At 43.7% G+C, this 144179-nt stretch overlaps 2 protein-coding genes across 3 annotated transcripts; one reads left to right on the top strand and one right to left on the bottom strand.

The window, feature by feature from the left end:
- The first annotated feature begins 6452 nt into the window (after positions 1 to 6452).
- On the top strand, positions 6453 to 103456 carry AVIL (advillin). Of its 2 annotated transcripts, none has more exons than XM_040340859.1 (20): positions 6453 to 6763; positions 62300 to 62399; positions 66631 to 66705; positions 67057 to 67253; positions 70236 to 70344; positions 73917 to 74027; positions 74131 to 74336; positions 76388 to 76466; positions 76585 to 76683; positions 78470 to 78623; positions 81491 to 81591; positions 82959 to 83096; positions 86827 to 86985; positions 88725 to 88904; positions 89413 to 89558; positions 93205 to 93349; positions 95020 to 95208; positions 96809 to 96877; positions 99755 to 99886; positions 102891 to 103456. In XM_040340859.1, exons 2-20 carry the CDS (start codon positions 62334 to 62336, stop codon positions 103002 to 103004), a joined length of 2469 nt encoding a protein of 822 aa, XP_040196793.1. In that variant the 5' UTR covers positions 6453 to 6763; positions 62300 to 62333; the 3' UTR covers positions 103005 to 103456. The 2 variants fall into 2 exon arrangements, with proteins under 2 accessions (XP_040196793.1, XP_040196794.1); XM_040340860.1 differs by lacking the exon at positions 6453 to 6763 and adding an exon at positions 35455 to 35616.
- A 14838-nt stretch (positions 103457 to 118294) lies between these two features.
- TSFM (Ts translation elongation factor, mitochondrial) lies at positions 118295 to 132208 on the bottom strand. Its single transcript, XM_040340861.1, has 6 exons — positions 132099 to 132208; positions 131863 to 132015; positions 127151 to 127279; positions 123813 to 123935; positions 118939 to 119017; positions 118295 to 118788 (listed from the first exon to the last, which is right to left on the bottom strand). Exons 1-6 carry the CDS (start codon positions 132111 to 132113, stop codon positions 118367 to 118369), a joined length of 921 nt encoding a protein of 306 aa, XP_040196795.1. The 5' UTR covers positions 132114 to 132208; the 3' UTR covers positions 118295 to 118366.
- Positions 132209 to 144179: the final 11971 nt, after the last annotated feature.

A 144179-nucleotide genomic window follows, 5' to 3' on the forward strand; every position in this document is an offset into this window, starting at 1 on the left:
TGAGTGGCAGATGAGGTTTAATGTAGATAAATGTAAAGTTATGCACTTGGGGGCTAAGAATATGCATGCATCATACATACTAGGGGGAGTACAACTGGGGGGATCTGTAGTGGAGAAGGATCTGGGGGTTTTAGTTGATCATAAGCTCAATAATGGCATGTAATGCCAAGCTGCGGTTTCCAAAGCAAGCAAAGTCCTTTCTTGTATTAAGAGAGGTATGGACTCCAGAGAGAGAGATATAATTTTGCCCCTGTACAAATCATTAGTAAGACCTCATCTGGAATATGCAGTTCAGTTTTGGGCACCAGTTCTCAAAAAGGATATCGGAGAACTGGAGAAAGTGCAGAGAAGGGCAACCAAACTGATAAGAGGCATGGAGGAGCTCAGCTATGAGGAAAGATTAGAAGAACTAAATTTATTCACTCTTGAGAAGAGGAGAATAAGGGGGGATATGATCAACATGTACAAATATATAAGAGGTCCATACAGTGAACTTGGTGTTGAGTTATTCACTTTACGGTCAACACTGAGGACAAGGGGGCACTCTTTACGTCTAGAGGAAAAGAGATTTCACCTCCAAATACGGAAAGGTTTTTTCACAGTAAGAGCTGTGAAAATGTGGAACAGACTCCCTCCAGAGGTGGTTCTGGCCAGCTCAGTAGATTGCTTTAAGAAAGGCCTGGATTCTTTCCTAAATGTACAGAATATAACTGAGTACTAAGATTTGTAGGTAAAGTTGATCCAGGGTAAATCCGATTGCCTCTCGGGGGATCAGAAGGAATTTTTCCCTGCTGTAGCAAATTGGATCATGCTCTGCTGGGGTTTTTTGCCTTCCTCTGGATCAACTGTGGTATGGAGTTGGGTGTATAGGATTTTACTGTGTTTTTATTTTGTTTTTTTATTTTTTGTGGTTGAACTGGATGGACTTGTGTCTTTTTTCAACCTGACTAACTATGTAACTATGTAACTATGTAACTATGTATCGTTGTTTTGAATCCTCAAAACAAGATACGACGGCTTCTGGGTTAGATCCGACAGGTGTACGTCTTCGTACGCCTTCGGATCTAAGATGCAATACTTCGGCGTCCGCTGGGTGGCGTTCACGTCGTTTTCCGCGTCGGGTATGCAAATTAGCTATTTCCGACGATCCATGAACGTACGAGCGGGCAGCGCATTTTTTTTACGTCGTCTGTAGTCGGCTTTTTCCAGCGTATAGTTAAAGCTGGTATTTCGTCGCGTATAGTTAGATTTGCCATGTTAAGTATGGTCGTCGTTCCCGCGTTTAATTTGAATATTTTTTTTTTTGCCTAAGTCGTCCGTGAATCGGAATGTACCTAAGTCACGTCTATGTTAAAAAAAATGACGTCCTTGCGACGTCATTTAGCGCAAAGCACGGCGGGAAATTTAGGGATGGCAAATGCGCAGTTCATTCAGCGCGGGGACGCGCTTCATTTAAATGAAACACGCCCCCTAATCGCCGATTTGAATTCCGCGCCGTTACGCCGCTTGAGATACACTACGCCGCCGTAACTTACGGCGCGAATTCTTTGGGGATTCGAACCAGCAAAAAGTAAGTTACAGCGGCGTAGCGTATCTCACATACGCTGCGCCGATGTATTTGTATGTAGATCTACCCCTCTGTAACCAGTGAAGTGCATATTGAATATTCCTTGTAACTTATACGCTTAATAACGGCAAGAGACATGTAAAATTAACACTGTTTATTGACCATTCAAGTGTATTTCTGCAATATTATGATGCAATGAATAACCAACATTTTTTCTTTTGTGTGTTGTTGCAAAAAATGTAATAAAAATATCTTAAAAAGAAAAAAGAAAAAAAAAGGAAGGTGGTGGTGAAATGATGACGTAAATAAGGAAGGCGGTGGTGCAAGATCTGGCATGCAGCAACGAAGCAATGGATATGCTGGACCTGTGAATATATTTGTTGAGGATAACAAAAAAAAGTAAGATGATGTTAAAAAATAGCACTGGAGGGGTTCCTCGTTGACTTGTGAGAGAATAAAAATTTCATTAGTATATATTTTTTTCACACAGATAGAGCTTTCATTTGGTAGTATTTAATCATCCCTAGGTTTTTTTTTTTTGGCTAACAAAATGAAAAAATACCAAAAATGTTGAAAAACAAAAAGTTTCTGTCTGCAAATATTATCAATAAGTAGTTTTTCTCCATCACTGATGTGCGCTGATGAGGCGGCACTGATGAAGTGGCAGTGAAGGGCACTGATGCGGTGGCACTGATGAGGAGGCACTAATATGCAGCACTTATAGGCGTCACTAATATGCAGCACTGATAGGTGCTTGATGGGTACTGATAGGCAGCACTTGTGGGCAATGATAGGCGGCATGGATAAGTGGCACTGATGGGCAACACTGAAAGGTAGCACATATTGGCATCACTGCTGGGCACAGTTGGGGCTGCACTTATAATTAGTGCCCTGATTATCTGTATAAGTCTCCCCTGTGAGGAAATGCCACTGATCGACTCTCCTCTCCTCACACTCTGTGTCAGTGTGAGGTGAGGAGAGCCGATAACCGGCATTTCCTTGTTTATATGTGATCAGCTGTGATTGAACACAGCTGATCACATGGGTAAAAAGCCACGTCATCGGCTCTTTACCAAGATCGGGGTCATGCTGTGTCCCCATTACACAGCGCGCCCGCCATCACTGCATGTCCCCGTGGGCTCGCATGCGCAGTGAGACCGGAGGCAACGTCATATGACATCATCCCAGTACAAGAGAGCACTCCGCCCGCCATCATTTGTCTATACGGTGGGCGGGAGGCAGTTAAACACGTCGGCCTTTGTTCATCTCCATTACATGGGGGGCATTCGATTTTGAGGTTTACAGAAGCAAGCAAACATAGGGCCAGATTCACAAAGACTTACGACGGCGTATCTCCAGATACGCCGTCGTAAGTCCGATTGGGCGCAGTCGTATCTATGCGCCTGATTCTTAGAATCAGTTACGCATATATTTCCCTAAGATCCGACCGGCGTAAGTCTCTCTTACACCGCCGTATCTTAGGCTGCATATTTACGCTGGCCGCTAGGTGGCGCTTCCGTCGATTTCAGAGTAGAATATGCAAATTAGGTAGATACGCCGATTCACAAACATACGTCCGCCCGGCGCATTTATTTACATCGTTTACGTTAGGCTTTTTCCGGCGTAAAGTTACCCCTGGGTCTATGAGGCGTACGCAATGTTAAGTATGGCCGTCGTTCCCGCGTCGAAATTTGAAAATTTTACGTGGTCTGCGTAAGTCGTCCGTGAATGGGGCTGGACGTAATTTACGTTCACGTCTAAACCAATACGTCCTTGCGGCATACTTTTTTTTTTTGCAAAATCTTTTTAATTGAGATTTATATTGACATACAAAACTAGCCCACGCAGGGGCCGAACAGTTGCCCACGCAGGGGCAGTACCCCGGTCGCGACAACATGCCGCAACAGGGCACAACACACATCTTAAACATCCTAACGTAACTTATACTATAGCCCCAATGTGGGGAGAGGGTAACTATAGGATAATCTGTGCTCAAATCGGTATTGACAAAAGAGTGCAGCATGAAAATAGTTGGGTCAATAGCTAACAAACTGCAGACACATTATCTATCTAGGCATTTGCTACTGGATCATTTACCGTGGCGTTGTCCTTGCGGCGTACTTTGACGCAATGCACACTGGGATATTCCACGGACGGCGCATGCGCCCGTAAGTGCAAACGTCAATCACGCCGGGTGACAGAACATCAACATAAAACACGCCCCCCTGTTCCACATTTGAATTAGGCGGGCTTAGGCCGGCCGATTTACGCTACGCCGCCGCAACTTGCGGAGCAAGTGCTTTGAGAATACAGCACTTGTCCGTCTAAGTTGCGGAGGCGTAACGTAAATCAGATACGTTATGCCCGCACAAAGTTACGCGGATGTAGGAGAATCTGGCCCATAGTCTTTTCTTTCTGTTCAGCTAAGAAATTACAAGGTATTACTGTCAAGATGAATGGGCATTTTCTGTACTTTCTGAAAATATTGTAAGTCTGAAAAAAGAGAACTATTATAGCCACCACATCTAAGGACAGATATGCTGCAATATTTTTAAATTTTTGTTCTTGGGTTGTTATTTTATCCTGTCTTCAGCCTGCAGGAGCAAAATGCTTGGCTCCCATTAGAAAATCCAAGTAACCCAGATCACTACTCATTTTGAAACATGGGAGCAATAAAAGGCAATATACAAAAATATAACAGAAATAAAGAGAGAACATTTCACCCTAAATAAATTAAATGTATTAAAATGTATATAACTGTTTTTTTTTTATTATTTACCCCAGGCAAATATCCCACAAGATAACAACCTTGATGGCATGATGTGTTTGTAGCTAATAAATGCATCATGGCGATGCTTTTATAAAATCAATGAAAGGAAACATTCTTGACAAATATACTTGAATTATATTCTGAGCTGGACTCCCAGGAGTTACAATCCCAATCGTAACCATTATGCCTTGTACACACGGACGGACTTTTGACCATGTAAAAGTCCGCCGTGAGTCCGTCGGAACATGTTCTCTATCTAAGGTCCATCGGACCTCCGAATTTTTTTTTAGATGGAGGCTACACACGGCCGGACTCCGAGAAAAAAAGCCCTGAAAAATTCTTGCTTATACATACATCCTCACAGGGTGACACTGTGGATGCATCCATGTGCCAACGTCCTGATATATTTGAAAATGAATACTAATTTTAAACTAGACACTTGGGGCCAGATCCACATAGATCGGCACCGGCGCAGCGTATCGGAGATAAGCTACGCCGCCGTAACTCACTTGGCTTTGTTTCAAATCCTCAAAGATTTTGCGCCGTAAGTTACGGCGGCGTAGTGTATTTCTGGCGGCGGAATTCAAATCGGCGATTAGGGGGCGTGTTTCATTTAAATGAAGCGCGTCCCCGCGCCGAATGAACTGCGCATGCGCCGTCCCGAAATTTCCCGGTGTGCATTGCGCTAAATGACGTTGCTGGGACGTCATTTTTTTTAACTTAGACGGGACTTACGTACATTCCGATTCACAGACGACTTACGCAAAAATTTTAAAAAATTTAAATTTCGACGCGGGAACGACGGCCATACTTAACATGGCAAATCTAACTATACGCCGCAAAATACCAGCTTTAACTGTACGCCGGAAAAAGCCGACGTATGAGAATGCGACGGCCGCGCATACGTTCGTGGATCGTCGGAAATAGCTAATTTGCATACCCGACGCGGAAAACGATGCAAACTCCACCCAGCGGACGCCGAAGTATTGCATCTACGATCCGAAGGCGTACAAAGCCGTACGCCTGTCGGATCAAACCCAGATGCCATCGTATCTTGGTTTGAGGATTCAAACTAAAGATACGACGCGGGAAATTTGAAAGTACGCCGGCGTATCAGTAGATACGCCGCTGTACTCTCACTGTGGATCTGGCCCTTGGACTTTAAACGGCACACAGGTATTAACTATAAAAATCTGTAGGTATTTATTTATAGAAAAATATATAAAAGGATATACATTCATGGGTCACAATATATTAATCATCAGAATATGGTCCCGACAAGTACTAAAATTACACTTCCACCCTGCTGTTTTACTATGACTTAAAACTTTTCTGGCATTTTGGGTCAGATATACACTGCCAGTGTGCCGGTATCCAGGTCTTTATTCATTACCAAACACGACCTGCTTACCTCCATGCTCCTGAGGAAGCGTTTCATTACGCGAAACATGTAGAGCAAGAATAAAAATCCTGCATATTGGATCCCTGTTCAAAACTATACACCCCATATGTATCATCATTGTTCCTTTGTTATGTATTTCTCTTAATTTGAGTATACCTATACTACTGTAACATTATGGAAGTGTAATTTTAGTACTTGTCGGGACCATATTCTGATGATTAATATATTGTGACCCATGAATGTATATCCTTTTATATATTTTTCTATAAATAAATAAATACCTACAGATTTTTAAAGTTAATACCTGTGTGCCGAGTCCAGTTTAAAATTAGTATTAATTTTCAGAGAAAAAAAGCCTGTCTGACTTTTTTTCTCTGAAAATCCAGCCGTGTGTACGAGGCATTACTCCTTCTGTTAACACTGATATGGCCCTGCACATTGACATTCCCTACCCTCTTCCAATGAATGTATTTACTGCTAGATTTCTGGTGCTCTTTACTTTACCAGTCTTCCAGAAAACAATAAGATAAAACTCTGTATTCTTGTGATCCTAATCTGTTTACTTCTAAAATATCATAGACATAAATATGCTTCAGCTCTTCGCTAGACAGCCTTGCAGTGACTTCCGCAATGTATTTATCATTATGAATTATTGATTGTTTAAAATGGGCACTTTCTGAAAAATCAATCTCGGTGGGATGTTTGGGCTGCGTATCGTCGGCAAAGAAACGTGAGAGGACACTGCAACTCTGTGTGCTACTGGTTTGAATATGGACAAATAGATGATTTTCATCCAATTTGAGTATATTCAGCGAGATGACCCGCTGAACTATGATTGGCTAGAGATTTTGAAAGAGATATGACAATGCAAACATAGGCAAATCTCTTGTGCTAGCAGAACGAAACACTTTCTTGTTGACAGAGGCACCCGGCACTTCCCTCTTTAACTCTCTGATGAAGAGATTCAGCTTTGTGCGGTGAACAGAGGAATCGCTCTCTGCACCCTAGGCGTCCAGCTTCAAAGGTGAGAAATACTTTTCATTTAATTTAGTAAGATGCTGCAAGGAGCTGTTATAACATATAGTAGTCATATAACATATAGTAGTCATGATGCAATAACTATAACAACTGATCAAATCTAATCTTACATGATAACCAAAGTCAAGAACATAACTGCAATATTATTGCAGCTTACAGTCCTTAGATGTGATGGCTGCATTTGTTTTCTTTTTTTTTTTCAAGCTAAGAACATTTTAAGCAAGTACAAATACCTATTGATCTTGCCAGAAAAGCAGTGTTCATGTCCCTTCCTGTGAGCAGCAATGAAGAATATCTTCCTTCATAGCTATCTTTTGTAAATTACTAATTGCCCTACCCCCATGTAATTGAGATGAAGAGATAGGGGCAATCCATATTTTTGTAATCCATATCAGGAAAGCAGCTGAGGATGACAACCACGGCTCCCTCCAAAGACACGGTGGAGGAGCAATGTAGCCAGGACAACCATGGCTCCCTCCAAAGATGCAGTGGAGGAACAATGTAGCCAGGACAACCATGGCTCCCTTCAAAGATGCAGTGGAGGAGCAATGTAGCCAGGACAACCATGGCTCCCTTAAAAGATGCCGTGGAGGAACAATGTAGCCAGGACAACCATGGCTCCCTCCAAAGATGCAGTGGAGGATCAATGTAGCCAGGACAACCATGGCTCCCTCCAAAGATGCAGTGGAGAAACAATGTAGCCAGGACAACCGTGGCTCCCTCCAAAGATGCAGTGGAGGATCAATGTAGCCAGGGCAACCATGGCTCCCTCCAAAGATGCAGTGGAGAAACATCGTAGCCAGGACAGCCATGGCTCCCTCCAAAGATGCAGTGGAGGAACATCGTAGTCAGGGCAACCATGGCTCCCTCCAAAGATGCAGTGGAGGAACAATGTAGCCAGGGCAACCATGGCTCCCTCCAAAGATGCAGTGGAGGAACAATGTAGCAAGGACAACCATGGCTCCCTCCAAAGATACAGTGGAGAAACATCGTAGCCAGGACAGCCATGGCTCCCTCCATAGATGCAGTGGAGGAACAATGTAGCAAGGACAACCATGGCTCCCTCCAAAGATACAGTGGTGAAACATCGTAGCCAGGACAACCATGGCTCCCTCCAAAGGTGCAGTGAAGAAACAATGTAGCCAGGACAACCATGGCTCCCTCCAAAGTTACAATGGAGGACCAATGTAGCCAGGAAAACCATGGCTCCCTCCAAAAGTACAGTGGAAGAACAATGCAGCAGGGAAAAAAATATTTGCAGGATTACTAAGTGAATACAAAGCAAAAAGTTAAAAAGAAAACAAATGCAGCCACCACATCAAGGACTAGTATTCTGCAATATTTACAATTTTTGGTTTTGGGTTTAGATACAGTTTAAGTCATAATATTCTACCTAATGTTACACAATTTTAATGAGATCATCAGAGCCGTTATCACTTAATTCTTAATTCTAAGCTAAATTAATGTAAAATTAAACAATTGACTGGTGTAAGACAGCTAATGTTGTTTATAGACATGTAATCATATCCATTATTTTATAGTGCGAACATATATATTAAGTTTATTTATATATATATATATATATATATATATATATATATATATATATATATATATATATATATATATATATATATATATATATATATATGTTATGTACATACAGTATCTCACAAAAGTGAGTACACCCCTCACATTTTGTAAATATTTTATTATATCTTTTCATGTGACAACACTGAAGAAATTACATTTTGCTACAATATAAAGTAGTGTGTGTACAGCTTGTATAACAGTGTACATTTTCTGTCCCCTCAAAATAACTCGCAGCCATTAACCACTTAAGCCCCGGACCAATACGCTGTCTAAAGACCAGAGGTGTTTTTACAATTTGGCAATGCGCTGCTTTAACTGGTAATTGCGTGGTCATGCAATGTTGTACCGAAACGAAACTTGCGTCCTTTTCTTCCCACAAATAGAGCTTTATTTTGATGGTATTTGATCGCCTCTGCGATTTTTATTTTTTGCGATATAAACGCAAAAAGACCGTAAATTTTGAAAAAAAATGATTTTTCTTATAACAAAAAGTAAAAAAAATCGAATAAACTAAATTTTAGTCAAACATTTAGGCCAAAATGTATTCAGCCACATGTCTTTAGTAAAAAAAAAAATCGCAATAAGCGTATATTTATTGGTTTTCCGCAAAAGTTATAGCGTCTACAAACTAGGGTACATTTTCTGGAATTTACACAGCTTTTATTTTATGACTGCCTATCTCATTTCTTGAGGTGCTAAAATGGCAGGGCAGTACAAAACCCCCCCAAATGACCCCATTTTGGAAAGTAGACACCCCAAGGAAACTGCTGAGAGGCATGTTGAGTCCATTGAATATTTAATTTTTTGTCCCAAGTGATTGAATAATGACGAAAAAAAAAAAAAAAAAATGTTTACAAAAAGTTGTCACTAAATGATATATTTCTCACACATGCCATGGTTATATGTGGAATTGCACCCCAAAATACATTCTGCTGCTTCTCCTGAGTACGGGGATACCACATGTGTGGGACTTTTTGGGAGCCTAGCCACATACGGGGCCCCAAAACCCAAGCACCGCCTTCAGCATTTCTAAGGGCACAAATTTTTGATTTCACTCCTCACTACCTATCAAGGTTTCGAAGGCCATAAAATGCCAAAATAGCAAAAAAAAAAAACCAAATGACCCCATTTTGGAAAGTAGACACCCTAAGCTATTTGCTGAGAGGCATGTCGAGTCCATGGAATATTTTATATTTTGACACAAGTTGCGGGAATATGACAAACTGATTTTTTTTTGCACAAAGTTGTCACTAAATGATATATTGCTCACACATGCCATAGTTATATGTGGAATTGCACCCCAAAATACATTCTGCTGCTTCTCCCGAGTACGGGGATACCACATATGTGGGACTTTTTGTGAGCCTAGCCGCATACGGGGCCCCGAAAACAAAGCACCGCCTTCAAGATTTCTAAGGGCATACATTTTTGATTTCACTCCTCACTACCTATCACTACCTATCACAGTTTTGAAGGCCATAAAATGCCAAGATGTCACACAACCCCCCCAAATGACCCCATTTTGGAAAGAAGACACCCCAAGCTATTTGCTGAGAGGCATGTTGAGTCCATGGAATATTTAATTTTATGGCCCCAAGTGATTGAATAATGACCAAAAAAAAAAAAAAAATGTTTTACAAAACGTTGTCACTAAATGATATATTTCTCACATATGCCATGGGCATATGTGGAATTGCACCCCAAAATACATTCTGCTGCTTCTCCTGAGTACGGGGATACCACATGTGTGGGACTTTTTGGGAGCCTAGCCGCGTACGGGACCCCGAAAACCAATCACCGCCTTCAGGATTTCTAAGGGCATAAATTTTTGATTTCACTCCTCACTACCTATCACAGTTTCGAAGGCAATAAAATGCCAAAACAGCACAAAACCCCCCCAAATGACCCCATTTTGGAAAGTAGACACCCCAAGCTATTTGCTGAGAGGCATGTTGAGTCCATGGAATATTTAATTTTTTTGCCCCAAGTCACTGAATAATGACCAAAAAAAAAAAAAATACAAAACGTTGTCACTAAATGATATATTTCTCACACATGCCACGGTTATATGTGGAATTGCACCCCAAAATACATTCTGCTGCTTCTCCTGAGTACGGGGATACCACATGTGTGGGACTTTTTGGGAGCCTAGCCGCGTACGGGGCCCCGAAAACCAAGCACTGCCTTCAAGATTTGTGTGAGTGAAATCAAAAATTTATGTCCTTAGAAATCTTGAAGGCGGTGCTTGGTTTTCGGGTCTCATACGCGGCTAGGCTCCCAAAAAGTCCCACACATGTGGTATCCCCGTACTCAGGAGAAGTAGCAGAATGTATTTTGGGGTGCAATTCCACATATAACCATGGCATGTGTGAGAAATATATCATTTAGTGACAATGTTTTGTACATTTTTTTATTTTAATTTTTTTTGGTCATGATTCAATCACTTGGGGCAAAAAAAATTAAATATTCCATGGACTCAACATGCCTCTCAGCAAATAGCTTGGGGTGTCTACTTTCCAAAATGGGGTCATTTGGGGTTTTTTTGTGCTATTTTGGCATTTTATGGCCTTCGAAACTGTGATAGGTAGTGAGGAGTGAAATCAAAAATTTGCGCCCTTAGAAATGCTGAAGGCGGTGCTTGGTCCCGTACGCGGCTAGGCTCCCAAAAAGTCCCAAACATGTGGTATCCCCGTACTCAGGAGAAGCAGCAGAATGTATTTTAGGGTGCAACTCCACATATAACCATGGCATGTGTGAGCAATATATCATTTAGTGACACATTTTTTTTTTTTTTTTTTTCTCATTATTCAATCACTTTGGACAAAAAAAAAAAAAATCAATGGACTCAACATGCCTCTCAGCAGTTTCCTTGGGGTGTCTTCTTTCCAAAATGGGGTCATTTGGGTTTTTTTTGTGCTATTTTGGCATTTTATGGCCTTCGAAACTGTGATAGGTAGTGAGGAGTGAAATCAAAAATTTACACCCTTAGAAAGCCTGAAGGCGGTGATTGGTTTTTGGGGTCCCGTACGCGGCTAGGCTCCCAAAAAGTCTCACACATGTGGTATCCCCGTACTCAGGAGAAGCAGCAGAATGCATTTTGGGGTGTAATTCCACATATGCCCATGGCATGTTTGAGCAATATATCATTTAGTGACAACTTTGCGCAAAAAAAAAAATATATATATATATATTTATTTATATTTCCCGCAACTTGGGTCAAAATCTAAAATATTCCATGGACTTAAGATGCCTCTCAGCAAATAGCTTGGGGTGTCTACTTTCCAAAATGGGGTCATTTGGGGGGGTTTTCAATTGTCCTGGCATTTTATGCACAACAATTAGAAGCTTATGTCACACATCACCCACTCTTCTAACCACTTGAAGAAAAAGCCCTTTCTGACACTGTTTGTTTACATAAAAACATATTATTTTTTTGCAAGAAAGTAAAGTTGAACCCCCAAACATTATATATTTTTTTAAAGCAAAGGCCCTACAGATTAAAATGGTAGGTGTTGCAAAAAAAATTTCCACACAGTATTTGCGCAGCGTTTTTTCAAACGCATTTTTTGGGGAAAAAATACACTTTTTTTTATTTTAAAGCACTAAAACACACTATATTTCCCAAATTATTGATGAAATAAAAATTATGATCTTAGGCCGAGTACATGGATACCAAACACGACATACTTTAAAATTGCGCACAAACGCGCAGTGGCGACAAACTACATACATTTTTAAAAGCCTTTAAAAGCCTTTACAGGTTACCACATTAGATTTACAGAGTAGGTCTACTGCTAAAATGACTGCCCTCGATCTGCCCTTCGCGGTGATACCTCACATGCATGGTGCAATTGCTGTTTACATATGACTCCAGACCGACGCTTGCGTTCGTCTTTGCGCAAGAGCAGGGGGGGACAGGGATGCTTTTTTTTATTTTTTATTTTTTTATATATTTATTTCGCTTTTTTTATTTTATTTGTTAACTGTTCCTTCCATTTATTTATTTTTTTACCATTTTTATTGTTATCTCAGGGAATGTAAATATCCCTTATGATAGCAATAGTTAGTGACAGGTACTCTTTTTTTTTTTAAATGGGGTCTATTAGACCCTAGATCTTTCCTCTGCCCTCAAAGCATCTGACCACACCAAGATCGGTGTGATAAAATGCTTTCCCATATTCTCAATGGCGCCGTTTATATCTGGGGGGGGGACATTCCCTCCCACTGAATGTAAAAGCAGTCTAGAGGCTAATTAGCCGCTAGGACTGCTTTTACATGAAAGCCGACCGCTGGCTGAAAAGAATGATACCAAGATGATGCCTAAACCCGCAGGCATCATTCTGGTATAACCATTCAAAGTCCTGCAACATACCAGTACGTTGATGGTTCTTGTTGGACATGTATTGTAATCTTTTTTTTTTTCATGCAGTCTGTTGGCTGAACAAAAAAAAGATTGATCGGTGGGTATGCCCACCATTAGAATACCTCCCTTCATCCACCCACTTCTAATGATGGGCATACATGCACCATTTATATATGCCGAAGCATGGGGGCATCCTCCCGCAAAAAAGTTATGCCGCGTACGGTCGGACTTTTCTATGCCGCGTACACACGGTCGGACTTTTCTATGCCGTGTACACATGGTCAGACTTTTCCACAGGAAAGCCTCCGTAGGAATGTCAACCGTATGTACGCGGCATTAGGAGCAAAATCGCTCCTCCGCCCCTAATGCCCCCATGCTTCGGCATATATGCTCTTTTTTGAACTGTAGTGGTGAAATCACCTCCTACAGCATTGGAGTCGCGGCTTTATATATCGTGGGAGCAAACGCTGTTGCTGTCACGCTAAATAAATCCGCACTGCAACTGAATGGCGTACCTGCTAAGCAAATGATGGTTAACATTAAAACAAAGTAACATTCCAGTATAACAGTAAGATCATACCATACCTGCAAAGCAAATACCTATAAAAAAACATAGTAAAAAATAAAACATTTTTTAACGCAACCTGTGCCTAAAATATATATATATGCCAAAGCATGGGGGCATCCTCCCGCAAAAAAGTTATGCCGCGTACGGTCGGACTTTTCTATGCCGCGTACACACGGTCGGACTTTTCTATGCCGTGTACACATGGTCAGACTTTTCCACGGGAAAGCCTCCGTAGGAATGTCAACCGTATGTACGCGGCATTAGGAGCAAAATCGCTCCTCCGCCCCTGCTGCCCGCATGCTTCGGCATATATGCTCTTTTTTTAAACTGTGGTGGTGAAATCACCTCCTACAGCACTGGAGTCGCGGCTTTATATATCGTGGGAGCAAACGCTGTTGCTGTCAAGATAAATAAGTCCACAGCAACAGCTGAATGGCGTACCTGAAAACAGTAAAATAAATTACATACCTGAAAAGCAAGCATGAAAAAACATAACAACAATAAAACTTTGCAGAATAGAATACAGTAAAAAAGAGCAGAACAATAGAGAGAGAATAGAGAGGGAGAGAACAATAAAACGACAACTATTTTTGGTTTTTTTATTTTATATTTTTTGTGTGTTTTTATTTTTTACTTTTTTTTTTTTTTTTTTTAACACTTTTTTTTGTAACTGTGAACTGTAACTTCAACTTTTCGGTTCCAGGTTTGGGTCTCTCAAAATGCGATGGCATCTTGGGAGACCCTGTGTGAGTGTGCCTAGCCTGTGAAATGTTTCACCCTACACTAATAATTAACGTGTGTGTGGAAGCGTTCAAAACATTCACCAATACAAAGACCAGGATTGCCAGGACATTTGGGACAAAAATAACGGGTGTCACGCCTAAATCCGCGCTTGGTACAGACACGACATTTCTTTGGGGGGCTCGTTGGGTAGGGGTACTCGGGAGGACATAAGAAAAATGCCTCTCATGCAGTCGGCTTACTGCATTTGGTAGGAGATGGTGAGGTACAATACCGCCTGGGATACAGGAGTTCTGTGATGATATCCCTCTGGAATTGAAGGAAGGATTCATTCCGTCCTGAAGCTCTGTATACGACATGAGCATTCAGTAGAGCCAATTGAAATAAATGTAGAGACACTTTTTTGTACCAGCGTCTCGTCTTACGGGCAATATGATACGGCGCCATCAACTGGTCGTTGAGGTCCACCCCTCCCATATTAAGGTTATATTCGTGGACACAGAGGGGTTTCTCCACAACACCAGTCGCCGTACGAATTTGGACTGTCGTGTCTGCGTGAAGGGGTGGTAAGAACGAAAACATTCCTATTGTCCCGCCACTTCACAGCGAGCAAATTTTTACATCTGCAGCAGGCTCTCGCCCCCGGCCTAACACGGGCATCTACAAGCCGCTGGGGGAAGCCCCGGCGATTAGGTCGCACGGTGCCACATGCTCCAATCTGTTGATCAAATAAGTGGCTAAAAAGTGGCACGCTGCTGTAAAAATTGTCCACATACAAATGGTACCCCCTTTCCGAATAAGGGTGACACCAAGTCCCAAACAATCTTGCCAGCGCTCCCCATGTAATCTGGGCATCCTTCCGGCTCTACCTGACTATCTTTTCCCTCGTAAACCCTAAAGCTCCATGTGTAGCCTGTGGCCCTGTCACAGAGCTTATAGAGCTTGACCCCGTATCTGGCACGCTTGCTGGGAAGGAACTGTTTGAAAGACAAGCGGCCAGCAAATTTAATCAGGGACTCATCAACGCATACAACCTGCTGGGGATTAAACAAGGCTGCAAAACGTTCGTTGAAATGGTTTACGAGGGGCCGAATTTTGTAGAGCCGGTCAAATTCAGGGTCTCCACGTGGACGACAAAGTGCATTGTCACTGAAATGCAGGAACCGCAGTCTCGCCTCGTATCGTCTCCTGGCCATGTGAGCAGAGAAAATGTACATATGGTCAATGGGATGTGTGGACCAATACATCCGCAATGACGGAAATTTGTGTATGCCCATGTTGAGGGTAAGGCCCAGAAAGGTCTTAAATTCGGAAACCTCGAGAGGTTTCCATTCTTTGGCAAGGCGAGACTGGGGGTTAGCGGCGATGTAAGTACCAGCATATAAATTAGTCTGGTCCACAATAGATCTATAGAGATCTTCCGTGAAATACAGCGAATAAAAATCAAGTGACATAAAGTTCGCTGTATCCACCTGAATACCGGGTTGGCCAGTGAATGGGGGAAGTACAGGTGCTGTAGAAGTGGTGGGGGACCCAATCAGGATAGGCAAATTCTACAGGAAGGGCACTATGGGCACGACGGCCTGTCTCTGTCTTCTTCTTGGTGGCAGCGGGACACTACTTGTGCTTGCCACATCGCCAGCTTCAACTGCACTTATGGGACTCGCCACGTCACCGAAGTGTTACTGCAGTGCTGGATAAACGACCAGGGTTGTACTAGGCCGCTGGTGCTTGCCAATTCACCAGAAGGAATAGCGGCGCTAGTACTGGATCTCTGCTCCATACGAGGGTCCTGCGGTTCTTGCTGCTCAACAACATCAGAATGGGATCGGGTACGCCTGGCCTTAGCAGGGACCTCAACTTCGTCGTGCGAGCTATCTGACATGGAGCCGCTGTCGTAAATGGGTTCATATTCTGAGCCAGAATCTGTCAGATGCGTGACCTCCTCCTCTTCACTATCTGACATGCACATGAACTCCAAGGCCTGCTTATCATTGTACCTTCGGTTTGCCATTTTGGACTCTAAATTTAGTGGTACAATGGTAAGGATTCACAGGTAAAAAAAGCACCTGACTATAGAAAAGCAAATGTAGAAAACGCTTCAAAAAAAACTGTAAGCGATCGCAGAGACAGGCCTGATCCCTGCGATCGCTTACAGTTATGTGTCTTGTGTTTTGTAAGTGACAGTGATCGATCGATACTGCACTTGGGTGGGTTGGGCTGGGCAGAGGGGGAAAACGCAGGTGCTAGCGGGTAGCTGGGCTGATTCCGCTAACAATGCGTTTTTTGGGTACCCTAAACTGCTGGGTACGCTAGTATAATCTGATCAGATCAGGTATCGATCCGTTCAGATCCTATACCACTAAGGGGGGGTGTATGCTTAGCGAGTGGTGTAAGCGGTACTGTCTGGCTCTAACCTAACGCTGCCTGGGGCGACGCAGACCCTGACTGGCGCTAAAATTAAATTATATCACCCGCCGGGGGATCAGGGGGTTTAAACCTATTGGGTTATATACGGCGGGTGCTCTGATGCTATAAACAGCAAACTAACCAACCAGCGTCAACCGTAACACTTATACGGTGATCACTGGTGAAAGGGTTAACTAGGGGGCAATCAGGGGGTTAAAACCTTTATTCGGTAATATATGGGGGTACCTAACGCTTTCTAAAAACCTGGTGGCGAACCTAAAATAACTAAATAACTAACTGGCTAACCACGTCACCAGTGACACTTATACAGTGATCAGGGGTGAAAGGGTTAACTCTAGGGGCAATCAGGGGTTAAAACCTTTATTTATGAGGAGAACACTCATCACGGCTGTAGCGGCTGATGAGGACGTGACGCGCGCGCACGTGTAGGTGGGAGGTGCCGGAGTACTCCATGGCGTGCGGTAGCGGGAGAGGAGAGTGGAGAGCCGACGGATCCAGCTGCGGACCGGTGGATGCCAGCACGAGAGGCTGACACCCCCGGCGACCAAGTCGGAGACTCACCCCCGCCCTGCATGGCTCAATGAAAAAAAAAAAAAAAAAACCCTAAACAAACGGGACCCAGAGGGATACCACGTGACTGGAAGAGGCTATGCGATTGGTCAGCACTACGCCGGGAGCAGCTGGGGAACGGAGGAAGCGGTGCTACGATAGAGGATGATGCAGGAAGGAAAACGGAGCCCCAGCAGCACTGGCAGCGGCAGCAACAGGTCGTCAAGGAGGTCCTGAGGTTGGGTGAGACGCTCAGTAGAGCCGAGCAGGGTCGGGTGCCATCCCGCACCCCCCCCCCCCTCCTCCCTGGGCCCCCCCCCCAATCCCCCCGGTACTGTGTTTATTATGCTGGGACTCTCTACAGGTGCCATAGCCCAGGAGACAAAGGAAAATTGGATTAGATGGTGTTAGTACTATATGTGCAATGAGCTAATGCTGTACATATAGGAAAAAGGACTGAGTTATAATCTTGGTGCACTGAGATAACAGGACCATTACCATTATTATCAAAGTACTGCCATCTATGATTACCAAAGCAAGAGGTTGAATGTGCATGGGTGATTTTTCCTTTTTAAATAAGCATTAAGCTGATAAGTGTTTCTAAAGAGTAAGAGACTTAAGTTGCCTGCAGTCTAGGAAAGAGACTTGTGACAGAGGTCCTATTAGATGCGGAGCAGATTTTGATACATGTTTCTTTTCTTTATTTTTTCTCTCCTTTTTTTTTTTTTTTTTTTTTTTTTTTCTTTCCTTCTGTTACCGGTGTCTTTTTCCTTCCTGGTCCCCCTGCGTGTATCTCGGCAGTGGGGTAAGCATACCTAGCAGCCAGTAACTTGAGGGACAGTCAGACCAGGGAAGATATACTGGTCTGAGCCCTATTTTCTGCATACGTACAAAAAGCCTGTATATAAATCAATTTATGAAGGAGCAGGACCCCCCTTATATGTAAAAGGGCCGTATTGATTAGATAACGCGGACAGACAGGATAACTAGTCCGGTAATCTAACCATAGGCTGGAGGTAATAGCACATCAAGAAACGCTGAATAGAGCTTAACCACCAGGTGCCTATAGAAGGTTCCAGCATCCTGCCAGATAACATTCAGAATTTTCTGCAGTGTAGGTAAAGAGTCGCAAAAACCTTCACCCTAACCATAGACATGTATATAAAATCTTACTAGAAGCTTGGAAAATCCAACCTGAAGAAAGGCCCCTATAGGTTAGGAGGGCAAGCCAGAGAAAATACCGCAGCTCAAATACTAAAATCATATGGAAGACAGCTCTGATACAAGAAGATAAAACAACAGTTGGTCTGTCCATTGTAATAATTAAGCTGGGTTGGGGACGGGGAGTGGACGGGAGTCAATAGGGGGACGGAGAGGAGGTGCCCCTACTCCGGGTCCTTTATTTATCTTCCTTATTCTCCGTCTGGTCCCCCCTTCTTCCTGTGTACTATACTGGGAACTCCTTCCCTGTGTGTCCTTCCCTCTCTGGTGCTCCTGGCCATATCCTTTGTTTTGCTGGAGCCCGTTCCCCCTTTGCGCCTCTTTTTTTTTTTTTTTTTTTTTTTTTCTTCCCCTTAAGGGGAGGGGAGAGAGTAGCAAGAGGGGAATAGATATCCCCATAAAGAAGAGCTAAGGCAAGGCTGAGGGAGAGAGAAAAGAGAAAAAAGAAAAGAATCAATAGTAGACTGGAAAAAATCCGCATTCAAACTGGGGAAGAGAATCAGACCCTCCAATAGAATGAATAGGTCAACGAGAGGTGTCACCTTAAAACCCATTAAGAATAACTCGGGGAATAGCTCTATACAGCAATACATGACCCAAGAGGGGAGCCTTAAAAGTCCGGGTCTCGCAAAAAAGACTGAAAAAAGAAAGAATGAATCAAAAAAGGGAGCGAATAGCGCGGAGAGCTCTAAAAGTGAAACTACAATAGAAAGCGAGCAAGATCACAATAACACGGAAGTGTTGGTCCCAGACTTACAGGACTCACAGCCTCCCACAAAGGCAGAAATGAATGCTATGCTATTAAGGATGGAAAATGTCATAAAGACAGAGATCAATAAGGTGAGAGTGGACCTCGGAGGTCTCAGAGAAAGGGTAGTAGAGACAGAGAGGAGATTAGAGGAACAGGATCAAGAAATAAACACCCTGAAAGGGCAGGTTAGGGCCCTGACCGAGAGCCAGAGAGTAGCGGCTTACAGGATAGAGGACCAGGAGAATCGCAACAGGCGACAGAACCTTAGAGTCAGAGCGATAGTGGAGGAAAAGGAGGAAGACCTTATGGAGATCATGAACACAATTTTTTGCCCTTTACTTGAGAGACCAGCAGAAATGAAGCCCCTCAAAATTGAAAGAGTGCATCGAGTGGGAAGTCCCCAGATGATAGATAGATACGGGCCAAGAGATGTTGTTGTCCGGTTCAAGAATTTTGTTGATAAAGCAGAAATCTGGAGAAGACTTAGGGGGAAACCCCCCCTGAGATATAGAGAGACTGACTTACAAATATTCTCTGACCTATCTAAGGAAACGCTGGCAAGGAGAAGACATTTGAAACCACTCTTAGAGCTGATGCGGGCACAAAATATAAAGTACCAATGGGGCTTCCCGGCATGCCTTATAGGCATTAAGGGAGGTAAAACGGCTCGACTAAGATTTCCAGAAGAACTGAATGATTTCTGCTCTAAAATGCAGCTAGAACCCCCCGACTTATCGGCTTGGGTGGATTAGTGGGGCTCTGAATTACCTGGATTTCCGGGATCATGGACCGGGGGGGGGGGAGGGAGAGGGGGGGAGTCAAGGGAGTGCCCGAGCACCACCACAATTAGAGGAGTTGAGGGTGAAGGCGAGGAATTGCCCTTCCAAGGCTCATAGGCCAAGAATAGGCCTGGGGGGAGGAGGGAGGGAGGGGGGATGGGACGGGGGAGGAGGGAGGGAGGGGGGATGGGATGGAGGAGGGAGGGGGAGGGAATGGGGGGGGCGGGGGGGTAGGGGGAGGCAGGGAGACCATCTGACCGACTCCATAAAAAAATTATCCCAAACGCTTAAAAAAACAAAAAAAAAAAAAAAAAAAGTTATATGACAGATGTCAAGTTTCTCTCATATAACGTAAAAGGGCTAAATTCTCATATTAAGAGACATAAAATTCTCTGTGAATTAACACAGTATAAAACTGATATCGCCTACCTTCAAGAGACCCATATTACCTTGGAGTCCAATATAAAGCTCTATTCATCAGAATACCCGATATGGTATTACGGGGATACAATCTCATCGCGATCCCGCGGGGTCGCTATTGGATTTGCTCGTAGAATCCGGTTCACATTGGTGGATAGACAAACAGACCCGGAGGGGAGGTTCCTGTTCTTGAAAATAAAACTAGGAGGAGAGGTTTATACCCTGGCTAATGTGTACGCCCCCAATGTGAACTCGGTTAAATATATTAGAAAAATCATGAGAAAATTAAAAGAATTTGAAGAGGGCCATGTAGTCTTGATGGGAGATTTCAATTTCTGCATGAGCCCAAGCCTCGATAGTACGTCCTGTGTACAGGGGACAAATCGTGAGCAACTAAAGATATTGATAAAACAAATGACACAAAATCAATTGGTGGATGTATGGCGGATCCTCAATCCGAGGGCCCGCGATTACACGTTTTTTTCACCGGTGCATGGGACGTACTCGAGGATCGACTACGTCCTCATCGACCACAGACTTCTGGAGAGTGTGATAGAAGCAAGGTGTGAGATCATGACGTTATCTGACCACGCCCCTATAACCTTAAAAATAAAAACTTCTATACAAAAAGACATACCACCAGAATGGAGATTGGATGAGAGTCTGTTGGGGGATGAGGAGGTAGTGGAGAGGATACAGAAAGAATTGGAACGTTACTTTCAGGAGAACGATAAGGAGGGGATTTCAAGAGCATCCCTCTGGGATGCCCATAAAGCATATATAAGAGGAATTTTTATTGTAGAAGGGGCAAGGAAAAATAAAATAAGAACAAGTAAATTAAAAACATTAAGGGAGGAGATATATCGGCTGGAACAGGAACATAAATCACAGGGGCAAAAGAGGGAAATACTTCATAAGTTGCGTATAAGAAGGGATGAATATAGAGCTCTGGCGGAACAAGAAACTAAGAAATATACAGACCGGATAGAGAGAGAAAGATATATCTGGGGAAACAAACCTAGTAAAAACTTGGCCAGAATGGTAAGAAAAAAGAAAACTAGGAATTTTATAGAAAAAATCAGGAACAGAAATGGTGACTTGGTATACGCGACAAGTAAAATAGCAGAAGTATTCCGGAGCTACTATGAAGAACTTTACGGTATCCAACAAAAGATCAGATGTCCACGCGAAAAAATAGATAAGAATAGGGAAATATTACAAATAGCTAATCTTCCAAAATTAGAAGAAGGGGAGGTAGAAGAGATGGAAGGTTTAATAACGGAACAGGAAATAAGTGAGGCCTTAAAAAACACTCCTAAGGGGAAAAGTCCCGGGCCAGATGGCTTTACATCTGCCTACCTACAAAAGTTCAGCACCATCTTAATCCCCAGACTTTGCCAATACTTTAATGGTCTTGGAATAGACTATGACATGAGTAGAGAGGCTTTAACAGCAACGATTACAGTGATTAAAAAAGAGGGAAAGGATAATACGACTTGCTCAGGTTATCGACCGATCTCACTCCTGAACACAGATACGAAACTATATGCAAAAATTTTAGCGGAACGAATGAAGGGAGTGATGACTGCCATTATCCACCCAGACCAGGTAGGTTTTATACCTGGGAGGGAGGGAAAAGATAATGGCGTGAGGGCGCTCCTCCTCCTTGAGCAGATTAAAGAAAGTGGGACCCCCGGTCTATTCCTGTCGGTTGATGCTGAGAAAGCTTTCGACAGGGTAGACTGGGGATTCCTGATACAAACTTTAGAATTTATAGGAATAGGCCCAGGGATGATAAGGAGGATCAAAACCCTATATCATCACCCGTGTGCAAGGATCAAAATTAACGGATCCATTTCCGCACCTTTTGAGATGAAAAATGGGACTAGGCAAGGATGCCCCCTATCTCCCCTCCTCTTTGTCCTATCATTGGAACCCCTCCTGGCAATGGTCCGACAAAACCCAGAAATCTATGGGGTAGAAGTAGGTGAAGACGAGCATAAACTGTCAGCCTTCGCAGACGATTTATTATTCTACATAAGCAGCCCAAGAGTCACTCTCCCGAAGTTAATAGATACCTTTAAAACAAATAAAATGAATACAACAAAAACTGAGATTTTGAATATTAATATCCACAAAGACGAAGAACTATATTTGCGGAAGAAATATAATTTCTCCTGGCAAAGAGAGATAAAGTATTTGGGTATAAAAATGGCAAATACTTTGAAAAAAATATATAGAATAAACTTTATCCCCCTTCTCGACGAAATTAAAAGAGAAATTAAAACTATATACAACAGACCAATATCGTGGTTCGGGAGGATAAATGTGGTAAAAATGGTACTTATCCCCAAAATTTTGTATAAATTCCAAATGGTCCCAATTTATTTGCCTCCGTCATATATTAAAATAATTAACTCCCTTCTAATGAAATACATATGGAACAATAAAAAACACAGAGTCTCTGCCCAAACTCTAAAACGAACCAAGAAAAAAGGCGGCCTGGCTGTACCTGACATTAGATTATACTATAACGCTTCGGTCCTCACACGGGTTATAGAATGGGCTAAAGAGTCACAGGATAAAAGGTGGATAAGTATTGAATGCACGTTAGCGAGGGCACAGTTAGGGAGATTAATCTGGAACCCCCCACATTGTAGAACCCTACACACGTCAACACACGCAATTACACATAACGCTTTAAGGATATGGGATCGATTACACAAACAATTAAAAACTAAATTCAACTCACCCCTTATAGATTTAAAAGAAAACGAATATTTTGCACCTGGGACTAAAGAGATAGGTGGTAAGTGGATTAAAAACAGAACACAGTTAAAAGACATAACACTAGAGGGCAAAATTATGACCCTTCACGAAATCAGGATTGAAATGGAGGCACTCAGCGAGTGGAGATACCTCCAGTTGGTGTCATTCGTTAAGTGCCTCCCACACCCATTGAGGTCACGAGAGGAGTACACTACACTGGAACAGATGTGTAGTACCGAAAGCTCAAAAGGAAATATCTCCAAAGTATATAAATATTTACAGAAAATAGACGAGTCGGATACGCTAAACTACATACAGAAATGGGAGAGAGACCTGGGAGTCCCAAGGGGGAAGACGACCATAGGGAGAATCCTTAATTTGACTCATACTTCGGCGGTTGATGTAAAAACCGCCGAGATGAACTTCAAGTGTCTGACAGGATGGTACAATACCCCAGATAAAATGGCCAAATTCGGAGTAGGGGAGTCAGAGGAATGTTGGAGAGGATGTGAGGCAAGAGGAACGATGGCCCACCTGTGGTGGGACTGCGTAAAAATCAAAACGTTCTGGGGAAAAGTTTTGGCTTTGATAAAAGAGATAACTAAAAAAGAATTGGAAAATAACCCTTGGATAGTCCTCTTTCATGGGGGAGATACGCCAGTGAACGAATATAGGGGATCACTAATTCCGCATTTGTTGAACTCTGCGAAACGATTGATACCCCAAAAATGGAGAAACCCGGCAAGCCCGCAAATATGGGAGTGGATCGACTCCGTAGAGGGTACTTATAGGAGGGAGAAAGTAAAATACAGTGGCGAAAAGAACAAGGCAGGAAATAAGGATATCTGGGAAACATGGATTGTTTTCAAAAAGTCTCGGAAATACGCAGAAAATATGAGAGAGGAATAAGAATGCAGCACTACAGGAAATAAAAATACTAGGTGGAGTCGGGAGATGGTCCGGGAGGGGTGGGAAGGGTAGTGGGGGGGGGGGGGAGGGGAGGGAAGGGACTAGGATGGGGTGTTGCGCCACGTTATCACGTAATGATAGCATGTTGGACCTCGTATATATGAGGAACGCTCTAGCCCGTTTAAATTGTTAAAGGGTTGAAAGAAGCTATGTTTAAAAAAAAAAAAAAAAAAAAATTTAAACAATATGCAAATAGCAGAATAACAAATATAGAACCAAGCAAAAAAAAATAAAAAAAAAATAAGAAAATAAACTACCACAAATGATGCTATACCTGAAATAGAGACGGAATTATGAATAAAATCATGAGCAGGTCTCTTGCTGTGGTTATGTCTGACGTGAAAAAAAAAAAAAAAAAAAAAAAAAAAAAAAAAAAAAAACTAACTGCCTAGCGGCAACAGTGACACTTATACAGCGATCAGAAACCGATCGCTTAGTGACACTGGCAATAGGGGTGAAAGGGTTAACTCTAGGGGCAATCAGGGGTTAAAACCTTTATTTATGGGGGTACCTAACGCTATATAAACCTGGCGGCGAACCTCAAAAAAAACTAACTGCCTAGCGGCAACAGTGACACTAATACAGCGATCAGAAACCGATCGCTTAGTGACACTGGCAATAGGGGTGAAAGGGTTAACTCTAGGGGCAATCAGGGGTTAAAACCTTTATTTATGGGGGTACCTAACGCTATATAAACCTGGCGGCGAACCTCAAAAAAAACTAACTGCCTAGCGGCAACAGTGACACTAATACAGCGATCAGAAACCGATCGCTTAGTGACACTGGCAATAGGGGTGAAAGGGTTAACTTTAGGGGCAATCAGGGGTTAAACCTTTATTGGGGGGGGGGTAGGGGGCTACCCTGGACCTAAAGGGGCCTAAACCTAACTGCCCTGACACTTTTTTCTGTCACACTGACACTAAAAGCAGTGATCAGAAAATAAATGATCACTGCAATCAGTGACACTGTGACAGGGGGTGATCTGGGGTGCTGGGGGGGGGATCGGGGGGGGTTATGTGCCTATGTGTGCTGTGTCAGTGTGCTGTTGGTGCAACTCACAGTACTGACGTCTTCTCTCCTCTGGAATCGGACGAAAAGACCGCCAGAGGGGAGAAAACGTCACTTCCTCCCTGCCTGTGTTTACAGTTACACAGGCAGGGAGGGCTCAGGTGCAATCTCATTCGCCGAGGGAGATCGAGAGGGGACGGCTGGAAACCAATAGCCGCCCCCTCCTCCCGGACCTCCCGTACACCGTTCCCGGCCGTCGCATGTACCGGAGGGGGTCCCGATCGGACCCCCGAACCGAGGTAAGGCGGGGACGTACCTATACGCCCATGTGCCTGTACGTGCCATATTGTGGACGTATATGTACATGCGGTGGTCGGGAACTGGTTAATGTCTAAACTGCTGGCAACAAAAGTGAGTACACCCCTAGGTGAAAATAACCAAATTGGGCCCAATTGCCCATTTTCCCTCCCTGGTGTCATGTGACTTGTTTTTGTTACAAGGTACCCAGTGTGAATGGGTAGCAGGTGTGTTAGATTTGGTGTTATCGCTCTCACTCTCTCATACTGGTCACTGGAAGTTCAACATGGCACCTCATGGCAAAGAACTCTCTCAGGATCTGTAAAAAAATAATTGTTGCTCTACATAAAAATGGCCTAGGCTATAAGAAGATTGTCAAGACCTTAAAACTGAGCAGCAGCACAGTGGTCAAGACCATACAGTGGTTTAACAGGACAGGTTCCACTCAGAACAGGCCTCACTATGGTCGACCAAAGAAGTTAAGTTCACATCCTCAGTATCATATCCAGAGGTTGTCTTTGGGAAATAGATGTATGAGTGCTGCCAGCATTGCTGCAGAGGTTGAAAGGGTGGGGGGTCAGCCTGTCAGTGCTCAGACCATACGCCACACGCTGCATCAAATTGGTCTGCATGGCTGTCGTCCCAGAAGGAAGCCCCTTTGTTAAGATGATGCACAAGAAAGCCTGCAAACAGTTTGCCAAAGACAAGCAGACTAAGGACATGGATTACTGAAACCGTTTCCTGCGGTCTGATGAGACCAAGATAAACGTATTCAGTTCAGATGGTGTCAAGCGTGTGTGGCGGCAACCAGGTGAGGAGTACAAAGACAAGTGTGTCTTTCCTACAGTCAAGCATGGTGGTGGGAGTGTCATGGTCTGGGGCTGCATGAGGGCTGCCAGTACTATGGAGCTACAGTTCATTGAGGGAACCATGAATGTCAACATGCACTGTGACATATTGAAGCAAAGCATGGTCCCCCCTCTTCGGAGATTGGGCCGCAGGGCAGTATTCCAACAAGATAACAACCCCAAACACACCGCCAAGACAACCACTGCCTTGCTAAAGAAGCTGAGGGTAAAGGTTATGGACTGGCCAAGCATGTCTCCAGATCTAAACCCTATTGAGCATCTGTGGGGCATCCTCAAAGGGAAGGTGGAGGAGCGCAAGGTCTCTAACATCCACCAGCTCTGTGATGTCATCATGGAGGAGTGGAAGAGGACTCCAGTGACAACCAGTGAAGCTCTGGTGAACTCCATGCCCAAAAGGGTTAAGGCCAGGGATCCTCAAACTACTGCCCTCCAGCTGTTGTAGAACTACACATCCCATGAGGCATTGTAACATACTGACATTCACGGACATGACTAGGCATGATGGGAATTGTAGTTCCTGAACAACTGGAGGGCCATAGTTTGAAGACCCATGGTTAAGGCAGTGCTGGAAAATAATGGTGGCCACACAAAATATTGACACTTTGGGCCCAATTTGGAAATTTTCACTTAGGGGTGTACTCACTTTTGTTGCCAGCAGTTTAGACATTAATGGCTGTGTGTTGAGTTATTTTCAGGGGACAGCAAATTTATACTGTTATACAAGCTGTAGACTCACTACTTTACATTATAACAAAGTGTCATTTCTTCAGTGTTGTCACATGAAAAGATATAATAAAATATTTACAAAAATGTGAGGGGTGTACTCACTTTTGTGAGATACTGCAGATACTGTAAAATAAAAGTTAGGTATATACCAGTTATGCCGTGTACACACGATCGGGCTTTTGCCCAGCCAAATCACATTGGAAAAAAATAGAACATGTTCTATATCTAAACTCAGATGGAATTCATCGAAATTTCCGATGAAAAAACTGCGATGGGGCTACACACGATCGGAAAATCTGATGAAAAAAGTCCATCTGCCTTTGTCCATCAGAAATTCCGATCGTGTGTACGGGGCATTAGACTTATTTTATTCTGATCAAAACTGTTCTGATACTGGACTGTCCTGCTAATGTTATAAAATTAAACAATCGGTGTAAGACAGCTAATGTTGTTTATAGACATGTAATCATTTCCATTATTGTTATAGTGCTAACATATATATTATGTTATGTATATATATATATATATTATGTTATGTATATATATATATATAGTATGTTGTATATAACATATGCATTTTTTTATCGTTTATCAAGCCAGTCTCTGCCCCCCAAAGACAACAAAGTTTCCCTACCACATACATAGACGCTATATATAGGGCCACTTTACTAACCAATATATTGCTGGATTGTGGGAGAATTCAGGGTAATCAAGATATAGGGAAATGAAAACTCCATGCAATTTAGTGTGATTTCCTATCTACTATTACTGCTGAAAGAATGTAAATATGTGTGTTGCTGTAAGCAGCTGGTGATGCACCTTCCTTTTCTTTTTATGAGACTCACTAAATATTATTTTACTGTAAATTGTACACTAGGTACAGACAGTATGTTTTGCAAAACTGAACTTAAAGGGGTTTTAAAGGTACATTGTTATTCCTAAATAGCTTCCTTTACCTTAGTGCAGTCCTCCTTCACTTACCTCATCCTTCCATTTTGCTTTTAAATGACCTTATTTCTTCTGAGAAACCCTCACTTCCTGTTCTTCTGTCATTAACTCCACACAGTAATGCAAGGCTTTCTCCCTGGTGTGGAGTGTCGTGCTCGCCCCCTCCTTTTGACTACAGGAGAGTCAGGACGCCCACTAACACACAGCTCCTTTCTCTATGTGCAACATAGAGAGTGTCCTGACTCTCCTGTAGTCCAAGGGAGGGGGCGAGCACGACACTCCACACCAGGGAGAAAGCCTTGCACTACGGTGTGTAGTTACAGACAGAAGAACAGGAAGTGAGGATTTCTCAGAAGAAATAAGGACATTTAAAAGCAAAATGGAAGGATGAGGTAAGTGAAGGAGGACTGCACTAAGGTAAAGGAAGCTATTTAGGAAAATAAAATTGTACCTTTACAACCCCTTTAACATCTTCCTTAGCAAGCCAAGATCACAAACATGTTCTGATGACACGGGATTGTTTTATTGCACACATAACATTTTAAACAAACACTAAAATTCAGTCACTTCTCACTGAAGTTTTCAGGAAATCCTCAATTAGATTAGTTATCACCTTTTTGTTTGTTTTTTTGACAGTGAACTATTTATTGAGGATCATTGCCTGACAATCAAGAGTAAGGCCCCGTACACACGACCGAACATGTCTGCTGAAACTGGTCCGTCGGACCAGTTTCCGTGGACACGTTCGGTCGTCTGTACGGCCGACCGGACAATTGTCGGCGGATCGGACAGTTTCCAGCGGACAAATGTTTCTTAGCATGCTAAGAAACATGTCCGCTGGGAAGCTGTCCGGCGGACATAGTACGTCTAACCAGCGGACAGAAATCCCGCTTGCGTGGAAGCATTGAACTTGCGCAATAGAGAACGTCGGTGTCGTCTACATCACCGCGTTCTCTGTCCGCGCGAATTTCGGTTTGATGGTGTGTACAGCCATCATACCGAAATCTCCCAGCGGACATGTCCGATGAAAACGGTCCGGCGGACTGTTTTCATCGGACTGTCCGCTCGTGTGTACAAGGCCTTAGGCTGGCCATACATGGTGCAAATTTATTTCCTGCAACCGCTGTCCCCACCGGAAGAAGACAGTGATAATCGTAAGAGGATCTGGCAGTCTGGTTGTACCCAAGTTGATCGATCAACTTGGTACATTCAGCCTGCTCATTAACGGTTTGAACGATTCGATACGCGTGTGGCCGGCCTTATACAGCAGGATACATAAGTTGAAATATAGTAGAAGAAAATCAATAAGACTGAGTATAAAATAAATGGGTATTTAGTTTTGTATATAAAAACAAAATCACCTTTTGTTTTACGCTCACCATACACTATATAATCTGAATGCATAATCTCCCTTAGATCTACAATCAACTATGTAGTGCAAGGGCCTGTCTGAATAAATACACATTGATTGTCTAGATTAGGTGTGTCCTCCTTTTATATTGTTTCGTTACATCTAAGGCCCCTTTCAGACGTACGGACGAACGGTCCGTTTATTACAAGTCCGTTTACACATTGACACAAAACATTTTTGGGTCACTTTTATTTCCTATTACAAGGAATGTAAACATCCCTTGTAATAGAAAAAAGCATGACAGGTCCTCTTAAATATGAGATCTGGGGTCAAAAAGACCTCAGATCTCATATTTACACAAAAATTTTATAAAAAAACAAAACAAAATTTATGTAATTAAAAAAAGGGACAGCATCCGATCGCCTCACCCGCTGCCGACGGCTCCGGTAAGTGTCGGAGGGCACCAGAGAGCGGCGGGAGGGGTGCCCTCTCCCGCCGCCGATAAAAGTGGTCTTGCGGCAACCCTTTTATCTGAAAGCGGGCCGCCCCCTTAAGAAGAAGATACCGGGGTTATGGCAGCTAGCTGCTATCATAACAACGGTATTCGTCTTCAAAGTAGCGACGTATTCCTGTGGCGGTCCGCAAAGTGGTAAATGCAAAAGGGTTATTTTTTTTTGCATTTTTTGCTTCAATAGACTTAATGAAGAAGCTTCAGAAAAGCATGCAGTGCATTTTTTACCGTGATCTTGCCGCGATTTGCGTTTTAGAATCTGCCCCAAAAAAATGCAATCGCTGCAAAATCGCGGTAAAATTGTTGTAAAAAATGCAAAGAGCACTGCAGAGCAAACTGCATAGGTGCGAATGGAGCCTCCCAGTGAGTCAGAAGTTCCTTCCAATGGTACAGTGTATGGAGCCTTTTTAAGACTTGTCTTCCAGGAAGAGAGTATTCACAAGTTGTATGTCCATTAGTATTCTCCCCTTGTTACATTCTGACATTCTTTGAACCGTTAAAATGTGGTCTAAGTGTGTTTGTCCGAGCATTAATACATTGCCCAACAAGAATTATCTTGCCTTTGTGGCTGTGTGGTGAAGGTAAGCTTGGGCGTGTTCTTTGGATATATATATATATATATATATATATATATATATATATATATATATATATATCTTTTGTGGCTCCAACGAATCCCTGAGCGACGCTCAAGGACTAAGGATGGGCTTGGACGTGTTATTTGGATACACCGTATTTATCGGCACCCATCAATGCCCATCTGCAGCCTCCACCATTGCCATGAATGCAGCCTCACCATTGCCATGAATGCAGCCTCTCCATTGCCATCAATGCAGCCTCTCATTGCCGTCAATGCAGCCTCTCCATTGCCATCAATGCAACCTCACCATTGTCTGAATGCAGCTCACCATTGCCATGAATGCAGCCTCACCATTGCCATGAAGTCAGTCTCACCATTGCCATGAATTCAGTCTCACCATTTGCAATGATTGCAGCCTCACATTGCCATGAATGCAGCCTGATGGATGCTCATCCGCAGCCTCAGAGGGGACAGGGAGGGGGGCGGGACAAGCACCAACAGATTACATTACAGGAGAATCTCCATGTTTACTCTGCAACTACAATGTCCTGCCTCCTATGTAGACAGAACGGTCATCCAATGGAAGCCAGGAGATGGGACTTCCTGTTTACAGAGTCCACTGAGTAAAACAGGAGATTCTCCTGTATTTAATATGACGGCGCTCGTCCTCTCCCCTGTCCCCACTGAGGCAGAGCAAAGATAATATATATATACAGTATATATCTCCAAATTATCAGAGGGGGGCGCATCAAAACCGGAACACGGGACGGACATTGGCCTACAGGTATGGCAATACAATGAAACAACCTTTTTACAAAGCTGCACAGTTTAATTACCTACTGGGGCATATTACCTGCATAGGCTAAATTTCTGGAAAAGGTGAACTTAGCCTTAAAGTTCTGTGCTCCATGTGTCAGAACCACTTGTCACCAGGAATGGCTCCCTCTGCTTTACAGAACAATAGAAAAAAAAAGAATAGGTTTTTTAACTGTCATCCTCGTGTGTCCTTAAATTGTGGAGTGTATCTGCATTTATCTGTTAAATACAACCCTGACAAATAGCTCCCAGCCTTCTGATTCAGCAATAATCCACAGTGAGTTGCAGGCTGCCATCTAGACCAATTCCACTCAGCCAGGGAAAAGCAAAGCACTTAGGTTCTCAGGTTCTCCGCTGAAAGTGCATGTAACCCCTAACAATGAACATATCTTATATGCTCCATTTTGGTTCATTAAATATACCATCACGAGCATTTTATTATATCTCTTTGTTAAGTGCAAAAAAAAGAGACCTGTTGACTTGTCAGAAACTCAGAGCTTTCAAGTGGCCTCTGCAAATTTCTCCCTTATGTCAAAGGGCACTCTGACAATCAAAGATGCTTGTCAGAAAAAAGTTAGCCGAACACTGACTGCAGAAATCAATTGCAGGTCACTGTTAAGCCTTGTACACAAGACCGGATTCTTCAGCGGACAAAGCATAGGACTCTTGTCCGAAGGGTGTTGGCCGTGAACTTGTATTGCATACAAACGGCAAAGAATTGTTGGCCAACAAACACAAAACGACATGGTTTTCAGCTCTTTAGCGCCACCCTTTGGGCAACTTCTACTAATGTTGTTTTATGGTTAGCATTGCATCTGAACATCAGAGTATTAAGATTTGTAGGTAAAGTTGATCCAGGGGTAAATCCGATTGCCTCTCGGGGGATCAGGAAGGAATTTTTTCCCCTGCTGTAGCAAATTGGATCATGCTCTGCTGGGTTTTTTGCCTTCCTCTGGATCAACTGTGGGAATGGAGTTGGGTGTATAGGATTTTACTGTGTTTTTTATTTTTGTTTTTTTTTTTGTTTTTGTGGTTGGACTGGATGGACTTGTGTCTTTTTTCAACCTGACTAACTATGTAACTATCAGTGTTTGTACTTTGGATTTTTTTCCGGCGGACTTCTGGACACACGATCGGATAATCCGACAACGATTTTAAAGCATGGTATGTCACATTTGTTGGCGGAAATTCTGACAACAATTGTCCAATGGAGCATACAAAGGGTTCGATTTTCCGACAAACAGCCTACCATTACACAATTCCCATCGGAAAGTCCGATCACGTGTATGAGGCTTTAGAATGTTCTGACAGCCACAGGAGCTAGCTGTCAAATTAGAATAGCTGGCAGCGAAGATTTGCCCATTCACGTTGTTTAACCACTTCCCGACTTTCAGTGGTTATACCGGAATGATACCTACAGCTGCAGGCATCATACCGGTACCATTTTTTATAGTCGGCGGTTGGCTCTCTTGTAAAAGCAGAGGGAGGGGACATCCACCCCCCATCCCCCCTCCCGCCGCCTTACGTGGCTTGCTGTCCCATCAGGAGACCCAAGCAAACAGCCGGCACATAAACCGGCTGGTCGGACAGCCAAACAAAGCCAGGTTCAGATGTTCACTATAGTAACCTGGAAGTGATGACATCACTTCCGGCTTACCCGGATGTCAATGGTGCCATTTTTAAAGACTCAAAAGCATTCAAAAACACTGATCTGGTGTTTTGAATGCTTTTTAAGAACATGCAAACAGTGATTGTCCCACATACAGTATGTGAAGTATAACCGCAAATGTCAGATCATGGGCAGTAATAATAGAACTAACCTCCTCTGTAATCTAAAGTGGTAACCTGTAAAGACTTTTAAAGCGCTGCCTATGGACAGTAAAATGTAATACGTTTGTCGTTATTGCACGGGCTAGGTGCAATTTTAAAGCATGACATGTTTGATATCAATTTTCTCCGAATCAAACATCATCTTTCACAAAAAATTGGTTTATGTATTGTCTTTTTTGCATAACAATTTAAAAAAAGGAGCTGCGGTGGCTCAACGCGATTGGCACTGCGCCATTCACCTCTGCAGCTAGGGGTTCGGATCCCGGTCTCGGCTACATGTGAATTGAGTTTGGTGGTCTCAGCCCGGCTCCCGGTGGGTGTGCTATGCGAGGAAAGCCTGCGCTTAGTACGCCCACCCCCCTCCCACTAAAACCACCACACTTAAAAGCACTCGAAATTGGGTTAACATGCATGCACTTTGACCACGCGGTCTCTAAAAAGAGAGGCGAAGGACTAACGGGGCTGGTTCGAGCGGGGCTAGATCCTCTCACTCCCTTATAGGGAGTCCCTCTGCCCCGTTGGGCTTCAAAGCGGAGCAGGTAGGGCGGGCTATGTGGGAGGACCCCCTCACACACCCGCCATTGCCACCCGGGGCATGGAGAAAGGTGGCAGATTGCCTCTGGGGGAGGCCTACCTACTCCCAACTCCTGCAGTCCGGCTCCTCTCTCGAGTACACACACAAAATACACTTTAAAAAGAAAAAAAAATGTTTTTTAAAAAAATTCCCCCCAAAAATTGCACTTGAAAAACTGCTGCGCAAATACCATGTGACATAAAAAGTTGCAGAACCAACCAATTTATTCTCTCGGGCCTCTGCTTTAAAAAAAATATATATAATGTTTGGGGGTTCTAAATAATTTTCTAGCAAAAAATACTGATTGTTACATGAAAAGGCCCGGTCTAGTGCTAACCTCCAGAGGGGGTGCTGGAAATACAGGTCTCTCTTACCTGGTTGGAGACTTCCAAGTCCAGCTACCAGTTCCAGAGAACACTGCTAACATTCCGGCTCAGTCTAGGGTGTCTTATTGAAGAATTATTGCACTGCTTGAACACAGGAGGGCAGAGGGATAAGAGCGCAGGATACTCCAAAACAAACAGACATTAGAGGATGGATTCTCATGGAAAGGCCTTCAGAAGCATCCTTAAAGGGGTTGTAAAGGTAAATGTTTTTTCACCTTAATGCATCCTTTTCGTTCGTATTTCGCACCGTTAGTGGGCTGCAGCAACAGCCGATTTTCGTGCGGCAAGCAAATTTGAGAAATCTGACATGTTGGAAATTTTTTGAAAAACAAACGATTTTCTGATCAATGATGGGAGAATCGTGCAAGAAATGTAATAGAAAAAAAAACTTGCATGTGCAAGAAAAGAATATTCCCGGAGAGAAACGAAGAGAACATGAATATTTTGTCGGCCGAATTTCGAAAATCAATGGTGGCATCATCGGATCACAAAAAAATAAAACTTTCTGATTTTGAAAAGAAAATTTGTTCGAAATTCAACCGTGTATGGCCTGCTTTAGTCCGCAGGGTTCAATCTTGAATTGGCCCACCCTTTGCAGCTATAACAGCTTCAATTATTCTGGGAAGGCTGTCTAAAAGGTTTAGGAGTGTGTCTATGGGAATGTTTGACCATTCTTCCAGAAGCACATTTTTGAGGTCAGGCAATGATGTGGACGAGAATGCCTAGCTCGCAGTCTCCGCTCTAATTCATCCCAGAGTTGTTCTACAAGGTTGAGGTCAAGACTCTGTTCAGGCCAGTCAAGTTCCTCCACCCCAAACTCACTCATCCATGTCTTTATGAACCTTGTTTGTGCCTCCTGTAGGGGGGCCGGGCACACGGGGGGCCGGACAACAGGGAAACGGTGAAGCAGGACCTTTCTCTGTCTCAAAGGAGAGATGTCAGGGGCTTAGACCCCTGGTATTTCACTCAAGTGTGAATAAGCGTTTTTTTTGTGCAGCTGGGACCGCCTGTTATTCTATATGAACACAGCTGCACATCCTAATTTGATAAGTGTGCACACTGTGTTCCGGACTGTACACTTGCATCCACACTTGTCAAATTAGGACCCACAGTTTTGTTCCTACAGCCACTGCGTCCCTATAGCATAACATGGGCTTCCTGCACACAGCAATAGCCACATTGTAAAAAAAACAACACTGATTCACACTGTACAGGCTCATGTGAATGAGCCCCAAGACTAATAATAATTATTTTTTGTGAAAATATCGGTTTGATATTTGAAGATAAGCTTTCAGGTAGGCCTCCTTAGTTCAGGGACTTGCTAGTTAATCAAAGCGTAGGATCAAAATGACAGCCCCAGGGCCTCAACTTTAAATATAAGTGAGCGATGGCAGCCTCCAGATTCCTTCTATCTTCACAGATTCACTTAAAAAAATCAATAGGTTTTCTTGTTAATGGGTTCTAAAATGTATATTTATCTACACAATATCCTCTGGGGATTGGTTGGTGAACACAGCGATAGCAGTCATATGGCTTGTGTTTGCTTTAATACAAAGATGCAAGACGGATATACTAGATGCTGTAGTATATGGTACATCACTATATTCCATCACTGAAGTCTTTCTGCTTAACGTTTTCCACGTGGCTCAGGGTGTGACCCATAATGGGCAGAGCATGGTGCCAGCTCCACGCCTCTGCTGGCATTGTTAAGATTGTGATGTACAATAGATATCACGCTGGATTCTAACAGGGAAAGCTGCTGTTTATTTGTCTCTGCTCAGCCTCTTCTAGTAAGTATGAACCTCACTTCTACATGTTCAATAGCTATTGAATCAATTTCATGTCTATTTTATAGTATTGCAAGCACATTACATACAGAGCTAGATTTTTATCATTAGCTTTAGTCTGGGATGTAAGGATTGATGTGGTGGTTGTATTGTAATGCATTGTCAATGGGATCTCAGTGGAATCATTCATTAGGTAGCTATACATTGGATGATTATCAATCAACCCCAATGATAGAATTGGATAATGATTTTGATGTTATTTACTTTACGGTCAACACAAAAGACAAGGGGGCACTGTTTACGTCTAGAGGAAAAAAGATTTAATCTCCAAATACAGAAAGGTTTCTTCATAGTAAGAGCTGTAAAAATGTGGAACAGATTCCCTCCAGAGGTGGTTCTGGCCAGCTCAGTAGATTGCTTTAAGAAAGTCCTGCATTCTCTCCTAAATGTACATAATATAACTGGATCCAGGGAAAATCTGATTGCCTCTCGGGGGATCAGGAAGGACATTTTTCCCCTGCTGTAGCAAATTGGATGATGCTTTGCTGTTTTTTTTTGCCTTCCTCTAGATCAACTGTGGGTATAGAATTGAGTATATGGGATTGTACGATATTTTTGATTTTATTTTATGTTTTTATTTTTTTTATGGTTGAACTAGATGGACTTGTGTCTTTTTTTAACCTGACTAACTATGTAACTATGTCTCTGAACACATTGGGACCTCAGTATGGACCATGGGGTAGATCCACAGTCAGCGGCTCATTATTCCGCCGGGCGTAGCGTATCTAAGATACACTATGCCGCCGTAACTTTTTTTTTTTCGAATCCTCAAAGAATCCGGGCCGTAAGTTACGGCGGCGTAGTGTATCTTTGGCGGTGTAAGGGCGCGCAATTCAAATCATTGTGATGGGGGCGTGTTTTATGTAAATACGTTGTGACCCGACGTAAATGACGTTTTTTTTTAACTGCGCATGCGCCATCCGTGGGGGTATCCCAGTGCGCATGCTCGAAATTTAACCGGAACAAGCCAATGCTTACGACGGTGACGTCATTCTACGCAAATCCCTATTCGCGAACGACTTACGCAAACAATGTAAAAAATTCAAATTTTGACGCGGGAACGACGGCCATACTTAACATTGAGAACGCCACCATACAGCTTTAACTATACGCTGGAAAAAGCCGAACGCAAACGACGTAAAAAATGCGCCGGCCGGATGTACGTTCGTGGATCGCCGTAACTAGCTCATTTGCATACTCGACGCGGAATTCGACGGAAACGCCACCTAGCGGCCGGCGGAAAAATGCACCTAAGATCCGACGGCGTACTAAGACGTACGCCTGTCGGATCGATCCCAGATGCAGTCGTATCTTGTTTTGTGGATACAAAACAAAGATACGACGCAGGAACTTTAAAATTACGCGGCGTATCAATAGATACGCCAGCGTAATTCTTTTGTGGATCTGCCCCCATGTCTTTTCAATCTCTACGAAAAATGTATTTTATTCTGGTTGGTAGTTACTGCCCAAACCGGGTATGACTGGCACTTTGTACATGCCTGCATATACAACTCAAGTTTGTGCGCAAATAAACTCAAACAAGATTGCCTATTGATTAATTATGGTGGTGTGTCTGACCTGCATTCACTAACTATGGCCAGCTCTTATAAGAGGGCATAGCAGGTTCATATATATTAGCCTAAAGTTTATTTCATGCATCTTTTGTTAAAGTGAAAGATAGCCATAAACAGAGTGATCTTACTTCCAGTCCGGCTCTCAGGTGGGGATCATGCTGTTAAGAAATATCCTAAGCAGGGCCGATCCACCCTATAGGCTCACTATGCAAGCCGCTTAGGGCCCCGCAAAGCTGTAGGGGGCCCCCCAAATTTCTAGAGGCCCCGCCTGGTGAGAAGTAATTTTTGGCCCCTCACCCCGCTTCTCAACTTGCTGGCTGCATGGAAGAAGAGGTAAGAAGTCAGCACCCCCGCCTTCTCACTTTAATGTAAGATGTCAGTTCCGATAGCAGAACACCCCCTCCCCCCTGCTTCTCAACTTTAATATTTAATGTGACATGTCACTGTCGGCAGTGCCCCCCCCCCCACTTCTTAACTTTAATGTGACATGTCATTTTGCTTAGGGCCCCAGGGAGGTCAGGATGGCACTGATCCTAAAGCATTTAATAAAGATAATCACACACGCTACTATCTATCGTATATAGCAGGGAATACTGGTAAATTAAAATATCTAAGTGGATGGGTGAAGGCTTGCAGCTAAGCACTGCTTTGTGTTCTCATACCTAAACAGAAACAAAAACAAAAAAGTGCGATGCTACCTCTCAAATTAATGATTCACAAATAGTGGTGGAACCCGTTAGGCCGAAAACGGTCTGATGGACCGTTTTCATCGGTCCAAACCGATTGTGTGTGGGCCCCATCGGTTATTTATCCATAGGTTAAAAAAAAAGCAATCTTGTTTTAAATTTAACCGATGGATACCTAACCGATAGAAGATCGTTTGTAGGCACGTCCATCGGTTAAAGATCCACGCATGCTCAGAATCAAGTCGACGCATGCTTGGAAGCATTGAACTTCGTTTTTTTTCAGCACGTCGTTGTGTTTTACGTCACCGCGTTCTGACACGATCGTTTTTTTACCGATGGTGTGTAGGCACGACTGACCATCAGTCAGCTTCATCGGTTAACCGATGAAAACAGTCCATCAGACCGTTTTCATCAGATGGACCGATCGTGTGTACAGGGCTTTAGTATGTAATAATATCAAACTTACAATACAAAAACAAATAGTAGTGCTTCATATAGTCAGCATTACATTAAATATTAAACCAATACAGTGTGCAAAATAATACTCAAAACCTTGATATTTATAAATCAGTGATATAGTGACAACAGTGGCGGGGACCACTCAAAAGCAAAACTTACACAATAAAGAAATTATACCATTTTTTTATAGTGCAATAATAATGGTGGGAACCCCTTGGCTCAAAAACATTCCCAACTTGATGCTGTAATCAAGACAAATATAATGAATAGATAGTGCAACATAAATGTTCAATATTGCATATATCCGCAGTAAATCCTGACTCCAAGAACACTACATGAACTGCCACCAGTCAGTTTATGCTCTCACTTTACACTTAGACCTATCAACAGGTCACAATGCGCCTTCACTTTCCTCTGGGTCTCATCCTGTGGCTTAATGTTGTCTAGATCATGGGTCTTCAAAATACGGCCCTTCAGTTGTTCAGGAACTACAATTCCCATCATGCCTAGTTATGTCTGTGAATGTCAGAGTTTTACAATGCCTCATGGGATGGGTAGTTCCGCAACAGCTGGAGGGCCGTAGTTTGAGGATCCCTGGTCTAGATCCTCCAGCACTCCAACACAGAAGGTATTTCACCTCTGAGATCACCACTCTTCAATATACACATTTGGCTCAAAAATATTATAGAAATCCCATCTAATGCCGCGTACACACGATAGGAATTTCCATCAAGAAAACCGACAAAATGTTAGCTCAAACTTGTGTTGCATACACACGGTCACACAAATGCCGCCAAGAACGCGGTGACGTACAACACTACGACGAGCCAAGAAAAATGAAGTTTAATGATTCAGAGCATGCGTAGGATTTTTGCTGTCGGAAATTCCGACTGAAAATGTCCGATGGGGCCTACACGGTCTTAATTTCCGACCAAAAGCTCACATCGAACTTTTCTTGTCGGAAATTCCAATCGTTTGTACGTGGCAATAGTGCTTTACCGTTCAAAAGCAACACATTTTATTTAAAATACCAAAAAAGCAACGTCGGACGATTCCAATGTGTCAATGGAACTGGAATCGGTTTCCCTTAGTTCCTACAAGGCCCTATGACATCTTCCTTATAGAGGTCCTAAATCTCTTCACTCTCTCACCCACTCCATGAAGGCGGTGGTTAGAGCATGGCTAGCTAATCCCAAACAGGTGGAAGTTCTTGCACCATGGTTCCCTGTTACTCCCTCATGGCTGAACACCATTGGGTAGATTCACGTACAATTGCCTAACTTTAGGACGGCCTAGCCTAGTCTTTTCAGGCTACACCGCCGTAAATTAGTTAGGCTATTAGTGATTCTCAAACCACTTACCTTCAAATTTTCGGCGGCGTAGCCTAAAACGAGCGGGCGTAAGCGCGCCTAATTCAAATGACTAGGAGGGGGGCGTGTTGTATGGAAATGAGGCTTGACCTCACGTTTTTTGACGTTTTTTGTCACTGCGCATACACCGGGCGACTACATTTCCCAGTGCGCATTGCGGCTAAGTAGGCCGTACGGGCCTATTGATTTTGACGCGTAAGTAAACGACGTAAATCCCGATTCGCGGACGACTTGCGCAAACGACGTAAAAAATTCGAACCTCGCGGCGGGAATGGCGGCCATACTTAACACTTTAGGCGGCCTATCGCGTACGGAAACGACGTAATGCGACGGTGTAGGCCTGGTGTACGTTTGCGTTCGGTCGTGAATCAGCGTATCCCCTCATTTAAATAATCGACGCCGGCCGCAATGGAAGTGCCATCTAGCGGCCAAAAGAAACATTGCAATCTAAGATAGAACGGCGCAAGCCGTCTTATCTTAGATATGTTTAAGTGTATCTCTGTTAGAGAATACACTTAAACATAGGTCGGCTTAGATTCAGAGTTAGGTCGGCTTATCTGTAGATAAGCCGGCCTAACTCTTTGTGAATCTACCTACATGTTGCCAGAATCTTTGACCATCCTGGATCCTTCTATCTAGGCTGTTAAAGGCATTGAAATTTTTAGGCACATCTGTGAAGGGGCCACTCTGAAATCCTTTGAGCACCTTAAATTACAGTTTAACCTTTCCAACTCTTATCTGTTCAGGTGCCTTTCAGTCCACCATGCCTATTTCTCACAGCTTGGGGCTTCTCCACTGACCCTTTTTTCCTCTGAAATGGAGACACTACCGAGAGACCCTAACCTTCCCAAACCACTTTCAAACATCTACCAAGGCCCTCCAACCTTCTGTACATACAGTGTGTCTAGCGCCTACAATCCAAATGGTGGGAGGAGGTGTTGGACCTGGATGATGAGGACTGGGAAAAGGGTTGGGAATTGCCACTTCCTACAATTAGTGTCAGCAAGTGGCAGACTAATACAGTTGATGATTTTACATAGAATCTATTTTACGTCTTCGAGGCTTCATAGAGTATTAGTATTTCCTCTACCTGCTGGAGATGTGGGAGCGAGTCGGCTGATTTATATAAATATGCTTTGGGCCTGTCCTCAGTTGAGCCAATACTGAAATGCAGTAGTCCAAATTATTGCTCACCTTACCACCAACCCTGTGCCCTTGCAACCCAAAGTCTGTCAATTGTGTCTTGCAGATTCTCAGGCCCATACGAGAGCAACCAGAACCTTATTGGGCCTTCTTTTGTTCTCTGCAAGGAAGGCCATTATTCTGAAATGGAAATTACCTATGGCACCATCTATATATTTTTGGAGATTTTTGGTTAATTCCGTGATCCTTTTATATCTATCTTGGGGTTGCCTGAAAAAATGTGTGGGATCTCTTGGTTAATTCTGATGACACCACAGACTCTTCTGCTGGGACATAATTCTCTGTAGGGTTGTTTTTTTTTTTCTCTTTTTTTGGTGTATTACCCTGTTTCCCTGTGCATCGTTATCTTGGCTCTGCCTAGTCCTTCACTATATTCTGATCTGGATGAGCTGTGCATTATACTGGGTTTATCTGCAGGGACCTCTGTGAATTTGTAATACGCCCCTAGCACACTTCTCTTTTGCCATGATTACTAAGTAAGGCCGGACAAAACCAATGAGAATGGACCGAGGTTCAGTTTCATCGGTCCAAACCGACCGTGTGTATAGCCCATCGGTCTGTTGTCCTTCGGTCCAAAATTTTAAAACATGCTTTAAAATCGAACCGATGGCCCGATGCCCGATCAGTCCAAACTGATGGTTAGTACAGAAAGCATCGGTTCAAAACCCGCGCATGCTCAGAATCAAGTCGACGCATGCTTGGAAGCATTGAACTTCATTTTATTCAGCACGTTGTGTGTTTGACGTCACCGCGTTCTGACCCGATCGGTTTTTGGAACGATGGTGTGTACGCACATCAGACCATCAGGCCACTTCAGCGGTGAACCGATGGAAATGGCCCGTCGGACCATTCTCATCGGTTTGGAACGACCGTGTGTACGCGGCCTAAGGAGTTGTTTTACTTTTGTATTAGTACCAGATACCTGTCTTAGTGTCTTTGTTTGTTTACAATTGTATTTCTCTGGGCTGGGAATGCCCAATAGGCCTTGTTTTGTTACTCACCATTTTATACTTCAATAAGGAGAAGTAAAAAAAAAACATGAAAGTACTAACATTTTCATAGTGCACTAAAATCTGTGCACAAAGATATACAACTTGCCCCTTTAAGAATCCAATATATCAGCTTTACACTATACCAAGCTGTAGAACATCACTTCCTGTCCAGCGTGGGGATGTCACAGACTCCGCCCCTGGAGCACATTCTATCTCTTATTTAGAATGCTCCTTGCACTGCAATACACCTGATTGGCTGCTTGTGCTGTATATTACCAGAGCAAGGAATGCAAATAAGTTAATTGTTAGGGCTTACATAAACCCACATTAACCAATAAAGCAGCAAGCAACACAGGAAGAAAGGCCGAGTATGCATTTAAAATCATATGCTGCCATTAGTCTAGTAGTCATGCAGGCATGACCTGAGCATCATGGTGCTAGTGCAGTGGTATCATGGCCTAATCATGCTGAATATGTAGCCATCAGGAAAGAGAAAGCTGAGTTTAGTAATTGCACAGCTGGTCAGAAAGTTGCCCTCTATAGAGGACAAATTTGTGTGAAAAGACACTTGCTGGGTCTAGCAGGCCCACATGTCATGGTGAGCAACCATCTTCATACTGAGCCACTTGTTTGCTCCGGACCACTTTGCCAGTTAGGCAAGTGACTAAAAGTGTAAGACCAGAAGAGGAGACATAAGTGGAAGTTTTTTAATGACTGGATTAATAATGGGGACCACATTGTCTTAGCCTTAAAGTGGATGTAAACCCAAAAAATTGTTTTTTTGTTTTTGATGTCACAATGTAGAGTATAAGATTCCCTATCATCTGTGCCCAGTCTTGCCACACATAGTTAATCCAGCGCTGAGCAATCCTCTTTTAATGTTCAGTGAAAATTAACAGAATTCCAGATAAAAACTTGCCAAATTATAAAGTCCGTTTCTCTGTTCTTGCTTTGTGTTACAGGTTATTTACATATCTAGAGCTTGGACATGTTTATCATATGTTATGTTATGTTTATCATAATATGAGGTGATCCAAAGGTCATTGTATATTACCAGGATATGTAAACTGTCCTGATTTCAAGGGAATGTCCTTTATTTGGAACATTTTGGTCCCTCTGTCCTCCTCATTTGTCCCTCATTTTGGTCTGATCTATACAGTGGTATATAAAATGCATTATTTATCTTTCAAAAAGTTTTCCCCAGTGCCAGTGCCGATCCTGACCTCCCTGGGGCCCTAAGCAAAATTACATGTCACATTAACCACTTCCATACAGGGCACGTATACACCTTCCCGCCCAAGCCAATTTTCAGCTTTCAGCACTGTCGCAATTTGAATGGCAATTGCGCGGTCATGCTACACTGTACCCAAACAAAATTGGCGTCCTTTTTTACCAAATAGAGCTTTCTTTTGGTGGTATTTGATCACCTCTGCGATTTTTTTTTTTGCGCAACAACTAAAAAAAGACCGAAAATTTTGAAAAAGATTACGTTTTTATTTTTTTCTGTAATTTTATTTGTAAATAAGTACGTTTTCTCTTTCAATTACGGGCACTGATATGGTGGCACTGATGGGCACAGATGAGATGGCACTGATGGACATCGACAAGGTAGTACTGACGGGCACAGATGAGGTGGCACTGATTGGCGGCGCTGGTATGCGGCACTGATGGGCAAACATAGGCGGCACTCATGGGCACACATAGGCGGCACTGATGGGCACTGATGGGCACTCATGGGCGGCACTGATGGGCACTCATGGGCGGCACTGATGGGCACTCATGGGCGGCACTGGGCACTCATAGGCGGCACAGATGGGCACTCATGGGCGGCACAGATGGGCACTCATGGGCGGCACAGATGGGCACTGTGGGGTGGCACTGATGGGCACTGTGGGGTGGCACTGATGGACACTGTGGGGTGGCACTGATGGACACTGTGGGGCGGCACTGATGGACACTGTGGGGCGGCACTGATTTACTTGTTGCCAGTCAGTGCCCATTTGTGGGCACTGATTGGCATCTTTTTTTTTTTGCATCTTTTTTTTTCCCATTTTTTTTTTTTTCAGACTTTTTTTTTTACTTTTTTTTTACTTTTTTTTTTTTTTTTTTTTTTACTTTTTTTTTTACTTTTTTTTTTACTTTTTTTTTTACTTTTTTTTTTGTTTTGCCCTTCCCTGGTGGGCATCCCTGGTGGTCCATGTGGCGATCCGAGGGGGGGCTGCGCTGATAAACAATCAGCGCGAACCCCCCCTGTCAGGAGAGCCGCCGATCGGCTCTCCTCTACTCGTGTCTGTCAGACGCGAGTGAGGAAGAGCCATCGACGGCTCTTCCTGTTTACATCGTGATCAGCCGTGGTTGGACACGGCTGATCACGTAGTAAAGAGTCTCCGTGAGAGACTCTTTACCGAGATCGGTGTTGCGGGGTGTCAGACTGACACCCCGCAACAACGATCGCCGCGATGCGCGCCCCCGGGGGCGCGCAGCGGCTCAGAATCATGAGGACGTCATATGACGTCCAGTCTGGATTCTACAACCACTTTGCCGACGTCAATCTGTCATTGACGGGCGGCAAGTGGTTAAAGTTGAGAAGCGGGGGGCTGCCGAAAATGACATGTCACATCATTAAAGTTGAGAAGCGGGGAGGGGGGCTGCCGACAGTGACATGTCACATTAAAGATTAAAGTTGAGAAACGGGGGGGGGGTGTTCTGCTGTCAGAAAAAATGACATCTTACATTAAAGTGAGAAGCGGGGGGTGCAGACTTCTTACCTCTTCTCCCATGCAGCCAGCAAGTTGAGAAGCAGGGTGAGGGGCCAAAAATGACTTCTCACCAGGCGGGGCCTCTAGTAATTTGTGGGGCCCTCCGCAGCTTTGCGGGGCCCTAAGCGGCTTGCATATGAACCTATAGGGCAGATCGGCCCTGCCCAGTGCTAAACTTTTCATCCAATTTCTAAATTGCTGCATGTGTAAACTTCAAAAGCCAATATAAAGAAATAGTAGTGGTAAGAAAAAGCACTTGTGGGTTTGACAAATCTTTTTTTTTGTAGTATATTTCTCCTTTAAGGGCTCGTGACAGGGGGGGGGGGTGTCCTATGCCTACATACTTTTGCTAATAGGTGTCCCTTGTTTCCATCTCAGAAAGTTGGGAGGTGTGCTTTGCTTATTTGCTCCCTTTTGGTCTAAGTATACCATTGAAAGCATTTTGTTATATGTTTGATAGTTTAAAAAAAAACTGTTGTTCTGTGTGCACTGTGACAGGAAGTCAGGTAAATCTGTGGGTGTTGTCACAGACGGGACATACATTTCTGCCTTGTTTAGACAATACACCAATTGTTATAAGGCGTCGGCTGCAAATGTAGCCAGAAATGGTCTAAGGGCGTTGGAAGACTTCAGCTGTTCAGAATGAGGCAATTAAGGCCTCTATAAGTAGTCCAGAGGATTACCACTGATTTTCTGCATGCTGAGGCTTTCTGAGTGAAAGAGAGCAGTACTGAAAGTCTTCTGAGGAGGTGAGGAGAGGATTGATTTTTCTGTGTGATAAAAATCAAAAGACTATTGTTTTTCTGCTGTATGACCAGCAGTGTCTGCCCAGCAGTAGGCTGTGCTAGACTCCATAGATAGGTTCCTGTGTGAAAGGTAGACGCCCAAAGTGGCCAGGGTTTATTTTATGTTTGATTTTGTTTATGCTGTTTGGATGCTTGCACTTGTTTCCAGCAAGATGGAAGAATAAACCAAAATCTTTGTTTTCAACCGTCTTCGACTGCCTGTCTGTATAAATTCAGTGTGTGGTGAACCCATCCAAGGGGTCACACACCCCGCTACCGAGCTAACCCCTTACAGCACTTACTGTGTTATCTCAAACAGCTCTCCTAACTCATATTTTGGACATCTGAACGATTAGCCTTTATATTGTGGAGTAGTGAGAGAGAGTGGTTGATTAGTTTAACAAAAGACACTGGGAGGTCTGACAACACTCTAGTCTACAAAACAGCTATCTTGTCAGCCCACAACAGGATTTAGGAGATTAGCACATTTCTGGAAGATCATTAGGTATTTCCCTGTACTTGAAGGGTCTTTAACTACTTCAGTACAGGGCATTTTCACCCCATTCCTGCCCAGACCAATTTTTCATTTTCAGCGCTGTCGCACTTTGAATGACAATTGCGCGGTCGTGCGACATGGCTCCCAAACAAAATTGCCGCCTTTTTTTCCCCACACCCGCGGGGTTGAATGAAAAAAGAATAGCGTGTACCCAGCTTAATTCTCTTTTACAGATATGTGGGGTGCTTCAGCTGTCACCCATGTAGCCCTGTGAGACCAAAGCAGATGCACACCTTGGGGCAGATCCACAGAGCGAGTACGCCGGCGTATCTACTGATACGCCGGCGTACTTTCAAATTACCCGCGTCGTATGTTTGGTTTGAATCCTCAAACCAAGATACGACGGCATCTGGGTTAGATCCGACAGGTATACGTCCTCGTACGCCTTTCGGATCTAAGATGCAATACTTTGGCGTCTGCTGGGTGGCCTTGACGTCGTTTTCTGCGTCGGGTATGCAAATTAGCTATTTCCGTCGATCCACGAACGTACGAGCGGCCGGCGCATTTTTTTCCGGCGTCTCTAGTCGGCTTTTTCCGGCGTATAGTTAAAGCTGGTATTTCGTCGCGTATAGTTAGACCTGTCATGTTAAGTATGGCCGTCGTTCCTGCATTTATTTTGAATTTTTTTATTTTTTTGCGTGAATCGGGATGGACGTAATTCACGTTGTTGCGACGTCATTTAGCGCAATGCACGGCGGGAAATTTTGAAACGGAGCATGCGCAGTTCATTCGGCGCGGGGACGCGCTTCATTTAAATGAAACACGCCCCCTAATCGCCGATTTGAATTACGCCGCCAGAGATACACTATGCCGCCGTAACTTACGAGGCAAATTCTTCCAGGATTCGATTTAAATCCAGGTAAGGTACGGCGGCGTAGCGTATCTCTGATACGCTGCACGGGTGCAGATCTCTGTGGATCTGCCCCCTTGTTCCTGTGATAGTTCACACCAGCATTGTAGATCCAGAGAATCCATTCTTCTGTGACATATTTTTCTTGTCTTTATGCTGAGCCCTTTACAGGGCTGGGCCTAGAAACAGTCACAAAGATTATACTGCATTCTATTAGCATTAATGTGAACAGTTGCATTATTAAAACCCTATGCTCCCAGCATCCATTGCAACATTTAGGCCAAGGAATGTGAGGAAAGTGTTTAAAAGCTTTCTGCAGTTTGTGGGCTGAAATTTCTGGTAACAATAATGTTCTTCAGACAGGCTGGAAATATTTATTCCCATGATTATTGCTGTGTGGTGAGAGGGTGGAACTTGCGACTTTCAGAGCTTGGATTCAAATGTAACCCTTTAATGGCCAATCTTCTTGGGGGGGTGTTGGATAACACCATGCCATTGTCTCACAGGGCTTTGAACCGTCTATTCTGGTAATGCAAAAAGCATTCGTGAGAAATGCCATAGGCACAAATCTAATAACATAACTGTTACACTACCCCAATCTTGACATTCAAAACATTCACGGTCAGTTGGAAAAAAAATACAGAAAACCCCATTGAGAAAAGAAAGTAAAGTGATAATCTTGTAGATTTCAAAATTAACTGTTTTTGTTTTAATAAATACATGAAAGAAAATATAGCCATCATTAATATACTGTCACAAAAATATAATTTGAAAAATAAGCATTCACAACATTGCCCTCATCTACATCACCATCCTCGTCTGCAGATATTGCCCAAATCGTCCCCCCCGCTCCTCCCAGGACCTCCTGCTCTCTAGCTCCCTTGTTACCTCCTCCCATGCTCTCCTTCAGGGCTTCTCCAGAGCCTCTCCCATCCTCTGGAACTCCCTGCCCCGGTATGTCCGATCAGCCCCTAACCTCTCCACCTTTAGGAGATCACTGAAAACTCATGACTTTATGTCACAAAGCTCAAATCATCTCACCACTGGTTTCTTGAACATGACAATGAGGTCACTGTACTCCAATGGCCTCCACAGTCACCAGATCTCAATCCAATTAGAGCAGCTTTGCAATGTGGTGGAACGGGAGAGTTGCATCATGGATGTGCAGCTAAAAAATCTGCAGCAACTGCGTGATTCTATCATGTCTAAATGGACCAAGATTTCTGAGGAACGTTTCAACACCTTGTTGAATCTATGCCACAAAGAATTAAGGCAGTTCTGAAGGCAAAAGAGGGCCCAACCCAGTACTAGCAAGGTGAACCTAATAAAGTGGCTGGTGAGTGTATATCAGGGGTCTTCAAACTATGGCCTTCCAGTTGTTCAGGAACTACAATTTTCATCATGCTCAGTCATGTCTGTGAATGTCAGAGTTTTACAATGCCTCATGGGATGTGTAGTTCTGCAACAGCTGGAGGGCCGTAGTTTGAAGATCCTTGGTGTATATAGTACAGTATGTAGTGATGCCGGTCAATAACTTACCAAGCAATGAAGTCACAAGTTGAACAGCCAGGGAATTAGCAAATTCCTAAAAGTAAAATCAGCAATCGGAATTATATTTCGTATACAATGTTTTGCACAAAAATATAATGGTATTATTTACAGTTTGCATATGTGAGTGCCATAAAGCTGAAATGACATGGGCTAGTTCTGCTCAGTTTTTGATTATATGTGTGATCTGTGAAAAGGGAAAAAAAAGCAACATTATTTGACTGTGGAAATCAGTCTCACAAGCCCTCGTCTTGTTCAGATTGCTCAATGTAACCATCATCTGATATCAAGCATACTGACTATTGATATTGAACAAGACTTCGGACGGGCTTTGTTAAAGCTCTCTGAACGCTAGTCAAAGCTCCTGTCACAAAATAAAATGGTTAGCTTACAGTCCTGTTTACACCTGCTTTTGCTTTGCTTTGCTTTGGCTTCAAAAATTATACCCCATGTAGCCTCAGTGGTGCTTCAAAGCATCTTCAAAGCCTCCATAGAAGTCTATGGCAAAGCTTGCTTGAAGCCCCACTGAAGCCTCATCGAAGCCCTACTGAAGCCCCACTGAAGCCTCACCGAAGCCTCACCAAAGCCCCACCGAAGCCTCACCGAAGCCTCATCAAAGCACCAAGCAAAAGCAGGTGTTCTCCAGAACAATCACTCTATAGTGCCTGACTTTGCAGTCCCCATAATAAAGTCGGATACATTGCTGAGAACCATGCCATTCTAAAATAGTAACTTAAAATAGCGTGCATACAGTAGATGTTTTATCTCCTGGGGAAAACATTTAAACTTAGGGCCCTTTCACACGGGGCGGATCCATTTGCGGGCTCCTCTTTGCTTAGCAGGGAACGCCCCGTCGATGAGCGCCACTCTCTCCTATGGGGGATGGGGGTCAAGCGCCGCTCTCCCCTATGGGGGATTGGATGACGACGGACCATAGAGTCCGTTGTCACCTGATCCAATCCGACAGACGGAAGGAAAAGTAGGGTTTTCCCACATCACACTTTGGCGGATCGGAGCGGGCATGTCACCGCTGACATCCGTGGCTCCATAGAGGAGCACAGAGTGCCCGTTCAGTTCCGCCTAAAAAACTGGCAGGCGGACCTGAATGATCCGCCCGTGTGAAAGGGCCCTAATTGACTGCCCTCTAATGTAATGTCCCTAGGTGCTGCATGTTCTGCTGTGACTTTATAAACATCCTGTCTAAAAGTCATGAAACCACTACATCTATACTATACATTGTGGTGCATCTGTGTTGCTAAATTTCTGCAGTGCTGCTATACATCTTTTTATGTTGTCCTGAGTTCAACATTAACTGATTATAATATGATGCAAAAAATACCCATCTGATTTATTGCTTCATGCACATAAGTGTATTTTAGGCATCCAGATAATCTAATTAAACTAGTTTCAGCCTAAAATGTTATTTTAACTGACTTAAGTGCAGAAAAATATCTAAAATACATGCTTATTAGACATAAAAATAAGACAATGCATCTCTCATGATAAAATGTCATTTAAATCACAAACGGAGACATTAACAAGACTGTAATTGACTAATTCAGGTGATTATGAAGCACAATACCAGATTATCATTGCAAGACAATCTTTACAGAAGCAGACAAGCGCAGGAAATGCATCTGTCATTGTACTGTAAGTTTATTAGCTGAGGAAGAAAGTGGAAAACGGTTTAACTCTGGCTTAGCAGCATTTATTTTAAGTGCTAACCTAAAAGTATAATATTAACTATAATAATATGGTCACTGGTGCTGCCTCGTTTCATTTTCATATTAGGTTAGTATAATGACGAATGACAAGAAACATTTCGAAAGTCTGAAACGTCAGTTGCATAATCTATTAAGGGCTTATGTTGATGATTTTTTGTTTGTGTCAAAGCTTTTTTCTCCTTATACATGTCAAAAAAGTTATAAAGAAACAGCTTAGGAGGTAAACTGCAGGTATGATTTATCAATGAACTCTGAGGCCGCGTACACACGGTCGATCCATCCGATGAGACTGGTCCGACGGACCGTTTTCATCGGTTCACCACTGAAGCAGACTGATGGTCTGATGTGCGTACACACCATCGTTTCCAAAACCGATCGGGTCAGAACGCGGTGACGTAAAACACACAACGTGCTGAAAAAAACGAAGTTCAATGCTTCCAAGCATGCATCGACTTGATTCTGAGCATGCGCGGGTTTTGAATCGATGCTTTTGCGTACTAACCATCGGACAGCCGTCCATCGGTTCGATTTTAAAGCAAGTTCTCTTTTTTTGGACCGAAGGACAACAGACCGATGGGCCGTACACACGGTGGGTTTGGACCGATGAAACTGAACTTTAGTCCGTTTTCATCGGTTTGGACCGACCGTGTGTACGCGGCCTGAATGATCAAAAGCATGATCCTAAACAGGGCCGTCATTAAGGCAGGGCAAAAGGGACAGCTGCCTTGGGCCCAGTCATTGTTGTGGGGCCCAAAGCAGCTGTCCCTTGAGCCTACACTGTCTAAAAATAGTTGACAAGTGGATCCGGGAGGGCCCAAGAAAATGTTTGCCATGGTCCAATCAATATTAAAGACGGCCCGGATCCTAAATGCAAGCCGAATGCACCTGAAAGTAAGCTGCACTTGCCCATCAACACAAGCCATTTGAAGACTGTACAATATGTGTTTCTAAAGCAGAAAGTGGTGGATACAAAATACCTATCTGTTATCTCTGTTACACCATATTTTCTAATTCCCTGAAGAATATAATTCCTCAATAAAGGAATAATGTAGAATTTCTGCAGTATGTGTATTTTGGTGACAGGGACTTAAAGTGTGCTCATTTAGTCTAGGGGAGCAATATAACTTACTTGATCCTCCATGTCTCCCCCATACTACAGCAGCTGTCCCCCCCCCCCCCCCAGGTCTGCTGCCGGCTGTGTGTGAGGAGCGAGCTGTGTTCCTGTGCATGCTTCTCCCATTCCCTGCTGGGAGGCAGAGCAGGCTATGTATTATCCCCCGCCCCAGCTGCTGGTTGTGCTGTGGGCTGAGCTGCTGACAGGAGTGGGCTCTGTGTAAAATTCTACTCTAACCCCTCTAGGCTGGAGCTGTAGGGTAGGGCAATCACCAGGGAGAGACTGAATAATGCAATCGTGCTATTGATTCTGGGAGCTGTAGTCAAGAAAAAAGATGCTGTGGGATGGAGGCTATGGGCTGTGGACTTTAAAACCCAGGATTCCCTGCAAATAGGAGGAGAAGAGAGACAGTATTTTACTGGGAAAATGATGAGAGAGCGGTGTAGTGCTGCGCAGGGAGAAAAAGAGTGCAGACCTGTGTTGTCTGGATCAGCGCTCCCACTAAGAGTGAGATAGAGAGAACTGGTGAGAGCTAAATCATAGCCACTGATGACCTTCTAAGGACAAGGTTCCCGAGTACTGGGCTGGAGCTGTGCAGATTTATGAGCTGTGCGTGTCTACATCAGGGCTGAGAGACTGAGCCATAATAAGTCACTGGGTCCTGGTACCACAGCTGAGAGATCTGTTGTTGTGTGTGTCTAAAGCCAGTGAGGACCTGAACTTTTTGGAATTATCTACTGCCAAGCATATGGGACCAGATTAGTTGCATACCAGGAGTGGTGAGCGGGACAATCTAGCCTAATTCCTTACTGCCTACAGTTAATGCCAAAAGATGACTGTCCTTGCCTAACAGCCCATTTGCCATTCCTTGTGTACAGTCTTAAAGGGACAGCTATATGTGCGCCACCTACAGAAGGGCCCCAATGAAAGATGGACAACACTGACAATTAGGCGCATTTTTTGAGACGCTATTGCTATGAATTACAGTGAAGTTTCTTTTTTGCCATTCATGTTTTTATTGTTGATGCTATTCTTACTGATACTGTGTGGACTAATGTAATGGGACTTAGCATTATTGCAGTCTAATGTAATGGCTGTAGGTGATTAATTCTCAAACTGCTCATTTTCTCTTTTCTGTGTACTATCATAGAGTGGTAAAATATTAACTCATGGTCGGTACATGATCAGTTCATCCAATGAAAATGGTCTGATGGATTTTTTCATCAGATATCCGATGAAGCTGACTTTCATCGTCTTGCCTACACACCATCAGTTAAAAAACCGACCGTTTTACGGTGACGTAAAACACAACGACGTGCTGAGAAAAATGAAGTTCAATGCTTCCGAGCATGCGTCGACTTGATTCTGAGCATGCATTGATTTTTAACCAATGGATTTCCCCACAGACGATCGTTTTTTTCTATAGTTTTTTTAACCATCAGATAATTTTAAAACAGGTTCTAAGTTTTTTCACAGATGGGAAAAAAAACGAAGGGGCGAAAACACACTATTGGTTTGTCTGATGAAAACGGTCCATCAGACAAACCGATCGTGTGTACGTGGCATTAGGTTATACGGGTGTAACTGGCCTTCAACCTATAACCAGGTGTGTTAGTGGGGAATGGGAAGCTTTAAAGGGGCTGTAAAGGAAATATTTTTTTTCCCTAAATAGCTTCCTTTACCTTAGTGCAGTCCTCCTTCACTTACCTCATCCTTCAATTTTGCTTTTAAATGTCCTTATTTCTTCTGAGAAATGCTCACTTCCTGTTGTTCTGTCTGTAACTCACCACCGTAATGCGAGGCTTTCTCCCTGGTGTGGAGAAAGCCTCTTGAGGGAGGAGGGGGCGAGCAGGCAAGTCAGGACACTCTCTACTTTGCAGATAGAGAAAGGAGCTGTGTGCAGGGCCGGACTTACCATTGGGCTTGACTGGGCTCAAGCCCAGGGGCCCCACCCAATAGGGGGCAACCCCCCTTTTTTATTTTATTTTTTTGTAAAAAAAAATTTTTTTATATATTTTTTATTTTTATATATATATATATATTATTATTATAATTAAAGGGCCCAGGGGTCTCCAGGGCCCCGGATGGCAACCCCCCTTTTTTTTATTTATTTTTTGTAAAAAAATGTTTTTTTATATATTTTTTATTTATATATTTTTTATTTATATATATATATATATATATATATATATATATATATATATATATATATATATTTATTATTATTATTATTATTATTATTATTATTATTATTATTAAAGGGCCCAGGGGTCTCCAGGGCCCCCGGATGGCAACCCACCTTTTTTATTTTTTTATAAAAAAATGTACATTTTTTATATATATATATATATATATATATATATATATATATATATATATATATATATATATATATATATATATATATATATATATATATATTTTTTTATTAAAGGGCTCGGAGGTCCCCAGGGCCCCATGTGGCAACCCCCCCCCCTTTTTTTTTTTTTTATAAATGTTTATTTTTTTATTTTTGTTTATTTTTTAATTTTTTTTATTAAAAGGCCCAGAGGTTCCCAGGGGCCCAGAGGTCCCCAGGGCCCCGGATGGCAACCTCCCTTTTTTTATGTATTTTTTATAAATGTTTTTTTTTATTATTAAAGGGCCCAGAGGTTTATTTTTTCTTTTTATTAAAAGGCCCAGAGGTCCCCAGGGCCCCGGATGGCTACCCCCCTTTTTATATATATACAGTGATCAAAATAAGTATTTGAACACCCTGCTATTTTGCAAGTTCTCCCACTTGGAAATCATGGAGGGGTCTGAAATTGTTATCGTAGGTGCATGTCCACTGTGAGAGACATAATCAAAAAAAAAAATCCAGAAATCACAATGTATGATTTTTTTAACTATTTATTTGTATGATACAGCTGCAAATAAGTATTTGAACACCTGAGAAAATCAATGTTAATATTTGGTACAGTAGCCTTTGTTTGCAATTACAGAGGTCAAACGTTTCTTGTAGTTTTTCACCAGGTTTGCACACACTGGAGGAGGGATTTTGGCCCACTCCTCCACACAGATCTTCTCTACATCAGTCAGGTTTCTGGGCTGTCGCTGAGAAACACGGAGTTTGAACTCCCTCCAAAGATTCTCTATTGGGTTTAGGTCTGGAGACTGGCTAGGCCACGCCAGAACCTTGATATGCTTCTTACAGAGCCACTCCTTGGTTATCCTGGCTGTGTGCTTCGGGTCATTGTCATGTTGGAAGACCCAGCCTTGACCCATCTTCAAAGCTCTAACTGAGGGAAGGAGGTTGTTGCCCAAAATCTCGCAATACATGGCCCCGGTCATCCTCTCCTTAATACAGTGCAGTCGCCCTGTCCCATGTGCAGAAAAACACCCCCAAAGCATGATGCTACCACCCCCATGCTTCACAGTAGGGATGGTGTTCTTGGGATGGTACTCATCATTCTTCTTCCTCCAAACACGGTTAGTGGAATTATGACCAAAAAGTTATATTTTGGTCTCATCTGACCACATGACTTTCTCCCATGACTCCTCTGGATCATCCAAATGGTCATTGGCAAACTTAAGACGGGCCTTGACATGTGCTGGTTTAAGCAGGGGAACCTTCCGTGCCATGCATGATTTCAAACCATGACGTCTTAGTGTATTACCAACAGCAACCTTGGAAACGGTGGTCCCAGCTCTTTTCAGGTCATTGACCAGCTCCTCCCGTGTAGTCCTGGGCTGATTTCTCACCTTTCTTAGGATCATTGAGACCCCACGAGGTGAGATTTTGCATGGAGCCCCAGTCCGAGGGAGATTGACAGTCATGTTTAGCTTCTTCCATTTTCTAATGATTGCTCCAACAGTGGACCTTTTTTCACCAAGCTGCTTGGCAATTTCCCCGTAGCCCTTTCCAGCCTTGTGGAGGTGTACAATTTTGTCTCTAGTGTCTTTGGACAGCTCTTTGGTCTTGGCCATCTTAGTAGTTGGATTCTTACTGATTGTATGGGGTGGACAGGTGTCTTTATGCAGCTAATGACCTCAAACAGGTGCATCTAATTTAGGATAATAAATGGAGTGGAGGTGGACATTTTAAAGGCAGACTAACAGGTCTTTGAGGGTCAGAATTCTAGCTGATAGACAATTTCAGACCCCTCCATGATTTCCAAGTGGGAGAACTTGCAAAATAGCAGGGTGTTCAAATACTTATTTTCCTCACTGTATATACATATATATATATATATATATATATATATATATATATATATATATATATATATATATATATATATATATATATATATATATATTAGTTTTCTTCTTTATTTCTTCTTTTTTTTGTAAAGGCCCCCCCGCTTCTCAATTTGCGGCAGCCCCCACGCTTCTCAATTTCAGGCGGCAGCACCCCCACCCCCCCTAGGTTCTCTGCTTCAGGGGGCCCATGTCTTAAGCTGTGCAAGGGGCCCCAAAATTCCTGATGGCGGCCCTGCGCATACCTCCCAACACGCACGGATTCTGTGGGACTTTCCCGCACAGACAGCTTCTTCCCGCAGTCCCGCAAAAGGGTTAATTTTCCCGCACTGCAAGAGGAGGCAGCACGGAAGCAGGAGGAACCGGAGTGGTGTGTGGAGGACTGTGGCTGCTGAAGGGAAGAAAGCCGACAGCCTGGCCCCGACAACCTGGCCCCGGCTGTTGGCACAGGTGAGAGGCACTCCCCCCCTCAACAACTGCAAAATCCCCCCCCCGCTCAACAACTTTAATGCGCTCCCCCCGCTCAACAACTTCAATTCCCCCCCCCCCCCCGCTCGATCCCCCCCCAATTCTCGGCTCCAGGGGGCCCCTTCAACACTCAAGCCCAGGGGCCCCCACCACCCTAAGTCCTGCCCTGGCTGTGTGTTAGTGGGAATCCTGACACTCCTGCTCGCGCCCTCCCCCCTCAAGAGGCTTTCTCCACACCAGGAAGAAAGCCTCGCATTAAAAAACATTTTTTTCCTTTACAACCCCTTTAAGACTCATGGCAGAACAGAGAACTCATCATCAACAGCGGATCCTGTGGGGGTAAGAACTACACAAATTTATGGATCCTGCATCAGTATTGATGACATCAGGACCTTAGACCACTGGAGCATAGGTGAAAGAGGCTGCAGGGACTGGTCTAGCAACACAGAGGTGTCTGCCGGAGAGGAAGATCAGGTAAGTAATTCTACTTTTCCATGCCTCCTAGACTTTTAAAAAACAGTTAACTCTTGCAGTGCAAGTACAGCCCCTCTGCAAAAAAATATTTTCTGATTTTCTGGAATTCAGCTTTAACTGATCAAGCTGATGGGTTGCCATCAGGGCCGGACTTACCATTGGCCTTGACTGGGCTCAAGCCCAGGGGCCCCACCCAATAGGGGGCCCCCTTTAAAAAAAAAAAAATTTTTTTTTTTTTTTTTTTTTTTTTTTTTTTTTTTTTTTTTTTAGGGGTCCGGAGGTCCCCAGGGGCCCGGAGGCCCCCAGGGCCCCGGACGGCAACCCCCCTTTTTTTTATTTATTTTTTGTAAAAAAATGTTTTTTTTATATATATATATATATATATATATATATATATATATATATATATTTTATTATTATTATTAAAGGGCCCTGGGGTCTCCAGGGCCCCCGGATGGCAACCCACCTTTTTTATTTTTTTATAAAAAAAAATACATTTTTTTTTATATATATATATATTTTTTTTTTTTATTAAAGGGTTCAGAGGTCCCCAGGGCCCCATGTGGCAACCCCCCCCTTTTTTATTTTTTTTATAAATGTTTATTTTTTTATTTTTTATTAAAAGGCCCAGAGGTTCCCAGGGCCCCCGGATGGCAACCTCCCTTTTTTTATGTATTTTTTATAAATGTTTTTTTTTTTTTTATTATTAAAGGGCCCAGAGGTCCCCAGGGCCCCGGATGGCTACATATATTTATATATATTTGTTTTCTTCTTTATTTCTTCTTTTTTTTGTAAAGGCCCCCCCGCTTCTCAATTTGCGGCAGCCCCCACGCTTCTCAATTTCAGGCGGCAGCACCCCCACCCCCCCTAGGTTCTCTGCTTCAGGGGGCCCATGCCTTAAGCTGTGCAAGGGGCCCCAAAATTCCTGATGGCGACCCTGCGCATACCTCCCAACACGCACGGATTCTGTGGGACTTTCCCGCACAGACAGCTTCTTCCCGCAGTCCGGCAAAAGGATTAATTTTCCCGCACTGCAAGAGGAGGCAGCACGGAAGCAGGAGGAACCGGAGTGGTGTGTGGAGGACTGTGGCTGCTGAAGGGAAGAAAGCCGAGAGCCGGGCTAATGACAGTCTGTGGCCCCGGCTGTTGGCACAGGTGAGAGGCACTCCCCCCCTCAACAACTGCAAAACCCCCCCCCCCCCCGCTCAACAACTTCGATCCCCCCCAATTCTCGGCTCCAGGGGGCCCCTTCAACACTCAAGCCCAGGGCCCCCACCACCCTAAGTCCTGCCCTGGTTGCCATGCACGCCTGCGCCTGATTGTGTCCTCGTCAATTTTAATAAATTCCCCTTCTGTGTCTTCTTTTACTAAAAGATTTGATATTTGACATAGTTATTGCTTTAAAAGCTGAAATGGCAACACCTTATTAGACCTATTTGATTCAAGATGTTTGGAGCTCTATCTTTCAGCACATGGCTACCATTTTCAAAATATTACAGTGAGAGAAAAGTCTTACTAAAATAAAGTTACTTTACCCCTGTGTGCCTAAGAAAAACGACACCATTGACAAATTCGAAGTCACATAGCTGACCATTAACACCGCTGATGGACTTTGCCTGCACCACACCAGTTTTGGAGGCTATGGTTTGACATTATGTTCTCAGTGTAGTATGAAGCCTAAACCATAGGAGTTCTACAATAAACCAATGTCCTCAATAGGCAAATAAAAGAATGAGTTGGCAATGCTAATTTGTAGAGCTATCAAATGTGTATTGGCTGAATAATGGACATCTATCCCTTTTGTGTGATCAACTTTTACTAATAAGATTTGGAGGTCGATAATGGAATAATAAGTCTATACCCATAACATTGAATTACATATTTTTATTAATATATAGAACATCTTGGCAGGTGGCTTTTTATCATAGTAAAGCCCATCAATACTTATATTCTACAATATGTTTTCCTTAGATTTCTGCCAAAGGGAATTTGATGATAAGTTAACATCTTACTCAATTATCTGCTACTGCTACAGACCAACAAGAATAAACTCAATTTAGCAGCATCAATGACTTTTACCCAGCGATGCTACTCCAGTCTTGAGATTCTTTCCAAACACTGTTTGCAGTACTTAAATAAAGGCTTTTCAGTTTCTCTGGAGTGGGCAATGACAGACACTGGAACTATGGTTTGAAAAAATCCTTTGTATATTTCGCACATGACCTAGTGCTGCTTAAAAGTGGCAGAACAACATAGTAATGACCACATTGGCATTCTATTGTAGCAAGGCATTTTGCAAATCGGCCTTTCACTTATTTAAGCTTTTGACTGTTAACGGATATTTCATTGTTATCAACAAAAAATATGCCCATGTCTAGACTGTTAGTTCAGTTCACTTCAGTTAATAATTTGTGGAAAGATGGAACTAACTGATCTCTTCAACAGCAGGCTTCCATAAATAAGGGAACAACAGAAGAATCCTTTCAAACATGGTAAAAAATATTTGAGACATGTGGAAGACATCTAATGCCGCATACACACGATCGGTCAAACCGATAAGAACGGTCTGATGGACCGTTTTCGACGGACCAAACGGATCGTGTGTGGGCCCCATCGGTTATTTATCCATAGGTTAAAAAAAGCAATCTTGTTTTAAAATTAACCGATGGATACCTAACCGATAGAAAAAAAAACCGATCGTTAGTAGGCACAACCATCAAGTCGACGCATGCTTGGAAGCATTGAACTTTGTTTTTTTTTCAGCACGTTGTTGTGTTTTACGTCACCGCGTTCTGACACGATCGTTTTTTTAACCGATGGTGTGTAGGCACGACTGACCATCAGTCAGCTTCATCGGTTAACCAATGAAAACGGTCCATCAGACCGTTCTCATCGGATGGACTGATCGTGTGTACGCGGCATTAGACTTTTTGACATGTTAGAACATACAAGTATTGAAATTAGTATTTACAGTCAGGTCCATAAATATTGGGACATCGACACAATTCTAATCTTTTTGGCTCTATACACCAACAAAATGGATTTGAAATGAAACGAACAAGATGTGCTTTAACTGCAGACTTTCAGCTTTAATTTGAGGGTATTTACATCCAAATCAGGTGAACAGTGTAGGAATTACAACAGTTTGTATATGTGCCTCCCACTTTTTAAGGGACCAAAAGTAATGGGACAATTGGCTGCTCAGCTGTTCAATGGCCAGGTGTGTGTTATTCCCTCATGATCCCATTTACAAGGAGCAGATAAAAGGTCCAGAGTACATTTCAAGTGTGCTATTTGCATTTGAAATCTGTTGCTGCCAAAGAGCTGCCACTATCAGTGAAGCAAGCCGTCATTAGGCTGACAAAAAAAAAAAAAAAAAACATCAGAGAGATAGCAAAAACATTAGGTGTGGCCAAATCAACTGTTTGGAACATCCTTAAAAAGAAAGAACGCACCGGTGAGCTCAGCAACACCAAAAGACCCGGAAGACCATGGAAAACAACTATGGGGGACGACCGAAGAATTCTTTCCCTGGTGAAGAAAACACCCTTCACAACAGTTGGCCAGATCAAGAACACTCTCCAGGAGGTAGGTGTATGTGTGTCAAAGTCATTAATCAAGAGAAGATTTCACCAGAGTGAGTACAGAGGGTTCACCACAAGATGTAAACCATTGGTGAGCCTCAAAAACAGGAAGGTCAGATTAGAGTTTGCCAAAAAACATCTTAAAAAGCCTTCACAGTTCTGGAACAACATTCTATGGACAGATGAGACCAAGATCAACTTGTACCAGAGTGATGGGAAGAGAAGTGTATGGAGAAGGAAAGGAACTGCTCATGATCCAAAGCATACCACCTCATCAGTGAAGCATGGTGGTGGTAGTGTCATGGCGTGGGCATGTATGGCTGCCAATGGAACTGGTTCTCTTGTATTTATTGATGATGTGACTGCTGACAAAAGCAGCAGGATGAATTCTGAAGTGTTTCGGGCAATATTATCTGCTTATATTCAGCCAAATGCTTCAGAACTCATTGGATGGCGCTTCACAGTGCAGATGGGCAATGACCCGAAGCATACTGTGAAAGCAACCAAAGAGTTATTTAAGGGAAAGAAGTGGAATGTTATGCAATGGCCAAGTCAATCACCTGACCTGAATCCGATTGAGCATGCATTTTACTTGCTGAAGACAAAACTGAAGGGAAAATGTCCCAAGAACAAGCAGGAACTGAAGACAGTTGCAGTAGAGGCCTGGCAGAGCATCACCAGGGATGAAACCCAGCGTCTGGTGATGTCTATGCATTCCAGACTTCAGGGTGTAATTTACTGCAAAGGATTTGCAACCAAGTATTAAAAAGTGAAAGTTTGATTTATGATTGTTAATCTGTCCTATTACTTTTGGTCCCTTAAAAAGTGGGAGGCACATATACAAACTGTTGTAATTCCTACACCGTTCACCTGATTTGGATGTAAATATCCTCAAATTAAAACTGAAAGTCTGCAGTTAAAGCACATCTTGTTGGTTTCATTTCAAATCCATTGTGGTGGTGTATAGAGCCAAAAAGATTAGAATTGTGTCAATGTCCCAATATTTATGGACCTAACTGTAGATAATATACTGCATAAATGGTTATGCTTTAATCAAATTTGCATTCACATATGGTATTAATCATTTCAGCCCCAGAGAATTTGGCTGCCAAATGACCGGGCCACTTTTTGCAATTCGGCACTGCTTTGCTTTAACTGACAATTGCGAGGTCGTGCGACGTGGCTCCCAAACAAAATTGACGTCCACTCGGGGGCAAGGAAGGGGTTAATTGTGTCCTAGGTAGTGATTCTAACTGTGTGGGGGCTGAGCTACCAGTGACACGACACTGATCACTGCTCCTGATTACCGGGAGCAGTAGATCAGTGTCCTGTCACAAGGTAGAACAGGGAGATGCCTTGTTTATACTGGCATCTACCCATTCTATGGTTCCGTGTCATGATCATGGGTACACCGGCGGATAACGAGTCCGCTGGTCCCGCGGTCATGGAGCTCGCAGCAGGGGCGCACACGAGCCCGCACGGCAGCAAATTCAAAGCAACATACATGTACGTTGCTTTGCAAAGTCGTGCCATTCTGCCAACGTATATCTACATGGCGCAGTCAGCAAGTGGTTAAAGTAAGCAAACTCTGCAACTCACATTTGCTTTATTTAATAATTTAACATTCTGCTGCAGTTTGAATTAAAGTGATTAAACTATCAGTTTTTTAAGCATTTTCATGAGCTGATATAAACACTTACTGAGTATACAGCTTCTTTATTCATTAATCCTTGTCTATGTTCCAGTTTAATCTGGTGCCATGATCACTGCACCAGGTTTCCTGTTTATTGGTGGCTCCTTTAACTTGAAGCATCATATGGAGCCTCCTTTGCATGCAGGGAATGGAAATGTGTCTCTACACAATCATGCATCAAACAGACTGTTTCGAGATTGCAATGTCCACTGATAACTCTTTCCTGTGACATTTAGGGACATTTAGGGAACATTTAGGGAAGCAACACAGAGAGCAGGAGCTAGCAACAAAGTTATAAACTACAAATGCTTGGGTAAGAATTAAAAAAAAATTGTTTACCATGAAATGTTTATTTTGCTGTACCTAATGTGTTAAAAAATAATAATAATTAAAAAAAACACCAAGGATTTAATACTACTTTATTTCCACACCATTAAACATGAACAATTTATATTAATCTGCCAAGTCAAACTTAAATTTCTTGTTTATTTTAATAATTTTTTTCCTGATTGCAAATAACTTATTCCTGTTGTGTTTCCCATTTTTAGGTCTAATCATTACATGTAATAATTGCTTACAATCATGGCACTCAGTGGTGCATTTAAGGCAGTCACTAAAACCCCGGGGCTAATTATTTGGAGAGTTGAGGTAAGAAGAAGAGATGAGGTAAACGTGTTTACATTATGAAAATCCAATGAAATTGTTCTTTTAGACGTTTTTTTTGCAAACTTCCAACAGTTGCATTATTTTTTAATAACAATTGTGGACATGCATATGCAAATTTTGTAATCAGTAATCTTGTAACTTTGCTGCTGGATGCAGAAGGGCTCAGGGAACAGGGGTGTCTGTATTGAGAAACCATAGAATCCAGCACTTGATACCGGGCCCATAGTATATACTGAACATCACAGCACCAGTGATGTGGTATTCAGTACACATTTATAAATCTACTGGTAAATGTAGGTACTATTGCTGGAATCTCCTAATTTCTACTGACATTTATCTTATGCTTTTTCAGTTCAGGTAATGTACCACTGGTGAATGTTTAGCCCAGGGGTGGCCAACCAGTGGCCCGGGGGCCACATATGGCCCGCGGAGCCCTCTGATGTGGCCTGCGGAGCCCTTTGATGTGGCCTGCGGAGCCCTCTGATGTGGCCCACAACCTCCTGCTCTGGAATGGTGGGTTGGCAAGCCCAGATCGCAGGTTGCGACCCGCCATACCAAAGCATCAGTGTTGTGAATAAAGCTGGTGGTAGAGGAAGAAAGCGGCTGCGGAGCAGATCCCCCCAAACCGATGCTTCCTCTGCAGCGTCAGCTTTTGCCACAGGTGGAGTCTATGGCAAAGTTCAGCTAACCCACACAATAGACACAGGTGCACTACGCTGCACCTGTGGTGTGGGTAAACCACAGCGCATCAATGTGAAAGCAGCCTTAGGACCTTTTCACACGATCAGCCCGACCAAATGGGACCCTCAATCCACCTCTATAGAGCGACAGATGTCTGTTTACGCCGGCCTACTTCAAATCCGAAAAACAGCAGGGAATTTTCTCCTTCCACCTTCCATCTGGGCGGATCGGAGGGCCTATAGAGTAGCCGTGACCTGTCATCCGCCCGCTCCGCTCATTGTGGCCCTCGACTGGTTACCAAGTTGCTTAAGTGGCCCTCGCTCTTCAAAAGGTTGGGCACCCCTGGTTTAGCCCAATAAATGTGCCTATGGAGCTCTCCATAGTGCTGAAACTGGTACCTGTACAAAAAATGGACATGCTCCAATGCCTTTATTTATATCAGTACAGAATACCAGGTAGTATGCAGGCTGGCATACCAGTGAGTATATGGGCTATGTGTATATGTCCCCATGCCCCTTAGGACAACCACTTAGGCACCAGAGGTGCAGAGGAGCCTGGTAACCATCACAATATTGTTGTTTTGGGAGAAATACACCTTCTTTGGGTATCCCTTGTAAATTACCCTGCAATAATACAAGGTATGCAAACTGATGTTAGAATGATATCATAGGTAAGCCCTTTTAACAAGTTAAAATGAACAACCATCAAAAAGCCATAGCCCCTCTCTAGTATTCCACATGCTGCATGACTACTGTACTCTTATGCCGCGTACACACAATCAGAAATTCCGACAAGAAAAGTAAGATGTGAGCTTTTGGTCAGAAATTCCGACCGTGTGTCAGCTCCATCAGAAGTTTTCTGTCAGAATTTCCGGCAAGAAAAATTTGAGAGCTGGTTCTCAAATTTTCAGACGGGAAAAGTTCCCATTGGAAATTCCGATCGTCTGTATGCAATTCCGACACGTAAAAAGACACGCATGCTCAGAATCAAGCAAAAGAGCCGAACTGCCTATTGAACTTCATTGATCTCGGCTCGTTGTGTTGTACGTCACCAAGTTCTACACGGTCGGGAATTTTCTGACTGGATTTGTGTGACCGTGTGTATGCAAGACAAGTTTGAGCGAAATTCCGTCCATCCAAGGTTTTTCTGATGGAAATTTCGATCGTGTGTACGCGGTATTACTTGTAATGACCACATTTTTTTTCTTTATGTCCCTGTGCCAAAATTCTGAACTCTTGTGTGCTTCCTTAGATTCTCTCTCAGCCCGATCAGTCAAACATCAAAGTGTATATAAAGTCAACGTACTTTTTTTTTTTGTAGAGCAGGAAAGGGTTAGGCCGCGTACACACGGTCGTTTTAAACCGATGAGAATGGTCCGACGGGCCATTTCCATTGGTTCACCGCTGAAGTGGCCTGATGGTCTGATGTGCGTACACACCATCGTTCCAAAAACCGATCGGGTCAGAACGCGGTAACGTCAAACACACAACGTGCTGAATAAAACAAAATTCAATGCTTCAAGCATGCGTCGACTTGATTCTGAGCATGCGCGGGTTTTGAACCAATGCTTTCTGTACTAACCATCGGTTTGGACCGATCAGGCAGCGGTCCATCGGTTCGATTTTAAAGCATGTTTTAAAATTTTGGACCGAAGGACAACAGACCGATGGGCTATACACACGGTCGGTTTGGACCGATGCAACTGAACCTCGGTCCATTCCATTCCATTCCATTATTGCTGTCTGTATTCTGCTGGGGATAGTCACTCTTTCTATTTCTCATGGTGGCCATAGTCATTAAAGGGGTTGTAAAGGTAAAAAAAAATTCCCCTAAATAGCTTCCTTTACCTTAGTACAATCCTCCTTTACTTACCTCATCCTTCGATTTTGCTTTTAAATGTCCTTATTTCTTCTGAGAAATTCTCACTTCCTGTTCTTCTGTCTGTAACTCCACACAGTAATGCAAGGCTTTCTCCCTGGTGTGGGGTGTCGTGCTCACCCCCTCCCTTGAGGGGGAAGGGGCGAGCAGGAGAGTCAGGACGCCCACTAACACACAGCTCCTTTTTCTATCTGCAACGTAGAGGGCGTGCTGACTCTCCTGCTCGCCCCCTCAAGGGAGGGGGCGAGCACGACATTCCACACCAGGGAGAAAGCCTCGCATTACTGTGTGGAGTTACAGACAGAAGAACTGAAAGTGAGGATTTCTCAGAAGAAATAAGGACAATAAAAAGCAAAATTGAAGGATGAGGTAAGTGAAGGAGGACTGCACTAAGGTAAAGGAAGCTATTTAGGGGAAAACATTTTTTACCTTTACAACCCCATTAAGAAAGTGAAATCCAAACTTTGAGTCGCCAGAAGAGATAAAGAAAACCCCCAATTGGGTACACTATTTCCAGTGAATAGTCTCTAGGACTGGAATTTTGTTTACTTTGGAGAGATGTTCTTGCATTTCCTGTTGTGTTTCCAAGACAGGAAGTGAAGTAGAATCTCCCTGTAGGGAAACAGACAGCAAAAAGTAACCTTCTGGGGTTGTTTAAGGAGAGTTTTGCCCAAATCTATTTTTGGCTATACTTCTCTTATGAATCACAAAAGTGCAGTTCATTCTGCTCTCCTGTGACCTATTTACAGCCACTGTCAGCTGACGTCACTCAGTTGGTCAAGGCTGGGGAAAGATCCTGAATTTTCAGTCAGGTTCCACCCAGATGCTTGGAACGGTAGCTGGCTCAGCCTCTCAGCTGTGCTGCTGATAGACTGGTCCACACACTCCCTTCCCTCCCCAGCCCAGGGCTCCACTGGGTGCTGGAGGGACAGAGCAGAGAGCCGTGACTGACAGGTGCCAGCTCTCTGCTCATAGAGGAGGGGAGAACTGAGTGATCAGCAGTTTATTCTCGCACTTGTCAGTGCAGAGGCAGAAGGGGACAGATCCACAACCATGGGCGTCCGCTGAACTGTTTTCAGGGGGGGGGGCATCAATTTAAGGTCATCCATGCTCGGTCCCTTTTTGACAATGTCATGAATGGGAGGGGCTTAGTCATTATCACATAAAGCGCAGGCTTGCAAAGGTTTGAGAAACCTGATGCAATTATCAAGCAACTAGCAACTTTGAATAACAATATCATAAAAAATGGGGCCCCCCAAGGAAATAACAACCCCCTCCCCCTCTCTGTCAGCTGGAGCTAGAAGAGAGAGACAGCGTCTCTAATTGGATTCGCTGTGCCGTCGCCTTGCTTCCTGCCCGCTGTTTTTCTCACCAAGGATCATGGCACTGATTTCTAGGGGGAGGAAAGCGCCCTCCCTTGCCCTATGGAGCGGACGCCCATGTCCACAACCAGATCAATGCTGCATCCACCTAGGTGACTATAAGGGGTTTTTATTTGTAAACCCACGCTTCTCTTTTAACCCTTCCTTATTCTATTTAAAACTGAAAAAAAAAAATTGGCTCAACACAAACTTTAAATCATGACAGCACTAAAGACTGAGACATATAGAGATCCTGTCAAAGTAAACATTTTTCTTTGTATTACATTTTGTAGAAAATGGACCTTGTGGTGGTGCCACCGAAAGCCCATGGGAACTTCTATGAGGGAGACTGCTACCTCTTACTGTATGTAAGTGTTTGTAGGCTAAGCACAAATTGTATTCAGAACTGTCCTTGGCTTGTTGTATAATGGATGAAAGGTAAAAGCATGATAATCTTTATATACACGAATGAACAGGAAGTCAATATAAACAATAGGCGAGGCTCAAGGTAAGCAAATACTATAAAGTGCCAACAAAGCTCTTAGCCAGCGATCGCAACCTTGGGTAAAAGCAAGGCTAAAGCTGCATGTTGTCCTAAAGCAACTGCAGGCCATTTGTTTTCTGACAATATTTCCCAATTTAATTTTAAAAATTAATAATTTGCATTTCAACATAAGAAATGGAAACATTCATTGATTTTGTTTTTCTTGCATTTATAGACAAAAAAATCTGGCAACAACCTGCTTTATGATATCCACTACTGGATTGGTAATGACTCTTCCCAAGATGAGCAGGGGTCAGCGGCCATATACACCATCCAGCTGGATGACCACCTGGGAGGAGGTCCTGTGCAGCATCGGGAGGTCCAGGGATATGAATCAGACTCCTTTAAAGGGTACTTCAAGCAGGGCATCATGTAAGTACAATTGGCACCCAGCCTTGGTGGACTGATTAAATATTTTTAAGTGCAGTAAAAATAATTTAGCCCTCTCTGCTCTGCTCAACTTTTCTTCTCCACTCCTAGGTAAAAAAAGGAGTATCAGGAGGGGTGAAGTGACATTAAATTCTGGTTTAGAGAATAATTATTTTCAAGTATGTATTGTTAATCAAAACAGTACCTTAGTACCAATATTAGTACCTACTATTGCTCTCAGATCTTTTTCAATTTTTTTTTTTTGCTGCTAGGATCTGGGGGCCAGATCCACAGCCCCGCAGCGCAACGTAATTTAACTGATTTAAGTTACACTGCCCCAAATTTCCTAAGTTAGGTATCGATCCACAACACACTTACCTGGAAATTTGCGGCGGTGTAACTCAAATCCGTCCGGCGCAAGGCGTTCCTAATCTAATGGGGCGAGTCCCATTTAAATTAGGCGCGCTCCCGCGCCGGACGTACTGCGCATGCTTGTGACGCAAATTTCCCGACGTGCTTTGCGCGACGTGACGTCATTTTTTCATCGGGCGGCGCGTAGCGTATTTCCGTATTCCCGTACGGCTTACGCAATCGACGTAAAATAAAAAAATTTGACGCGGGAAAGACGGCCATACTTTACACAGCAGTACGCCTGCTGTGTAAAAGTAGGGCTGGTTTACAAAAGTGTAACTAAGCGACGGGAAACTAACTTAGCGGCGACGTAGCGAACGCGAAAAAGCTTTGAGGATCGATGCAACTCCTCATTAGCATACCCGACGCGTAATTTCGACGATGAATGCCCCCAGCGGCGGTCGCGGTACTGCATCTTAAGATCCGGCAGTGTAAAACTATTACACCTGCCGGATCTTCTGTCTATCTCTTGGAAACTGATTCTGTGGATCAGTTCCAAAGATAGAAACAGGGATACGACGGCGTATCAGTAGATACGCTGGCGTATCCCTTTTGAGGATCTGGCCCTGGATTCCTGCTAGAGAGTGTATGTAGTAATGTAGCCACACTCTCCTTCTTTCCCCTGGGATGGTCTGTGAAATTTATAGTGTGCATAGAGAAGTGCACAAGACTGCAACTAATGTGCCTTGCTCATTCCAAACAAAGGGAAGTGATAGGGAAAAGGAGTGGTTCCGGAGCTCACAGAGGACATTACAAGCCCCCATCATCCGCCTTGAACCGACGTATTACTTGTAGTAATCACCATCCCCATATGGTGAGGTATCAGTTGGCTTCTCAGTAAAATAATGTATTGCTGTTGAAATTCAACTTTCAACAAAGGCTGCTGGCCTCTTCCCTTCCATTATAATGCCACGCTGGCAACTTACATAAAGTGTATGTGTAAAGAGAGAGCCCTCCTTCAATCTAATGACCAAGAGCTTGTGGAGGAGGGAATGTAACAAACATAGTCATATATTGTGTTTCAAATATTTTATTGAATTTTATAATTATCAACAAAATTCCATTAACAGAGCATGTACAATGATATAATATAAATAGATATTCCATTAACAGAACATGTGCAATAGTATAATAGAAAAAGGTGTAATCATTCAGGAAAGTAACTCTTATAAATGTAAATGAAAATAGATAACCTAGCGGATTGTAGGATAAGATTATGTAACATGAAATGTCATAATCATAGCTTCATGGCAGCTATATGACGACAAGTAGTTGAGAAATCAAGTTGATTGAAATAATATAATATAATAATGTCATCTATTAATAGAATAGATAGTTATATATTGTATATGATTTCCAAAAAGTTTATATACCAAAATATGTATACCTAATGTAATGTTCAATCCTACGTTAATATCTTTACCAAGAAATATTACAGTAGAAAGAACATACTTTATGGACTCTTTAAATCTCACTAGGAATATTGCATAAGAAACAATTTTCTCAAGTTTGAATTCTGAATAGGGAGGGGTTGGACGAGCAAATGCCCAATCAATACCATCTGTAAAGACCTTATAGCTTTTAGAAAATATATGTATTTTCACATAGACTTCTCTAATGTCTGTTTGTTTTACTTTCCTTAATATTGAACAAATAAAAATATAATTCAATAGATCCTAAGGTCCATACAATCATACATATTTGTATTGTTAATAATCAGATATTCGATTAAAGGGGGCTTCTAACACACTGTGCAGATTTTAATTATAAAGGGCCAGATCCACGTAGATCTGCGTAATTTTAAATGGGCGTAGCGTATCGTAGTAACGCTACGCCGCTGCAACTTTGAGAGGCAAGTGCTGTATTCACAAAGCACTTGCCTCTAAAGTTACAGCGGCGTAGCGTAAATCTGTCGGCGTAAGGGCGCGGAATTCAAATGACAAAGATGTGGGCGTGTTTTATGTTAATTCTACTTGACCCCACGTAAATTACGTTTTTTTTAAACGTAGCATGCATCGTCTGTGGGGGTATCCCAGTGCGCATGCTCAAAATCACGTTGCAAATAGTCAATGCTTTCGACTTGAACGTAATTCACCCAAAGCCCTATTCGCGAACCTTTTACGCAAACGACGCTGGCCCGACGTCCATACTTAACATTGGCTGCGCCTCATAAAGCAGGGGTAACGTTACGCCGGAAAAAGCCTAAAGTAAACGGCGTATCTGTACTGCTATGGCTGGGCGTACGTTCGGGAATTGGCGTATCTAGCTGATTTACATATTCTAGGCGTAAATCAGCGTACACGCCCCTAGCGGCCAGCGTAAATATGCAGTTAAGATACGACGCCGTAGGCGACTTACGCTGGTCGTATCTTAGCAAAATTCTGGCGTATCTTGTTTTCTGAATACAGAAAAAAGATACACCGGAGCATCCTAGAAGTTACGCGGCGTATCAATAGATACGCTAGCGTAACTTCTTTGTGGATCCGGGCCAAAATGTTTAGTACACTGTGATTCTTTGTGATCTGACCATTCTTAGACAATTTCTGGATCTAGAGTTGTTCTTTACTATTTCAGTTACAAGAAAGGTGGTGTGGCATCTGGTATGAAACATGTGGATACGAACACATATGATGTGAAGAGGCTTCTTCATGTTAAGGGAAAACGGAGTGTCACAGCTACCGAGGTAATTCTCCGCACCTACAGCTGCATTCAGCAATCCATTAGCTGTCCATCTTGGTTATGTCTGTGGCATGATTGTCTTGCATAAAATTGTGAAAACTGGACGTAGACCCTGGAAGTCATAAAGACTTTTGTGGATACCGGTTAGAAATCTGTCTTGTATTAGTGCAACGAATGGCAGAATTTGTGAAAGATTCATGTACATGTCAGTAAGATGTATATCAGGGGTCTTCAAACTTTCTAAGCAGGGGGCTGTCCTTCAGGCTTTAGGGGGGCCAAACCGTGGCCATTAGGAGTGGAAAATGACCCAGCATCAGTGCCCCATCATTGGTTTTAATAGGAGGAATAGTGCCAGGGGGAATGATTACAGGTGAGTAAGCGCTTCCACCTTCTCACACCCCAGGGGGAATGGTGCTCCATCATTGGTGTCAGTTGGTGGAATAGTGGCCCAGAGGGCCAGATAAAGGCAAGGAAAGGGCCACATCTGGCTCCCGGGCCACAGTTTGGAAACCACTGATGTATATGAATCTGCTGTTGCTTTGACAGAACTGTTGCAAGCGCCTCACTTGTGAAGTGCTGCAGTTTTACAGGCAGAGAAGCTATTTGGAGAAGTAATTTGGAACAATAATGGAAACGTACCAACTAACTCAAATTGGACCGTCACTGTAATGCCTCTTACACATGGCCAGTTCTCCCGTCGGGAAAACTGCCATGACAGCTTTTGGCCGGGAAAACTGGCCGTGTGTATGCTCCATGGCAGTTTTTCCGACAGGAAAAAATGAGAACATGTCCTCTTTTTTCCTGCCGGATTCCCGGCAGTCTTTTTCCCGGCAGTTTTTCTATGGGGAAAGCCTGCGGTGGAGCATATACATGGCTGGGTTTCCCGACCAAAGCTCTCATGGCAGTTTTCCTGCCAGGAAAACCGTTCGTGTGTAGGGGGAAAAAGCTACCAAGCAGGTTCCTGGTTTTCCCTGTGGTTTTCCTGGCGGACTTTTACAAGGCATAAAAAATTGTCCTCTTCTCCATTCAACCCTCCCCAATCCACAAGTTTAAAATACCATTTTTTTTCAATCGGCCTTGCCTTCCACCGACGTTCTTGTCTAGGTGAGAATGATGTGTCCCATATGTGTCCCTGCTCCCACAGCCTCCGTAAGTGGTTGTAAAGGCATTCTAAACAGTAAGGTAAAGAACCTTCTGCATGCAACTCACCCAAGCCCCCCTAAATACATACCCAGGCCCGATCTGAGACCAACGATGCACACAATATCCAAGGCCCTCTCAGCTATCTTGCTCCTCATTGGCTCAGATACAGCAGCAGGAGCCAGTGGCTCTCACTGCCAGCATTTAGAGCCAGTGACGAGGGAGTAGGGGGGCAGGGCTGAGCCCCACTCTGTGTGTCTTATGAGCATGCAGAAGTGCACCCATAGTAAGCGGCTTGCTAAGGGGACACTTGGCAGGGAGGTGAAGCCCAAAGCTCTTGTGGGGAACCCATGAAGAGAAGATTTGGATCTGCTCTGTGCAAAACCATTGAACAGAGCAGGTAAGTATAACATTTTGATATTTAATAAAAAAAAAAAACTAGCTGTTACAATCACTTTACGTTACAATCACTGGACATTACAATACAGAGCGGCTGTAGGGTGGAGCTGCATGCGTCATTGGGGACCAGCTGAACAGCTGGGCTCTCAATGACAGCTTGCTATGAGGGCACTCAGAAGTCACATCATTTTTAACGTTGCACAGATGGTGTCGATTTAGTTTGGGGTGCTATTCAGGTCAAATAATGTAATGTACATTGTAGAAACATGATTGTTCTCACAATGCATAGATTTGAATGGGCCCTTAGTTTGCTAGCAATTTTTTTTATTTTTTTTTCACTTTCCCCAATGCCTCACTGTCACATGGAAGGCTTCCCCTTTCTCACCAATTTGGTAAAAGACCATGGGGACCACAATTACTTAAAGAGTTATTAGCCTTTTTTCAACCTTATTCCTAAATAAGTGCAGCAACATAAAGAAATCAACCAGAATTCACTCTTCCAATGTCGGACCAGCATAGGATTAGACATGTGCAATTTTTTTAGTTACGAATACGTTTTCCGTCAATTTTTGTTATTTTAGTTGATTCGTTAACATACAAATGAACGAACGGTTTAGCGCAATTAATAACGATATTTTCAAAATAACGAATATGGAAAACAACGAAGATACGAAAGGAGAAAGAAACGAAAACATAGAAACAACGAAAATACCGAACCCCAAAAAAAAAAATAACTACGAAAAACAAAATTAACGAAAATGCAAACTTACTAATATTTGAAGACCGAAAAGAAAACAACCGAAATGCCGAACAAAGAATAAAAAACTAAAATCAAAACTAATGAAAAATAAATTACGAATCTTCGGAAAACGGAAATGAAAACAACGAAAATACGAAATAATGTAAATTAGCTTTCGTTAGTACTGAAATATTTCTGGACATTGACCAATAGCCACTGAGCGCTGTCCCTTTCCTCTCAAGAGGTTTGTTCCTTCCCCCAATGAGCTTCTTTCTCATTACCTCCTGGCTCCTTGTGTCTTTTTCTGTGTTAGACTGCAGTGCATCTAATTTCTAGATTTGTATTTGTAATATCTGACATATTTTAGTTTTCTTCTACGTCAGACTTCATTCTAGACAGGGTGTGTGTGCTAACTAAGACAGTCAAGTCAATCACAGTAAAGTATGAATTACAAAATTACGACGAGTAGCGTGTCGAATAAACGTAAAATGTATTCTAACAGAATTACGAATGCAATAAAATCTACAAAAGTAAGTTTTTACAATCAAAGGAAATTAGACACGAAAATACGAACGATCATAAAGCAACGAAGATATATTTTTTATGAAAATACGAACACGGCATGATGGAAAATATAATGTAAATACGGATAGCAAAACAACGAAAATTAAACCAACGTAAAAACGAAGGAACGAATAAAATCATTTTAAAAATACGAACGCGGCAGAATACAAAATATAACGAAAATATTAATCTCGATTCAACGAAAAATAAACTAACAGAAAAAAACGGAGACGGAAAAAAAAGTGTTACGAAAATACTAAAGAGTACGAAAACGATAACCAACGTCTTACGAAATTACGACTCGTTACGAATCACGATAAACGAACAGAAATAAACAAAAAATGTTGCTGTGCACATGTCTACATAGGATAGATTTTGATAGTTATCGTTGATTACTGCACTTAAAAATAAGAACACTTTGTTGAATAAGGCCTTTGTAGTGCCAGCAGGAGGATCCATAGTTACATGAAATTCCAGATGCTTATTTACAATGTACAAAAGTCCTCCTGTGCGGTTGCATGAAACTGACTGATAATGTAAAAAAAGATCTACTGATTTGCTCCTAATATGTAGGGTTTGTCCTAAGCACACTAATGTGTATTTTTCTGAAATGTATTGTATGGAAGACAAACGGACGCGCAGACATAGAATTATTTGATAGCGTTTTAAATGGTATCATCTAATTTATGTATTTCTGAGTTGTTGTTTTATATGACATTCTATATTATTTACAGGTGGAGCTGAACTGGAACAGTTTTAACCTTGGTGATGTGTTTTTACTGGACCTGGGGAGAGTGATTGTACAATGGAATGGACCTGACAGCAATAAGGCAGAGAGAATGAAGGTAGCTGCTGCTTCCAGAACCATTGTCTTTTACATACTGTTATAAACAAAAATTCAGTAAGTCCCGGTATGGTCAGTCTTATGCTTTTTTTTTTTCTTGCTAGGGTATGCTGTTGGCGAAGGACATACGTGATCGGGAAAGAGGAGGCCGGATGGAGATTGGGGTGATTGAAGGAGATAATGAGCAAGCATCGTCTGAGTTACTAAAACTTCTATACAACACACTTGGAGAGAGGACCCAAACTATCGGACCAGGGACCGCTGATGAAATTGCTGATCAGACACAGAAAGCCAACATCATGCTATACCAGTAAGTAGTAAGTGTGTGTGTGCATCCGATCTATAGATGTGTTATGTGTTCCTGGTTAAAGGCTAGCAAAGGCTATAGCTATATTTTTACATAGTTACATATAGTAGTTGGTGAGGTTAAAAAAAGACACCAATCCATCCATATTTTAATAATTGTATATACCACAAACAAACACAAGTTTTCCTAGCACACTTTGGATGTCAGGCAGTCAGCCTGCAAAAAAAAAGCAAAATGGCACTTTAACCACTTGCCGACCGGGTCACGCCGATATACGTTGGCAGAATGGCACGGCTGCGCAAAGCAACGTACCTGTACGTTGCCTTTAAATCGCACCATAGTGATTGCTCGTGCCCACCTGCCCGTGGCATGCTCCGTGAGCGTGCTCACAGGTCCCGCGGACTCGATGTCCTCCGGGTGCCCGCGATCGTCTCAGGGAGAGGCAGAATCACTCCCTAGGACACAGTTAGAATCACTCCCTAGGACACAATTAACCCCTTCATCGACCCCGTGTTTAACCCCTTCCCTGCCAGTGTCATTGGCACAGTAATCAGTGCATTTTTATAGCGCCGATCGCTGTATAAATGACAATGGTTCCAAAATAGTGTCAAAAGTGTCCAATATGTCGCAGTCACTATAAAAATCTCTGATCGCCGCCATTTATACAAACAAATAAAAAATAATAATAAAAATGCCATAAAACTATCCCCTATTTTGTAGCCGCTATAACTTTTGCGCAAACCAATCAAAAAACGCTTATTGCGATTTTTTTTAACCAAAAAAAAGTAGAAGAAAACGTATCTGCCTAAACTGAGGAAAAAAATGGGGGATATTTATTATAGCAAAAAGTTAAAAAAATATTGCTTTTTTTTCAAAATTGTCGCTCTTTTTTTGTTTATAGCGCAAAAAATTAAAACCACAGAGGTGATCAAATACCACCAAAAGAAAGCTCTGTTTGTGGGAAAAAAAGGAAGTACATTATGTTTGGGGGCAACGTCGCACGACCGTGCAATTGTCATCAAAACGACGCAGTGCCAAATCGCAAAAAGTGCTCTGGTGAGGAAGGGGGTAAATTCTTCCGTGGCTGAAGTGGTTAAAGTGGTTGTACACATGTCGTGACTGGTGGCCCCCGTGCGCATGCGCTGGAGTGACATCACACGACTCCTGCCAATTACAGAGCCGAAGTCTGCGGCCCCAAAAGGAAGAGGGGTGAAGAATGGACACTTCCTCCACATAATGGGCTACTTTGCGATGCATATTAGCCCATTATGCTTTACCTTTGCAGGGAAATAAAAAGGAAGTAAAACCCATCGGGGTTTACTTCCTTTTTAAAGGGGAGTTCCAGCCTTTTTTTAAGTTTATTAAAAGTCAGCAGCTACAAAAAGTGTAGTTGCTGGCTTTTAATAAACAGACACTTACCTGCTCCACGGCTTCAGCGACGCGCCGGCCGGGGCTCCGCTCCTCGCCCCCCCCCGCCGGCCGGCATCTTCATTCCTAGTGTGGGCAGTGACAGCTTTTGGCTTCACGGCTGGGCACCCACTGCGCATGCGCGAGCGGCACTGCGCATGCGCAAGCAGCGATTGGACAGGCGCTCGCCTACAGGGAGGGGCTGCAAGAAGGTGATTAAGCTAATCGCCTTTCCAGCCCTTCGGCGGAAGGAGGAAGTGGGACAGGAAGTCCCCTTCTCCTGAAGCCCCCACTCCCCCCCAAAAAAAATTACATGCCAAATGTGGCATGTAAGGGGGCGAGGAGTGGGTTAAGCGGAAGTTCCATTTTTAGGTGGAACTCCTCTTTAAGTTCACTCTTTAGGACTGAATGGGGGTAGCTCTAATCAACACTTTCAGAGCTGATAATTAATCAGGAATTTCTGTAGTTTTTCAAATTTTCATTACCTGCCATGTCATTATATTTGTATATTATGTACAGAATTGTTTTTGTTTTGTTTTTAAACACCAAACTACTGTATTATTTTCCACATGATATGAGCTTTACCACTTGAAACATAGCCATAGAGTTTTCTGGAAGTCTAGAATTAAATTGCACTTTTGTATCAGTGTTTCAGATGCTAGTGGGCAAATGGAGGTGACAGAGATAGCAAAACGACCATTAGTTCAAGACATGTTAAATCATCAGGTAAGTCCGAGGGAAGACCTACAGTATCAATTAGCCTGAGTACATAAATAATAGCTGTGTGATAAACTGGAGTCGTATTGGTTACTTCTCCTCATTGCAATCTCATTTGTCCTTCTAGGACTGTTACATCTTAGATCAAGGAGGAATCAAAATATATGTTTGGAAGGGGAAAGGAGCGACAAAGGCTGAAAAGCAGACTGCAATGTCCAAAGCTTTGGTAACTATATAAAATATACCTACATTCAGCATTAAATTATGAAATAGCAGGATTTCTATTTAGGTGGGCCATATGTAGTAATTATTTACCGTAAATTGTGGGCAAGTCTTCCTAGCATGCCCATGACATTAAAATACTTGAAGATGAGAAGCTTGTTTTAACTTCATAAATATCCACATATAATGGCAAGACATATATGTCAATTTTTAGACATATTAATATTTGGTGTGGATGATGTGTTGATATTAATCCATCTAACCGTTGAGGACTTTCACACTTCGATCCAGGTCAGTGGCGGTGCGTCCATAAGGGCACACACGGGAGCAACCCCCTCTATGACCAATGGATAGATTCATGCATTGCATGAATCTATCCATGGCTGCCACTGCCACCCCCTATTCAGGTGCCCGCCCCATTTTTGGGCCCCGGGTGCCTGAATTACAGCGGTGCGGGGTATTTTTGAAGCACCTGATTAGAGCCATAGGCTCTAAAAGGCTTCAAAATAGGTGAACTGCAAGCGTCATGCTTGGCGCTCGCAGTTTCACCCAGGTGTGAAAAGCGAATGAATATCGGGTCTGTTACCCATCACCTGATTGGCTGAGATGACAGGCGCCGCTATTGGATGCCTATCAGGAGAAGAGGATGGGGGGAGACGCATAAAGGAAACCGCTCATCGCCATTACCAGCTGCCCCATCGAGACAGGGTAAGTGACGGGCAAACGGCGAGCGGGTGGGGAGAGGGTCACACTGGCAACATTTGATGGCACAGAGGCAGCATTTGATAGGCACACTGGAAGCATTTAATAGGCACACTGGCAGCATTTGAGGGGCACAGTGGCGCCATTTAATGGCACAGTGGCAGCATTTGATGGCCACAGTGGCTGCATTTGATGAGCACAGTGGCTGCATTTGATGGGCACATTGGCTGCATTTGATGGGCACAGTGGCGGCATTTGATGGGCACAGTGGTGGCATTTGATGACACATTGGCTGCATTTGATGGGCACAGTGGTGGCATTTGATGGGCACAGTGGCTGCATTTGATGGGCACAGTGGCTGCATTTGATGGGCACAGTGGTGGCATTTGATGGGCACAGTGGTGGCATTTGATGGGCACAGTGGCGGCATTTGATGGGCACAGTGGCTGCATTTGATGGGCACAGTGGCTGCATTTGATGGGCACAGTGGCTGCATTTGATGACACATTGGCTGCATTTGATGGGCACAGTGGCTGCATTTGATGGGCACAGTGGCAGCATTTGATGACACAGTGGCTGCATTTGATGGGCACAGTGGCTGCATTTGATGGCACAGTGGCTGAGTTTGATGGGCACAGTGAGGCTGCAATTTATGTGTTTTTTTTTCAGTTTGTTTGCACCCCCCCCCCCCCCCCCCAAAAAAGGTAATAAACTGTTGAAATGGGAAGCTAGAAAGCTCACCGGCTCTAGTGTCCTTGTTGAGGTCAATGGGTCAGTTCGGGTAGTGGGAGAGAGGGAGCAAACTACTCTTCTTTGTGGTGGTATTTTCGTATGAGCCTTCAGGAGACTGTACACAACAGTATGTACATTTCCTTTCTCCTCTAGATTCTGCCTATTTTGATTCCAGATAATAAGTAATGAATCTGATGCATCTTAATGTTCTCTTAACATTACTTCTGAAGCATAACATGCTTCTAAATGCTACCATAGACACTTACGTCAGGCAATGTATTACTGGAAATAGAGCATTAGTAATCGCATATCTGAGTTCACCACAGTGGTAATTTTCCCTTTATTGATCTGAACAGGAATTCATTAAAATTAAATCATATCCGCACAGTACCAACGTAGAGATGGTTAATGATGGAGCCGAATCTGCCATGTTTAAACAGCTTTTCCAGAAGTGGACAGTGAAAGACCAAGCGGTGGGTTTGGGGAAGACTTTCAGTAGCAGTAAGATTGGTGAGTCCGTAGCAAACTTACTATTATAAAAACTTGAGCAACGGAAAAAAAAAATAATGTTGCCTATACCAAACAGGCAGCTGTCATTTTGATACTTAATAATTCACCATCATTAGGCATGAAGCTGAAGGAATTGGAATGATTGGAATACAATTTCTAGTGGTAAACAGCTATACTTAGAGCACCGAATATCAGTGTGTCATTTCTTTCAGGGACTTTAATTATTCATTTACTGTACAGCTGAAAATACAAATAAGTGGTTTCCAGTGGAATACATTTCGGGCCATATTCTCCTAGATTTCCCGCGGGCGGCGCGTAAGCCATTTACACTCCGCCGCCCCAACCTACAGGAGCAAGTGCTGTATTCCCCAAACACTTGCTCCGTAGTTTGGGGCGGCGGAGTGTAAATGTCCCGGCGTAGCCACGCGTATCTCCAAGGGGGCGGCTTCTATTTAAATTAAGCGCGCCCCCGATTCTAACGAACTGCGCATGCGCCGGGCTTAAAATAGCCCAGTGCGCATGCTCCAGTTCTCGGCGTAAAACGTCAATGACGCCGACGTGTGCGTCATTGACGTAAAGTCGTATTCAAGAACGACTTAGGGAAACGACGTAGCCGACGGAAAAACACGACGCGGACCCGACGCCATACTTAACATGGCCTACGTGGGACTTGCGTAAACTTACCCCTCATATAGCAGGGGTAAGTTTACACTTACGCAAACGACGTTAGCGACAGTTACGCGACGCAAATTCGTTCGGGAATCGGCGTATCAGGCTCATTTGCATAAACAAATGAGACCTGAACGTAAACGCCATCTAGCGGCGGGCGGAGTAATTACATTTAAGATCCGACAGTGTAAGTGACTTACACATGGCGGATCTTAAGTGTATCTATGCGAAAATGATTCTAAGAATCAGTCGCATAGATACACGGGCCAAAAAAGAGAGATACGATGGAGTATCCTGAGATACTCCATCGTATCCTTACTCAGAATATGGCCCTTCATATTTAATTTGAAAGCCAACAACTAGCATCTGCATAATAGGACATCAGCCTTCAACTTTAATGCTTCCTTTTCAAAAAGGGTTACTTTTTTGAATATGGATATCTGTGGTCCTCAAATGTTTCTAGAGCAGGGTTTCTCAACCACGGTTCCTCCAAAAGTTGCTAGAGGTTCCTTGAGCAATGAGAACTTTCTGCCTCTCAGATAAGTTCCCACTGACACCATTGATTTTTTTAGCTATCTGTAAGGGGGTAATTCTTTCCAATGACCACAAGTATAAGGAACATTCTCCCGACTGAACATCACACTAAGGTATCATGAGTTATAGATATACTGTATTTATTGGCGTATAACACTCACTTTTTTACCCTGAAAATAGAGGGTAAACTGTGCCTGCGTGTTATACGCAGGGGGTTTGGATTTTTTTTTCCTGAAACTTCTTTTTTAAAGTTAGAGGGGCAGATCCACATACATCTGCGCCAAGCGCAGCGTATGTAAGATACGCTACGCCGCTGTAACTTACTTGCTTTTGGTTTGAATCCTCAACGAATTTGCGCCGTAAGTTACGGCGGCGTAGTGTATCTCTCGCGGCGTAAGGTGGCGGGAATTCAAATTCGGCGGGTAGGGGGCGTGTTTCATTTAAATGAAACGCGTCCCCGCGCCGAACGAACTGCGCATGCGCCGTCCGTAAAAACTCCCAGGGTGCATTGCTCCAAATGACGTCGCAAGGACGTCCTTGTTTTCGACGTGAACGTAAATGGCGTCCAGCCCCATTCACGGACGACTTACGCAAACAACGTAAATGTTTCAAAATTATACGCGGGAACGACGGCCATACTTAACATTGAGTACGCCACCATATAGCAGCTTTAACTATACACCGGAAAAAGCCGAACGGAAACGATGAAAAAAAATGCGACGGCCGCGCGTACGTTCGTGGATCGTCGGATATAGCTAATTTGCATACTCGACGCAGAATACGACGGAAACGCCACCTAGCGGTTGCTGAAAAATTGCATCTACGATCCGACGGCGTACTAAGGCGTACGCCTGTCGGATCTAACACAGATGCCGTCATATCTTGTTTTGTGGATACCAAAACAAAGATACGACGAGCAAAATTTGAAATTACGCGGCGTATCAAGAGATACGCCGGCGTAATTTATTTGAGGATCTGCCCCAGAGTGCGTGTTATACGCCTGTGCGTGTTATATGCCGATAAATACAGTAGTCATTTTTAGCAGGGGATCCCTGAAACCAGAAAGTTATTTCAAAGGTTTCTCTGTGTTGAAAAGGTTGAGAAACCCTGTTCTAGAGACTCAAAACCTACAACTGTACCATGTACATCATAGATTCAATAATGCCGCTTCTCAGAATTCCACGATTGTAGTAACAACATACATTTTAGTGTGTTATTGCATTTTTCTCAAAAATGTCAATACAAAATACTGTATTTAGTATTTGTATTGGCGTATAACACTCACTTTTTTATCCTGAAAATAGAGGGTAAACTGTGCCTGCGTGTTTTACTCAGGGGGCTGTGGAACGTTTTTTTCCTGAAACTTCCCTCTTAAAGTTAGGGTGCGTGTTATACGCCTGTGCGTGTTATATGCCGATAAATACGGTAATTATGTGAGCAAGAAGTAGAAAACAAATTTTTATTACTAAACATAATGGAAGGAGTTAAACTCCTAGGTATAATGTTGACTCATAAGTAACTCCTGGATGAGATACTGTCGCTTAGTTCCCCAAGATTAAATAAAAAAGTCAATATACGACTTGGCTTATCATCCTTCATTAAAACACCAACATAACATTTTTATGTGGACTCACCATTAAATCATACATCAATGTGTATTTCAGCCAAGGTCAGCCAAGAGAAATTTGATGCTTCACTACTTCATGCAAAGCCAGCAATGGCCGCTCAGGAGCGCATGGTAGATGATGGAAGTGGAAGTGTTGAGGTAAGAGGGTTGATTTTATAATGGTAATCGCCATATAATTAGTATTTACTTTCTATATACAGATTATTTACCTGTTTAATATAATGATTAGAGTACAACGTATTTCTGCAATATGTTGTATGCTACATAAAAGAGCCCGGCTTGGTTTTGTGGAAAGGACAACAGGTCAACATCTGTGGCAGAAGGCCACTCTATTTGCAGATTATTGTTCTTCATGGGTCACTGTTAAGGGAATAATCCACACACTTGAAGCACGGTGATTAATACTTCCTAAATTTAACAATGCTCAGCAACAAATAGCATTACAATTTAACCTGCCTGGCGGTATCCCCAAGCGTGACTCGGGGTGGCTTTTTCATGCTGCGATCGGTATCCCCGAGTCACGCTCAGGGTAGATGTGCAGAGTGTGCAGCGGCGCGGCTTACCTGCTCGCAGCATCCACAGACAAGTTACTCACCTTGTCCCTGGATCCTGCGATGCATCCCCGCTGTGTGAGTGAGCGGGTCCTCGCTCGATTCACAGTGTCCCCGTGTGCCGCCGATCTCCGTTCCCTGCGACGTTACGACGCACGGGGGCGGAGAACGGCGCCAAATTCAAAAAAGTAAATAAACACAATACACACAGTATACTGTAATCTTATAGATTACAGTACTGTATGTAAAAAATACACACCCCCTTGTCCCTAGTGGTCTGCCCAGTGCCCTACATGTACTTTTATATAATAAAAACTGTTCTTTCTGCCTGCAAACTGTAGATTGTCCAAAAGTGTCCCTTTATGTCAAAAATGGTTTTAGAACAGCTAGAAAATTATAATAAATTATAATCATTTGCAGAATTGTGCGATAGCGATTTGTGGGGAAATACGTCATAAAAAAATAAAAGTAATGACAGCGACAATTCTGCAACTGAGCAAATTTCAGTGATTTTGAGTTGATTACATTATTGAATAATTTTTATTATAATTATATTATTATTTGTTATAATTATTTATAATTTATTATATTATAATTTATCATTTTGTTTTTAAAAAAAATCATACCCGGGATGCCTACAAGACTCTTGTTTGGTCAGATTTTAGTGAGTTATTCCTAAAAATTACAGACCTACAGTATAAAACGCCAAATTTCCTTGCAAAATAATTGTACCGCTTTTGGTACGTAATTCCAGACAGAATCATACTGCCAGGGAGGTTAAAAAGATTGCACATATAGGAATGTGCTTCACTTACATCATTCACAAGGCAATCAACTACATTAGTAGGTTTACAATAAAAGTCTTGAGGCATAGAGATAGTACATTTAATATTGAAGCTGATCACTATTGTGGCATGGGGTTTTCATATTACTCTAACAAAGATGTTTTCCTAGGTGTGGAGAATAGAGAACTTGGAGATGGTTCCAGTGGATCCTCAGTGGTTTGGCTTTTTCTATGGAGGGGACTGTTACCTGGTGCTCTATACTTACCAGGTGAACAAGAAACCACACTATATTCTCTACATATGGCAGGTAAGCCTAAGCTGAAATTATCTACAGTGAGTGTGATCTGAGGTAGCACATGTAATGCCCTGTACACACGATCGGTTTGTCTGATGAAAACGGACCGATGGACTGTTTTCATCGGAGGAACCGATCGTGTGTGGGCCCCATCGTTTTTTTTCCCATCGGTCAAAAAAATAGAACCTGTTTTTAATTTTTCTTATGGTTAAAAAACCGATAGAAAAAAACGATCGTCTGTAGGGAAATCCATCGGTCAAAAATCCATGCATGCTCAGAATCAAGTCGACGCATGCTCGGAAGCATTGAACTTCATTTTCCTCAGCATGTCGTTGTGTTTTACGTCACCGCGTTGGACACGATCGGATTTTTAACCGATGGTGTGTAGGCAAGACTGATGAAAGTCAGCTTCATCGGATATCTGATGAAAAAACCTAGCCACTTCAGTCTACCACGCTTCACTTTCAGCCTCCCTGGACACACTGGCCTCTCTCACTACACACAGAATCAGGCCCCGACCCCTTCAACCTTGGCAAACAGATGACACTAGAAGTCTGAAAAAACATAGCTGTACTCTTGAGCACCTGTGGTGTAAGACTAAAGCCGTGTACACACGATCAGTTTGTCCGATGAAAATGGACTGTTTTCATCTGACAAACCGATTGTGTGTGGGCCCCATCGGTATTTTTTCCATCGGTGTAAAAAAATAGAGCATGTTTTACATTTTTCCTATGGATAAAAAAACGATAGGAAATTCCGATCGTCTGTGTGAAATTCCATCGGAGAAAAATCCATGCATACTCAGAATCAAGTCGAATGCATGCTCGGAAGCATTGAACTTCATTTTTTTCAGCTCGTCGTGGGGGTTTTACGTCACCACTTTTTGGCACGGTCGGAATTTAGTCTGATGGTGTGTAGGCAAGACTGATGAAAGTCAGCTTCATCGGATATCCGACGAAAAAAATCCATCACATTTGATTCCATCAGAAATCCGATCGTGTGTACAGGGCTTAAGTCTCAGAAAGATTTCAACCAGTATAAATCTGCCTTCCAAAAACAATTCCTGCCTCCTCACTGCTAAGCAGACCTATTTTATCACTCTCATTAACAACTTATCATCCTATCCCAACTCCTCTCTACCTTCAGCTATCTACTTCGTCCTCCACTGCCTCCATCCAATAACTCACTTAGGCCCCGTACACACAAGAGGATCTATCCGCTGGAATTTATCCGCGGACCGGTTTCAGCGGATAGATCCCCTGGTGTGTACGATCCAGCGGATATTTATCCGCGGATATTTTTCGGCCCGATGGATTTCCAGCGGATCAAAATTTCTTAACATGCTAAGAAATCGATCCGCTGGAATCCAGTCCAACGGATTGATCCGCTGGTCTGTACAGACTCACCGGATCAATCCGTCCGAATCCATCCCTTGCATGCGTCGTAATGAATCGACGCATGCGTGTAAGTCCTTATATCACAGCGTCGCGCACGTCGCCGCGTCATCATCGCGGCGACGGTGCGACACGTCACCGCGGAGGGAATTCCGCGGGGATTTTGATCTCATGGTTAGTACAACCATGAGATCAAAATCCGCCAGAGGATTTATCCGCGGAAACGGACCTCCGGACCGTTTCCGCGGATCGATCCTCTCGTGTGTACTAGGCCTTAAAGTGCAGTTTCACCCAAGAATTTTTTTTTTTAGCCCAAAAATCAAAAAAAAAAAGTCCAGAAGTCCATAATCTGCCTCTTCCGTAGCCACGGTCTATCTTCTTCTTCATCTTCTTCTAGTGAATGGGAGCTGCTTTCTGGAAACTGTGTGTGTTCCCAGAGAGCAGCTGCCCATTCACAAGTCGGCGCGAGACTCACGCATGTGCAGTAGGAAACGGGCAGTGAAGCCGTAAGGCTTCACTGCCTGTTTCCCTTAGTGTGAATGGCGGCGCAGGACCTGCACTGATCGAGGGATCGGCATCGGGGGGGCCATCAGCGCGGGCGAGTAGGACAGGTAAGTGTCCTTATTAAAAGTCAGCAGCTACACTGTTAGTAGCTGCTGACTTTAAAAAAAAAATGCTACATTCATCCTCTGACTCTATTTTACACTCTCTAACCCACATTTTCAATCTCTCCCTCTCTTCTGGCATCTTCTCCAACTTTCTAAAACACGCACTAGTCAGCCCCATACTTAAAAAGCCTTCACTGGACCCAACCAATCTTAACCACTACACCCCATCTCCTTGCTCTCCTTTCTATTCAAACTCCTTGAACATCTGGTCTACAACTGACTGAGCAACCACTTTGCCGAAAATAGCCTTCTTGAGACCCTTCAGTCAGGATTTCGTCCTCAACACTCCACAGAAACTGCTCTCCTAAAACCAACAAATGATCTACTAACAGCCAAAACCAATGGACACTATTCTGTACTCTTGGGCTTTTTTGTTGCCTTTGATACGGTTGACCACTTCTATTCTCTGTTGGGGTCCCCCAAGGTTTTGTTCTTGGGCCTCTCCTATTTTCAATCTACACCTCCCTGGGTCAGCCTCCCATGACTTCAAATACCATCTCTACGCCAACGACACCCAAATCTATTTCTATACCCCTGAGCGCACTCCCTCAGTCTCCTCACGTATCACTAATTTACTAATAGATATATCACTCTGGATGTCACACAACTTCCTCAAACTCAAGCAATGCAAAACTGAACTTATAATTTTTCCTCCACGACGTGCACCTTCCCCTGATCTCTCTGTCAAAATCGATGGCACAACTATCAGCCCATTCCCACATGCCAAGGTCCTAGGTATAGTCCTGGACTCTGAATTCTCCTTTAAGCCCCACGTTCAATCACTGTCCAAATCTTGATGCCTTGCTCTCTAGCTCCCTCGTCACCTCCTCCTTTGCTCGCCTCCAGGACTTTTTCAGAGCCTCTCCAATCCTATACAATTCCTTAGCCCAACCTATCCGATTATCTTTTAGTCTATTAGCTTTTAGACAATCCCTGAAAACCCTCCTCTTCAGAGAAGCCTATTCTACCCACACCTAACAACATTTTCATTTTCTCCATAAGTTCATTCCCCACAGTTATTACCTTCTGTTTCACTTGACCCTTCCTTCTAGATTGAAAGCTCTAACGGGCAGGGCCCTCTGATTCCTCCTGTATTGAATTGTATTGTAACTGTACTGTCTGCCCTCATGTTGTAAAGCACAGTGCAAACTGTTGGCGCTATATAAATCCTGTATAAAAATAATAATAATATGTTTATTCAGAGTAACTTTATGGGTTGTGTGGACATGTATGTATAATCAGCTATAAAACCAATGCCAAGCAACAACTGACACATTTTGTTCTTATACATGCTTCATTGGCCTCTATCACTAAAAACAGAACCTGAGTTATTAGTAATAGTGACATGCATAGCTGGAGAAATTCTAGAATTAGTTAGCCAATGTACCTAAAAAATACCATCTTCTTCTGAGCATTTTCTGTTGCTATCAGTAGAAGGTCATGTTCCTGGCTATCTGTACTGTACATACCTCCTGGCATCTAGACTGGACATCTATCACCTGAGTCATACTGTATATACATTTGTTAACCTTTGTTAATAGGTGTACTTTAAAAATGACATAACAATTGTCTAGCAATCCAGATACTATTTGAGTTATTTTATTTAGTTGAAATTATTGTGTTTGGAAAGGCTCACAAAATTTTTCTCTCCTATTTCTTATGCTGCTCTCTTAATGGTAGGGTCGCCATGCATCACAAGACGAGATAGCGGCTTCTGCCTTCTTGGCTGTTCAACTCGATCAAGATTTTAAAGGAGAGCCGGTACAGGTGCGAGTGTGCATGGGAAAGGAGCCTCGACACTTCATGGCCATCTTTAAAGGAAAGATGGTTATATTTGAGGTAGGATTTATACTAAGATGAATGTATTTTTAGTTTTAAAGTGCACTGTTTTTTAACACAGAGTTAAAGCGGCCATTACCTAGAAAAAAAAAAGTTCCCTATCATGTTTCTTACCACTATTGACTTATAGTAGATCTAAAGCTAAGGTAAATGAAATCTAGGCCAGGTTCACATATGTGCAAATGGGACGTGGGTTTCACCCATCCAAACCGAAATGGAGGCGGTTCACGCAGGTGTGGGGCGGCCGAGGTCCGCGTTCCAAAAGAATCCTGTGTGTCTTTGGGTCTGGTTCAGGTGCGAATTCAGGCAAAAATTCGGACCTGAATCGCATCTGAACCTGTGAACAGGGACGCACCAGACCCTATATTGGGAACCATGGCCGCACATATGTGAACCCGGCCTTAGTGTGCTGAAGCACTGTGAGGAGCATTTATCAAGCAAATTAGCAAAACATTCAGACACAAGTCAGGAACCTGTCAATTAGAATAGTGTGTGCGAAAATGTATGTGTATTTGCAATCTCTACATTTATAATTGGGGCAGTCAGCTACTAAAAATGTGCACAGGTCTGTAACATATTTACCACTGGAGATGAAACTGATTTTCACTAAATACAGGGATGTATATGGGTGCATAAATGTATGCAAAATAAATGTCCGTAAGTTTTGACATCCGACATGTGATTACAGCAGCAGTAAAAGGAATTTATCTCACTCTAGGATTGTTTTGATTGGTCAAAAAACAAGTCAGACTATCACAAAGTCAGATCAAAGTCGTATGCTGTTCATGAAAGTCAGATGGATGTAGGACCAATGTAGGATCAATGTAGGATCAATGTAGGACCAATGTCGCAGAGCAAAGTAGGATGAAAGTAGTGTAGTATAATGTGAAACCAGCCTCAGGCCGGGTTCACACTTGTCCGACAAACACTCCGACACTGGGAGCTCATGTCGCATCGCATGACGTGTGAAAATCAATGTTTCCCTATGAGAGCTGTCTTAACTGGTCCGACACAAGTCGGTCCAACTTTGAAAATGCTCCCTGTACTACTTTGGTCCGACTTTGATCCTACTTCAGCCCATTGAATATCATTGAAGTCCGATCAAAGTTGGAGCCTTGTCTTTACCATCCAACTTTTGACATCCAACATTGTGATTACAGCAGCAGTAAAAGGACTTTATCTCACTCTTGACTCCCAAGAGCCTGCCCACACGCTGTATTTAGGGAAATGGCTCTTGGAGTCTTAGTTCTGGGGGGGGGGGTGTCTATATCAGTTGGATCTTACCTTTCAGAAGCCCCCACAAGAATTTTACAAACCTGGTTATAATGTCACAGAGAAGAATAAGGGGGCATTCACACTTGCAAATGTACACAACTATGATTAGATACAAGAACCCCAGACAGGGTGTTCCCAGTGATCAGCTATGGGAGGCTACTGCAGCTAATTGTGGTCGCTTGCATGTGATTACTCAGGCAGAGATCACCTGCAAGTGACCAGCCCTGAATGCAGACTGTCTGGCCAATTACTTGCAGGTGATTGCTGCATAAGTGTCACATGCAAGCAGCTAAAATTAGCAGTGGGAGTCGGAAGCCTCCCATTGCTTTCAATGGGTTTGCCTCCCGCAGCTAATTGCCAGGAACCCCTACTGGAATTTTCACATCTAATTGTAGTCAGGTAGGTTCGCAAGGAGCTTTTATCTATTGATTTTCTTAACCCTTGTATTATTCTTTGTTGTGTAGGGGGGCACATCCCGCAAGGGAAATGAGGATCCTGAGCCACCTGTCAGACTGTTTCAGATTCACGGCACAGAACCTTCCAATACCAAAGCTATAGAGGTTCCTGCATATGCATCTTCTCTTAACTCCAATGATGTTTTCCTGCTGAAAACCCAGACTGATCACTACTTGTGGTATGGAAAGGTGAGCTTAAGTGTAATGGAATAAAGAACAACTCCACTAGCACTATTTACAAAGCTTTTTTTTAATTGTACAAAAAAAAACTATAAAGTTAGGTCACTTCTCTGCACCAAGCTTGTGTTTGGACAGTGAGAGAAAAGGAGCAGTTCACCCCTCTGGTCACACTCTTCTCTCCTTCTGTCCGCATGTTCATTGTCAGTGCATACGTAGACCACATGTCTGATGGGCCACTAGAGCTGCTATAGAAGGTAACACTTATATCAAGTCAGGTTTAGGTACTTACATTGGTTACATTTAAATTTATATTTCATTATGATTAAAGGAATATAAAATTGCATTAAATGATGTTTTTATATCTGCCTGGAGTTTAGCTTTAAGACTACTCTAAAACATTTAAGACCATTTCAAATAAACACGTTGACTATGTCCCTATGTTGTGTTTGTGACAAAGTTCTTAGACACATCTAAATATTGTTAATGACATATCTATGCATTCTGAATTATTTCACAGGGGTCAAGTGGAGATGAAAGAGAAATGGCCAAGCAACTGGCAGCCATTTTATCTGCTGGTTCTGAGGAGACTCTGGCAGAAGGACAAGAGACTGTACAGTTTTGGGAAACTCTGGGTGGCAAAGCCCCATATGCCAGTGACAAAAGGTACACATGCTTGTTCCGGTTGCTCACATTTAACAAACTCAGACTAATGCCCTCAGTCTTACAGCCACAGGCCAGGCAGTATTGCCCAATAGGGATGAGCTTCGTATTCGAGTCGAACTCATGTTCGATCGTACGTCGAAATACGAACAAAACGGGTCGTTCGTGCCAAATTCGAGTTACGTTTTACAGACCATAATTCACTGCGGCATCGCTGGCTGACGATTGTCATAGTGCGGGTCATAGTGCATGCTTGGCCAATCACAGCTTGCAAAAAACGGAGAGCCATAATTGGCCAAAGCCAGGATGGCTTTGGCCAATTATGGCTCAGGGGGTTTAGTACACGCCCCACACTATAAAAGGCCACTTGCAGGTCGGCCTTGTGTAGTGTGTTGCGGTGGTTGAGAGGACAGAGAGAGTGTCATTTTTTGCAGGTAGATAGAGCAGGCAGGCTAGTCAGTTAATGTTACAGTGTGTAGAGGATATATATACATCCCAGGTGTTGTACATAAATTTATACACTGTATAGTTTAGCTAGATCAGTTCTTCCTAATGTACTGGCAGGCAGGTGATTGTGCTAGCTGCAGTATTCTTACATGGTTTATTGCCTGTGTCCTCTGTAGTTTGCACCTAAAGCTACTTGGTGTGTACTGGCTGTGTGCTCTGTAGTTTGCACCTAAAGATTCAGAAGAAGTGATTTTAATGATGCTTAACCACTTAAGGACCCCTTCACGCGGATATACGTCGGCAGAATGGCACGGCTGGGCACATCAACGTATATGTATGTTGCCCTTTAAGCCCAGCCGTGGGGTCGCGGGCGCGCTCCCGCGACCCGGTCCGAAGCTCCGTGACCGCGGCACCCGATCGCCGATGGAGTCCCGTGATCGGTCCCCGGAGCTGAAGAATGGGGACAGCTGTGTGTAAACACAGCTTACACGTTCTTCACTGTGGCAGGGGGACACAATCGATGACGTCACACCTACAGTTACACCCCCCTACAGTTGTAAACACACTTCAGGTCACACATAACCCCTTCAGCGCCCCCTGTGGTTAACTCCCAAACTGCAATTGTCATTTTCACAATAAACAATGCATTGCAAATGCATTTTTTGCTGTGAAAATGACAATGGTCCCAAAAATGTGTCAAAATTGTCCGAAGTGTCCGCCATAATGTCGCAGTCACGAAAAAAAAAATCGCTGATTGCCGCCATTAGTAGTAAAAAAAATAAATAATAAAAATGCAATAAAACTATCCCCTATTTTGTAAACGCTATAAATTTTGCGCAAACCAACCGATAAACGCTTATTTTGCCAAAAATAGGTAGAAGAATACGTATCGGCCTAAACTGAGGAAACATTTGTTTTTTTATATATTTTTGGGGGATATTTATTATAGCAAAAAGTAAAAAATATTGTTTTTTTTTCAAAATTGTCGCTCTATTTTTGTTTATAGCACAAAAAATAAAAACCACAGAGGTAATCAAATACCACCAAAAGAAAGCTCTATTTGTGTGAAAAAAAGGACGCCAATTTTGTTTGGGAGCCACGTCGCACGACCGCGCAATTGTCAGTTAAAGCGACGCAGTGCCGAATCGCAAAAAGGGGCAAGGTCCTTTAGCTGCATTTTGGTCCGGGTCTTAAGTGGTTAAATAAAAATAAAAAATAAATGAAAAATTCCTTTAAATATTGTACCTGCTGGGTGTCTATAGTATGCCTGTGAAAACGTCTTTGAGAACCCGGGTCTTGCCCGAGGGAACATGTATCAATGGAAAAAAAGTTTTAAAAACGGTCATTTTTTTCAGCACTCCTGAAAAAACCGACCGTTTTTAAAACTTTTTTTCCATTGATACATGTTCCCTGGGACAAGACCCGAGTTCTCAAAGACGTTTTACAACAATAACTTGCATATTAGGCTTTAAAATGAGCACTTTTGAATTCGAACGTTCGAGTCCCAAGACATCAATGGGGTTCTAAATGTTCGTGCGAACGTTCGGTCCTTTCAAAGGTTTTGGTGCGAACCGAACGGGGGGGTGTTCGGCTCATCCCTATTGCCCAAGCAACAAGTTTGTGGAAATATAAATTAGGAGAGTAGGCAGATGTTCTTTAGTCATGATTCTAGTGCTGTGCTTGTAATGTTGAACACATTGGGGGGAATTCAATTAAGCTGCTGCCCCACTTTTCTGGCGTTAATCCCTCCTTGTTAATGTGTTACGCTAAATTCATAAAAGCATTTGACACACTTTTGCTTCTGACAGCAACTCGTGCACCAAATTCAAGCAGTTCTAAAAAGCGCCACTTTTAAACTGTGTTGCATTGAATGCACCACTTGCTTAGAATGCGCCAAATGTAAAAGTCAAGCTAGTTAGGACCAATTCTCTGTTGTTGTACAGAGAGAAAAGGTGTCTCAGACAGATTTTGCGAAAGTGTCTCGAGTGCATCCTAAAAATGGGACATCGGGTGCCAAATTTAAGACAGGTATATGAATTTGTTGCATTCTTTACCACTTTTCGTATGCATGAAAGACACTTTCGCAAATTCTGCCTCCGCCAATCATTAAAAATTCCAGCGAGTGTTTTCTTTGAACAAGAACCAAGTTAATGAAGGTGATGAATGAGAGAAAGGAAATGTAGAGAATGGCTTATTCACATGGGCATACTGATCCATACATCCGTTCAAAGGGCCATCTTCACCCAAAGTACACTCTGGAACAGTGGTAGCTGGTGCTAAACTTTTGGGGGGGCGGCAAACAAACCCCCCCCCTCCCCCAGGTCCCCCCACACTCAGCCCCTCCGCAGCTTCCTCGGGTTCACCTTCTGGCCAACCCGATCCACCTCCTGTCCTCATTGGCCAGGAGGAGAAGCCATAAGACATTAGTGCCCCCGAGCCCAAAGTTTTTCAGGCCTATTAGAGCCCGGGCTCTAATCATGTGGCTTGAAAAAAACTCATAGAAACCTACGAGTCCAGCACTCCGCATGAAAAACTAGGTGAGCGGCGCCCCTTAAGGACTGGCCGTTCCTGCTCTGGGATGCTCTTGGAGATTTGAGCAGGTCCTATCATTGTGCTTAATAGGCTGTAAGGAAGATCTATGCATCCTGCACGGATGAAGACGTCCCTTTGCATGGGTGTATAGATCTGTATGCTTTCATTTGAATTTCCCATCTTCCCGGGGATCATCGCCACATAGCCCCACCTCTTAGCCCAGCGCCTTTGATGAAGTCATGTGTCCGACACTGGACCGGAGTTCTGTCAATCAAAGGTGCCGGACCAAGAGGTGGAGCTGTGTATCATGAGCCCCGGGAACACTGGAAGTTCTAATGAAAGCTATTACAGCGGGCAATTCCGCTCTCTGCTGATACGGACAGCTCGCCTCTTCCTCTCCTCTCTCTTCCCCTGGCTGGGAGACCATGTCGGCAATGCTCTTATCCTCACCGGGCCCCCCTGATCCTCACTCAGCTGCGGGCCCCATAGCGCCCGCGTGGGTCGCTATGGCGGTAGTTCCGCCACTGTTCAGAACATTATTTAGATACAAATACAAGTTAGAAATTTGCCAGGTTTTTTAAGGTGCGAAAGAACAAGAAATTTTACTGATTTTTACCCTGCCAGTAACAGAATGTTGTATTTCTATTTAATGTCTACATTTTTCCACCAGGCTTCAGCAGGTAAATGAAGATGTCCAACCGCGGCTCTTTGAATGCTCCAACAAGACTGGACGCTTTATTGTCACTGAAATCACAGACTTTAACCAAGATGATCTCGACACATCTGATGTCATGCTCCTGGACACATGGGATCAGGTTAGAGAAGACTGCTAATGACTTGTCAAGGCGGGCACATAACAGACAATGTTCATGCAAAGTCAATTTAGTTTGAGGCTCCGTTCACATCTAGGCATTTTTGGCCGTGTTTCTGCACTAAACGTCAGCTCTAAAAATTCCCAACAAGCCAAACCCTTAAATTTCAATGGCCCATGTTCACATCTGAGCGTTCTGTCGCCTAAAGCAAAATGCCTGTTGCTCATAAAAGTACATGAGCGTCTTTTTTGGCATATTATAGGCATTTTAATTCTATTACTGATGTGGATGAGGCCCTGATACAACCTCAGGATTACCCATTCTGCCATTTGATTCAAATTAATAAGGTGAAATATGCAGTCCAGACAAAGAATCTACATCTCTCACCTCTTCTTTCAGCTTCTTAGCCCAACAGGGAGGCCAAACCCATTTATTGGTCCTTTTATAAACAATATGACATCACACACACAAGCACATTTGATAGGTTCACATCATACATTTTACTCCCACTCACCCACCCCCCCTGTGTGGCTTGTCCTTGGCATGAAGCCCTCATTGGTCAGTCCATATAAGAGTCTTTTCCTGTTCCATGTTCTTCTTGCCCTCGTGGCATAAAAGTTCTCTCAGTAAAGCAGACAAGGAGGGGGGTTTTGAAGTGAAGCTATTTAGGAATGCAGTAGGGGGAAGGGCCGGAGGACACATTTGTAACATGAGGGGAAAATGGAGGATGACAGCATCTGCTCTTAATAATAATCCTTTGTATTTTCAATGCTGAGTTCATTACTTTAAAACAATATCTGATATAAAATCCTCAAGGAAAATAAGCAGTATTGATCATTCCCATACATACATATGCATAATGCGTATAAAAACAAACAGTATAAGGAATATAGGAAAGAGAAACATTTCAGTGATTCTAATCATAACACAAAATACAATTTTCATTTTAGCACATCCATCACATTACATTGGTGACCTTTTGAACTTCAAAACACTGCAAAAACTCCAGAAAAAAAGTATGTAAAATAGCAACGCCTAGATGTGAACGGAGCCTAAAGCCTCATACACATGATCGGATTATGCAACGGGAATTGTGTGATGGCAGGCTGTTGTCGGAAAATCCGACCGCTTGTATGCTCTATCGGACAATTGTCGGATTTTCTGCAGGCAAACGTGGGATTGCATTCTTTAAAATTGTCTGCCAACAATTGTGTGTTGTCGGATTTTCCGATCGTGTGTACACAAGTTCGCCGGACAAAACTCCAAAGTACAAACACGCATGCTCAGAAGCAATGCTCACCATAACACAACATTAGCAGAAGTTGCCCAAAGGGTGGTGCTAAAGAGCTAAAAAAACACGTAGTATTGTGTAAGTTGGCCGACAATTCTTTGTCGTTTGTATGCAAGACAAGTTCCTCGCCAACGCCCTTCGGACAAAAGTCCTACTCTTTGTCCACAGAAAATCCGAGTATGTATGAGGCTTTACAGTATATTACAATTAGAACAGAGTTAATTTATTATATAAGTGTAATTATCAACCTGTCCTAATCAATTATGTTGAATATGTGGACTTACTGTATTGATCCAAGGACTGGCTGTTTTTTTCACATACTAAAGACTTAATATAGTCAAACATGGGATTGTGATTTGACATTATACTTGTTTCCCTTCAGATATTTCTGTGGATTGGTTCAGAGGCCAATGAAATTGAGAAGAAGGAGGCACCAGCGACAGCTCTGGAATATCTGAACACTCACCCCAGTGGCAGAGACTCAGAAACATCCATTCTAATCCTCAAACAGGGATTTGAGCCACCCAACTTCAGAGGGTGGTTTCTGGCCTGGGATCCACTCAAATGGAGTGTAAGATCTAGTACATCCTAAAGATTTTCTCTTCATTATGGAATTTATAATACAATGCAGAGACAAGCATTTTATTAAAATGTTTGCATCATTTCTAAAGTGAAAAAAAAAGGAGCAAATTGCGATGTTTCAGTTAAGTTAATGGACAGAGTCAGAGATCACTGGCTCTGTACATTCAGGACCAGTAAGGAGCCGGATTTACCGGCTCCTACCTACGCTCTCCATCCTGACAGATCGAGGGGGTGGAGGAGAATAGAGGAAGACACGGCAGCACGGAGGAAGACACGGCAGCACAGAGGGAGGGAGACGACAGCACGGAGGGGGATACGGAGGGAGACGGCAGCACGGAGGGGGATACGGAGGGACACGGCAGCACGGAGAGGGACACGGCAGCACGGAGAGGGACACGGCAGCACGGAGAGGGACACGGCAGCACGGAGAGGGACACGGAGGGAGACGGCAGCATGGAGGGAGACGGCAGCACGGAGGGGGACACGGAGGGAGACGGCAGCACGGAGGGGGACACGGAGGGAGACGGCAGCACGGAGGGGGACACGGAGGGAGACGGCAGCACGGAGGGGGACACGGAGGGAGACGGCAGCACGGAGGGGGACACGGAGGGAGACGGCAGCACGGAGGGGGACACGGAGGGAGACGGCAGCACGGAGGGGGACACGGAGGGAGACGGCAGCACGGAGGGGGACACGGAGGGAGACGGCAGCACAGAGGGGGACACGGAGGGAGACGGCAGCACAGAGGGGGACACGGAGGGAGACGGCAGCACAGAGGGGGACACGGAGGGAGACGGCAGCACAGAGGGGGACACGGAGGGGGACGGCAGCACAGAGGGGGACACGGAGGGAGACGGCAGCACAGAGGGGGACACGGAGGGAGACGGCAGCACAGAGGGGGACACGGAGGGAGACGGCAGCACAGAGGGGGACACGGAGGGAGACGGCAGCACAGAGGGGGACACGGAGGGAGACGGCAGCACAGAGGGGGACACGGAGGGAGACGGCAGCACAGAGGGAAACACAGAGGAGGACAGCAGCACGGAGGGAAACACAGAGGAGGACAGCAGCACAGAGGGAAACACAGAGGAGGACAGCAGCAGAACGGAGGGGGGCTGGAGGAGGATACGGGGACAGTCAGCTGTGATCGTGTGTGGGAGAGTTACAAGCACCGATCACCACTGATTTCACTAAAGCAGTTGAAAGGGGGGGGGGGGAGAGAAGCGGAGAAACGGCTGTCAGACTTTGCAATCTATACAGGGTGATCGGTGCTTGTAATTCCCCCACCGCACTGATCACCCTGACTGTCCAGGTATCGGGTGAATGCTCGGTATCGGGACAACCCTAATTTAAACCCACACTGTAACAGTAAAATTGGGTAGAACGGATACATGCAGGAGAACAAGCAGTACTTGGACATTTTAAAGGTTATGGTACGTGACTGGCCCGTGTTTGCAAAACGTGGACATACAGTAACTAATCTAACTCACAATAAAACGTAGCATTCCAAGCATGTCTGTTTACATCACATTTTAGAATATTAAATGAAATATATTAAATAGACACTTTTTGTCATTCCCTTCTTCTAGAGTGGTAAATCATATGAAGAGCTGAAGAAAGAACTGGGCGATACTGGAGCCATAGAGAGGATTACAAGGGTAATGTTCTAACATCTTCCAATTCTACTATAACAAAAGCCAAAGAGGCTTTTGCACTGGTATTCTAGCCTTCCCATGTGACAGTGCTTTGTATTGGCAAAAATGGCAAACTGATGTATATACATCCCTGGTTAATACCTTTGTCAGGTTATCCCACTCAAATGGTCTGATTTACTAAAGTGTGAAATAAAGTGAATTAAAACAACACCTGTAATGAGAGGGGGGAAAAAGCCATCACTGCTAAGCTCTCTTAAAAATCCCACTTGGCTGTTGTGCTGATTCAGTACTTTTCACTGAAACAGAATGAGTAGATCACAATGACATTGCCTGTTGCATACCTGTTCCAGGGCATTGACCCATTTGAAGGCACTGGATCTGCATGACAGCCAGGTTAGAACTGACAGCTCACATTGTAGTAAATAGGGATGAGCCGAACACCCCCCCCCCCCCCCCCCCCGTTCGGTTCGCACCAGAACCTTCGAACGGACCGAACGTTCGTGCGAACATTTAGAACCCCATTGACGTCTATGGGACTCGAACGTTCAAATTCAAAAGTGCTCATTTTAAAGCCTAATATGCAAGTTATTGTCGTAAAAAGTCTGAGAACCCGGGTCTTGCACCATGGAACATGTATCAATGGAAAAAAAGTTTTAAAAACTGTAGTTTTTTCAGGAGCAGTGATTTTAATGATGCTTAAAGGGGTTGTAAAGACAAAAATATTTTCCTCTTAAATTAAAGTCTGACAGTAGCTGATAAAGTAAAAAGTAATGTTTTGCATTATAACTAGTTTGATACCTGTTGAAATCGAGCTGTTTTATTCACCTCCGTCACTCCTGAATCGTAATTCTCACTGACTCCTGGTTTGCGGCGCGTATTCATTCTTGCTACATCACGGCCTAATGGGAACTACAGTTCCCATTAGGCTTAGCCTCCATGCCTGTGAGGGATAAGAGAGCATCTTCACGCAGGGCTGTAGTCATAGAGAGGAGGTTAGCACATTCTGCTTTCCACCATGCAAAACGGCTCAGATGCTGGTGGAAAGCAAGAAGAGAAATGACAGGAAATGGCATTTTCAAACCTGGATTACTGTATTTTGGAGGTCAAAAGGAAAAACGAGGTAAGTGATATTTAAATGCTCTAGCTTACAGCAATCAATTGATCTAATAAAAAAAAAACCTTTAGTGTTCCTTTAAATAAAAAAAAATAAAAAAAAAAAATTCCTTTAAATATTGTACCTGCTGGGTGTCTATAGTATGCCTGTGAAAACGTCTTTGAGAACCTGGGTCTTGCCCGAGGGAACATGTATCAATGGAAAAAAAGTTTTAAAAACTGTGTTTTTTTTTTCATCATTGGTATCCACTTCAGGACTCCTGAAAAAAATACAGTTTTTAAAACTTTTTTTTCCATTGATACATGTTCCCTCGGGCAAGACCCGGGTTCTCAAAGACGTTTTCACAGGCATACTATAGACACCCAGCAGGTACAATATTTAATGGAATTTTTCATTTTTTTATTTTATTTAAGCATCATTAAAATCACTGCTCTTGAATCATTAGGTGCAAACTACAGAGCACAAGTGCAGTACACACCAATAAGTTTAGGTGCAAACTACAGAGCACAAGTGCAGTACACACCAAGAAGTTTAGGTGCAAACTACAGAGCACAAGTGCAGTAAACACCAAGAAGGTTTAGGTGCAAAGTAATAAGCACACTTGCAGTATACACCAAGTGGGTTTAAGTGAAAAGGAATGAGCAAACTTGCAGTGTACACCAAGTGGGTTTAGGTGCAAAGTAATGAGCACACTTGCAGTGTACACCAAGTGGGTTTAGGTGCAAAGTAATGAGCACACTTGCAGTGTACACCAAGTGGGTTTAGGTGCAAAGTAATGAGCAAACTTGCAGTATACACCAAGTGGGTTTAGGTGCAAAGTAATGAGCAAACTTGCAGTCTACACCAAGTAGGTTTAGGTGCAAACTAATAAGCACACTTGCAGTATACACCAAGTAGGTTTAGGTGCACTGAGCACACGGGCAATACAACACGTGAGAAGAACACTGCTGCTAACACAATCAACTGCCTGACAGATTAGGAAGAACTAATCTAACTAAAGTATACAGTGTATAAATATATGTACAACACCTGGGATGTATATATATCCTCTACACACTGTAAATTTAACTGACTAGCCTGCCTGCTCTATCTAGCTAAAAAAAAAAAAAAAGACAATCTCTCTCTGTCTGATCAGTAACCAGCGCCGGAACACACTACACAAGGCCGCCCTGCAGGCGGCCTTTTATAGTGTGGGGCGTGTACTAAAGCCCTGAGCCATAATTGGCCAAAGCCACCCTGGCTTTGGCCAATTACGGCTCTCTTTACTGACGGTGCTGTGATTGGCCAAGCATGCGGGTCATAGAGCATGCTTCGCCAATCATAAGCAAGCAATGCCGCAGTGAATTATGGGCCGTGGCGCGTCACTCGAATTTGGCCTGAACGACCCGTTTTGTTCGTATTTCGACGAACGATCCAACATACGATGTTCGAGTCGAACACGAAGCTCATCCCTAGTAGTAAACCAGGACCACAAAGTACATATTTGCCACAAGTGATCATTAAACATTTGCTGAAATTAGGACGCATATCAGGTAGAACATGTGCAGTGACTTCTTCATCTATAATTCAGCAAAATATTTAATAATCATTTATTGATATGAGCTATGTATACCGATATGTATATGAGCTATATATCTGTATAAGCAGTGTGTAGTTTGAAAGATGTAAATGCAAATTAAAAGGTTACATCCACTACAGGCAGTGAATATGGAGGCTTGCAAGCACAACCAGTAATGTAAAATACTACTATGCATTGTATCTTACAGGAAGTAAATGGAGTTGTCCTGTCCCCCAGCTCCCCAAGTCCGAACAGTGTCTATCAGTGCTTTCCCCTTGATGCTATAAAAGGGAAACAAAAACATGAGCTGCCAGAAGGTGTGGATCCCACAAAGAAAGAGGTGAGGTCAGGAGATGAATGGAGTGAGATAATGTGATATATACTAGGGGCTAGATTCAGGTAGGGCGGCGCATTGTTACGGCGGCGTAGCGTATTTACGCTACGCCGCCGTAAATCAGAGAGGCAAGTGCTGTATTCACAAAGCACTTGCCTCCTAAGTTACGGCGGCGTAGCGTAAATGGGGCCGGCGTAAGCGCGCCTAATTTAAATGAGTATGAGGGGGGCGTGTTTTATGTAAATGGATGGTGACCCGAGGTGATTGACGTTTTTTACAAACGGCGCATGCGCCGTCCGTGTACATATCCCAGTGTGCATTGCTCCAAAGTACGCCGCAAGGACGTATTGGTTTCGACGTGAACGTAAATTACGTCCAGCCCTATTCGCGAACGACTTACACAAACGACGTAAAAAAATTCAAAATTTGACGCGGGAACGATGTCCATACTCAACATTGCGTGCGCCTCATAGAAGCAGGAGCAACGTTACGCCGGGAAAGCCTTACGCAAACGACGTAAATAAATTCCGCCGGCCGCACGTACGTTTGTGAATCGGCATATCTAGGTCATTTGCATATTATACGCCGAAAACGGCACCTAGCGGCCAGCGTAAGTATGCACCCTAAGATACGACGGTGTAAGAGACTTACGTCAGTCGGATCTTAGCCTAATTCCGGCGTATCTTGCTTTCTGAATACAGAAAGAAGATACGCCGCATAATTTCAAAGCTGAATCTAGCCCTATATTTTCAAAAGTATTGGGACCCCTGTCTTTACACACTCATGAACTGTAATGGCATCCCAGTCTTGAGTATATAATGGCATTCCTATACTATGACTATAACAGCGTCAACTCTTCTGGGAAGGATGTCCACAAGTTTTAGGAGTGTGTCTATACAAATGTTTGACCATTCTTCCAGAAGCGCATTTGTGAGGTCAGGCACTCATGTTGGACGAGAAGGCCTGGCTCGCAGTCTCTGCTTTAATTCATCTCAAAGGTGTTCTATCAGGTTGAGGTCAGGACTCCACCCCAAACTCGCTCATCCATATCTTTATGGACCTTGCTTTGTGCACTGGTCCAAATCATTTGGTGAAAGAGGGGATTATAGTGTGGGTTTTTTTTTCAGGGGATTGGCTTGGCCTCTTAGTTCCAGTAAAGGGAACTCTCAAGGTGTCAGCATACCAAGACATTTTGAACAATTTCATGCTCCCAACTTTGTGGGAACAGTTTGGGGATGGTCCCTTCCTGTTCCAACATGACTGCGCACCATTGCACAAACATAAATCTTGTAGGTTCAATTGGATGTTAAAATAAAAAAACAAGCCTTTAACTTGTCACTAAACCCACATCGTAAAAAACGATCAATAAAATGTTGTATTACATGCTGTTCATACTCACTCGGCCACTATGAGATTTGTTTTCTGTATCCTGCAAAAAAAAAACAACTGGTTGATCCTGCTGCTCTCTCTCCCCCTTGTCCCCAATTTAGCTTGGGATTTTGCAGAGCAGGTTTGGCAGCTCTGCACATGCTGTTTTTAGTGAGTTTCTATGCCGAGCATTTCCTCCCTATCACATCTGAGCAGCCCCAGTGACTATAGAGTCACACATCTGGGCCTTTAGTTGAGAGGGGACATTTTGGGACTTTAAATGAAGCACAATAAAATTTACCTCCATCCCTGGTTCAAGTAAATAAGAAAGGAATGTGGGACTTTGAATGAGGCAATTGACTTGTGGAGGTAGAGTGGTTAAACATTATTTATTTGTAACAATGGTATGAAACAAGTAAAAAAGTATTTTCATACACACACACACACACACACATTATATATATATATATATATATATATCTCACACATATGACCCAAAAATACAGCCAGAGCTACAATGAAATGGTTTAGATCACAGCATATTCATGTGTTAGAATTGCCCAAAGTCCAGACCTAAATCCAATTGAGAATCTGGGGCAAGACTTGAAAATTGCTGTTTACAGACGCTCTCCATCCAATTTGACAGAGCTTGAGCTATTTTGCAAAGAATGGGAAAAATGTAATTCTCTAGATGTGCAAAGATGGTAGAGAAATACCCCAAAAGACTGGCAGCTGTAATTGAAGCGAAAGGTGGTTCTACAAAGTATTGACCCAGGAGGGCTGAATACTAATACACGCCACACTTTTCACATGTTTACCTGTGTGTGTAATAATATGTCAGTATTACATTGTATATCCCTGTATGTAAATAGTATTGGTCCCAGCACAGAACCCTGTGGGACCCCACTACCCACCCCTGACCAATCCCCACCTATCACCACCCTCTGAACTCACCCTTGTAGCCAGTTTTCAGTGCATGTACCCTATGGTCCATGCCAATGGACCTTATTTTGTACAGTAAACATTTATGGGGAACGGTGTCAAATGCTTTTGCAAAATCCAGATACACCACGTCTTTGGGCCTTCCTTTATATAGATGGCAACACACCTCATCATAGAAGGTTATTATATTGGTTTGGCAAGAATGATTCTTAATGAATCCACGCTAATTACTGCTAATGGTACAGTTTTCATTACTAAAATCTTGTATATATTCACTTATCCCTTCCAAGAGCTTGCATACTATTGATGTTAGGCTAACTGGTCTGTAATTCCCAGGGATGTATTTTGGGCCCTTTTTAAATATTGGTGGTACATTGGCTTTTCTCCAATTCACTGTTACCATTCCAGTCAGTAGACTGTCAGTAAAAATTAGGAACAATGGTCTGGCAATTACTTGACTGAGTTCCCCAAGTACCCTCGGGTGCAAGCTATCTGGTCCCAGTGATTAATGTTAAGTCCAATTCTAATTCTGTCCTCTGTTAGCCATGAGGGTGCTTTCTGTGTTATAGCACCAGAGATGACTGGAAGGCTGCTGGGAGGGTTTAGATTACCTGAATGCTGTCTGTGGCTAGTAACAAAACCTAAATAAATTAGTGACACTTATTTTTATCATTTGTAATTATCTGTTTTTACATTCCAGAACTACCTCTCAGACCATGACTTTGTTGATACGTTTGGGATGACCAGGGGAGAATTTTCAGCTTTACCTGCATGGAAACAATTAAGCTTGAAGAAAGGAATTGGACTTTTCTAAGAATGCCATGCACATCATGCAACTTAGAAGCCATGGGCGTTATTGACAAGCAGCATTTTATTATTTCACAAACTGCAGTCAGACAGCACTGAACTAAGCGTGAACCTAAACACCAATATAACGTTATATATGACAGGATGCTATACTTACTACATACCTCTTATGAGCTGCGGCAATACTGCTTGTCATATACAAAGCGCCATGTACAATTCTCACCTTTACTGCAATATCTCAGCTCTGATCTGAAGCTTGACCAGAATATGGAATCTCCTGTCCCCTAAGGTTTTCGCAATGCTCTACAAGCACTACCTGTGAGTTAGGCACACACTAAGGGCATTCCCTCCTGCCTTACTCTGTGTAATATACAGGAATTTTTTGTTTTAGTTTTATAGCCTGGTACATTTTAAGGTGCAATGATAAATAAAGTTTACTTGCTATGCCTTTTCCTTGGAGCCAAAGAATTTAAATAATATTTTGTAAATATTGTCATTGCCAATGTATTTACTGACCACGATGTGTTCTCCTGCTTAGTACAGTCAGTTTTTAATAGGAAAGCAGAGGGACTGGCAGGAACACCAGGGATTTCACACAAAGGAGGCAATACAAAGGGAACAGGATACCTTTTCATAAAAGTACATGGAACAGTAGGCACATATCAGGAATATGAAATGTTGGGTTTACATATTCGTCAACTGCCATACACTTTACAAAACCTTAGATCACACGTGAAAATTTAATTTACATATTTATAATTTAGGATAGCATATGGAATGGTTGAAAGGATTTCCTTTTTGATATTTGTGTCTTCACTTTATGTCCTGTAGACTCTTTCAATGTGAGGGAAATCCTTGGAAAAGTTGTCACAGAAACAAAATGTCTCCATTTCAAAATTTCCCCTGTATTCCTGTTCTGGCGGTACATTGAACACATGGACGTACCCTAACATTCATTCCTGGTGACCAGAACAATCAGAGAATTAACCTATATAATGGGGGTCACAGACAGCAATAACAAAAAATACGGTGGTTTTAATCTTTCACAAAATCAAAGAAAAAAAATGTCTATAGTTACACTTTACCATCATAAGTTTTAAAAATGGGGGTTGGGGAATGTGCTCTATTTACTACCCCTAAGGCCTTGTACACACGACCGGATCTATCCGCTGAAAACGGTCCGGCGGACCGTTTCCAGCGGAAAGATCCGCTGCATCCGGCTGCCGGATTTCTATCTGATGGTTGTACACACACCATCAGACAGAAATCCGCGCGTAAACAATACGCAGGGCGTGGCCACGCCGTCGCCGCGACGATGACGCAGCGACGTGGGCGGCCTTGTAGTTTAAAGCTTTCACGCATGCGTCGATTCAGTACGACGCATGCGGGGGATGGCGGTCGGTCGGACGTGTCCGGTGAGTCTGTACAGACGACCGAACACGCCCGACGGATAGATTTCCAGCGGACAGATTGGTTAGCATGCTAACCAATTCTGGTCCGCTGGAAACTGTCCGATCCGCCGGACAATTGTCCGCTCGGGCCTACACACGACCGGATCGGTCCGCTGGAACTGGTCCGGCGGACCAGTTCCAGCGGATAGATCCGGTCGTGTGTACGGGGCCCTAGTCCGTCTGGCTGTGATGACACTCATTAGATGGCACAGCTCACAGACAAAATGCACAGAACATAGTGGTTCTGTGCCTTGTAAATCACAGCAATCACAAAGGCAAAAGCCACCAACATTTACATTTGAGAGTCCCCCTCCATCCTTTCACAACAGATAGAGGAGCTAATCAATGAATAAAGGGATCATAGGCAGCAGCAGGAGACTCATGGTGTTGGGGGGGGGGGGGTGGAGTAATTAGAGTATGGACTATTTTGGTTTTTAGGCCTTTCAACCCCCATGCTTTTCTGAGTGTAAGCTGTACATCTTATTTTCATCCAGTATAACACTTTCACCTCCTCTTCTCCTCCTCCCCAGTGGTTAGTAAATACCACCAAAAGAAAGCTCGGTCTTAAAAAAAATTATATAAAATTAATTTGGGTACAGTCATGACTAAATAGTTGTCAAAGTATTGCAGCACTGAAATCGGAAATAGCCCGGTTATAAAGGGGAAGTGATCACCCTGGTACAGGATTATATTACGGAAAAGGAGTCTTTGATTAAGATCGGTGCCTATCCCTGGAATGAAGCCCGTTTGCTTCACATGAATCAAGTCCTCAATTACCGTAGAGAGGTGACTGGCTAGAATTTTTGCAAAACTTTTGATATCCAAATTCAATAAAGTTAATTGGCCTGTAGGAGGCACATTCTAGCTGGTCCTGTGAACAAACACAATAATAGATTTCTCCATAGACACAGGGAGTAAGTCCAGGGAGGTGAATTACGCAATGAGGGAAGTTTAGGAGCCAGCACTTCAACAAATTGAGAGTAAAAATCCATCGGGAGTCCGTCTGCACTGGCGATTTCCCACCCTGGAGACAACCTATCGCCTCTTGAACCTCCTCTAAAGAGATGTCGGCCTCCAGGTGCTCCCAAGCTACAGTGTCCAGCGTGGGAAAGGGAACGGTGTCAAGAAAGGTAGTAAAGTCTGTGACCGAAAACAGGGCTCCAGAGGAGTATAAGTATGGAAAAAAAACACCGGACATTATTAAGGTCTGGGGGGGGGGGGGGGAAGTAAACAACCCTCCACAACCCCAATGCTGCCTATATGAGTAGTAAGGGACTGCCCTTTTGCCAACCAGGCTAGAAACCTGCCATTCGTGTCTCCATATTCAAAAACTCTTTGAGCGGAGGCAAGAAGGGCTCAGCTGAGCCAGTTTACTACTAAGGTATGGCAAGCTGTTTAGATTTCTTGGAGTATAACAGCATCATAGAACCTTTTTTTTTGGTGGGATTTTGCATATTTACTGGTAATAGGTGCAGAAAATAAATGCAGACCGGCTAAAATCCATATTTCCAGGAAGCAGTGCGTGCAGTAATTAATGAGTGGGAGATAGCGCAGCTGGTTTCTATAGGAATCAGTGGTGAATCACTTATAAGATAAATGATTTCCTATTTTGAAAACATTTAACATTTCCTATATTACTGAGGAATGGGAAACCCAGATGTCAGACTAATTTAACTAGCTTTAGTGAGCACGAGGCCAATAATCAGTGAACCAGTCATTTTCCAATAAGCCTGAATTTCCATTTTACATAAAGGTTTGTTGCTTTCCTGATATTGAAATACAATTTTATCGTTATGTAGCCAATTTAGAAACAATTTTTAACTGAAGCACTTTCTTTGAGACAGCACAAATTAAAAATAGGATTTTTATAACAGTTTACCTGTAAAATCCTTTTCTTCGAGTACATCACGGGACACAGAGCGGCATAGTAATAACCAAGTGGGTTAAAGGCCTACCTTCAGGTGATGGACACTGGCACATCCAAGACAGGAAGTCCCCTCCCATACCGGGAGTACCTCAGTTTTTGTAGAAAAGCAATAAGTATCCCAAGAAAGAGGGGCGGGAGCTGTGTCCTGTGATGTACTCAAAGAAAAGGATTTTACAGGTAAGCGGTTATAAAAAATCCTATTTTCTTTTTCGTACATCACGGGACACAGAGCGGCATAGTAATAACTATGTGGGATGTCCCAAAGCAATGCCCATGAGGGGAGGGAGACACCAAAAAAATAACAGGGCGCCATCAGACGTGGGGACCTATACTGCAGCACACTGCACCCAAAGGCGATCTCCTCATGCCTCCTTACATCCAACTGATAGAATTTAGTGAATGTATGAACTGAACTAAAGACCAAGTTGCGACCTTGCAGATCTGAGCCATGGAGACTTGGTGATGCACTGCCCAAGAAGCAATGACTGCTCTGGTAGAGTGCCAATTTTAAAGGGAGGAACCGTCCCCTTCAAACCATAAGCCCGAACAATAACTTGTCAAATCCACTTGGAAAGAGTAGATTTTAATGCTGGCTGACCCTTCCTGGGTCCTTCTGGCAGTACAAACAAAACATCCCTTTTCTGAAACTAAGCAGTAGCCTTCAGATAGACCAAGGAATGTAAAGATTTCTCTTCTGCAGAACTAGGTTCTGGGAAAAAAGAAGGGAGAACTACATCTTGGTTCAAATGAAAACCTGATGCTACCTTAGGTAGAAAAGTTGGATAAGGACACAAAACCACTCTATCCTTATTAACAATTACATATGGCTCTTTACAGGAAAGAGCGGCCAATTCTGATACCCTTCTAGCCGAGGATATGGCTACCAAAAAAAAAAATTCCTAGTCAAAAGGACTAAGGGAATGTGAAGTAAAGGTTCAAAGGGCTGCTTTTGTAATGCCGACAGAACCAAATTCAAGTCCCAAGAACACAAGGGAGATTTAACTGGTGGATTGATCAGCGTTACCCCTTGCAAAAAAGCTTGCACCAGAGAGTGCATAGCTAGTGGCCTTTAAAATAATAATCAACAAGGCCGAGACCTTACCTTTGATAGTACTCAAGGCCAGCTTCATATCTACACCTAATTGTAGAAAGTCAAGAATTCTGCCAATGACATACTTACAAGGATGCTATCCTTTAGTTTCACATATGCCTTCCAGACCCTATAATATATGATTCTGGAAGCTGGCTTCCTAGCATTAATCAGGGTAGACACTACTGAATCAGAAAGTCCCCAATTTTTTAGAATGTGGGATTCAATAGCCAAACCGCTAAATTTTGAGTTTGTATAGAAGGATAAAATATGGGTCCTTGCGAGAGTAGGTCTGGGCGAAGTGGAAGGGTCCATGGGTCCCCCACGGACAACCTTATGATTTCTGCGTACCAGGACCTTCTGAGCCAAGCCAGGGATACTAGAATCAATGGCTTCCCCTTCATCCTGATCCTACGAAAGAGCCGAGGTAACAGCTGAATTTGGGAAAACACATAAATCAGAGAAAACTGATCCCAAGGAGTTACCTTAACGTCCCGTATGCGAGTGGGTCCCTTGTTCATGACACAAAGTTGTTCACCTTTGCGTTGAATCTGAACGCCAACAGATCTATGTCCCAACAGATCACCCCCCATCTTTGACATATGGCCAGAAAGATGTCAGGGTGAAGTGACCACTCCCCCGGATACAACTACTGGTGACTTAAGAAGTCCACCTGCCAATTCTCTATCCCTGGAATAAAGACTGCAGATATGCAAGGAACATGCCCTTCTGCCCAGACTAGGATCTGATTCACATCCCTTTGGGCAGCGTGACTCCTGGTACCTCCTTGGTGATTGATATAGGCCACAGCTGTGGCATTGTCGGATTGAATACCGACAGGGTGATCCTGTAACTCGAACGTCCAGGCCCTCAGAGCCAAGCAAACTGCCTAAATTTCCAAAACGTTGATGGGCAAGGTCTTCTTGAAACCGGACTACTTGCCCTGGAGAGTTACGTTTCCTAGGACTGCTCCCCAACCTGGAATGGAACACACCATCGTTCCAGAAACCGATCGGGTCAGAACGCGGTGACGTCAAACACATGACGTGCTGAATAAAACGAAGTTCAATGCTTCCAAGCATGCATCGACTTGATTCTGAGCATGCGCGGGTTTTGAACCGATGCTTTTCTGTACTAACCATCGGTTTGGACCGATCGGGCAGCGGTCCATTGGTTCAGTTTTGAAGTATGTTTTAAAATTTTGGACCGAAGGAAAACAGACCGATGGGCTATACACTCTGTCGGTTTGGACCGATGAAACTGAACCTCGGTCCATTCTCATCGGTTTTGTCTGACCGTGTGTACGGGGCCTAACAGTAAAATTATTTTCGTAACGTGGAACCCGTACTACAGTAGTGTCTCGCAGCAGTGACACCTATGCTGAAATCAGGAGATAAGGTCTCTTTCAGCCCCTCCCACTTCACGTTCCTCACCAGTCAGCTGACTTCTGGTCTCTGCCCCCCAGCCATGGCGTGAACTGAACAGGCGGCTGCAAAGAGGCTGAGTGGGTGCCCGCGGGCTCCAGGAACAGCCCAGCTGGGCGGCCAAGAAAAATGCTGGGAAAGCGCTACGGTCTTCAGAAACAGACCAGGATTTAGTGACCCCTGGCAAATCATCATTCGACCCCCAAGGGGGTCCCGACCCCCAGGTTGAGAACCACTGTTCTAGATACTTGACTGTGCTGCACACCGCCTGGTTTAAGCTGGCTATCAACTGATCCACCAACAGTAAATCATCTATGTATGCCATTATTGTTATACCTTGAGCCCTTAGCTTGGCCAAAACCTTTGTGAACACCCAAGGTGCTGTGGCCAGTCCAAAAGGGTGCCTCAGCAGACCAATTCTTTAACCACAGAAGCCTACGCATATGTACCAACAGGAGAGTCAGGCCTGATGAAATAAATCTTTAAAAAGGCATCAACCGCAAAACATAACGCCCTTGGCAATTCAGCCAAGTCTCAAGCCTGCTGAGAAGGGATCTCCTTGAGAACCTGCTTCATTTGATCCTTCAGGGCTTGGCAGACGCCTATAGCTGCCACCGCAGACTGAGCTACTGCCCCTGCGACAGAAAAAGAGGTCTTTAACAAAGTTTCCAATCTTTTATCCGTGGGATCTTTAAACATTTGTACATTGCCCACCTGACAAGTTGGGTACCTATTCACACAGGAGATAGCGGTGTCTACTGCTGGCACACTCCACCTTTTGGTGAACTTCTCCTCCATGGGATAAAGTTCAGAAAATTTCTTAGGAGGAAGGAAATTCTTATCTGGATGATCCCAATCCTGATAGATAAGCTCCTCTAGTAGAGGATGGGCAGGGAAGGTAGAAATAGCCTGTGGAGCCTTCAATGAACCAAAGGAAGAGACAGGCCTACCCACTGGCTCTGTTAGGGACAATTTAAATGCCGCACAAACCATCTCTGTAAAAGGACTGCATCATCAATCTTTCAAATTGTGAGGCTGAAAAAGGTTCTTTTATCGTCGACTCCTCTGAGGCAGACATATCAGAATGTGCTTCTTCCTGATCCCCTAAGGGTAAATCAACCTCCTCCGGGTATTGCCGTTTTGCTACTAGGGAGCCCAAGGGGAGAGAGGGCAATTTGTCACACTTCTTGCCAGAAAGGGAAGATGCAAACAATGCTGTAAACCTCTCTTCTAACCCCCCCAGGACTGAGGTCAAAGTCTCTTCTGTAACAAAAACAGGAGCAGGTGGACTGAGGGCAACTGCAGAACCCAACAGCCCTGATGGCTCACCCTGGGCAACTACATCTGACTTATCAGGGGAGGATAGACCTGCGGAGGCATGACCGAGATCCTCAGAGCCCGATGGTGATACCCTTTGCTTCTTAGGAAGCTTAACCACAGAGTTCTTGGGATGGCATAGTCCCAAGTACAAAACCAGAGGTACTTGCACCTAAACTTGCATCTACTGCTGAGCTATAGTCCAGCGAAATGCTGCCATCAAAAGATCAGCCTGATGCAGAGCAATAAATGTGTCAATGGGGATGCCTGTATTACCAGCCTGTATGCCTTTTCCAAAACGCTGCTGTGTCCCTCCACCAGCCAGACTGTTTGCAAACTCAGAGGCTTTATTGGTTAGTGCCGTCTTGCGCCTACGCCGAGTCTCCAGCGAGGATGCTGGACATGCCACGGCCGCTACATTAAGCCCCACCCCTTTCACCTTCCTGCAATGCTTTTATTTATTGAACCATTCTCGCACGTGTCAGTGCCGCTGCAGGAAATGGTGAGAAAGGACGGGAGAAGGGAGAGAACACCGAGGCTCGCTGCAAAGCCGCTCGAGGGGCGGAATTTTCCGGAGGATGCCTCACTAGTCAGCCAGCATTACAAGTCGGCCGTGAACGGCACACAAGGACCCCCCCCTTAAAGTGAGCAGTGGCTGTAAATAAAACAGCAAATACAGACAAATCTCCCAGCACACAGAGCAAAGCAGACATGTGAAGGCAAGGTATGCCAACACCCTCTAGTGGCAATTACAGGCATGACACAATTGCTCAAAGAAGGTTTTCTGAATTAACCAAGTTCTTCGGGGACCTTCGCTTGCCTTTCCCGCTGCAGACAGACCCAATCTTCTCCCCTCACGGCAGGTCATGTCAATAGACCTTCAAGGATCGGGTTCCTAGTTAGGATTTCCACTCCTCTGGACCTGTATCGCATCCTGCAGGAAAACTTTGGGTATTTGTCATTACCAAAGTACTGGAAACTCAGGATACAGCCCTCCTAAGAGGCATTTCAGGCAAACCCTGTTGTTCTTTACCGGGGCACCATCCACTTTGGCCTCAGTGGCACTTTGGATGGATCCGGTGTATAACTTGCTTGATCCAGAAGGATCTTCCAGCGGAGCTCTTCATAACACATTGTAACTGTGACCAACACCTTAGACACTGTCGAAAAAAAACTGAGGTACTCCCTGTATGGGAGGAGTTATATAGGGGAGGGGACTTCCTGTCTTGGGTGTGCCAGTGTCCTTCACTTGAAGGTAGACCTATAACCCACATAGTTATTACTATGCCACTCTGTGTCCCCCGTGATGTACGAAAAAGAAATACAGTGTTGACAGAAATCAGAATTCACCTTGATCAATTTGAAACAGTAAAAATAATGAGACGCTTACATGGTTGTTGCTTTAGTTATGCTGACCTGCCTTGTACAGCCGTGGCCAAAAGTTTTGAGAATCACACAAATATAAATTTTAACAAAGTCTGTTGCCTCAGTTTTTATGATGACAATTTGTATATACTCCAGAATGTTATGAAGAATGATCAGATTCATTGAAAAGTTCCTCTTTGCCATGAAAATTAACTTAATCCCCCCCAAAAAAACATTTCCATGGCATTTGCTTCAGGGTGCCCAAGAATGTCCAGCAAGCGCCAGGACCGTCTCCTACAGTTGATTCAGCTAAGGAATCTGGACACCACCAGTGCAGAGCTTGCTCAGGAATAGCAGCAGGCAGGTGCGAGTACATCTGCACACACAGTGAGGCAAAGACCTTTTTAGGATGGCCTGGTGTCAAGAAGGGCAGCAAAGAAGCCACTTCTCTTCAGAAAAAACAGCAGAGACAGACTGATATTCTGCAAAAAGTACAGAGATTCGACTGCTGAGGACTGGGGTAGAGTGATGTTCTCTGATGAATTCCCTGACTGTTTGGGGCATTCAGAGAAAACCTTTGTCCTGGGAAGAATAGGTGAGCACTACCATCAGTCCTGTGTCATGCCAACAGTAAAGCATCCTGGGACCATTCATGTGTGGGGTTGTTTCTCAGCCAAGGGAGTGGGCTCACTCACAATTTTGCCTAAGAACACAGCCATGAATAAAGTACGGTACAAATACATCCTCCGAGAGCAACTTCTCCCAACCAGCCAAGAACAATTTGGTGATGAACAATGTCTTTTCCAGTATGATGAAGCACCTTGCCAAAAGGCAAAAAGTGATAACCAAGTGGCTTGGGGAACAAAACATTGACATTTTGGGTCCATGGCCAGGAATCTCCCATCAGTCAGGATGTGGCCCAGAAGTTGATTGCCAGGGCAAATTACAGAGGTCATGTAAAATAAGGGGCAACACTGCAAATATTGACTCTTTGTATAACTTAATGTGGCTGGAAATAAAAGCCTTTGGCACTTATGAAATGCTTGTAATTATACTTCAGTATACCATAGTAACATCTGACAAAAAGATCTACAAAAACAGAGGCAGCAGACTTTATGAAAATTTATATTTGTGTCATTCTCAAAACTTTTGGCCACGGCTGTAGGTGCATTGATCTTCAATATGAATGCCCACTGTTTTATAAAAACCAGAGAGTCCATAATAGCCAAGTTGTTTCTTACAACCATAATATGGTCATAACCGGAAGACAAAGGTTAACAAAAGACAGTTGGCTTAAAGCAAACATGCAGCATAATCTTAATTTTTTTTATATGTACCAACTTGCCATTTATTTTCCTAGTCAAAATAAGGTAACCCCTAAAGCCTATTATCTGCTCAAAAGCCAAAAAAATTTTTATTTTCAAGCTCTGGGGCAAGAAAACTGAAATTTCACTTAGTGGTAATTGACTTTACATATAACTGAAGGGACAGCATATTCAAGAGAGAAATCTGCTCAAAGTAGCAAGAACTCTATGGTATTTCCAAGTAACTGCACTCACCTTCAGATCAGTTCCTCTGTGCCTATGGAGGATGATGAATCCTAACTCTAGGCTGTTTACTGGGTCCCAAGTCTTAGCTTCTCTCCACGTAAAATTTAAACCCTGACTTTTGTAGCACTAACCCCTAACCCCTCAGCCATACAACTGTCAGGCTGGGTTCACACCTATGCAGATTTCTCCATATCCAATTCGCATTGCAGGAGATTGTGACCGACTCTCTATGGAGCCAGTTCACACATCTCTGCGGTGGCTCCGGTGCGAATTGCACAGGAACGCTGTGCGCCCTTTCAGTTTCTAATTCAGCCTGAAATCTGACCCAAAACAATAAATGGAGATGCGTCAGACTCCTGCTGCGAGCCGCTGTGTGTTATAGTGTGGACCCATCCTTAACCACTTCAATACAGGGCTTTTATACACACCTCATTACCGGGCCTATTCTGGCACTTCTCTCCTACATGTAAAAATCATTATTCTTTTGATAGAAAATTACGCAGAACCCCCAAATATTATATATGTTTTTTTAGCAGACACCCTAGGGAATAAAACGACGGCCATTGCAACGTTTTATCTTGCACGGTATTCGCGCAATAATTTTTCAAACGCCCTTTTTTTGGAAAAAAATTGTTTCATGAATTAAAAAAATAACAAAACAGTAAAGTTAGCCCAATTTTTTTGTATAATGTGAAAGATTATGTTACACCGAGTAAATAGATACCTAACATGTCACGCTTTAAAATTGCGCATACTCATGGAATGGCGCCAAACTTCGGTACTTAAAAATCTCCATAGGCAACGCTTTAATTTTTTTTTACAGGTTACCAGTTTAGATTTACAGAGGAGATCTAGTTCTAGAATTGTTGCTGGCACTCTAGCGCACGCGGCGATACCTCACATATGTGGTTTAAACGGCGTTCACATATGTCGGCGGGACTTACGTGTGCGTTCGCTACTGCGCGCGAGCTACCGGGGACAGGGGCGTTTTTTTTTATTCTTTTATTTATTTTTTTACTTATTTTTTACACTTCTTTTCTAATTTTTTTTTTTTTACTTTTATTCCTATTACAAGGAATGTAAACAGCCCTTGTAATAGGAATGTGTGTGACAGGTCCTCTTTATGGAGAGATGCGGGGTCAATAAGACCCTGCATCTCTCCCCCAGGCTGGAAACCATGAGATTGGTGAAAAAAAATTCACTGATCTCATGAATACTGTTGCTTACTAGCCGCAATCGCGGCTTTGTTTACTTACGGGGACCCGGGCGTGACGTCATCACATCGCGCCCGGGTCCTCCGACGGTCATAGAGATGACTGGTGACCATCTGGTCACCAGTCATCTCTATGCTTCCTGCGAGCGCCGGAACGATTCTTTCTCCGGGCCCCCGATGGCGCGGGAGAGCCCGGAGAAGCACCGGATGGTGGCGGGAGGGGGGGGGATGTCCCCTCCCGCCGCCTGTAAGAACGATCAAGTGGCGGAACCACCGCTATGATCGTTCTTATGCTGCGCAGAATCGCCGGCAGAACAAAAGGATATCTGGATGATGCCTCTGGCTGCAGGCATTATTCAGATATTCACCCGCAAAGCCCAGGACGTCATTTGACGTCCACCCAGGATGGGAGATCCCATCTGTGGACGTCAAATGACAATGGGCGGGTATTGAAGTGGTTAAATGTCTATATGACCAAGATTCAGTTTGGGTCTCATGAAAGTAAAAAATAGTGCCTGGCCATAGACGAGTCTGTTATTTTCTTTCAACCAGCAAGTTGAAAAAAACTGACTCGAATGTGTGGATGGGGGAAATCTCCCCACTGTGTCTTAGTATTCTGACAGCAGGGAGACTTCCCTGCCATCTAAATACACTGATCAGCACTGCAGTCTATTGCCTGTAGTGCTGATTGAGCAAAAAAATAGTAGATGTGATCAGTAGATTGACTTCTATTGAACCACAGTGACCATTCACGGATTGAAGTTTGGCTCGTCTCTGCTAAACTGGAAGACATTTTGACAGAATGTACAGCCAGCTTAGAGCTTAACTTTACCCATAACTTGATAAAAGATATTGGGGCAGATGCACAAAGAAATTACGCCGGCGTATCTCTTGATACGCCGCGTAATTTCAAATTTTGCACGTCGTATCTTTGTTTTGGTATCCACAAAACAAGATACGACGGCATCTCGGCTAGATCCGACAGGCGTCGGATCTAAGCTGCAATTTTTCGGCGGCCCCTAGGTGTCGTTCCCATCGATTTCGGCGTTGAGTATGCAAATTAGCTATTTACGACGATCCACGAACTTACGTCCGGCCGGCGCATTTTTTTACGTTGTTTGCGTTCGGCTTCTTCCGGCGTATAGTTAAAGCTGCTGTTCTGAGGCGTACTCAATGTTAAGTATGGCCGTCGTTCCCGCGTACAATTTTGAATTTTTTACGTCGTTTGCGCAAGTCGTTCGCGAATAGGAATTTGCGTACAATGACGTCACCGTTGTAAGCATTGGCTGGTTCCGGTTTAATTTCGAGCATGCGCACTGGGATACCCCCACGGACGGCGCATGCGCAGGTAAAAAAAAAAACGTTGTTTACGTCGGGTCACGACGTATTTACATAAAACACGTCCCCGTTACATCCATTTGAATTCCGCGCCCTTACGCCGCCAGAGATACACTACGCCGCTGTAACTTACGGCACGATTCCTTTCAGGATTCGAAAAAAAAAAAAAAAGATAAGTTACGGCGGCGTAGCGTATCTTAGATACGCTGCGCCCGGCGCAAAGGTACGAGGATCTGCCCCAATGTTCTTTAGCAAGGAACATACATTCCACATTAATAATTATTCTCCCAAAATTAGTATGCTGTAAATTGTCTCCAGCATTGCTCCTCTTTCTCCTTGCCAGAGGCTGCCATTTTGCTGAAGCCCAGAGCCCCTGAACAGCAGTAAATCATAAAGCAGAATTAACCCATCAATTTAACAGTTTAAAAAAAAACAGTTACATTCCTGGAATGCTGGGATTGCTGTCACATTTGCTTGTGTGCTCAACCAAACCATCAAACAGCTGGTGTAATAACTGAACGTATGTGAAGCACCATGGCAGCTGCAGATCAAACAGAAGCAGATTCCTTGGCTGTAAAGGATAGGAGGGTTTAATTCTGCTTAAAAGGCTGTCAGCAGATTGGTCTCTACAAACTCAGCAGTGCCTAAAAATAGAGAGCAACGGAGCATGTGCAGTACATGGCGAAACAGTGTATTACTGTTTTTTAAACAGACACTTATTTTTTATATTTTACATATTGTAGCTATACTTGCAGAAGGCTGCTACACACAAAGTTTTTTTTTTTTTATCTCAATGCATAGAATGCATTAAGATAAAAAAAAAAAACTGCCTTTACAACTACTTTAAGATGCTCAGATGCAGTCCAGGCTACAAATTAGTTTAAATTTTCCTTTGGTAGGAAAAAAAAAAGTGGAGCCGTCTGCAATAACACTGCCAGCACCTATGCTCCTGTGTAGGCTGCTGAAATGGTGGTTCAGCTTTTAGAGCGAAGAATACCTACCTAGTTTACATTTTAGGCAACCTTAAGGCCCCTTTCACACGGGGCAGATCCAATTTGACGGGCTCCGCTGATCCCCGCTGAGCAGGGGGGTGAAAGGTTTGTCGCTTCTCATTGTGCAAAGACGAACATGTCAGAATCCCGCTCTCCTCTATGAGGAGATTACAGCCAATCCATTTTCATCCGATCCGACTCATTGGACAGGTGACGAACGTAGCGCCATACGTCCGTTTTCAGCAGATTTTGACGGATCGGAGGTCAGCGGACACACATCAGCTGACATCCTCCAACCCAAAGGGGACAATGGCTGGCCCGATAGGACCACCTGTCATTTTTTCAGGCGGACCCAATCCTCGGAAACTCCCTGATATGTACATTTAAAAAGGGAATGTTCAGTCTATTTAAAGCGGGGGTTCACCCTAAAAAATTTTTTTTTTTTTTTCTACCATGTCATCCAGCATACTAGCGCGAGCTACAGTATGCCTTCATTTTATTTTTTTGCGCCGTACTCACAGTTTAATCCCGTAGTTACGTTTCAGACTCCCCGCGAGGAGTAGGCGCTCCTATGCAGAGGGAAACATGATTGACGGCCGGCTATGGCGCGTCACGCTTCCCGAAAATAGCCGAAATAGGACTTGGCTCTTCACGGCGCCTGCGCAGTCAGCTCCTAGTCTGTGCGTAGGCGCCATATAGCGCCGTGAAGAGCCGAGTCCTACTCCGGCTATTTACGGGAAGCGTGACGCGCCATAGCCGGCCGTCAATCATGTTCCCCTCTGCATAGGAACGCCCATTCCCCGCGGGGAGTCTGAAACTTAACTACGGGATTAAACTGAGTACGCTGCAAAAAATAAATAAATAAAGGCATACTGTAGCTCACGCTAGTATGCTGAATTTCATGGTAGAAACTTGTTTTTTAGGGTGAACCACCGCTTTAACATTTTTTAGACAAGTAAAGATTATACAGTAACAAAATCATTTGATCCATAGTCAGATACTTCAAAATTCAGACTCTTACCACAGACCAGAGATTACATTTTATATGCTGGCTGTTGTATTAGTAAAAAACGTCCCTCACTCAACAGCCTCTTATCACAATATTTGTTTCATAGCTTTAATGAGCAAGACTCGGTCTCCTAACCAAAGGATCATTACCATGTTGAAGCACTAGATGTCGCTATTGTTCAACTCACCAGACAAGAGCGATAAATTTAAATCGATTGTAACCGGCAAAGCATACAAAGTGCAATAGTTTATCCCATGTGATACCAACATATTTAGCGAACTTGGTCACTGAGCCTGGTCTTCAATAGGTTTGTACAAAGGATGGAAGTCTTAAAACACACACAAGTGTTTCTTTTTTCATCTTGCATGCATACATTTTGAGCATTCAATGGAGCAGACTGCAGGCATGCTGTGGTTGTGGAGAGGCATCAGAATTGCAAATTGCAGGCAAGCTATACCTGTCTAGACATGTAAAGAAATTCAAATGGAATAATCTTATCTATAGAGGTTGTTTTTTTTAAATCCTAGGTATAATTTATAACTACTTGTTGCTTTAACTTGACAAATTAGAAGAGCACATAATAGTGAAAAGGGTATATTTTTTTATTTTTCACTGGGGAGGGGTGGGGGGGGGGGGATATATATATACACTTTACATTGTTCATACTTTCCAGAATGAGAATGTTATGACGCACTAGGACTGGTTGGACTGTGTGGTCTGCGTTTCTTCCCCACACTCAAAGCGTACAAAATCCAACACTTCAACATCATGTGGCTGCAGATACTGTCCTACAGTTAGGCTGGGCTCCAGTAGGAAAGGCTGGGCCAGCATCCTGGTTTCCATCTCCCCAGTAGACTCATCTTCTAGAGAACCCAGGGTCGATGGGCTCATGCCCACCACATGTTGGCCCAGTCTACGCCCCAATTCAGTAATGTTGCTTTTGCAGTTATCATTTTGCTTGCAAACAACCAAGGCTCCATACTTCCCAAATGCCATGTTAGCCAAGGAAGGCGTATCTGCAGGTAGGGAGCCATGCATGTATGAACCAATAAACATACTAGAAGGGACAGTGACCCATGCAGCTCTCTTCATGGTCATGTTTTCGCCCAGTTTTCCTACAAAACAGATAAAAGAAAGTTAAAAGAATACAAATAAATGACAAGGCAGCACAAACTCACACCATTTTCTTTCAGAAGTGGAACATCAGACCACATATCACTACTCTAACATACATATAGGAAAATAAAACATTTCTTATTTCTTACCGATCGTCATTGCAAGAAGATCTTTTAATAAGGACTCTTCTGTCTTCATTTGTAATAACTCTTCTTCAGCAAGGGAACCCTATAGTAATGAAAAATGAATGTAAAACTACTGTGTGCATGATAGATTAGAACTGCAGATAAGGAAGCAAGCGGATAAAAAAAAGGAGGCGCATATACATTCATTTCTAATACATTTTTGTGTTGTTCTTTGTTAGATTTTATGCCTTTAATGGGAGAAAAACATGGATGTGACTTCTCATTCTGAAATCACTTGACGTGCCAACTCGCTCGATTTAACAGTTTGAGTCATTAACCTAGAACAAGTATGCAGAGATATTTATGACCTTCCAGATTTTCCACAGGTTAATGAAAATGGTAAAACCAATGGATCTGCATTTTTAGGATGTCTGCAAAAGCAGCCCTTGTAATCTTTTAGGAAAGGTTGACTTTAGAACCAAACTCTTGCTTTACCTCCTGTCCTGCACAGCTATACAGGCTCCTTCTCTTGTACCAATATTGCTTACTCCAATTTCAATGTACAGTGATACCTCGGTTCACGAACTTAATTCGTGAACTGACTCTGGTCGCGAACCGAATTGGTCGCGAACCGAGGCACATTTTCCCATAGGGTTCAATGTAAATCCGGTTAATCCGTGCTGACCTTTTTTTGGGGGTTTTTGAAGCACAAAAATATGAAAAAAATTACAATACACATTAGTACAGTATAGTAATGTATAAAGAGAGGACACTAATCTTGCTTGAGATGACTTCTGGCATGGAGGAAGGCAGTTATTGTTTGGAGGGAGAGTCCCCCTCCATAAGGACATCAGGGGGATCTCCTTCAGGGGTTTCCTCTCTCCTTTGTCTCCTAGCTGCAGGCTCAGTTTTGCTGAAAAATCTGTCCAATGTCACTTGTCTCTTCCTGCGCTGCATAACCCTCCGGAAATGAGAGACCACATTATCATTCATGAGATTTAACACTCTGTTCACGACAGTTATGTTGGGGTGGTGCTTTTCAAAAAAATCATGGCACTCATTCCATTTTTGCATAATGGATTTTATGGCATCACTGCTAACCTCCTCCCTTTCTTCCTCTTCCTCAGTGGAATGCTCCTCAAGAAGTGCCTTCTGCTGCTCACTGTGGAGTTCAGAAAGTTCTTCCGTGGTCAGCTCCTCCCTATGTTCCTCAACAAGCTCTTCCACATCAGCACCATCAACGTCCAGACCCATACTCTTGCCCATGGACACAATTTCCTCCACTACCTCAGCATCAGGCACTTCAATGTCATGTTCACGTTCAGCGACACATTCTGGCCACAGTTTCCTCCAGGCTGAATTTAGGGTTCGGGGAGTGACCTCTTCCCAGGCTTTGTCAATGAGGTTAATGCAGTGGGCAACATTGAAATGTTTCTTCCAGAAGTCTTTCAAAGTCAAGGACGTCTCTTCAGTGACATTAAAACACCTAGTGAAGAGCGCCTTTGTGTACAGCTTCTTGAAGTTGCAGATGACTTGCTGGTCCGTGGGCTGCAGAAGTGGTGTTGTGTTGGGGGGGAGGAACTTTACCTTGATGAAGTCATACTCAGCATCCATATCATCCACCAAGGCTGGAGGGTGTGCCGGGGCATTGTCCATCAGAAGAAGGCACCTTTCAGGCAGCTGGTTATCAGAAAGATATTTTCTGACGGTGGGTGCAAACACCTCGTGCAGCCATTCCATAAACAATTGCCTTGTGACCCAAGCTTTGGCATTGGCTCTCCACATGATGGGCAGTCTGGCCTTGTTCACATTTTGTTCCCTAAATGCACGAGGGGTCTGAGAATGGTACACCAGTAGTGGTTTAATTTTCAGATCGGCGCTTGCATTGGCACACAGCAAAAGGGTCAATCTGTCCTTCATGGGCTTGTGCCCTGGTAGTGCCTTTTCCTCCTGCGTGATATAGGTTCTGTTCGGCATTTTTTTCCAGAAGAGCCCTGTTTCATCACAGTTGAACACTTGTTGAGGGACGTATCCTTCTGTCTTCATGAATTCCGCAAAGTCTAACTTGTAGGCTTCTGCTGCGGCCTTGTCAGAACTGGAAGCCTCACCATGTCTAATCACACTGTGGATGCCACTTCTCCTGCGGAATTTTTCAAACCACCCCCTACTGGCTTTAAATTCGTCACTTGCTGCAGTTGTAGAGGGGCTTCTTTGCAGTAAATCACTGTGCAATTTCCTGGCTTTCTCACAGATCATAGCTTCACTAACGCTATCACCTGCCAGCTGTTTCTCATTCAACCACACAAGCAAAAGTTTTTCCACCTCTTCCAGCACTTGCGTCCTCTGCTTGGTTAACATTGTTACTCCTTTTGCAACATCAGCTCCTTTGATGGCGGCTTTGTTTTTCAGAATAGTCGAGATTGTTGACTTTGCCATCTTGTACTCCGAGGCCAGATCAGTCACACGAATACCACGGTCATGCTTTTCTATAATTTCCTTCTTCAGCTCAATGGTTATTTTCTTCACAACCTTGCTGTCACCTTTACTACTGCTCTGCACTTTCTTTTTGCCCCCATGCTTGCGCTGCACATTCTTGTCACCTGCATTTCCACTTTGCACATTGTCACTTGCATTTCCCCTTTGCACATTGTCACTTGCATTTCCCCTTTGCACATTGTCACTTGCATTTCCCCTTTGCACATTGTCACTTGCATTTCCACTTTGCACATTGTCACTTGCATTTCCCCTTTGCACATTGTCACTTGCATTTCCACTTTGCACATTGTCACCTGCATTGCTGTTCTTGTCACCTTCATTGCTGCTCCGCACTTTCTTCTTTCCACTATGCTTCTTGGGAGCCATATTGGGTGTCCAGTGAACTGTACAATACAGCAAGAACAGCAAGAACAGTACAGTACTGTATGTGCTAAAAAGCACACCAAAAATCAAAAAATACCTTGAAATGTATGCACAGTACTCGCAGTACACTTCTTTCTGTGTGTCTTCTTCTCTCCACGATCTTCCTACAGGAAGTCACGACCATGTGACAGCCTGGAAATAGCATTAAAATGGCCGCGGCTCCTGTTCGTGAACCGAGGCGGAGTTCGTGAACCGGAGCATATTTATATGAACTTTTCTGTTCGTGAACCGAGTTGTTCGTGAACAGAAGCGTTCGTGAACCGAGGTATCACTGTATACCATGAGCTTCATACAGACATTCTGTCTATGAAAGCCAACACCTCCAGACTGACACCCCCCATTAATGCATTTTGATATGTGCATAACGCCTCCTAAGTGCCAACTCGCTACTTGTAACATGGCTGAGGGCTCTTGGGAGGAGTACTAAGGCATGGTGGGGTGATATCTTTATGAAGCTATGTATAGCATCCTGCTGACCACCCCCACCAGCCATGGTTTGCCTGCATTAGAAAGCAAAGAGTTTCGGTAATGGTGTCACAGGGTCTAAAATAAGGAATGTAAAGAAAATAAAAAACAGAAGGAGGTGAGAGGAAGGATCTAGGGCAGGGATATGCAATTAGTGGACCTCCAGCTGTTGCCAAACTACAAGTCCCATCATGCCTCTGGGTTTCATGCTTGATGCTGTCAGAGTCTTGCTTTGCCTCATGGGACTTGTAGTTTGGCAACAGCTGGAGGTCCGCTAATTGCATATCCCTGATCTAGGGCAAGCAAAAAATTAACAGATTAAACTTCAGCACTAGGAAAAAAAAAAAAATATTATATTGCAAAAAAGGTAGACTTTAATAATTTAAAGCAGACCTTCAGCCATTTTTGCTATGCCTCATGGGACTTGTAGTTCTGCAACAGCTGGAGGTCCGCTAATTGCATATCCTTGGTCTACAGTGTACATAGTTACATAGTTAGTCAGGTTGAAAAAAGACACAAGTTCAACCATAAAAAAATGAAAAATATAAATATCTAACAGTCCCATATACCCAATTCTATACCCACAGTTGATCCAGAGGAAGTAGAAAAACCCCAGCAGATCATGTTCCAATTTGCTACAGCAGGGGAAAAAACCTTCCTGATCCCCCCATGAGGCAATCAGATGTTCCCTGGATCAACTTTACCTATAAATGTCAGTACCCAGTTATATTCTGTACATTTAGAAAAGAATCCAGACCTTTCTTAAAGCAATCTACTGAGCTGGCCAGAACCACGCCTGGAGGGAGTCTGTTCCACATTTTCACAGCTCTTACTGTGAAGAAACCTTTCCGTATTTGGAGATTAAATCTTTCTTCCTCTAGACATAAAGAGTGCCCCCTTGTCCTTTGTGTTGATCCTAAAGTGAATAACTCAACACCAAGTTCACTATATGGACCCCCCCTATATATTTGTACATGTTTATCATATCCCTCCCCTCCCCCCCCCCCCTAATCTCCTCTTCTCAAGAGTGAGAACATTTAGTTCTTCTAGTCTTTCCTCATAGCCGAGCTCCTCCATGCCTCTTATCAGTTTGGTTGCCCTTCTCTGTACTTCTCCAATATCCTTTTTAAAGTACATGTGAAACATCAACTATCTGGGCCTCTGTGGTCAACTTCATATTTTAGCCAACTATAATAAAAATACAACATCTACATAAATCTGGTGTTGTAATAACAGGAACACAAAGAATATTTAATATTACATACACTACAGTATCTTATAACAAAAGTAATGGCAAATTGCTAAACTGTGAAGATTGCTCCGCTCCATAAGAGGTAAACAGTTGCCAGAGCTGAAGAGGATAGTGAAGTATTTTCTTTGCAGGGTCATACTTGTTCTGGGTCAGTGGCTTACATCAAACATAAGACGGCAATCTGAGTCCCCATATATCTGTACCTAGAAGCTATTACCTATTAATCTAGAAATCTTAAAATGTGTTGTCTCCAACATCTCACCTTCAAGTAGGAGGTCTGGTTACTTTCTGTACTATGGCAATGCTTTAGTGTCGAGACTGCCACCTGCTGGACCAGCTGCTGAAACTTCACATTCCTGGCAACAAAGTCTGTTTCACAGTTCACCTGGAAAAATCAATAGCGTTTCTTGTAGTTCTAATAATCGGTAAAGGCATTTCAAGTAGGCAACAGTCTGGTTCTCCTGACTCACGATTTCCAATTAAAATCAAGAAAGAGCATTCAATAATATTCTTATATTTAACAAAGGCAACTCCTTTAGCCCAGGTTCACACTGGGCTGCGGGAATGAAGCCGCAGCCGGATTTCACTCCCGCCTGTCAGCCCTGATTTCGGCCGCGATTACAGAGACATCTGTGCAGTTTCTGCACAGATGTCAATGTAAACCCCTTTCCGAAATTGCAAAAAGGAGTACAGAAACTACTTTTTGAAACCGGTGCAGCGTCGCAGATGTGGTGTTGCACCGATTAGGGCGGTGCCATTGCCAGCAAATACTGCCGATTTGACATATCAAAATGCACCAGTGTGAACCAGGGCTTTACATTGTTCAAGATCAACTCTTTTGGATGATCAGTGATAAAGTAAAGCAGAGTTCCAGGCTAGAATTAAAGTAGCTCTAGAACAATTGAGCACCCCAACCCCCCTCCCCCCCCCCCTCATTTATTTTAATTTTCTTGTCGTTTTGTATCTTTTCTTGCTGTTCTCCAGCTAGACTTTCATCCTACCATGCCAAGGTACCTCATCTCTGCATTTTCAATGGCCCCTTACTTCTCCCCACTGCCTTCTAGGACTTGTGTGTGTCCGAGAAAACGACTGGGCCATTCAGAAAGCACAGCGCAACTTGTGCATGCGCAGTAGGAAACCAACTGGGAAACCTGAAGGCTTCACTACTGGTTTCCCTTAGTTGTAATGCCGGCACCTGCACCCGAGCCATTGGACCTATAAGGCTTCAGGTGACCAACATGGCTGGATCGTTGGACAGGTAAGTGTCCTTATTTTAAAAGTCAGCAACTACATTATTTGTAGCTGCTGACTTTAAAACATTTTTGTTTAGAGGCTGAAACTTTGCTTTAAAATCCCACCAGTTTCTTGGAAATTTGTGTCCCCTCATCTCCCACAAGACCATTATGGATATTCTACTTTTAATCCCTCAGTTCTTTGTTTATTCCACATTAAAGATGGAATGGGCCATTCTTCATCCAAGCCTTGCAAAGTTAAAGCACATGGACACTGAACCCGCCCCCTGTCCCCTTACACATAAGTCTTCTGGATGGTCCGGTCATTTCTCTTTCCATCTGGTGTCAGTAGCCCTCAACATAGAATATTGCTCACATAATGTCATATGAGTAACATTCTGTACAGCGGCACACTGGATGTCATTTAACATGGAAGAGGAGCGCCACGTAGAGGCTTAAAAAGCCAAGTATTTAAACTAAATCATTTTATTTCATTTTCATTTATTCTGAGCTATTTATATTTAAAGCTGAGCTCCAGCCTTCTGTTTACTCCTACACTTCTCTCAATTCCCTGCAAAATTGTATCTTCACAATATAGCCTTTAACCACTTAAGGACCGGACCAATATGCTGCTAAATGACCCAAGGGGTTTTTACAATTTGGCACTGCGTCGCTTTAACAGACAATTGCGCTGTCGTGCGACGTGGCTCCCAAACAAAATTTGCGTCCTTTTCTTCCCACAAATAGAGCTTTCTTTTGGTGGTATTTGATCGCCTCAGCGATTTTTATTTTTTGTGCTATATACAAAAATAGAGCGACGTTTTTGAAAAAAAAAAACAATATTTTTTTATTTTTGTTATAGGAAAAATCAAATAAACAAAATTTTAGTCAAACATTTAGGCCAAAATTTATTCAGCCACATGTCTTTAGTATAAAAAAAAAAAAAAAAATCGTAATAAAAAAAAAAAAATAGCTATCTAGCGGGAACAGTGACACTAATACAGCGATCAGAAAAATGATCGCTTAGTGACACTGGCAATAGGGAGTGAAAGGGTTAACTAGGGCGGTGATCAAGGGGTTAAAACTTTATTAGGGGGGGTACGGGGGCTACCCTGGACCCAACACTAACTGCCTGTCACACTGACACTAAATGCAGTGATCAGTACATATATGATCACTGCATTAGGTGAAACTGTGACGGGGGGGGGGGGGTGATCGCAAGGGGTTAATGTGCCTGTGTGTACTGGTGTCAGTGTAGTGTTGTGCAGATTCACTGTGTGATGTGATCTCTCCTCAGCGGCGGTTGAAAATCCCGCCGAGAGGAGAGATCACATCACTTCCTCCTCCTGTGTTTACACAGGAGGAGGAAGTGACAGGCAGGGGGAGCGCTCGGATTGGCTGAGAGCGATCCGGAGGGGGCGGACAAAAACGAACAGCCGCCCCCTCATCCCGGATCGCTCGGACAGCCATGGGAACCGCCGCATGTACCGGGGGGGGGGGGGGTCCCGATCGGACCCCCGACCCACGTCTAGGCAGGCACGTACAGGTACGTTGATGTGCCTGTCCGTGCCATTCTGCCGACGTATATGTACACGCGGCGATCCGGAAGTGGTTAAACCCCTTCTGTTTGAATGACATCAGTCATTCATCAATCAATTCTCTCTGATCCATACTTGTTTCCCCCCCACCCATCATCTTGATTTGTCCTGGAGCTTTATGTGAAAGAACACATACCTGGCCATCCCTTTTGATATGCAGGATCAAAATCAATCAGCAGACTGCACAGCTAAAGTCTGCACCAACCAGTGGCCAGCAAGGAGAAGCAGGCACATCTAAAAAGGAACTCTGGGCATGTGTCCTTTCATCTGTCAATACTGGAAAAAGTTCTGAAGTAGACTGGTGTAATATCTACAAGAGTCTGCCCTTCCCTAAAGGATATCACTGGGTCTCAAAAGAGTTTATTTGAAAAACATATGATCAGGGTGGAGGTGGTAACAAGGAAATGAAATGTGTGTACAGTACACTACACTTCAGCTTTAACATGAGGTATCTCTATTTATAGTTGACTTTGCACACTATTAACAAAGTTTTCAATTTGGAAGAGTGTGTAAATCTTAGGTTAAAGTTGTGTGAATTGTGTGTCATTTGCCAGCAACTAATTATTATAGAAATAGTACAAGCTCTGCAGTTTTTATGCTCTTAGTTTTCTGGAAAAAAATATGCAATCAAGCGGACTGCTAATATTTTCATAAAGTAATTATACACTGAAATTAGATTGGGGTTTTATATTCTTATCAGTACTAGAAATAGCGGTGCTAATACATTCCACTACCCTAGTCTCCATGTATAATAGAGGGTGTATACTCACTTCCACTAACACTGCAGAGTTGCCTTTATTCAGCAGTCCTATAAGACCCTCTGCAGTCTTTCTTCCTTGCAATTTTGAGGCTTTACTCCATCCTTCTTTCTGGGCCTGTTCATGTAGCCAAGCTTCTGCCTTTGAAAGACGAGGGAATGGTTAAAAAGGCATTCAGAATTTGGGACACAGAATAGTAACTTTTTTTTATTTTTTTTCCATAAACTGTAATTTGACCTTTAAGTAGCTTATACTTATATGTTATGTATTAAAATGGTACAGATTTTTCCAATGCAACTTGTATGTCTGTAATCTATACTTCTATATTTTACAATGTTCCCAAAATGCCCTTTCTGGCAGATAAAAATTCTCTTTTTCATTGCACCGTCACTCCCGCAACAAAAGCAAATTCCGTGCTCAAACAGCAGCAGTAGAACGTGCCCGCCCGGTGTGATATCCTCCCGAGAACGTGCCCGCCCTTTACGCCACTGGGAGGAATCGCGCTCCCCCCGTCCTTGGCACCACTGAGAGGAATCACACTCCCCCCCCCCCCCCCCCCCCCGTCCTTGGCACCACTGGGAGGAATCAACCTCATTGTACAATCTCCTGTAGATCTACCAGCAAGTATGAAGTGCAAAGGCCTGCCTGACTGAGTAGATGAGGTAGGTTCTCATAGTAGAGAGGAAGGGGAGATTGGGACAGAAGAAGCCCCAAAGTGTTGTCTATGGGTGAATCAACCACGTAATACCAGCAGTAGGGAAAGAAAACTTTATTGATGAATGCACTAAGAATCGAACTGGAAGAGTAACACAAGCTCCCAAAGGGGAATGTTCCTCCAGGGTATCACAAACAATAAAAATTGCACTGTAACATTTAAGAACAATGTTGTATATTAAAAGTGGGGATCAGATGATACACCCTCTCAGATTGAATGAAAAAAAGAAGACCCCCAAGTGTCCAAACAAGATTGAGATCAAATGTGACGGTGTTAACAACATTCCTTTGTTGCTGGACTCAATTCTCATAGTATACAGTTTTGATCAATTTAATGGTGGCTATACAAGATGGCCAATTTAGTTTCTCCTCAGAGCATTCCTCTTCGGTCTTTACTAGGGCCTTCTACACTGCAATTGAGAGGGGGAGGACTACAAGGCCCAGTATTCCTCTTCTGTCCTTACTAGGGCCTACTGCACCGCAACTGGGGGGGGGGGGACTACAAGGCCCAGCATTCCCTCTGTCCTAACCAAGGCCTTCTACACTGCAAATGGGTGGATTACAGGTCCCAACATTCCTCCTCTGTCTTTACTAGGGCCTATTACACTGCAACTGGGGGGACAACTACAAGGCCCAGCATTCATTTTCTGTCCTTACCAGGGCCTATTACACTGAAACTGGGGGATAAGGATGAGCTCCGGCGTGTTCGCACAGTCCATGTGCAGAGCCCGCCAGGAAGTCGGCACCGCGCTAATCACAGGCAGGAAAACATTTCCCAAACTCTGCAGCCGTGCATCAGGCCAATGTCTCCCTGCCTGCGATTAGTGCAACGCAGTGCCGACTTCCTGGTGGGCTCTGTATGTGGAGTGTGGGAACATGCCGGAGCTCATCCTTACTGGGAGACTACAGGTCTTAGCATCCCCTCTTTCCTAACCAAGGTTTTTCTACACTGCAACCGGAAGGACTACAGGTTCTAGTATTCCTCTTCTGCCTTACTAGGACCTACTACACTGCAACTGGGGGGATTACAAGGCCCAGCATCCCCTCTGTCCTAACCAAGGCATTCTACACTGCAAATGGGAGGACTACAGGTCCCAGCATTCCTCTTCTGTCCTTACTAGGGCCTTCTACACTGAAACTGGTAGGACTACACATCCTAGTATTCCTCTTCTGTCCTTAATAGGGCCTACTACACTACAACTGGGGGGGGGGGGGACTACAAGGCCCTGCATTCCTTTCCTGTCCTTACTAGGGCCCACTACACTGCAACTGGGGGGAGGGGGTGATAGGTATCAGTAATCCTCCTCTCGGAATCAGGGCCTACTACACTGCAACTGTTGGGATTACAAGGCTCAGCTTGTCCTAAACAGGGCTTGCTAATTCTATATTACAACTGGGGAGACCAGAAGATCCAGCATTTCTCCTCTGTTCTGACCAATGCCTAACACACTGCAACTGTGGGAACTACAAGGTCCTGTATTCTTTCTGTCCAAAGCAGGGCCTGCTACACCACAGGGGAGGGAAGGGGATGCAGCCTTGAACGATTCTGACTGCCTAATTTTTTTGATGAAAACCATGGGGTCGAATCGTGAGATCAGTGAAGATGCCACCTCTATTAGCCACTTGCCACCCGCCCATCGTCAAATGACGGCTGGGCGGTGCGACTCTCGTTCTGGGTGGACGTCATACGACGGCCTCCCAGAACAATCGCTCTTGCATGCCCATGGGGGATCGCGCCGTGTTTCTAGGACAGCGATCTCTGTAAAAGAGCCGTGGGTCTTTAACCATGTGATCGGCTGTGTCCAATCACAGCCGGTGCCAGCAATGTGTGCCCACCACTGGCAGAAGTCAGTGGCCACAAGTGCCAGAAGTCAGTGGCCATTAGTGATGCCAGTCAGTGCTGGTTATCACTCCTGCCCATCAGTGTCGCCTATCTGTGCCCACCAGTGCCACACCAGTGCCACATCAGTGCCGCTGTTCTGCCGAATAAGTTCCCCTTGGTGGATAAGGACCCCCCTGTACTGCGCCTGCGCAGTACGAACCTCAAACGAGCCTCCAAAAATAGCCGAACATGTAGAGCTGAGAGTCAGCTCTACACAGCGCATGCGCAATGACTATTACACATGTCGCACGCTCCCAATGCTAGTGATACTCTGCAAGGAGCAGGGATGATTTTAGCAATAAAGTACACGTCTTAGCATGGCGCGTTAAAACAAATGAAGGGCTGGATTTGCAATGTCGATGGGCAGATTTTGCTAAAACGTGTACTTTATTGCTTAAATCAACCCCGCCCCTTGCAGAGTATCACTAGCATCAGGAGCGTGCAGCATGTGTCATAGTGATTGCTCATGCGCCGTGTAGAGCTGACTCTCAGCTCTACGTGTTCTTATTTTCGGAAAGCAGGAACAAAGATTGTCTCTGGACAGCCGCACACTGAACAAATTGTAGCCTTTATTGAAAAAAGGACAGCACTACAAGTCGCAGCAGAGTGAAGTAAAATAAAACCCAACTGCTGCCGCGTTTCGCACTAACACTAGTGCTTAGTCATAGCTAAAAAATACAACAAATTATAAATATACAACCTTAATTTTTCTATATAGTCCTTGTATGTACATAAAAGGTATACACGTGTAGATCACCAGGCACATATTTTCCCTCTTTCATTAGAGGGTTTTTTTCACATGACACTCCCATTCACTGATTGGTTTGTCAACTAATTAGACAATTGGACACCATCTGTTTTCTCAGGTCTTCAGTCATATGGTCTCATTAAGGTTGTATATATATATTTGTTATAATTTGTTGTATTTTTTAGCTATAACTAAGCACTAGTGTTAGTGCGAAACGCGTCAGCAGTTGGGTTTTATTTTATTTCACTTTTCTGCGACTTGTAGTGCTGTCCTTTATTCAATAAAGGCTACAATTTGTTCAGTGCGTGGCTGTCCAGAGACAATCTTTGTTCCTGCTTTGCTAAGTGCATTGCCTGCACCTGAGTTGTCTGCAACGGTGGATGTTCGTTTGGGTTCCCACCTGGAGCGGCTATTCCCTTTCCCCTTCTTATTTTCGGAGGCTTGGTTGAGGTTTGTGCTGCGCCTGCACAGTACAGGGGGGTCCTAATCCGCGGGGGGAACATTTTCAGCAGGACACCGCCTCATCAGCACCCATTAGTGAAGGAGAAAAATTACTTATTTACAAAATGTATTGACAGAAACTAAGAAAAACTTTTTTTTCCCAAAAAAAAATATTATATATATATATTTTTTTTTTGTTTATTAAAAAAATATATATATAAAACCAAGAAGTGATTAAATATCATTAAAAGAAAGCTCTAGCTGTGGCAACAAAATTACAAAAGTTTAATTTGAATACAGTGTTGCATGACCGCGCATTCAAAGTGCAACAGCGCTGAAAGCTGAAAATTGGCCTGGGCAGGAAGGGGGTGAAAGTGCCCAGTATTAAAAGTAATTGTAAAGGCTCAATGTTTTTTTTAAATAACAAACATGTTATACTTACCTCCTCTGTGCAGTGGTTTTTCACACAGCAGCCCAGATCCTCCTCTTCTCAGGTCCCTCTTCGCTGCTCCTGGCCCCTCCCTCTTTTGAGTGTTGGGATTAAAACAATATGTTCTCCTTACTCCTATAGATCTTATTGTCCACACAAGACGGATCATACAGTATCTAAGCTACGTCTATGTAATGAGAGATTGTAGGAAATTCCTTGCACTGCTGTTACTATGTACTTGTCTTCTGTCTTCTTTGTAACTTTTTTTTTTTAACAATAATGTTCTTTGTAACCTTGATGAATTCTATAAATAACATTTTTAGATGGAAATAAAAAACAAACACATGAAGCATGGCCACCATAAAGTTGCTATACGGCCAGATTGTAATGTGTGTGCTGACCCTAAGATGATGTCATGTGACCACTTTAAATATAAATTGGGTTGGAAGCTCCCATGTGTGTCCTGTAGTAAGATGACCCCCTCCCCCCAGCCTGAGAACAGCCATCACCTGCTTGATGTCATTGCTGAACTTGTCCAGGGCCTTCTTGCAGTTGGTGAACGAGTAGCCGGTCTTCTTCCTCAGCTTCAGCAGGAGGTCCTTGTCTGAGGCCAGCAGCCGGCCACATGTGTGGAGGAGGGCGGCCTTGTGCCAGGAGAAGATCTGCCATGGAAGAGGAGATAAGTGACTCAGCAGAATGTCCGGAGACACAGCGATCACCCCATACACACAATGTCATCTCTTACCCTACAGCGCAGCATCCCTGACACCTTCCACACGATGAATGACAGCGGCGCACACTGATGACGCGAAACAGCGGCACCAAACGAAGGTCATCGTTTTCCGGGTCATCTCGGCAGCCATTTTTCCGGAGACCACTGGGATGATTTTCTGTGTGTGTTTGTAGCAGATCATCCAGCGGCTGTGTAATACAATGAAGCCCATTTTCTAAACATAACAAAACTCCAGTCATGCAGCCACATCATACAAATTGTACTATTGTCAGCTATGGTGTGGGCGCTCATTATTGCTGAACTGACACAAAAGACACTGCCTGCTCCCCACCACTGGTTAACCACTTGCCTACTGTGCACTTCTGCCCCCTTTCCTGCCAATGCCAATTTTCAGAGCTGTTGCACTTTGAATGACAAATGCACAGTCATGCTACACTGTACTCATATGAAGCTTTTATTTTTTTACACAACTAGAGCTTTCTTTTGGTGGTATTTAAAAAAAACACTTCAGCCCAGGAAGAATTTGCCCCCTTAATGACCAGGCTATTTTTTGCGATTCGGCACAGCGTCGCTTTAACTGACAATTGCGCGGTTGTGCGACGCTGTACCAAAACAAACTTGAACATCCTTTTTTCCCACAAATAGAGCTTGATATACAGGGAGTGCAGAATTATTAGGCAAATGAGTATTTTGACCACATCATCCTCTTTATGCATGTTGTCTTACTCCAAGCTGTATAGGCTCGAAAGCCTACTACCAATTAAGCATATTAGGTGATGTGCATCTCTGTAATGAGAAGGGGTGTGGTCTAATGACATCAACACTCTATATCAGGTGTGCATAATTATTAGTCAACTTCCTTTCCTTTGGCAAAATGGGTCAAAAGAAGGACTTGACAGGCTCAGAAAAGTCAAAAATAGTGAGATATCTTGCAGAGGGATGCAGCACTCTTAAAATTGCAAAGCTTCTGAAGCGTGATCATCGAACAATCAATCGTTTCATTCAAAATAGTCAACAGGGTCGCAAGAAGCGTGTGGAAAAACCAAGGCGCAAAATAACTGCCCATGAACTGAGAAAAGTCAAGCGTGCAGCTGCCAAGATGCCACTTGCCACCAGTTTGGCCATATTTCAGAGCTGCAACATCACTGGAGTGCCCAAAAGCACAAGGTGTGCAATACTCAGAGACATGGCCAAGGTAAGAAAGGCTGAAAGACGACCACCACTGAACAAGACACACAAGCTGAAACGTCAAGACTGGGCCAAGAAATATCTCAAGACTGATTTTTCTAAGGTTTTATGGACTGATGAAATGAGAGTGAGTCTTGATGGGCCAGATGGATGGGCCCGTGGCTGGATTGGTAAAGGGCAGAGAGCTCCAGTCTGACTCAGACGCCAGCAAGGTGGAGGTGGAGTACTGGTTTGGGCTGGTATCATCAAAGATGAGCTTGCTGGGCCTTTTCGGGTTGAGGATGGAGTCAAGCTCAACTCCCAGTCCTACTGCCAGTTTCTGGAAGACACCTTCTTCAAGCAGTGGTACAGGAAGAAGTCTGCATCCTTCAAGAAAAACATGATTTTCATGCAGGACAATGCTCCATCACACGCGTCCATGTACTCCACAGCGTGGCTGGCAAGAAAGGGTATAAAAGAAGAAAAACTAATGACATGGCCTCCTTGTTCACCTGATCTGAACCCCATTGAGAACCTGTGGTCCATCATCAAATGTGGGATTTACAAGGAGGGAAAACAGTACACCTCTCTGAACAGTGTCTGGGAGGCTGCGGTTGCTGCTGCACGCAATGTTGATGGTGAACAGATCAAAACACTGACAGAATCCATGGATGGCAGGCTTTTGAGTGTCCATGCAAAGAAAGGTGGCTATATTGGTCACTGATTTGTTTTTGTTTTGTTTTTGAATGTCAGAAAAGGGAAAATTTATATCAAATACTTACCGTAATTTTCCTTTCCTGATGGACTCCATGGCAGCCTACGTGTGGGTTAATCCCGCCTCTCATACCTCATAGGACCCTACTCCCATAAATCTTTGCTTCTAGCCAGAGACCGTGTTCCGTAATATAGCCTACTCCAGCAAGGGAGGGAACTCCTGCTGCCATGGAGTCCATCAGGAAAGGAAAATTACGGTAAGTATTTGATATAAATTTTCCCTTTTCCTGACAGACTCCATGGCAGCCTACGTGTGGGAAATGACTAGCCATACACACCCGGGTGGGCAAATGCTGGTTAACGAAAAAAAAGATTTATTTGACATTGTCCATAGATAAAACATGCAAACCAAAATTAACCGACGACAAGGAGGCCGGTTCTACGCAATAATGCGTCATAAATGTATTCAAAGACGACCATGCGGCTGCTTTACAAATTACTTCCGGGGAGACGTGACGGGCAGCCGCCCACGATGTGGAGATGCTCCGAGTGGAGTGTGCAGTCACCACGTCTGGAGGAGCCAACCCTTTTGCTCTGTAGGCCACTTGGATGGCTTGGACGATCCACCTAGCAATAGTCCTGGAGGAAGCACGCATTCCTTTATTTTTACCTTGAAAGGTGACAAGTAGATGATCTGATTGTCGGAACGAAGTAGTAGCTTCAAGGTATTGTTTCAGAACTTCTCCAACATCCAAAGGATGTACACTAGAATCTTCAGATGAACGAAAGGTTGGAAGGACAATCTCCTGATTCTCGTGAAAGACAGATGTTACTTTTGGGTTAGAACCCAACATAGGAATTAACACGACCCGATCCGGGAAGAAGGTGAGAAATGGTTCTTTGGAACCTAGAGAACCAATTTCAGATACTCTCTTGGCTGACGTAATGGCAACAAGGAAGGCAACTTTGAGAGAGAGATCCTTGATGGACAAATGATTCTCCTGATGATCTTCTGAGAAATAATCCAGAACCGTAGGAAGATCCCACTTGGAAAACCTTGGTTTCCTCTGAGGTCTAAGTCTCACCGCACCTTTAAAGAATTGCCTGACAAGTGCGTGCCTGGCCCAGGATATGCCTGTGAAGGCGGAGATGGCTGAAATCTGGACTCTCAAGGAGCTGACAGACAGGGGTAGGTCAAGACCTGTCTGGAGGAACCCCAGTACATCCTGAATTTGGGGATCACTAAGAGAACTATTCACAGAGGTAATAAAGTCTGAGAATTTAGACCATATCTTCTGATACACCTTGTTGGTACTTGGCCTTCTGGCATTTAACAGGGTTGGAACGGCTTTACTTGGGCATCCTAATGCTTCCAACCTTGCCCTCTCAAAAACCAAGCCATTAGATGTAGATGTGTTGGACAAGGGTGAGGAGTTATTCCTTGTAGTAGAAGATCTGGTCTGGATGGAAGCTGAATTGGATCCCGGAAACTGAGTTGTGCCAGTAATGGAAACCATGGCCTGTTGGGCCAGTATGGGATTATTGCTATTATTTCGACCTTCTCCCATCTGAGTCTCGACAGGAAACGGAGAATGACAGGTGTCGGGGGAAAGGCGTATGCTTTCTGGAACCTCCACTGGTCTGTCAAGGCATCCACTCCGAAGGCTTGGGGACAACGACTTCTCGTGTAGTACTTCCCTAGTTTGAAGTTGCACGGGGATGCGAATAGATCTACTTCTGGGGCAATCCCTAGAGATAGAATCCAGTTGAAGACTTCGTTGTGGAGAGACCATTCGTTGTTGTCGAGCGACTTCCTTGAAAGAAAATCCGCCTGAGAGTTTTGAACTCCGGGAAGATATACTGCTGTCAAGTTCATTAGATGTGTTTGAGCCCATGACATGATCGGGTCTACTTCTTTCAGTAGAGAAAGACTGCGGGTGCCCCCCTGTCTTTTGATATAAGACACTGCTGTCGTGTTGTCCAGTCTCAGAAGGACTGAGGATCCCTTGATCAAGTGAGAGAAGGCTTGTAGAGCATGGAAGGCTGCTCGAAGTTCCAGTACGTTGGAAACTACCTTTTGAGACGGAAAGACCCACTTCCCTTGTGCCACCTCCTTCAGGCAGAGTGCTCCCCAGCCTCTGTTGCTGGCATCCGTTGTAATTGTGATCCATGAAACGGGGGCTATCGAATGACAGTTGAGAAGATTTTTCCGTAAGAGCCACCAAGGGAGACTTTCCCGCATGCATGGAGTTATTCGAACGAGATGATCTCGGGCCTTCGGGTCCCATTGTTGGAGAAAACCCTTTTGAAAGGGACGCATCTTCCACTGTGCCCATTTCATCATGGGGGTTGTAGATACCATGGTGCCTATTATTTTTAGGCACTGTGATGCTCTGAGGAGAGGAGAAGACAGTGCAAGGTGAATCCTGTCTCGGATAATAGGAATTTTCTCCGGTGGTAAGGAGATTGTGCTCTCTATCGTATTGAATTGAGCTCCGAGAAAGGTCAGGGTTTGTGTAGGTTCTAGATGACTCTTTTCCAAGTTTAGAAGCCAACCGAACTCCGTCAGGGTAGAAATGACTTGAGCCCGGTGTAGCAATATCTGTCTCTTGGATTGGGAGAGTAATAGCAGATCGTCCAGATAATGGTGTAGACGGATTCCCTTGGTTCTGATCAAAGCGACCACAGCCAGTAAGACCTTTGAAAATACTCGAGGCGATGTTGTAAGCCCGAACGGGAGACATGTAAACTGGAGATGAATATTGTTTACCGCAAACCGGAGATACTTCTGGAACTCTGCTGCAATTGGAACATGAAAGTATGCATCTTTTAGGTCTATAGAGACTAGCCAATCGTCTGGTTGAATCGTCTGACGTATTGTGAGCAATGACTCCATTTTGAACCTTTCCTTTTTTATGAAGGTATTTAGGTACGTGAGATCTATTACTGGTCTCCAAGAGCCGGACTTCTTTTGGACCATGAACAGGGGTGAATACATCCCATGGAACCTTTCGGACGCTGGAACTTGTATGGCGGCACCTTGAGTTATCAGGGAATTCGTGTATGAAAGAAGAATTTGTTTCTTTTCCTCCAAGGAGGGCAGAACTGTGGGTACAAACTGAAGCCTGGGTGGTTCTATGAATATCCATGAATGACCTAAAGAAATTGTTTTGACCGTCCAGTAATCCTTTATCGAGGCTGCCCAGACATGTCGGAACTGGAATAATCTGGCTCCGACTTGAACTGTCTGAGCCGATCCTGTATCAAAAGGATTTAGGGGCTTCACGACCCCCGGAAGGAGCTACTTTAGAGGGCTTCTGCCCCGACGGTTGGTTTCTTCTCCAATTCCGCCTGAAATCGCGGCCGGGTCTGTAGCTACGAGCCTCTCTTGCACGATCCTGATTACGTCTAGGTTGAAATCTTCTCTGACCCAGAAGGCGACGATCTTGGGGAAGGAACCCCGACTTACCACCCGTGGCCCGGGAAATGGCACTATCCAGCTTATTCCCAAACAGAGAAGAACCCTGAAAGGGAATACGGCACCAAGCCTGCTTAGAGGCAGGATCAGCTAGCCAAGGACGGAGCCACAAGGCCCGTTTGGCTGTCACAGAGGATAGCATGACACGAGCCACCAGGCGTATAATATCAAGGGAGGCCTCCCCCAAAAAAAACCGATGCCATTTTCAGTTCATGAAGCGGCATGCTTCCTGCTAAATCTTCAGAGATGTTTGACAGGGAGGAATCAATCTCATCTGACCAAGTTTCCATAGCTTTAGACAGTGCTGCGAGAGCCAGAGCTGGTTTGCAAGTCATACCTGCCGTGATATATATCCGTTTAAGGTCAGTATCTATCTTTCTTTCTAACCCGTCTTTGAACGAGACGGAATCTTCCAAAGGGAGTGTGACGTGTTTCACTAGCCTCATTAGAGCTGCGTCAACCAGAGGAGCAGATTCTAGATGTTTCACATCCTCACTTCTGAAAGGATACATCTTTGACACCTTGGAGAGTAAAGAATTTTTCCTTTCCACCCCAGTCCATTCTTCAGAAAAGATTCCACCAAGTTCTTCCAAAAAAGGAAAATTTGGGCGGTCCTTCTTGAGTTGTTTGAAGTATTTTCTCTGTTTAGAAGGAGCCTCAACAGGCTCATCCCACTTTAGGGCGTCTTTTACCGCTTTAACTAGATTTGGAACTAAAGAAAAATCAAATCCAGAAGTATTGTTAGAATCTTCAACCTCGCACAAGGAGGATTCACTTGCGGAGCGACAGAGTGTAGAGGGCCCCGGGACTTCAGTATCCATTTGTATGTGAATTGGTGCGGGGTCAGTTGGAGGGACAACTGTAATTATGGGGTCAGATTTGTTTAGGGACTCCTGGACCACCCTTCTGACTATAGCCTCCACTTGAAGACCTTCCTCACCCTTCTCCCTCATGGCCCGGGCATAACATGGTTCACAGAGAGATCTCCCTTCCGGAACCTGAGACTTGCACCCCCAGCAGACTCTGCTTTTAGAGTGGCTGGAACGGCCACGGGAGTGGTGTGCAGATCTGGGCTCTCTACTATGATGTCGAGAAGACGATCTCGGACGTCTAGAGCTTGAAGAGGAATGATGTTTAGATTTAGCATTATCATTTTCTTCACGTGCTGAATGCCTAGTTTCAGACCTAGAAGGGCTAAAAAAGACAAGATACACAAGGACATAACATCAATGAATGAAGAAAAAGACAGAAGGGCAACCAATACAAGCAGTAGGAAAAAAATTCCTACCTGCAGAGCAAGGGTTGGCCACCGGGGGGCGGTGAAACGTCCATTATACAGATATGGTAGCTGAAAAAAAATCAGGCCATAATTACCCAAGGAAGAACAATCAGGCAGACCAGAGCAGAAGGAGGAGAGAACCGTTTCCTACCTTGCCAGACACAGCTACATACACCGGGAGGCTGCTCACGATCCGCAGGGCATCCCAGGCAATAGCTGAATCTGACAGCTATTTAAACCTGGCGCCGCCGATGACGTCACCGCGCCCCCCCGGCGTACGTACGGCGGAGCCGACGTCGCCTAACGGAGTCCGCGCGCATGCGCGAAAGGCCGTCCAATCCGGAACTGAGCAAGTGTGAAACCAAGCCTCGATTCCAGGCTAGGTTCACGACAGTGCAGGCAGCCCGGAAGACGCGGCCGAGTGGAACGCAGATGCGTCCCAGCCGCCATGGAGGAGATACACCGCGCGGACAGGTACAGACAGACAAACAAAAACTGCTGCCAAGCAAAAAATAAGTATATATATAATGAATTTCATACGATACCATCCTGATCCTGATTCAGCCTGGGACATCACTGCACGATCTGGGCATATGTAAGTCAGGGGGGCCTCCTGCTAATAGCTAGGACGTTTGGCCCAAGTTGCCGCTTGCCTGCCAATGGCCAGGGTAATAAGCTCTTCATGGCATCATAATAATTGCCCGAATCCACCCTGCTAGTAGCTGGGACTGCTGGATTTCCATAAGATTGAACCACCAATCCGTGCACCAGACTGAATATCCATAGAATCTTCATAAGGTACAAAAATACATCTTGGTCCTAGGAGGAGGACAAAAAAAGGAACACGGTCTCTGGCTAGAAGCAAAGATTTATGGGAGTAGGGTCCTATGAGGTATGAGAGGCGGGATTAACCCACACGTAGGCTGCCATGGAGTCTGTCAGGAAATGTATATTTGTGAATGTTGAGATGTTATATTGGTTTCACTGGTAAAAATAAATAATTGAAATGGGTATATATTTTTTTTTGTTAAGTTGCCTAATAATTATGCACAGTAATAGTCACCTGCACACACAGATATCCCCCTAAAATAGCTAAAACTAAAAACAAACTAAAAACTACTTCCAAAAATATTCAGCTTTGATATTAATGAGTTTTTTGGGTTCATTGAGAACATGGTTGTTGTTCAATAATAAAATGAATCCTCAAAAATACAACTTGCCTAATAATTCTGCACTCCCTGTATACATTGGTTTGCGCAAACGTTATAGCGTCTACAAAATAGAGGATAGATTTATGGCATTTTTTTATTTTTTTTTACTAGTAATGGCGACGATCTGCGATTTTTATCGGGACTGCGACATTATGGCAGACAGATCGGACACTTTTGACACATTTTTGGAACCATTGAACCCTGGTAATCAATCTCACCTTCATTGAGAACCCTTCATTGGTTGCCAGTAAAAGACAGAATTGTTTTTAAAGCACTCTGTTTAACGCATAGATGTATCCATGGGAATGCTCCCCATTATCTATGCGAAAAAATAAAAGCTCACAACTCCAATCGCGTTCTGCGTTCCACCAACCAAAATCTGCTCCAGATACCGAAAGCCAATTAGAAGTCCAAAGGAGAAAGAAGATTCGCGGTCCAGGGTCCCAGACTATGGAACGCTTTACCAACCAGCATTCGGTTGGAGGAAAACCATTTAGCATTCAGGGGAAAGATCAAGACACATCTCTTTTGATATCAAAAGAGACAGGAACAACAAGCGCCCAGAGGCGATTTAGTTCGCATGTGCCGCGCTATATAAGTTTTCATTCATTCATTGACAACTATGCAGCGTTCAGTGCTATAAAAATTCACTGATTACTGTGTAAATGTCACCGACAGGGAAGAGGTTAACACTAGGGGGCAATCAAGGGGTTAACTGTGTTCCCTAGTGTGTGTTCTAACTGTGGGAGGATGGGACTCATAGCTCCCAACTGTCCCTGATTTCGAGGGACTGTCCCTGATTTGTAGCAATGTCCCTTTGTCCCTCATTTTGGTCTGATTTAAATATTTGTATATAAAATGCACTTTTTATCTTTCAAAAAGTGTTTTACAGCACTAAACCTTTCATCTGATCTCTAAATTGCTGCATTTGTCAATTTCAAAAGCCAATATAATGGAAAATAGTGATAAAAAAGCACTTGTGGGTTTAACCAACCTTGTTTTTTTTGTACAATTCTCCTTTAAGGGGGCGTGGCTGGGGGTGTGTCCTATGCCTGCATACTTTTGCTGATAGGTGTCCCTCATTCCCATCTCAAAAAGTTGGGAGGTATGACGACTCACTATAGGAGATGACAGATCGTAGTTCCCAGCTAGTAGGAATTCACAATCTCTCTCTCCTCACAGAACTGGGATGTGTGTGTTTACACACACACACACATGTCCCTGTTCTGCCTCTCATGCCTGCGATTGCACGTTCATCACAACCGCCGGACATGAGCATCGGCACCCCTGCAGTGCAGTGGGCGCGCGCGTGCCCACTATCCTGCTCAAAGGAGCAGATGTACAGCTACGACGGCTCGCAGGATCGTGCCGACCTGCTGCAGTATAATGACGGTGGCTGGTCGGCAAGGGGTTAAGAAGTTATGTGGCCACTCAATGAATATGGAGGAGAAGCATTTTTTTTCCCACAAATAGAGCTTTCTTTTGGTGGTATTTGATCACCTCTGCGGTTCACATTTGTTGCGCTATAAACAAAAAAAGACCCACAAATTTGAATATTTTTTTTATTTTTTTTACTTTCTGCTATAATACATATATATATAAAAAAAAATATGTATTCATCAGTTTATATATATATATATACTCGTCTACATATTTTCGGTAAAAAAAATCCCAATAAGTATATTGATTGGTTTGCGCAAAAGTTATCACGACTCCAAACTATGGGAAAGATTTAGGGACTTTTTTTCTTTTTCCTGGTAATGTCAGCAATCTTTTTTTAAGCAGAGGCCCGAGGCCTAGAGAATAAAATGGTGGGTGTTGCATATTTTTATGTCACATGGTATTTGCACAGCAGTTTAAAAAATATATATAATGAATTTTAATTAGGGTTGTCCCGATACCGAGCATTTCCCTGAGTACTCTGATACTCCGATAACTGGGCAGTCAGGGATGATCGGTGCAGTGGGATGAGTTACAAGCACTGATCTCCCTGTATAGATTTCAATAAAGCCTGACAGCTTCTCCCCAGATCAGATGCTTTAGTGAAATCTATACAGCGATGATCGGTGCTTGTAACTCCCCCCAAAGCCGCACCGATCACCGCTGTATAGATTTCACTAAAGCAGCTGAAAAGTGTGTGTGTGTGGGGGGGGGGTCCGGGGAGAAGCTGTCAGGCTTTATTGAAATCTGCCCAGGTGTTGGGTGAAGCATTGAAGTACAAGTAATAATAATAAATAAAAATAAATAAATAATTAAAATCGGTGCTTGTAACTCCCCCCAAATCCGCACCGATGACCACTGACTGTCCCTGTCTCCTCCTCCTCCAGTCCCCCCTCAGTGCTGCTGCTCTCCCCCTCCGTGCTCCGTGTCCCCTCTCTGTGCTGCTGCTCCCCCCCTCCGCGCTCCGTGTCCCCCCTCCATGCTCCTGCTCCCCCCCTCTCGCGCTCCGTGTCCCCCCTTCATGCTGCTGCTGTCCTTCTCCGCGCATCGCATCCCCCTCCATTCTGCTGCTCTCCTCCTTCCGTTCTTCTGCTTTCCCCTTCTGCGCTCCGTGTCCCCCTCCGTTCTTCAGCGCTCCCCCTCCGTTCTGCTGTTGTCCCCCTCCTTCGCTCTGCGTCCCCCTCCATATCCTCCTCCACCCCCTCTGTCCTTGATCTGTCAGGATGGAGCACGGAGATGAACCCGGCTCCTTCCTTTTCCGAATGAACAGAGTCATTGATTACTGACTCTGTCTATTCATATAACTGAAGCATTGTAACCTGTGTTTACGATGCTTCAGTTTATGAATGGAGAGGAGCCTCTGTCTCCTATCCATTAAATTTTAGTGCAGCTGAGGCTGCTGAGAAACGGACTGGGGAATCTGTGTCCTTAGTCCCTTTCTCTGTCTCAAAGGGGAGATGTCCGAGGTCTGTTAAGACCCCTGATATCTAACCAAAGCCCCCCAACAGGGCTAAAAAAATGCGCCGTTCGTAAAATACGTCAAATACGTAGGGTCACAGTGAATTTACATAAAACACGCCCACATCATCCCCATTTGAATTAGGCGGGCTTACGCCGACACACATACGTTACGCCGCCGTAACTAAGGGCCCAAGTTCTTTCTGCATACGGAACTTGCACCCTAAGTTGCGGCGGTGTACCGTATCTGCGATACGTTACGCTGCGCCGACAGATACTGCAATGTATCTGAATCCGGCCCACTGACACCATCCACTATAGCCCCCCCCCCCCCCCTAATAAAAATAAAGAATTGTAAAAAAAAAACATAACAAAAAATAGTAAAAAAAATAAATAAAATAATGACACATGTGCCACTGTCACATGACATAAATAAAAAGTATCAGTAATTGGTATCGTTGAGTACTTGAAAAAAAGTATCGGGACAACCTTAATTTTAATGTATAAAAACACAATATAATACCCAGTTGTTTGGTAAAATATAAAAGATGATGTTACATTGAGAAAATAGATACCAAACATGTCACGCTTTAACATTGCATCTGCCCCTTGAATGGTGCCAAACTTCGGTTCTTAAAAATCTCTATAGGCAACATTTTAAAAGCCTTTACAGATTACAAGTTTATAGTTACACAGGCGGTCTGGTGCTAGAATTATTGTTTTCGCTCTGACATTCGCGGCGATACCTCACATGTGTGGTACAATCGCCGATTACATATTCCTGCAGGACTGATGTGTGCTTTTTTATTTGTAAGCGAGCATGGTGGGATGGAGCGCTTTAAAAAATGTTTTTTTATTATTTGTTAAATTTTTACAGTCTCAATTTTTTAAAACACTTTTATTGCTATCACAAGGAATATAAACATCCCTTGTGATAACAATAAGCAGTGACAGGAACGCTTGTTTAGTCCCAAGGTATCACTCCCTCTATAGCTGAGGCGATGAGATGTCGCTCCTATCGCCATCAAGGTTCAGTAGCATTCAGGCCAGCGACAGAGTGGCATCTTGCCGAGTGACATCTTGCTACAAAGAAAGCAATTCTATGGGGACTCACAGGGGCAGCTACTTTAGTGCCACTGCCACTGGTAATTTGTCGCTAGCAGCAGAATCGCCTGTGTGTCATCAGCCTAAGACCTCATGCACCCCGGGGTATAAAACGCAATTTTTACAGTCATCCAGCATATTTTTTTATGCCTTTAAGTTCAGTTAAGTGTTGGCCTATATGGCCATGCACATTAGGCATTTAGGGCCAGATTCACATAGGTGAGCGGCGGCGCAACGTATCG

This window comes from Rana temporaria, chromosome 2, assembly GCF_905171775.1.
Source record: "Rana temporaria chromosome 2, aRanTem1.1, whole genome shotgun sequence".
Lineage (NCBI taxonomy): Eukaryota > Metazoa > Chordata > Amphibia > Anura > Ranidae > Rana > Rana temporaria.

Coding starts and splice junctions, on each gene's coding strand:
- AVIL (XM_040340859.1), top strand. CDS start 62,334: ATGGCACTCAGTGGTGCATTTAAGGCAGTCACTAAAACCCCGGGGCTA. Junction 76,467..76,584: donor AAGACATGTTAAATCATCAG/GTAAGTCCGAGG, acceptor TTGTCCTTCTAG/GACTGTTACATCTTAGATCA. Junction 76,684..78,469: donor CTGCAATGTCCAAAGCTTTG/GTAACTATATAA, acceptor TGATCTGAACAG/GAATTCATTAAAATTAAATC.
- TSFM (XM_040340861.1), bottom strand. Junction 127,280..131,862: donor TCAGCAATGACATCAAGCAG/GTGATGGCTGTT, acceptor CGTCTTTCAAAG/GCAGAAGCTTGGCTACATGA. Junction 118,789..118,938: donor TCTTCTTGCAATGACGATCG/GTAAGAAATAAG, acceptor TCTGTTTTGTAG/GAAAACTGGGCGAAAACATG.